The following is a 144,179-nucleotide window of genomic DNA, read 5'->3' on the forward strand; positions in this document are numbered from 1 at the left end:
TTTCATGGTTGTCTTTCACTTCAGTCCTGCATGTGAAACATGGCTTCTGCCAACTGCCTCCTGGATCTTGTCTCGGTTTACCACTCCAGCCACACTCTCTCTCTAGCCACACTGCCTCTCCATCTCCCCACTCTCAGTGGATGGGGCAGGTGCTCTATGCCTGCTCTTTGGTGACACCATGGGAGGTCAGGGAGGTGGCGGGGGGGCAGAGGGGAGACAGTGTCTGCAGCAGGAATCTCCTAGCGCTGTCTTCAAGCTCTTTATTCTACTTCCCTATCCTACACACCCGCAAAAGGAAAACTGATCATTCAGTATGAGAAGAATGAGAAGTAGACAGGAGGGGAATGGAAGCATGCCTGGCCCAGCAGGAGCAACACAGCATTTCAAAACTCACTTCTGTAAAAACTTTAAGTTGGAGATAAAAATATAATTTAAAAAAATCAGTATAATCTGAAACAAATTTGAAACCAAATACCTAAAAACCATCTGCTTACATATGTTACCTCAGCATCCAGCAACTCTCTTAAAACATCTCTGCAGAGGAAGTGTTCACAGGCTCATGCGTCCAACTCTGTCCCCACTGATGTCAGACTGCATTTGTACCACTTGACTCTTTCAAGTGATAGCATTTCAGATATTTCTTTCCTTGTGAAGTAGGCTATCTGTCTGGTTTACTTTGTTTTACTAAAATACTATTGTGGCTGCGGAATGCCATAAGTACAGCACTTTCAAATTGTAATACCATGGAATTCCCACTTAAATATGTTTTCTCATCTGGGGTATAACCAATAAAGAAAAAAATGTATCCATACAGCGTGTGTGTGTGTGTGTGCATGTGCGCACACACACACACACATCACATGCTTAAGTAGAATTACTTGTTTTATTAAATTATAAGGGCAGAAGAGAACTAAATATCTTTTCTCTTTATTTTAGATGACTTTTTCATCAAAATGTGCTATTTTCACTCTGTCAAATTTTAACTTAAACCCTCTAAACATTAACTTTAAAATGACCTATGAATCATAATTTCAAATGTGAAATAAGAAGGCATCAAAAGGACTACTGTTTTATTTTTACTTTTAATACCAAGAATAAATCTGGTTAGTCCAAAATAAACTATAGCAACAATTTCCCACCTACTGCTAATATTTAGTATTGTGTCCCGAACCAATGGTTTATTTTTGCTATGCTGAGGTAGAGGACCAGGCTGACAATGAAGTATTCTTCTGTTTCCTCGATCCATACCAGCTCCACGTGCACCGTTCCTGTCGAGTCTTCGTAGTCAACACAGTACGTCGGTCCCACGAAATAAGGACCATCAGAAGGGTTGGGAGAAGATCGCATGCACACCGGGGAGCTGAAACACCAAAAGGGTTTCCCATATTCATCCAAGAGAGTTACATCCATTACAGAACAACTCTACAAAATAAGCACAAATATTTATACGTGTGAGGACAAAACGGCTGATTCCACCTGGCTGTCAGGTCTAATTGATAAATGTATGACGTGGAAGTGAAGCATACAGGAGTCAAGTGAAGGAAGAGGGAGACGAAAAGAGCAAAACCACAGGAAGAGGGCACAGCACACACAAAGAGTGTGATGGAACGGGACACGTGTGCAGGACTGGAAGCTATGGGGCACGGCTGGGCTCACAGATGGAGTCATGAGGGTAGGGCGGGTCTGTCCACCACTGCACCTGCTCACATCACGGGTACAATCAAGGCAGGTCTGGTAAAGGAATGAGAATAGTAAGTAAGGAGCAGGAAAACCAGGAAGTGGACACTGGTGGTAGTGGGCCATTGGTGGAGAGTTGGTAACGGCCCTCAGTGAGCAGTCTAGTAACTCCCAGGAAAGAAGAGATGGGAGAAATACGAGACAAACTGAGCAGAAGTTGGTATCTGGACGTGAGGAGGATTTGAGGAGAAGAAAAGTGCCAGGTTCAGACATGCTGGATCTAAAGGGCATCGCTGGACGGGGACTCAACTCAGGGGCAAGAGACAGAACTGGAGATACTGATAATTATTAATGTTATTTTGTTGTCTCTTTATTGAATTTATTGGGGTGACATTGGTTAATAAAATTTTACAGGCTTCAGGGATACAATTCTATAATACATCATCTGTATATTATATTGTACTAGAGGCCTGTTGCACGAAAAGATTCGTGCAATAGGCCTTCCCTTCCCCTGGCTGCCGGCACCGGTTTTCCTCCGGCACCCAGGACCCAGGCCTTCGCTCCATCCAGAGCCGCCTTCAAGACTTTGCTGCTCTGGCCTGAGCCACCTTCAGTCTTTGCTCTGCTGCTTCACGCCTATGTATGCAAATTAACCGCCATCTTTGTTGGCAGTTAATTTGCATATCTTGCTGATTAGTCAATCAGAGGCATAGTAAAGGTATGGTCAATTACCATGTTTGTCTATTATTAGATAGGAGGCTCACTACCCCAAGTCAGGTCACCTTCCATCATTACTTATCCCCGTCCTTTACCTTCTTCTACCTCCCCCCACTTCCCCTCTGATAATCAACCACACTGCTGTCTGTGTCTATCAGTTTGGGAGAATTTTTTGCTTAATTCCTTCACCTTTTTCACCCAGTTCCCCAAGTCCCCTCCCCTCTGACAGCTGTCAGTCTATTCTCTATCTACTAATGTTATTAATTAGCTACATTTTAAATTTATTTTTAATTGTGTTAAAATACATATAACATAACCCTTTTTAAATGTACAGTTCATTGGCATTAAGTACATTAACATTTTTTTTGCAACCATCACCACCACCCATGTCCAGAACTCTTTTCATCTTGCAAAACTGAAATTCTTGACCAAATGCATTAAACAACTCCCAATCCCTTCCCCCAACCCCTGACACCCAACCTTCTACTTCCTGTCTTTGTGGATATGAGTACACTAGGTCACTCATATAAGTGGAATCCAAATGTATCTCCCCTCTGTGTCTGGCTTATTTCAGCTAACATCATGTCCTCAAGGCTCATCCATGCTATAGCAGGTGCCAGAATTTCCTTCCTTTTTAAGGAAGAGTACTATTCCCTTGCATGTTTATCCACTCACCTGCCAACGGACGCCTAGGTTTCTTCTACCTCCTAGCTACTGTGTATAATGCCGCTAAGAACATGTGTGTACACTGTGAGATGTATTTTTTAACATGTTCTATGTATCAGAGACTGATCCCAGCAGTTGGCATATATATTTAAATTCATTCACAATAATCAATAATTCAATTCTCAAGACACAATGAACTGATATCAAGGGTAAACTCTTCTAACACTAACCTTTTCAGACATGGCTCATTATTTGTTATAATTCATGCCCTGTATTAGTGTGTTAATAATTGCAACTTAGATGCTATTATTAGAGATCAGCATGGACTGAGCGTAGATAACGGCATAATTACAGAGTTATCACAGACATCGGCATACACTTGCTGTCAGAAGTCTGTACACAGCTAAATGGGTTGACAGTGCTGACCACTTGGATCTGAGGATGAGCAGGTCAAAGGGTCTTGACTCAAGAAATGTGTATCTTAGAGAAATGTAAATAATGCAAACATTCCAAAACTTAGGGAAAATGAGATGTGAACTGATTCCCACTGTGGAAGAGACCTGAGTGAAGAACGGGCCCCATGAAATAGCCCTGACCCCTGACTGCAAAGATGCAGACCAGAACTGAGAGCCCTACCCATGGCAGAGGGTGTCCATGGATTGGCTCCAGGAGCCCCTTTGGAGCCTGGACCTTGGTCCTGATGCCTGTCCAGGTCCCACAGCAGCCCCCAGCAGCCTGACAACCCACATAATCGCCCTCTCTGCTTCTGGCATGATAGGGACCACAGCTCACAGACAAGGATAAGGGCCGTCCACACTGCAGCCTCACTGAGCTGAGACCTGGAACCAGAGCTGATACTGAGAGCTGGAAGATGTCTCTGTCTGATCTCGTGGCTAGAGCTGGAATAAGCAGCCATCAGCACAGCTGATTGAGGAGGGGACCATGTGTGCCCACGGCAGTTCCCAAGTAATACAGGTGGTGGGTGGTTCTGGAAGCCACCGAACCTGTCTTTACCTTCACCCTTCACAACTGAACTGCTGGTCTGGTGGTCTCTTGGTTTTCTTACTTAAAGCCTCAGCTGAACCCACAGAACAGAAATGTAGTTAGAACCGTGAGCCGGGGGGAGATATCCCGGGCAAGGCAGAGAGAAGGAAACTGGGAAGGAAAGGTCAAGGGCCCAAAAGCCCATGCCCTTCAGCAGGTGACTTACTTTCTGCTTTTGCCCCCCAGCTGCCAGCTAAAGACCTGTGAGCTGGCTATCTGCGAAGCCCTGCCCTTCTCAAGCCGAGCATTCTCCAATCCCTCCACGGGCTACACACTGGCCTAGAACACAGGGGGCACATGAAACCTTCAGTAACTTCCCACAGTGACGTGAACCAAAACCCAAGCTCTTTACCACAGTGTTATCCCTGTAGGAGCTGCCAGCCGGCTCAATGGCCCCTGCTCTGTGCCAGCTCATTCTGCACACAGCAGGGAGCCTTGTCTCACCCAGGACAGGGACATGACACCCCGGCACTGGTGCCAGAAGTACAATGGACCCATCTAAATCCATTTTTTTACAAGTCATGTCTGTGGTCTTTAATATTCCTTTGTATATAATAAACAATCTTTAAAACACTCCATTATACCAAACTGCAAGTGGCTCAAGAGATAATGCAGTTGACCTTGAACAACATAGGTCTACACTGCACGGGTCCACTCACATGTGATTTTCTTCAATAAATACTGTAAATGTATTTCTTGCCCTTATGATTTTCTTTATAACACTCTCCAGCTTAAGTTATTGCAAAAATTCAGTACATAATATATATACCATACACAAAATGTGTTAATCCACTGTATATGTTTTCAGTAAGACTGCTAGACAACAGTAGGCTATGAGTAGTAAGTTTTAGAAGTCAAAAGTTATATGTAGATTTTCAACTGCACTGGGGACTTAGCACCCCAACTTCTGCACTGTTCAAGGGTCAACTTTATTTAATGATAATTAAGTCCTTTTAATGCTCATTGATGATAATACTGCTCTTGGTCTCAGTCATCATCACTGATAGTTCCAACAAGGTGTCCACACACGTACGGCAGAATAAAGCTTTGTTACTGGAGGACCTCTGCATTCACAGGAGATCCATCCCACTGAATATAAACATCCTATTCACTCCCACAAAATAAAGATGGAGAGTAGCACAAATCAGGGGCAGCCATGGTCACAGGGGCAGCCATGGTCACAAGGACCACAGAAGGAAATGAACATATTCTAGAGCATCCCTCTCCTGCTCCTCCTCTCCCTCCTCCCCCTCCTCCCCCCTTCCCTGCCAACTCCCAACCACTAAATCAACTCTCCCATCCATGTGGCTAAGTTTTGATAGAGATTTAAGTTGATTTAACTGCTCAAAGAAATAGCTGTGTCCTGGAAGTCATAACTGCAATAAATTTTGAGTTGGTGGGTGAGTAGTTAAGATGCTTTGAGTCAATGTTATTTGCCTGGTCCAACCTGCAGCTCCACTCTTTCTCCACAGAACAAACAGACCGAAGGGGTTGGAGGGGCACAGGCTGCAACCAGCACCTCGCAGCAGGGCCTCCTCCACCTCGCTCGGGGAACGCTGATAAAGGCAGTGGCTAAAGGACATGCACACACCTTCGGCTAGCAGAACAATAAATCTAGGACTTTAAAAGCAATATCGTACATACACATCAACAGACATTTTTACTATACAGAGACCAGGGCACTTTAAGGAAAGAAAGCAGCCCTTACCTTTATGCAGCCGTCAAAGACATCAGTTCTCCAGGAAAGGCCCACTTTGCCAATTAGAGGCAGATGCTCTGTGCTATTTTGAAAATGTATCACAATGAGCTTCACATATCCATTTTCAATATATCCTGAAAAAATTTAATGGGTTTTAAGTTACTATATATTGATACAGGACAAGACCTCGGGACTCTGCAGGGTTGCTGCTGCATGAAGGTCGCCTCGCAGCTAAGAACCAGAGCCCCTGGTGGAGGAAGCACTGGCATTGCTAACCCAGACGTCTGGCTGAAAGCCAGGGCAGTCCACCTGCATCCCAGAGACAGGAAAACGTGTGGGTGCTCTGAAAAAGCGGGAGAGGACTGGGGTGAACCTGGATACCCACCCCATCGCTGATGGAGAGACTGCTAAGGAGGCAGATGAAGCTAACAGCAAGGGAAATGGAAAATGAGGATGGGTGTGGTCTAAGAAAGGAGAGCCCAGAAGTGGCCCAGACAGGACGATGAGTGTGGGGAGCAGAGAGAGCTGATGAAGTGAGGGGTTGGGGAGCAGGTGAATATGGACGCACACATAGAGTGAACATTTCTAATCATGCTCTAAATAAGTCAAAATCCTTACATGTGCTATCAATAGCGTGAATGAGACCAGAGGCCCTGTCCCTCCGGTGACCAGCTCAAAGTCACCTGAGAGGAACCTGGCCACAAAGGGCCCATCACAAGCCAGGCACGCGCATGTTCTGATTTCTAAGACACTTGTGGTCAGAGAGCCTGCAGCACAACTGAGCTCCAGGTACCCACCCATTTCCTCACAGTCTGAAACACGACTGTCACGCACATCAGCACCTTCCCTGGATGAATGACTTCTGCAGAGACAGACACCTGGACAGAGGTTAATATGTGAATCATGGGGCAGAGCAGATGGAAGAGGAATGGGGAAGAGCACGTGTTCTTTGACCCTCAGCTGGTGATGTCACACGATAAAATAAAACCAAAGCTTGCTTGCCTTGGGAGCCAAAGCCCTATTCTAACAATTCTATACAGTGTTCTCATGCAGGTGTAGCCCAAAGATGCAGACCATGCTCTGCCCGCTGCCTCTTCTGTGACACAAGGTGCTCTGAGAGACAGACCCACTTGAGGCAGGTGTTGGGGGCCCTGTGGGAGGGCGCTGTTAGCCAGGGCAGCAGGCTGCTGTGGCCCAACCTTGCTTTTGTTCCAAGGACAGAGGCTGCGAGTAATTAGCAGGAACTGTGCAGCCTCGCTCCCCCTGCCCGAGGTGTGGAGTGAGAGCCAAATGACACTGTCTTCCCAGGCAAGTCTGCTGTCACCACAGGGTTCGATGCAGCAGGCAGGAACTCTGCGAAGAGTGGCCTCAGCGGAGGCGCAGTAATGACAATCCGAAAGGACCAGATGTGGCTCTGCCCTGCTCTGTGTTCCTGCACGGCCGTGCGCAGAAGCGACAGGCCTCCAGCTGGCGCAGCCGGACGTGCCGGACAGAAGCGGGACTTCATTTTCCATGTGGCTCGTCCTCAGGACACTGCCGAAAATGGACCCCAACGTACAACAGCCAATAACATCTCAATGGCAAAGTCGGAGCTAATGAACGTGAAATCTGTGCAGGAGCAAGGATTACTGTTACTTTATCATCACCAGACACCCTCCCCTTCCCAGCCACAACTGTAATATCCGCAGTATCTTAAAGGTCAGCACGCTTTCCTGCAACCCTCTGTGACCGCTGTGTCCATTAGAGAAAAGTGGTAAAGCTCATCCTACATTTAAACAATCTACTTTGAGCTGGTCAGCGGAGGGGCAGGGCTTCTGGTCTCACTCATGCTGTCGGCAGCATGTGTAAGGATTCTGACTTCTTTAGAACATGAGCAGCGGTGTTCACTTTATGTGTGCATCTATATTCCCCTGCTCCACCCCCACTCACTTCTCTGGCATCTCTCTCTTTGCAATGAAGGTGTGTATGAACATGTGTGCATATAAAGCAGGTAATAATTTTGAGTATTTGTACACCATGTGTTAAGCACTTCACCTGTAGTAGCATAAAAGATTACTTTAAAAGAACACTTTAAAATAACACTATTAAATAGGAATTATAGTTTTCTGAATCCACAGGTGAGAAAACGTTGCGGAGAGAGGTTAACAGTACCTTATCCAAGGTCATACTGCTGGTAAGTGGCAAAGACACAGTGCAAACTTGCTCTGTGCCTAGAGTCCATGTTATAATAGATTAAAATACATACAAAAAGGGGGAACAATCACTGATTAGTTTCATACTAGCTGAGTGTTTACAAAGTGGATTAAATTCTCATGAAGTTGTGCTCTTGTATTATTGCCAGGAGAGAGAAATCTACAAATTAACATAAAAATGTGCAGGGGAAACATTTATGACTCCCCAAAATGTCTGGTAATTTCTCCATCTGTGAGTCCCACACTCACTCTGGCCCCTTCCCAAGCTACCTTCTCTCTAGGTAATGAGTGACCTGGGTCCCTTCACTGTGAACTAACATGCCCTCATTGAATTCCTGTGTTCCTGAAACCATTCAGGATAAATCCTAACCTTAACCAATCAATAAGACCATGCCAAATGTATGGGAATGCCATTCCAGCTTCACCAAAGTGGCCTTCAGTGACATGCATGCCCCAACATGGTCTTGGGAGTCGCAATAATGTCATTCCAAAACCCTGCCCAGCCATTCACTGACTGTTCAGCCATGGTCAAACTCCAAGCTGAATTAAATAAAGATACAAATGGAAAGTTCTTTATAAAGCTTTGTTCAGATCAATGGAATTAATAATAAATGCTGACATTACAGTGTAGATTGTTATATAGGTTAAGTGTGCTAAGCACCTGACATGATTATCTCAACAATAATATTCCATTTAAAGGCCAGTCTACTGCCAAGCAGAAAGTAGAGATGTACCATGTTCAGGGATTGCAAGGTTCACTATTGCTAAAATATCTACCTAACAGTCCTGGCAGGGTAGCTCAGTTGGTTAGAATGTTGCCTCAATGTGCCAAGGTTGCAGGTTTGATCCTCAGTCAGGGTACATACAAACAACCAATGAATATATAAATAAGTGGATCAACAAATCAATGTTTCTCTCTTTTTCTCTCTTTCTCTCTAAAATCAATTTTAAAAAAGATATCCAGTTATCCAAATTGATCTACAGACTTAATGCAATCCCAATCATAATCCCATCAGGCATTTTAATAATTAATTTATAAATAATCAGTATATATAAATAAATAAAATTTGACAAGCTGATTCTAAAATTTATCTACACTAATAAAAGAGAAACATGGTGATTTGCGTAGGACCGCTACCCTTCCCACTGGCTAATCCCCCTGTCACTCACAGAGTAGGGCCGAGATATGCAAATTAACTGGCAGCCAAGATGGCGGCTGGCAGCCAGGCAGCTGATGCGAACAGGGAGGCTTGCTTGCTTCAGTGACAGAGAACTCCAACATTCACTGCCTGACTTGCCGGCCTCTCAGCTGCAACTCTACGCAACTATGTTGCAAATATAGAAGCTAAAAAAAACCCAGAAACCTGCTTTACTCAGCGGGGCTTCAGCCAGCCAGACTGCAACATTGTATCAAATACAGATGGTAAACAAAGGCCAGAAAACTGTTTTCAGCAGCCAAGGCCTCAGAGCTAAAGCTGGCCCAGAATAAAAAAAAGAAAAAGAAAAGAAAAAAAGGAGAGGTTGGGAGCTTCAGTCCCAGCCTGAAAACGGCCCTCAGCCCCTCAGCCAGACTGGCCAGGCACCCCAGTGGGGACCCCCCACCCTGAAGGGTGTGTGACCAGCTGCAAACAGCCATCATCCCCTCACCCAGGCTGGCCAGGCACCCCAGTGGGGACTCCCACCCTGATCCAGGACACCCTTCAGGGCAAACAAGCCAGCCCCACCCATGCACCAGGCCTCTATTCTATATAGTAAAAGGGTAATATGCCTCCCAGCACCAGGATCAGTGTGTCAGGGGGCAGCGCCTAAACCCCCTGATCGCCCTGCGGCTCTGTGTGTGACAGGGTGCAGCACCCTAACCCCCTGATCGGCACTGCTCTGTGTGTGACAGGGTGCGGCGCCCCAACCCCCCCGCCCCCCACGGGCCCTGCTCTGTGTGTGACGGGGTAGAGCCATAACCTCCCCATTGGCCCTGCCCTGAGTGTGAGAGTGGCGGTGCCCCAACCACCTGATTGGCCCTGCTCTGTGGGTGTTAGAGGGAGGCGCCCCAACCCCCCCACCCCACGGGCCCTGCTCTGTGTGTGACGGGGTAGAGCCATAACCTCCCCATTGGCCCTGCCATGAGTATGACAGGGGGCGGTGCCCCAACTCCCCTATCAGCCCTACTCTATGAGTGACAGGGGGGAGCTCCCCAACCCCCTGATGGGCCCTGCTCTGTGCATGACAAGGTATGGAGCCCCAACCCCTTGATTGGCCCTGCTCTGTGTGACAGGGGGCAGCGCCCCAACCCCCTGATCGGCCCTGCTCTGTGTGTGACAGGGGGCAGCGCCCCAACCCCCTGATTGGCCCTGCTCTGTGCGTGACAGGGGGTGGCGCCACAACCCCCTGATTGGCCCTGCTCTTTGCGTGACAGGGGGTGGTGCCACAACCTCCCCATCCACTCTGCCTTGAGTGTGACAGGGGGCAGCGCCCCAACTCCCCAATCGGCCCTGCTCTGAGCCCAACCAGGGGCTGCACCTAGGGATTGGGCCTGCCCTCTGCCACCCGGGAGCAGGCCTAAGCCAGCAGGTCATTATCTCCCGAGGGGTCCCAGACTGCAAGAGGGCACAGGCTGGTCTGAGGAACCCCCCCTCCCCCCGAATGCACAAATTTTTGTGCACCGGGCCTCTAGTATGGAAATAATAAGGACCTAAAATAGCCACACAATCTTGAAAAGAAGAAAAAAAATGACTTCAAATTGACCAAAGAGCTACAGCAATCAAGATAGTATGGTATTTCTATAAAGACACACAAATAGATCAACAGAAGAGATGGGTCCAGAAATAGACCTAACACTTTATAAGCAATTGATTTCTGACAAAAACATCAAAATAATCCAATGAGAAAAGAAAGTCTTTTCACAAAAAACAACTTGCTATCCCTATGGGAAAATAAAATGAACCTCAACCCATACCTCATCTGTTACTCAAAAATTAATTAGGATGGATTATAGACCTGAATGTAAAAGCTAAAACCAAAATACAGCCAGAAGGAAAGAAAGAATATCGCCATAACCTGAAGTATGAAAAGTTTTAAGAAATAAAAGAAAGAAAACAACAACTACAAAATAAAAAATGGATCAATTATATTTCATTAAAATAAGAAATTTCTGGTCACTAAAAGATATTAACAAAATGAAAAAGCAAGCCACTGACTGGGAGAAAGTATTTGCAAAACATGTACCAGAAAAAGTACTGGTATCCAGAATACATAAAGAACTCCTACAATTCAGGAATAATGAAAAAAACAACTCATTATTTTTAAAAAGACAAAAGATTTAAGTGATACTTCAAAAAGAAGATATGCAAATGACTAATAAGCACATTAAAAAGTACTTAACATTACTGGCCATCAGAAAATGCAAATCAAAACCACCATGAACTACCATTACCACCACACAGGAGAACAGCTACAATTCAAAAGACTAATGACATCAAATGTTGGTCAGGATATAGAGCAACCTGAACATTTGATGAGAGGAGTATAAGATAGTGCAACCATTCTTTAAAAAAAAAAAGTTTGGCCATTTTTTACACATAAAATTTTCTTACACATTAAAAAAGTGGCATTCCTATACATAAAATTTTCTTACACATTACAAAAAAGTCTGGTATTCTTATACATAAAAAAGTTTGGAAATTTGTAATACATAAATCTACTCTAAGACCCAACAATTCCAAGCCCTAAGTACTTAACCAAAAGAAATAAAAACATATGTCAAAAAAATGTCTTCACCAGAATTCTACAGCAGCTTTGTCCATAATAGCCCAAAGCAGAAAACAACCCAAATTTCATGTCCATCAACAGGAAAACAGGCCCTAGCTGGTTTGGCGTAGTGGATAGAGTGCTGACCTACGGACTGCAAAGTTCTGGGTTCAATTACAGTCAAGGGCACATGCCCGGGTTGTGGGCTCGATCCCTGGTAGGGGGCGTGCAGCAGATAGCCGATCAATGATTCTCTCACATCATTGATGTTTCTCTCTCTCTCTTTCCCTCTCCCTTCCTCTCTGAAAAATCAATAAAAATATATTAAAAAAAAAAACACAGGAAAACAGGTATGCAAATTGTGGCACAATCAGTGGACTACTATTTATCAGTAGCTAGGAATGGCTAACGACACTTGCAACAGTACAGATAAAACTCAAAGGCATTTTGCTGAAAGGAAGAATCTAGATACAAAGGAATGTGGTGAAAGAACCCAGAAATAAGAGCACACCCTGTATGATGCATTTAAATGAAGTTCTAGAACAAGCAGAATAATCCAGGTTGAAAAACCAGAAAGATGTCTGTGCAAGTTCTTGTACTCTTCTTTTAATTTTTCCTAAATTGGAAAGTAGATCAAAATAAAAAGTTACAAAACAAACAGCACTCAATACAGGTGAGCTGCTAGCTGTGCTGGCCTTCCTGGGAGGGCCCCTCTGCTCCCTGCACTGGCTGCCACTTCTGCATCCAACCTGTAATCCTGGCCAAGCCTCAGATCTGGGTCTTCACATCTCAGTCACCTCCGTGGCTGGTAGCACCCTTCCACCTACGCTGATCTGGTCCTGTTCTAAACCCCTCTTGCACACTTTGACACTGAACTGTCCTCAATTGTTGCTGTATCTTAGATCTGATTCCTCAACCTACTGTCTTTGGGAATAAAGGTCCTGTCTTCTATGGGCATTCATAGCACCTCTAACATCATTTCTCAACTATAATTAGAGTTCATATTGCCTCTTAAAAGGTGGAAAGTAAAGAATTTTGGGAAGAGAAACTGGCAGATGGAGTGATTTTCCTAAGGCAAATAGAAAAAAGAGAAAAGGGAGTTAAATCAGATCAGAACCCCCTGAAGAAGGAAAATCAGAACATGGGTTAACTAAGCAGAGAAACCTGATGAGGCAAAAACTGAATGAGATGGGAACCCAGCCCACCACCTCAGGTCAGTACACACAAAGAAATGAAACAGACATCCATAGCAACTCTCAGGTATGTGTGTAAATCTTGGGTAAAGATGTATCAGGAGACCCTATAAACTCAAAAATATTTGCCACAGAGCGTTAACAATTTAAAGCTGCAGAGACCTGATGCTACAGAGGAATAATGAATAACAAGACAGTATAATCATTAGAGTCTAATGATCACACAGAGTTGGCACTAACTCTCAAGGACAGGAAATCTTTAGTATCCCTGTTCCCTGTTAGGTCTCTAGCATAAATCTCCTCAAGGCATGTCCACGTCTTCTCTCTCTTTCTCAGCTAGTTGTTTTCAGATACCTGTTATTTTCCAAACCCCTGATCCACATGAAATTTAAGTAGCTATATATAAACATAGATAGTAGAATATCAAAAGAGAGAAGGTCTCTAAACATGAGAAGGATCAGAACTCTCCCTCCCATTTTTGGTTGCTATATTAGTTACAAGAGTCAAATGAATTAGAGAGATTGAAAAGTAAAAATTCCTAATTATTTAGGAAATTTCCCTCCCCAGCTCAGGCCTGGTGGATGTGATGGCATCAATAAATCTCCTATAAACTTTTGAGCCATAGGTCTCTACTTCTTTCATATTAACTACGGTCCTAACAGGCCACATTTGCCAGTCATATTGTTCCTGATATTGGTGACAATTAACTGGATTTTACACAGAACAAATTATGTACTGAGACTCTTTAAAAATCCACTGTTCATTAATTCAATAGTGTTTGAGAATAGCTTTTTCTATTGATGTATTTAAAGGTTCAGACTGGTATTTTCACAGTTTTATTTCCCTGGCATGCCTTTGGACCAGTTTTCTATCAGTCCAGTCCATTTGAGTATAAATTATTTTTTTTCTAGACTAGCCTTCCAAAGACATTTAAAGAGAAAGTATATGGTTAGTTGTTTCTGCTTCTCTTCCAATGTTCCTGAGAAACACATCCAGATCAGCCTCATGCTTCCGAGGGCAGCTAGAAACTGGGCTCAGAATAAAGCATGCTGTTCATCTGGCCACAGGGCTGAGTCAGGGCTGAGTTCGTGACTTGACTAAAGCCAAGGAGATGCAGTGAGGCTGGGGATGGTAGGAGAGCTACTCTTGGTAAAGGCAGCCTCAATGGACACGCATTTGTAATTTTCCCTAAGGAACTTCTGCTCATTCAAGAAGTTAGAAAAGCAATGTCAAGGTGAGCAGTGTCGTAGTTATCCATGGAGGGAAATCCAGGACATCAGGAGAGGGATTCTGTGAGGCTACAAATGATGAGATGCTGACAGGATAGCCCAGACTGTGTACTCAGGAAAGTGAAGCCAGGAAGAGATCAAAGACCGAAACAATGAGAAGAAACCTGAACAGTTCAGTAGAAGTGAGGCACAGGAATCATGGAGGATAAGACATTTGTGATCTGAGAAGCAGGTCTCAGCTCAACGTGCTGGGGATCTAGAGTCCTAACACCAAATGATTCACACTGGAGCGAAGATGAGAAGACCCATTACCTATGTTCTTTATTAGACTTAACATCCTCAAACTTCTTGGTTTAAGTAATAGATTCTATTTCCACAATCTCCTTAATAAATACCTTTGAAAAAGCAACAAAATCTTATTTCAATCTCTTTGAAAACAAAATTTAAAAAAAACACACACTCATATCCTTCCTTTTAAAGGATTAAAGGATTAAAAGAAGGCAAATCACCAAAGAGAAAGAGCAAATCAAACTCTGAGGCCAAATCTGAAGCAGAAGTCAGAGTCTAGAAATGCAGGGAGATGAAAAGGGCTCCCCTGATGGTTTCCAGAGGCACAAGGCTTCTCCACAAACGTCCTGGGTTGCAGCAGAGCCAGCTCAGGGCCCAGCCTGTGAGCTGAAAAGGCCTCCAAGCCTAATGCTTTGCTGTTGCCATGTTGGATTCTTAATGTTGGACATCCCATCAAGGAGTCCACAGCTGCATGTCACACAGGGCCTCCCAAATCACGCCCTCTCTGAGGAGCTGTGACAGAATGCATGGATAGCTGGGCTCTCCATTCTGTGAGTGGTGATTTGTAATGCTGATTTTTTATGAGTCCCAGGATTAACAAAGCAGGGGAAATGTACTAACAACCATTGATGAAGATACTCTAAGGCAGTGGTCGGCAAACTCATTAGTCAACAGAGCCAAATATCACCAGTACAACGATTGAAATTTCTTTTGAGAGCCAAATTTTTTAAACTTAAACTATATAGGTGGGTACATTGTTATTAACTTAATTAGGGTACTCCTAAGGCTTAGGAAGAGCCACACTCAAGGAGCCAAAGAGCCGCATGTGGCTCGCGAGCTGCAGTTTGCCAACCACGGCTCTAAGGAATTATCCATTCTAATTTTTCTAGGTAATCACCACCCAGACAGGACTGTACTACTTCTAATGCCTTCCTGTTATGATAAGTGCTTAGAGAACATAAGCTGACCTAGAAACATAGAAAGTAATTAGTATCAAGGAATAAAGGGGACAAAAATAGTCATCTATTTTGGGAACCAATAAAAATAAGATAGCACAATATATACAAAAAAATATCTGAAACAAACCTTAGAGAGAGATTTTATGGGCTTATCAGGTTCTGGTGCTGAAGAGTTGAATAACTCCATGTTTTGGGTAGGAAAAAAGAAGTTTCTAGGACCCATAACTTATTTTATCCTCTCAACATTTCCTGTTAAGCCTTAAAGAGTAAGCATTGAATATTTAATCAGCATTTTAATGAGAAACATATTGCAAAAACTCTACAGGATATAGAACAAATTTAACAAACAACTAATAGAATCATAATCTAAAAAAATTTACTCACAGGGGCAACACAAAAAGGAAGTATCAATGTGCAGAGAAAGGTGCAGGACCTACATAAGGAACGTTTCTCTCAACTTACATAAATGGATAGTCCAAAACCCTAAATAAAAATACATCAATTCTTTCCAAATTAATGTACACATTTAATACAAATCTGATCAAAATGCAAATGAGATATTTTTTAATCTGCCCAAGTAATTATTAAATACATCTAAAAGAATAAATGGATGGAAATAACTAAGAAGTCTTTGATAAAAGCTCATTAGTAAGAAATCTTATGTTAGGGGAGGATCATATCTATACATATAAAAAGCCAGGGGCCATCGCAACCAAACGAACGACCGAACAGGCTGAGTGGGGCAACAAGGCTGGCAGGGGTGTTAGTGAGGGACAACCAAACAACTGAGCAGCAATCTGCATGGGGCGACCAGGCCGGCAGGAGGGTTAGTGAGGGATGACCAAACGACTGAACAGCAGGCTGTGTGGGGCAACCGTGCCAGTGGGGCAGGGGGGATTGGGGGGGGGAGGGGAGCAGTGAGGGGGCAACCAGGCCAGCAGGGAGGGCAGTTGGGGGTGACCAGTCCAGCAGAGGGGGGCAGTAAGGGGCGACCAGGCTTGCAAGGGCTGGTGGGGGAGGGGGCGACCAGGCCAGCAGAGGGTGCAGTTGGCAGCAACCAGGCCAGCAGGGGGGGCAGTGAGGGGGTGACCAGGCCAGCAGGCAGAGGCAGTTAGGGGTGATCAGGCTGGCAGGCGGGCCAGTAGGGGCAATCAGGCAGACAGGTAGGAGAGCAGTTAGGAGCCAGTGGTCCCAAATTGTGAGAGGGATGTCCGACTGCCGGTTTAGGCCCAATCCTTAGGACATCCCCTGGAAGTCGGACATCCCCCAAGGGGTCCCGGATTGTAGAGGGTGCAGGCTGGGCTGAGGGGAAGCACCCCCATGCACGAATTTCATGCACCAGGCCTCTAGTATTTTCATAACGAAATACACAAGTAAAACTTGAAACATCTTGCCGGGGAGTAGGGGGCACACATGCAGAAGGGGCCCTGGTCCTCCACCACAGAGAGAGAGAGCCCTAAGAGGGGCAGGCATGTGAACCTCTAGGCTGGACACAATTTTTATGTAAATCAAAGGAAGCATAGGTTTACATACAATTCAAAATACCTTTGAGAGATCCAAAACAATATAGACCAAATCAAAAGGCAATAGAAAAAAATGAAGAAAATATCTGAAAAGAACATAACTCATATAAGTCCTGTAAACACTTAAAACAATGGGATTTATCAAACAAAAATTCAGGTAGAAAAGAAATGTAAGAAAGAAAATACCAAGGAATAAACCAAGGAGGTAAAGACCTATACTCAGAAAATTACAAGATACTGAAGAAAGAAATTGAAGAAACAAATAAGTGAAAACATAGACCATGTTCACAGATAGGAAAAATTAACATCATTAAAATGTCCACACTACCCAAAGAAATCTATAGATTCAATGGAATTCCTAGCAAGATACCAATGGTGTATTTCACAGAACTAGAACAAATATTCCAAAAATTTATATGGAACCATAAACAACTCCAAATAGCCAAAGCAATCTTGAGAAAGAAGAACAAGTTGGAGGTATCACTAACTTGAAAGAATATATGCACCTCCATATTCATCACAGCATTATTTACAACTAGAGTCCCGGTGCACAAAATCCATGCACTTGGGGGTTGGGGGGATGTCCCTCAGCCCAGCCTGCACCCTCTCCAATCTGGGACCCCTCAGGGGATGTCAGACATCCCTCTCACAATCTGGGACTGCTGGCTCCTAACCACTCACCTGCCTGCCTGACTGCCCCTAACTGCTTCTGCCTGCCAGCCTGATCACCCCCTAACCCAGCCATGGGCAAACTACGGCCCGCGGGCCGGATCTGGCCCGTTTGAAATGAATAAAACTATTGAAATAAAAGACCGTACCCTTTTATGTAATGATGTTTACTTTGAATTTATATTAGTTCACACAAACACTCCATCCATGCTTTTGTTCCGGCCCTCCAGTCCAGTTTAAGAACCCATTGTGCCCTCGAGTCAAAAGTTTGCCCACCCCTGCCCTAACCACTCCCCTGCCAACCTGATTGACACCTAATCACTCGCAACTGCCCTCCCCTGCTGGCCCAATCTCCCCCAACTGCCCTCCCCTGCTGGCCATCTTGTGGTGGCCATCTTATGCCGACGGGGGTGGCCATCTTGTGATGACATGCAGCAGCCATCTTATGATGACATGGGGCGGCAATCTTGTGATGACATGGGGACAGCCATCTTGTGATGATTTGGGGGCGGCCATCTTGTGATGACATGGGGGTGGCCATCTTGTGATGATGTGTGGGCACGAGGGCCACCTAGGATTTTATTAGTATAGATAGCCAAGATCTGGAAACAGGCCAAGTGCCCATCAGGAGATGAGTATATAAAAAAGCTTTAGTACATTTACACAATGGAATATTACTCAGCTATAAAAAAGAAAGAAATATCACCCTTTGCAACTGCATGGATAGACCTGGAGAGTATTAAGTGAAATAACCCAATCAGAGAAAGATATATACCATAAGATTTCACTTATATGTGGAATTTAATGAACAAAATAAACTAACAAATAACATAGAAACAGACTCATAGACAGAGAACAGAATGACAACTGTCAGAGGGGAGGAGATTTCAGGGCTGGGTTAAGAAGGTGAAGGTAGTATGAAAAAAAACAACTCATGACACAGCAGTATGGGGATTACTAGAGAGGAAGGGGGGTAGGAGAAGGTAGAAGAGGGTATAGGAGGGGATAAATGATGATGGAATGAGACTTGAATTGGGGTGGTAAACATATAATACAATATACAGATAACGTATTACAGAATTGTACACCTGAAACCTATATAATTTTATTAACCAATGTCACCCAATAAATTCAACAAAATAGAAGAAACATGGAGGGAAAAAAAAAAGAAATATAGCCCAACCGACATGGCTGAGTGGTTGAGCATCAACCTATGGACCAGGAGGTCAAGATTCTATTCCCAGTCAGGGCACATGCCCGGGTTTTAGGCTCAATCCCCAGTAGGGGGCATGCAGGAGGCAGCCAATCAATGATTCTCTCTTATCATTGACTAGAGGCCTGGTGCATGAAATTCGTGCATGGGTGGCGGACCCTCAGCCCAATCTGCACCCTCTCAAAATCCGGGAACACTGGCTCCTAACCTCTCTGCCTGCCTGCCTGATCACCCCTAACCCCTCTGCCTGCCAGCCTGATTGCCCCTAACTGCCTCTGCCTGATCGCCTCTAATCACTCTGCCTGCCTGCCTGATCGCCCCTAACCACTTGCCTGCCTGTCTGATTGCCCCTAACCACTTGCCTGCCTGTTTGATCATGCCTAACCACTCTGCCTACCTCCCTGATGGCCCCTACCTGCTCACCTGCCTGCCTGCCTGCCTGATCGTCCCTAACTACTCTGCCTGCCTGCCTGATCACCCCTAACCACTTGCCTGCCTGCTTAATCACCCCTAATCACTCTGCCTGCCTGTCTGATCATCCCTAAACACTTGCCTGCCTCTCTGATCGCCCCTAACCACTCTGTATGCCTGCCTGATCGCCCCTAACTGCTCGCCTGCCCACTTGCTTGCCTCTAACCACCTCTGCCTTGGGCCCTGCCACCACGTCTTCATCGGGAAGAACATCTGGAATGATGTCCTGAAGGTCGTTCAGCTGTCCAGTCTAATTAGCATATCACACTTTTATTATTATAAGTGTTTCTATGTCTCTCACCCTCTTCCTTCCTCTCTAAAATCAATAAAAATATCTATATCATAAAAGACCTGTGGTCATGATGCCCAAACAAGCAGCGGCTCTCGCGGCGGGCAGGGCAGGGCACGAGCTACTTGTGGCAGAGAGCTACTAGCGGTGGAGAGCTACGAATGGCGGAGGGCAGGGTGCAAGCTACGAGCAGGGATGGGCAGGACAGCCAGCTGAGGCAAGCAGAAGCGAACGTACTGGGTCTCTAGTTCTTTTAAAAGAAATGGAAAAATCAGGACAATAGCAGCAACACATGTGAAGCATCCTGGAGGCAGCCCTTACTACATCACCCTCATCCACCAAGAATCTTGTTAAGCAATGTCCTGATGTTACCACCGTCTGCAGGCAAGGACACTGAGGGCCAGGGCCACACACCCATGAGAGGCAGTACTGAAGCTGGATCCTACAAAGATGCCCCCTAAACAGCCGGCTGATGGCAGCTTATAAACCTCTGCTGAAGTCAATAATTTTTTAAATAGTCAACCTAATATTCAAGACATGCAAATTTAAATCAGATGTCCCTTTCACCTCTCAAATCATCAAAGATTTTTCAAAGTAATGCTCATGATAATAGCACTATAATCATGAAAAATGGAGACCTAAACGCCCAACATTAGGATAACGGGTCAATCAATCATGATAAAACAAAACAATGGAATGTCATACAACTTTTCAAAATCAAATTTTCAAGGACTATTAGGTGACATGGGAAACTGCTCACAAGGCAATTGCTAGGGGAAGAAGTGGGTTGTTCACACAATGTGGTCCACAAGTAAATATCTGAAAATGGATCAAAACATAAACACTTGCCCTTTGGTGATTTTTATTTGCTTCTTTATAACTCCTATATATTCAGAAATTCAAACCACATAGTAAGACATTAGCTGTTAAATGCATTTTTATAGGAATGAGATAAAAAGTCAAAAGACAGAACTAGCTCACTTTATTACTTCAAACTCTGTTTCCCTGGCTTCTTGGCATCACTTCCTCTTGGTCCTGATGACAAGAATAAGCACACTGTACTGTGCAACACATTTTTCCTTCAGCTTCTGAGAATTGGTAATCATTAGCTTGACAAAAAATACACATTCCTTCGCACTTGGCATTGCTGATCACACCCTTTTTCAAGCTCTATTTGCACTTCAAAGGCACTGGACTGCTTCCTGCCTGCTCTTTCACTGGCTGTGCCATTCCCTCATCCGTGTGTTCATGGGCCTTGTGCAGAAAAGAGTTCGCACAGCAGGCCCAAGCTGCCTGTCCTTAGAAAGGCCTGCTCGCCAGGGTGGCCCTTGCTGGTGTCTGGGAACTTGGATCCATTCCTAAGGGGCAAGTGTGGCCCACTGCACCTGACTAGTTTGTACCACAATGTGGTTTATGCTTAATGTCTCTCCTTCCAGGAGTCTGGAAGTTTGGTAGTGCCAGGCAAAGGGTGCCTACATGACCAAACCCCCATAAAAACACTGGACCAGGCTAGGCCTGTGTGGCTCAGTGGTTGAGCATTGACTTATGAACCAGGAGGTCACAGTTCAATTCCCAGTCAGGGCACATGCCCGGGTTATGGGCTTGATCCCCAGTGGGAGGCATGCAGGAGACACCCAATTGATGGTTCTTTCTCATCGTTGATATTTCTCTCTCTCTCCCTCTCCCTTCCTCTCTGAAATCAATTTTTTTAAAAATTTTAAAACCCTGGCCAGGCTGAGTCTCCAATGAGCATCTCAGGTAGCTAACATGTCACATGTGTTCTCACATCTCATTCTAGGGAAATAAGCAGATCCTGTGTGAGTCCTCAGGAAGAGAGCTCCTGAGGGCTCACCCAGTTTCCTCTGTCATCGCCCCTGCACCTTCTCCCTCGCTGATTTTTCCCAGTGCCCTGTTGCTGTAGTGAATTGTGGCCAATGACACAACTGTATCCTGAGTCGGGGGCAGTCTTGGGGACCCAATGCCAACAGTCCATCCACATTTCTGAAAGCACAGAAAACAAAATGTAAACAGACAACCCCACCAGGTGTGTTTGCAAGCTTCCCTTAGTTTTCATTTACAAATTCCTCCCTTAACATTTCCTGTCTGCTTCTCCTCCCCGCCCTCTTGCCTCTCATTAATTCAATTCAAATATTTCTTCACCTAAACTTCCTTTCAGCCTCATTTTAGTGGCAACACACCAAGTGCAGTTAGCCAAATGCGCAGGTTTGGGGATCATAAATTCTCCTTGAAAAGAGATTACTGGGCTCCTTCTACAAAGACTCTTCAGGCAGCCATGACTGGTCAAGTGGCAGAATACGTAGGAGTACAAAGAGAAAACGCCCCAGGTCTCGGGGGAGGACTAAGTAAAGATGCAAGGAGAAACAGTCAAATGAACTTTAGGGGAGAGAAGACAAGAACAGGGAACCTTTTATTCAGCATCGGAGGAGGAAAAGCCTGCTCCTGAACACAGTGGCCGGCTGAGGGGGACACTGCCAGGTGGTCAGGAGATCTGTTAGGAAATGAGGACCTGAGCTACACACACCCACACACACACACACACACACACACACACGCACACACGCCATGCAGGTGGTCCCCAGCCAGGGAACTGAACCCACCAGACCAATGCTGGAGTCTAAGGCAAGAGCCTCAGCTACAGGCTCAGGTGGACGAGGACAGCACTGGGCACAGGGAGGCTGGCCTCTGAGTGTCTCCCACGGAGTCAGATCGACACCGTTCCCCCCTTTCCTCAGAACCGTCCAGGAATCCTGAGAGTCACTTCCCCTCCCCAGGTGCCTGGCACCTGGCTCAGCAGGCTCCTTTACCCCGGCCTGTGGAGGGCAGGCAGGCTGTGTCTGCCACATATCTGTCCCCCTGCACTGTGCACAGTCCCTGCATTCAACAGCTGGTTGTTAATGAATGATTTCCCACCACTTCCTGCAGACAGCCGCCTTGGAGTCAGCCAGGTTTCTCACAGCTCACTGGCGACAAACAACAGACAGTGCCACCTCAATTCCAGAAACACGATGCTAACCTGTTTCTCCTTGATAGACAGAAAGTGTTCTTTAAAAACAGGGACGAAGTGCTGTCATGCCCAACTGCACTGGCAGAGCCAGAGTTTGCTAAATATGCCATATGAAACCACAAAAGACTGCAGAAGACACTCCAGTTGTACTTTTCTAACCTTGGAAGTGACTCTGATGACAACAGCGCCCTCTGCTGACTCCTGACCATAGAACCACATGCCTAGGAAACACACCTCAATCTCCTATAGTCTTCTTAGGGTGAAAATGTGTTTTTATTGTGAAGACAGCAGACAAAGGTGAATTATCCCCATCTCGGTTTCCATTGTCCTTCATTTCACTTAGCACCCTGTGTGTCATAACAACATCTAATGTTCCCAGAGGTTTATTAGCATTAACAGAAAGATTGCCCGTTCAGTTACCCAGTCGGGGCACATGCCCGAGATTGAGGGCTTGACCCCTGGTGGGGCGATTGATGTTCTGCTCTCATGTCTGTATTTCTCTCTTTCTCTCCCTCTCCCTTCCTCTCTCTCTATAAATCAACAGAAATATTTCTTTTAATTTTTTTCAACTAATCTAGAAATAGAAACACCTTAACTTGTAAGAATATATTTTAAAAACCTAGAACAAACTTACTTAGGAATAAAACATTTTATTAACATAATATCCCTATTAAGTTGAGAATACAAAATGGTGCAACCTTATCAAGGGGGATTTGCAAGGGTCTCTCAAGAATATATGTGCATTCACCCTTTGACCTAGCATCGTATTTCTAAGAAAGGCTCCCCAAGGCAAGCTGGCAAACTATGAAGTGAAGTGTGAACAAGGCCAGTCCCTATACCACTATGTGTAACAGCAACGACTGGGGACCATGGAGACAAACAATCAACACAACCCTACACAGCCGTTTCATTTTATTCTCAATGTATCTGTTTAAAAAGAGCACAAGAAAGATCTCTCCCTTGTGCTGAAGAATAATCTGCAGAATATATTATTAATTGGGGGGAAAGCAAGGAACTTAAAAGAGAGTAACGTGCTTCATTTTTTTAAAAAACTGGGAGAAATATGAATATATTTGTGTACAGCGTTATGTATTCAAAGAGAAACATTTAAAGAATGAGCCAAAAATGACTATAAAGGGTCACATCTGGAGGGAGGGAAAGAATAGGGGTCAAGGGGAAAGGTACGAATAAACCTCACTGAACCACCTTGTTTTAGACTTTCAACTTTGGAACCATGTAAATGTGGTAATTTTTTTCATGTAGAAAAATAGCAAAGCAATCTTGAAAAATAAAAAATCAACTGAAACAAATCACTAATTGCATATCAAAGTGGTAGCACACCAATGCAGAGAAAGATTATTTTAGGTGACTTAATTTTATATCTCTAGTGTAATACTAGAGGCCTGGTGCACAGATTTGTGCACTGGTGGGGTCCCTCAGCCTGGCCTGTGAACACCCCCTGAGGGGTCCCAGATTGTGAGAGGGCAGTTCTCAGGCGACACATCCTGAAATCGGACTCCCTCCTCTCTAGTTCCGGGTGCATCACTCAAGAACCATAGTTGCCAAATCACCGCAGCTTGGCAGCTCCTGCATTGAGCATCTGCCCCATGGAGGTCAGTGCATGTCATAGCTACTGGTCGGAGCATCTGCTCCCTGGTGGTCATTGCATGTCATAGCTACCAGTCAGACGGTTGAAGGGTTGGATGGTCACCTAGGCTGTTATATATATAGATATCTTAAGTACATGAAGGATCATAAGGAAATCCTTAACTTAGAGAGTATTCAATAGGTTCATTATTAGCAAAATAGGTTTTGTTCTTTTGACGTTATTATATATTGTGATGTTGTTTATAAAAGACGTTCAGCCTAAGAAAGATTATGCAAATATATAATCTAAGAAGTTCATTAAAAACTTCTAAGATATTTAATTTAAATAAATGTATGACTTACTTCTTCACATTATAAATCTACTAGAGGCCCGGTGCATGAAATTTGTGCATGGAGGGAATGTGTCCCTCAGCCCAGCCTGCACCCTCTCCAATCTGGGACCCCTCGAGGGATGTCCGACAAAAGGCAGTCGGACATCCCTCTCACAATCCAGGACTGCTGGCTCCCAACTGCTCGCCTGCCTGCCTGCTTGCCTGCCTGATGGCCCCTAACCACTTCTGCCTGCCAGCCTGATCACCCCCTAAACACTCCACTGCCAGCCTGATTGACGCCTAACTGCTCCCCTGCAGGCCTGGGTCCCTCCCAACTGTCCTCCCCTGCAGGCCGGTCACCCCCAACTGCCCTCCCCTGATGGCCTGATCACCCACAACTGCCCTCCCTTTCAAGCCTGGTCCCTCCCAACAGCTTTCCTCTGCCGGCCATCTTGTGTCCACATGGGGGTGGCCATCTTGTGTATTGGAGTGATGGTCAATTTGCATATTACCTCTTTATTATATAGGATAAACTTCTTAGCTCTGTCTATTGAAAACCCTAAAATAAATGAAAACCCCAGAGTACCATGCAGCTCTAGGATCCAGACTATGGTCTCTAAATACACAGTGTAGTATGAACTAAAGGGAACCAGGGTACCTACTCATTCCAGTCTGGGCAGGAAACAGACAAGATAAGCCTGAGCAATCTTATCATATTAGAATGCAATCAAGCTGCCAAGGATGACTGGAGCCATGTCAAAACACACACAAAAAAACAAAAAAAAGGAGCAGAGCACAGTAATAATTAAAAGAATAAAGAGTGGCCAAAGCCGGTTTGGCTCAGTGGACAGAGCGTCAGCCTGCAGACTGGGGGATCCCGGGTTCGAGTCCGGTCAGGGGCATGTGCCTGGGTTGCGGGCACATCCCCGGTGGGGGATGTGCAGGAGGCAGCTGATCGATGTTTCTCTCTCATCGATGTTTCTAACTCTCTCTATCTCTCTCCCTTCCTCTCTGTGAAAAATCAATAAAATATATTTTTAAAAAAAAAGAATAAAGAGTGCAAGTAGACTAAAATACATAAATGACATTTTTTAACAATACCTCCAAAAAAAAACTTACAAGTCATCTTTGAAGACTGCTGAAACATTAACTCACTATTCTGTAAATTAATAAGGAGAAAGTATCAAGCATGTCCCCTGTCTTTCCTGTACTAACATATTTCATGTTAACTAAATGGTTGATAAGAGAAAATTCTTCTTTACAGAAGAATCCTAGCTAGTAAATATAGAAAGAACACTACAACCAGGGAATCATCATTTTACAATCACTAATAAAAGTAAATGAACACAGGTTCCCATTACTTGGTAAACCATTTGGTAAATATCATGGAGAAAGTCATAATAAAGAGACTAGTCTGAGAATTCCCTGAACCCACTGATTGTTCTTAATATAATTAATATTTAGAAAAGCAGATACTACATCCTTCTGATAAATTCAATAGGAAGTACAGAGCATCATCTATGAAGGATTCTTGCCAAAGAAAAAGGAAAAACCTAAATCTTATCAGCTAGAGAAACATGTTAATACTAGGAGCAACCATCCAAAATGCAGAAATTGTAGAGACAAATAATAGATTCCATTTCTTCAACAAATAAATAGCATGAAAAGTGGGATGGATTGCCATATATCATAAGGGACTGAAGAAGCACAGTGACCAAATGCATAGATATAAATGGGTTTAAAGGAGGCAAAACAAATCACACTAGCACTAGTCAAAATAAAGCTGGAATGCTTGTATTTATCAGGTGGAATAGATTTCACAACAAAACTATCACCTGGAATAAAGAAGGTTGCCTCATAAATGATAAGGGGACATGGCTCAAGAGGACATAACAGTCTTCAATGCCTATGAATGAAATAACAGAGCTTCAGACTAGAAGTACTAGTAGCCAGAATGGAGAGAGCATCAATGAGAAATACACAAATCACAATTGTACTTGGAGGTTTCAATATTCCTTTCTCCATGACTGCAAGACCAGCAGGCAGAAAATCAGCAAGGACACAGTAGACTTCAGCACTCTCGACCACCTTTTCCTGGTCCTGACACTGATGACACCTCACCCAACCAGAACATACATTCTCCCTCAGGACAAGTGGAGCATGTGCCAACATAATCTGTATTCTGAGCCATAAAATAAGTCTCAATGAAGTGAAGAGAGGGAATGCGATGAGGCAAACGATAAGGAAAGTACCAGCAGACAAGATGAGTGGAGGATGTTCAGGAGGAAGAGGAGAAGGAAGGTGGAGACTGAGCCAGAGCTAAAGGGATCAGATCTGCCTGGGCCCTTCACAAGTCCTCGGGTGACACAGGGGTCTGGAAGGGCGAAGCGGCCAGGTAGGAGGGCACTTCTTAACTCAGATACAAAACTGGGTCCCATGTACTCCCCAACCTTTTCATTTCAAACTGCAACAGAAACTCAGTGTCACCTTGCTTGGTAAAGAGATTGCGAAATGTGCTGCATAGGTAGAAGGTCCCGCTGCTGTGTAAGTCCACGTGGAGCTGGTAGCCATGCAGCCCGTACTCAGGGCTATCATCCAAAAGGGGGATGTGAGGAGGCAGCTCATAAGGGCTAAAAAGAAAAACAAACACATGAATTTGTCAATACCAGAAAGAAAATACTCTTTAAAAAACTAGCATACATTCAAAGCACCAGCCCTATCAATCCCCTGCAGGAACCCCAATAACCTCCAACACCAGGAACACCATGCCCCCTGCTCCTCCTACCAACTTCAATGAAGGCAGGCAGAGCCCTAGCCAGTTTGGGTCAATGGATAGAGCATCGGCCCACGGACTGAAGGGTCCTGGGCAGGAGGCAGCCACTCTGATGTCTCTCTCTCATGTCAATGTTTTCCTCTCTCTGTCTCTCCCCTTCCTGTTCACTCTCTAAAAATCAATGGGAAAATATCCTTGGATGAGGATTAACACACATAAAAAAAAGACAGGCAGAGATGTGAGCTCCGCCGGGATTCACAGACCACCCAGGGCAGCAACTCCGCTCCTCAGTGGCTCAGCACTGTGCTAACTGCCCCGCGTTAAAGCACCTGCGCACCTATGACTACACCTACAACAGCCCCACAGGTTAGGGACCTGGGCAGAAGACCCAGAGTCACAATGAGCAAAGTATTCTTCAATACAAGAAGCCGTACTACACAGGTAACAAGAGCACTCAGAAGCTTTTCAGAGAATATTTATAAGTGAGACATCTGTAGCGAAATGGAAAGCATGTTCCCTACCTGAACACCCTCACATTCACTGAAAGGCCCGCATTGCAGAGACCAAGCAAACACCTGCAGGCTGGACTCAGCCAGCGACCGTGGGTCTGTGAGCCTCCCAAGGTATGAGAGCTCACGTTAGTGCAGTGTGAGGCACCAGGACGTACTGCATCTTTCAGCAGTGTAGGTACCTGCCCTATAAATAATGTTCTACAAGGCACAGAATCCTTAACCCAGAACAGATAAAGCAAATGTGCACTCATGAATAATCCAATTATCTCAGTAACAGCTCAGTAATTATGCCTGTGGGCTTGTGTCTGCTGATTAAGAACAGAATATCTTTGTAGCTATCCTCAGAATATTAAGATGTATCAACTTATAATTGTTTGTGTTAACTTTACAAAAACTAAATGCACAATGGACGGTTACGTACAGGGCGGCCGAGCCCAACGTGCTCTTCTCCACGAGGTGATGGAAGTGCAGATTGGCCATGACGAACGCCAGTTCTTCCGCTCTCTGAAACATTAATTAGTAAGAACACACTTTTCAGCTGAAATGTTTAATCTTTCCCAAGGTCGTGGTGAAGTTCGCAGCACATCGCCTTGCAGACAAAGGCAGACCCTCAACTGTAAGCTGAACTCAGGCTGAGGCACTGTTAGTGCTGCCATCTTAGTAAGAGGAATGTGTCACATGGACAGCAGGGCCACGACTCACCCAGACACACAGAGCGTGCAGTAAAAGGAGGCTCATCCTTATATTTGTGAAATAGCAAAATACTGTACTACACTTGGTAATTGTGGAAACAGGTCTTGTTAGTTCCAGGTTGTCTCAAGCTCTTTGCAAAAATAAAGACAATTCTGGGAAGAACTGCACAAACATGAGATCAATTCCACAAATACCTAAAGTTCATGGCATGACCTTCCTCTCTCGAGTACCTGCTTGGCTGGACAAACCCAGTGGGGACAATTAGATTGCAACTTTTCACTCATCCATCAGGTTAGGGACCCAGAAAATGGGACTGTAAACGGAACTAATACCCATTCCTCCCCAAACTCACAAGTGACACTGCCTGGTGCAGGTGACCCAATGGCCAGACAGAAGCCAATTGGATCAGCCAGAGTCCCCATAACTCCACAGGCCCACAGAGATAGGTGGATTCCAGTCAGGCAAACTGCAGCCCTGCCCCCAAGCGCCTCGCCCAGAGTCAGGGAGGGAGAGACTCTGAAGCCAGGCAGGTTGGGAAGAGAAAGAGGTAGCAGAGAGAGACACTGAAGTCCAGTCCCAGTGAGTCTGCCTACACGAACACACACCAAGTTCTCTGAATTAAAATTTAGGAACTGCTACCTTAAAACATCCATGGGCCAAAGCCACCGAGGAACCCATGGTGAACAGGGGAACATTGCACAGATGCTTCTCATGGAGGTGACTGCCCCAAAAACAAGCCCCGAGGAGGGAGCTGGCCTTTGGCCTGACTGATGAATGAAGAAACCTCGCCTGGTGGGAGGAAAGAGCCTACACCTTTCCCTGGAGGGCAGATGCACTCACTGCCACATCCACAGGGTTAGGAACATGTGGGAGTGACTCCCAGGCCAAAGGCACAGACAGAGACTGACAAGAAAGGACACAGAAAAAGAGAAAGGAACATGAATTGCCTGGAGAGGACAGGACAGCCCATGATAGTAAAGGTAGCCTATCGTCTGTGAGAACAGGAAGGACCCTCCACAGAATCGAGGGCCATTTGCTACAAAATGAAGCTGGTAAGATAATAAAATGGAATGCAGCTCATGAGAAGTCTGAAAGGACTGCACACGTGATGTCCTGTCCATGTGAGTGAACATGGGGTTGAGAGGGAGGGATGTCACAGTCCACGAGGCTGCCCAAGTCTTACCTTCCACAGCCCCACCAGGAGGCCTGGGTTCAGATGGAAGATCCTAACGAATCTGTCACAGCCAACCAAGGTGGAGTCAGTTAAGTTACTCAGACTGTACTTTGCAATTAGAGAAGGCCATCGAGGTCTTTGTAATGCATGTCAAAGAAAGGAAAGAGAGAAGTGAGCTCTCATGTCCACCATTTGTGACTGTTATTAGTGTACCTAAAACTGCTTTGGAAGAACATGCTAATAACGTGCACATTGCTAATAAGTGGCATGTTGAGGAGCAAGGGACACAAACATTATAAATCAAAGGCAAAATGGCCACACCCAAGTTTCTGCCCCACCCGTGGTTTCCTTTCCCTCCCCCTGGCTCCTGCTGGCAGCTCCTTGGCCCCAGCAGAAGCTGAAGAATCAAGGAGGGGAGGAGAGGAAGAATCCTTCACCCAGCACCCTCACACCCAGCACATGGCCACAATCAAGTGGATTCTCAGTATGTGTTCCATCATCCAGGAAATTTTGTTAACTACAATGTCATTCCCTAACCATTTTAGATAACCAAGAGAAGAGGAACCTAATCACACTGTGATAATCCTATTCTTTTCCTATTCTATAGTGACCCAAGATAAAAGAGAAGTCTTTAGGACACAATCAAATTGAAATACACTGGTGGTGTTTTTAAATTACAAAGTGATGCCAACTAGTATTTCCATATAAGAGGTTCTCACTCAAAAGTTGTGCTGAATTGGTACTTACCCATTTTTGGTGGGGGGTTTGTGCCAATCCATCAAGACTGGCGTCACACCGCACAAGTCTAAGGTTGATAGTGTGGCCAGACAGGGCCAATTTTTGCCATACCACACGACCATGACAGAGGAGTGGTTTATGTAAAGGTCAGTGTGCTCCATGACATGTTCTTTCCCACTTTTTTCTTTCAATATGATTACCCAACCGAGACCGGATATTCTGGGGAAATAAAAGCAAGCTAATAATGTTGGCCTCCTTGAAAAACAAAAAAATGCTAGTCTATTTCACTTATCATTTCCAAAGCATCCACTTCCCTAACACCAATGTCAAAGTTCTCAGAATGTGCCTGATGTGAGTTTTCCTTGCCCCAACAGTTCTCCCTTTAAACATTTTCTCCTCACCTAAGGAACAGCTGTGTTCTCAGTACTGGTGATACATAGGCAAGTAATAAAATAAGTAAATAAAGGTCCTGCCCAGGAGAAATACCTCAGATACCCTTGCTTTACCAGAGCATAGAACTAGGTTATTTCTGCTCTTCATAAAAACTCGAGACCACTTGCACGGAGTAGGAAAATACTATATATTTTACACATGCACAGAAACACACACAAATATCAAGAGGCAGGTCTTCACAATATAAAGTGCACATATGTCCCAGGCACAAGATCGTCTGAGCTTACACCATTGTTCTTCTTCAAGGTCAGCAGCACTCATGAAAGCACAGCGCCCGCTGCGAGTGAAGCGTGCGTACCTGAGGGCCTCCTTGGTTTTGGCCGGGAGGCCTGTGTAGGGGTTGACAAGTTTGAGGACCTGAGCTAGAGCTGCTTTCACAGAGGCTATCCGTTTTGCGATATATTCCTTCTTCCAATATCCAGCTTCTTTGTCTTCAACTGACAGTGCATTCATAGATGCGACTGTCTTCTCTACTGGATCAATTCTCCAGTTACATCTCTTAGGTGAAAAGGCAGTTGAATAGATTCTGATCCAAATAAAACTGGGGGGAAAGAGGGAAGAAGTAAACAGTCTAAAAGACACTGCCATTACCTGTCCTTGTAATATATTAATTTGAAGATGCACAATAATTTTTAACTTATCTAATTCCAGCAACGTGTCCAGCTGAACACTTAAGAGTTCTGAGTGTTGAGGTGAACTGAAGTCTGAGATAAGTATCCTAGGTTCACCAACCCTAGAAACACTTATAGAAGGCAAAGCTTGTTCCCGGGGTCAGGTTAAAATGAGTGAGTGCATGACATTGGGATCATCCACACCATGGCCTTCCTATACCAATAACTGAGTAGGAGATTGACTAGGGAAAAATAGCAAGCAGTGTATACAGAAAGGAGATGTGTATATACATACAGACACAGAAATATCAACACCAACTGTCCTGCATGTTCTTTTTGTTTTCTAAGTCTTAATTTTTCAGCAGTGAATATGTGCTGCTTGCACAGAGAAAGTGAAGAGTACTGATAACAGTGTGGAACCAGGACTGAATCCACAGAGCTTCCACCTGAGCTCACACCCTCAGCCCCCGCTTCATGGCCTCTTCAATAACACCAAAAAGGTGCTCAAGGAAATGGAATAACTGATCCAAATACAGAGGACTGATTAGCTGCAACTCTGGAATTTAAATTCATCTGTGACCCAGCGTCTGTGGTCCTCTAACTCCACTGGAAGCCACGAGAAGCCACAGGAGCAGTGCTGTTAGCAGGAGCCAAAGCCAGGCCTGGCATCTCTCTCCCAGCCAGTGCTCTGCTTCAGAGAAGAGAAATAAACTGCTCTTAGGGGAGACTGAGACAGAGGTTAAAATCCATTTCTTAATGTAAAAGGTGACATTCACATCAATAAATTTAATTATTTTCTGATTTATGTCTCCACATTCTACTTAGTGCAGAAAGAGATGAAAAGGCCAGTGGCCAAGAGGCAGCGGGCAGAAGGCGATTCCCCTATAGACCAGAAGACCCTGGATGGCAGGAGGGCTGCAGGAGACACATGGGCCCAGAGGGGAATGACTGCTTTGGGCACTCAGTGACAACCACAGCAGACAGAAGCACTTCTCAGACATCTGACTTGGGAACTTGCCTCCAGGATCCAGACATTGCATGGATATCTCAACACACTCACATAGTCAGACTCCTCCTGACACTTCCTTCTAGATGGGGCTTTTCAAGTAACTTCTCACCCCACAAAATCATTTCATGCCAAACTTTTCGCCTTGAAGTATTTTTGTTTTAAACTCAGAAGTTTGACTCTTTTGTACCTGCCCTGTCACTCACACCTACAAAAATAAACACCGGCACAAATAGGGGAAGCAGAGGGTGGACCTCTTACACCTCCAGTGACAATATCTATGCCTGACACGCATAGGATAGACCACCGTCCCACGCTATCTTACTCAATTTATCATCAGAGGAGCCTAAAAAGAATAAAAGCATCTTCTAGAATTAAGTATTGTGTAGACTGATTATTTATAAAATACAAAGGTCACATATAAGATGTTTTTATCAGTCTCCAAAACCGAGTACATTCACCTCTTGATTGCAAACGCTCCATCCTATTAAAATGCTATGGAGAATTTGAGGCCAACGCTTGTTTATCTAATCTCACTCCCAGTCAGACACAGAAACCTTCAAATGAGTTGTTCAGAAAAGGGGGCCAATTGAATGTCAGTGTTTCCCAGAGTACTGGAAAACAAAACCCCGAGTAATGAGGCAGAGGCAGCTGATCTGTGTTTCAGGGAACCATGGGGAGACTGGTGCTCATGCTGTGGGCTCGATACATGAGGCAGGGAGGCAGCCCCATGGATGTTACAGGCTCCAAGGAGACCTCCTTCAAATGTGTCCCCCAGGAGTCACCAGTGTAACTGGCTACAGAATGTGCTCCTGTTCTCTCTTCAGAAGCAACGCTTAGAAAATACCCTTAACTTTCCAAAAACATTTGTTGCTTACCCATTCAATTCTTAATATGTCCTTTTAATGAAGACTGACCATGACACTTATAAATGTAAGTCAACTTATGCAATTAAGATTATCCTTTGGAACAGAAAAATATATGAGAGTAATTTCATCAGAAGCTCATATTTTTAAAGGACAACTTCCAAGAAAGTGGGAAGGGCCTCTCCCTCTTCCTTATTCAGGATCTGCTTGCTGGCCAGCAGAGCACACTACCACCATCCTGCAAACCTAGACAGGACCAGTCTGACCCAGCCCATGCTGCCTGAAACTGTGGGAAGTCTGTGTTCTTCTCGGGACACAGCAGGTGCTCCTGGCCAGCACACCAAACGCCACCTGCTCCAATGGCCACACCAATACCAGGGTTGAGCTTTTTCAGTTCATGCAAAGAATCATCCTTTCTTAAGCACAGAAATGCAAATCTTTGAAAGTATCATACAAGTATGTAAAGCATCTGAAATAGTATGCCTAAAAATACTCTTGAAATTAATTTTTTTTAAGTTTTAAAAAACTAGTTAAAACGGCCTTACTAGTTCTCAGGACCTCCATCAAAACACAACAGAGACAGTTGCCTTTCTCCTTACTTGTCATTGGCCAGGTGATAAAAGCGCCTGTTCACACATCCTGTGCACAGCAGGGTCGTGGCATCCAGGTAGGACAGAATCTTCAGCAAGATTTCTGAAGGCAAGCTGAGAGGGTGGGAGATCAGAGAGGTGGATGTGGTACCTGGAACACTACTGGCCATTCACCTTCACAGAGAAGGTGATAACAGACCCGTCCTGCACACAAAGCCACCCGCTTCCTCACCTTCAGTTATGTTCTCCGTGGAAAGGCTCTGGTTGGTACAATTCTTATGACAGACACCAACACCAAGATCCCAGGTACAAAGAGCTAATTTCCCCAGCCCTTTTATCACATTCCCACACTGGGTCACACAGCAGCATTTCACTATCTCCCCAATGGAAGTATTACTACATGGAGAGATAAATGGAAATAAAAGAAGAAACAGAATGGATGCTCAGCTACCAATAAGAAAAATACAGAATTCCTACTCCTCAAAAAAAAATCTATAATAATAAAAGCATAATATGCAAATCGACCAAATGGCTGAACAGCCGAACGACCGTCTGGATGACCACACTATGACACCCACTGGCACAGGCCAGCCAAGGTGGGTGCGATGCGATTTGTCTCCACTGAGGGAGGTCCAGGCCACCAACCAGTGGGCTGTGGCAGGTGGGTGGGGCCTCCCTCTGCGGGGCGATCGATCGTGGGGCTCCCAGATTGTGAGATGGCACAGGCCAGACTGAGGGACACCTCCCCCCACCCTCCCACCCCCCAACCCGAGTGCATGAATTTTGTGCACTGGGCCTCTAGTAAATAAATAAAACAAAACAAAAACTGTAAGTGAAATAGGAAATATCAACGCATTTCCAACTGAGCTCTGCTGGAACAGAGCATCCCCCTTCTCCGCGGGTCCTCAGCTTGCAACTGCTTGCTCTGGGCTTCAGGGAAACACCAAGCCCCTTAAGGTTTTCTCAAGTGTCCTTTCCTTTCTCACTTATATGTCCTGTAAATATGATACTGAGATGCATCCTCAATATCCCCTGTGTTTCTATGACCTTAGGGTTCTATAAACCCCTGTACGTGCCTAGGAAGCACTGGCCGTGACCTTTGGCAAAGGGAGCTACAGGAGATTGTACTGGACTGGAAGATGGGCAGGGGGTGTCTTGGGATAAAGGATTGGAGGGAGCAAACCCTCTGGCCAGTTTAAAAGGGCTTGCCCATACTCTCTAATTATGATTTTAACTATTTTAAACACTTAAATTATGATGAAAGCCAGGTTTCCAAACGTTTTATGGGGAAACAATCCCTCCTAAAATTTTGATAACACTGGGAAAGAATGGTAGATCCTCAGAGAAAAGAGGAGCAACTGAATGAATCTTTGTTCTATTACTACGTCAGATGTAGTATGACAGATTCTATTCCCAGAGTGTAGGGTTTGAAGCTGGAATTGATATCCTTAATGCTTTTTACTTTTTGGCTTTTCATTTCTTTTTAAAAACACACTAAAAGTATGAACCCTGTTAGTGAGCTAGTTATGATAATAGTACTAACAACCAAAAACCTGAAATCAGACAACTTATGTTTTAATCTGAATTTTGTCATTTGTAGACTATGTGAGCTTCACTCCCTCCACTGTAAAATGTCTGTGATAATTCCAAGCCTTCAGGGCTCCACACTACACTTAGCATATAGCTAGTACTCCATAAATCTCAGAACAGCATGAATCCACAGGCATCTCAGCATCAATTTCAAATTGCAATTTTAAAAAAAAAGGTCCACAGATCTCGTTGCTGAGGCCACAGTATAGAATCCTGCTGTGGCAAAATGGGTTCCCAAAATCCTGAAAGCTAAAAAATTCAGAGACTTCCTGAACATTTAGAGCAGGGGTATGGAACCTTTTTTCTGCCAAGGCACATTTGGATATTTATTTATTTTTCTTTTTTTTTAATACATTTTTATTGATTTCAGAGAGGAAGGGAGAGGGAGGGAGATAGATAGAAACATCATCAATGAGAAAGAATCATGGATTGGCCGCCTCCTGCACGCCCCCTAATGGGGATCGAGCCTTCGACCCAGGCATGTGCCCTTGACTGCAATCGAACCCGGGACCCTTCCATCCACAGGTTGACACTCCATCCGCTGAGCCAAACCAGCCAGGGCTGGATATTTATAACATCATTTGCAGGACATACAAACTTATCAACTTAAAAATTACCCTCCTATATCTGGTCAAACATTCAATTAACTCACTCCTAATGCTTTGGCAGGGCCAGACCAAATGATTTCGTGGGCCTTATACAGTCCTCGGGCCAAACATTCCCCACCTGTGAGTTAGAGGAAGACACTTTAATTTTCTTCTTTTTCAAGGGTCTATATCAATTGGAAAGTGAATAATTTTAAAGAACAGGCTTCCTTTTCAGAAGTTCCGAAAATATTTTTTAAAAGGAAAATTAAATCAACTTATCACTTTTAGAAGTTTAGCTTCATAAAACTAGTCTAATAATGGTGGTGGAGACAGGCTGCTGACTCATATCAAACTCTCTGGGTTATAGATTCTTCCTACACAGTTCTATTGTTAGAGAGCTCAAAATAACAGCTTGGTGTATGCAGCGTGTAACTTGCTCTAATAACTCCATCCTGATAGCCTCCCAAAAAAGTGGCAGACGACTCCTCCTCACCTGTCCAGAAGCACAGGGCAGTGAGAGGAGGCCCTGCTGCAATGCCTCTCGCACGGGGCATGCTTCCTCAGAGGGGTACCAGCTGCAGCGGACTGGACACCTGGCCCCTTCCTGAAAGTAAACATGGAAAATTCAAATCACCACAATGCAAAGTGAACTGCCCATTCCCCACAACAGCATTTTAACAGATTCCTAAGCTCCAAATATTACTGACTGTGAAACTTAATCTCTGCGAAGAAAGCGGGGGGGGGGGGGGGGTGCTTTGAAGACAACCTGAGTCCTGAGTCAGGAGCCTGAAAACTGGACTTAGTCTGACGGGTCCTAAAACTAACATCTCACACTCACTCTCCTTACAGGCTGCCAGCGGCAAAGAGGTTCCATAAAATGTACTCAGTGGAAATAAAAAGGAAAAAGATAAAATGTACTAGCTGTCCAATTTCAATAATACAACAACAGAACCTGATAAAGGAAAGGAACATTAGATTTGTGTGCCAGACCTGCCAACACCAACAGGAGCCACAGCTCCGCTGGCCTGTGAGGGGCGATGACCGGCTCCCTCTCCAGCTTTGGCAGTCACGGCCGCAGAAGCACCACGCACTCACCCACAAATGTTTTCACAGTTTAACCCCTCCCATGCAAAGGAATATACCTTCATTGGCCATTTTTTTATTATTTTAGTGGTATGTGAAATAATAGTGAACTTTACCCTCAATGGCTTTTAAGATTTGATGAAATAGGGTACAATATTTTATGCAATTAGTCTTTTTCAAAAGTTCCAAAAATATTTTTTTATTAAAATCAGTCTTCAAATGCAGTGGTACTCAGTGGCAGCTGGGCAGGGATCTGAAAAGCCCAGCAAGTCCCTGAGCCCACGGCCTCCTGTTTCTAGGCAGCAGCTGGCAGAGGCCGCTCCCTGCGAATAGGCTGTTTCTCTTGGAAAGATCTGGAAGCGGCTGCTTTTACCACATGCACACCAGCTTCTGACCCACCCCCTGCCCAGCCTGCTCGTTAGGAAAGGACAGAGGCCTGGAGCGTACTTACCCGTATGCTCAGTTCATCCGCATCATCACTCTGAGTCTGTGCTTTGTTCACCAGCTCACCAACAGTTTAACCAACATCAGTTCCTTCCACCAAGCAGGTTGCCTGGATATATTTGGACTATCGTTCAAAGAGGACATGGGCAATAATTGGGGGCAAAATGAGGGATCACAAGAACTCAGAAAGAAGGTCGACAATGACTATGGAAGCTGAAGGATGGAATCCACATGGACAGGCGTGAACAGGGTAAGGCCTCAACCCCCAGCACAAGCAGCACTTAGGACGCACGGGGAGGGCATCACCCAGGGACTCAGCGTAGCCTGATGCTGAATACGGAGACACTTGAGATGTACACACCAGCAAGCACACAGATCACCTGGCCTTGCCCGTGTGCTTCTGAGCAGCACCTGGCAAGTCCTCAGTAAACATCAGCTATCATCTGCATGCTGGCACCCAATTCAAGAGAGGTGGGATACCCTCCAGATCCCAGAGGGTAACAAATTCACCAAGGGAAAAAATGCTGACTGCCCTGCCTCTCCATTCCAGCTCCAGCGAAAGGCACTCCATGTGCCTTAGTCCTATGACTCTAACCAGTGCGCGCAAGGGAAACAGGAAGAAGTTAGGCTGATGCAGTGGTTCTGCATCTGTGCTCTGCAGAACAGAAAGCAGAGGGACAGAAGGCAGGGAGATACTAATCTGGAAAGTTTAGCCATGCCGCTCCACCTTTAATCGGAGAATTCCACCTGTGCCATAAATTTTTGTACCTCTGCTGAAAATTTTGTTTCAGCAAAGATTTCCACAGCAGAAAAGTTTCAGCTCCACTGCCCTGGCTCTAAACCAGTAGTCAGAGGTAAAATACGATTTTCTAATTGTATTAGTTCCCTAAGGCCGCCTTAACAAAGGACCTCAAAGTAGGTGGCTTAAAACAACAGAAATATATTGTCTCACAGTCCTAGAGACCAAAAGTCCAAAGTCAAGGTATTGGGAGGGCATGCTCCCTCCAAAGTCCTAGAGAAGAACCCTTCCTGGCCTCTTCCAGCTTCTGGTGGTTCCTTTGGCCTGTGGCAACATTACTCCAATTCTGCTCCACCTGTACATGACCATCTTCCGTGTGTGTGTGTGTGTGTGTGTGTGTGTGTGTGTGTTTTCTCACGTACCTTCTTACAAGGACATCACACATATTTGATTTAGGATCTATTGTAATCCAGCATGTCCTCATCTTAACTAATTACGTCTGCAAAGCCCCTCATATCAAATAAACTCACCATTGAGGCTCTGGGTAGGCAAAATTTGGGGGTGGGGCACATTATTCAACACAATATACAATTTTTTAAACTATACACTTTTTTAATTTTTTTAATTTAAGTATAGTTGGTATACAATATTAGTTTCAGGTGTGATTTGACATGTTTATGCCTTACAATGTGATCATCCACCAACGCTAGTAATCACCTGTCACTATGCAAACTGATCACAATATTACCCTTCCCCGTCTTCACTCATCCCCTCACCCACTCCCTTCTGGTAACCACCACTTTGGTTTCTCTTTCCATGAGTCTTTTTTTGTTTTGTTCATTTGTTTTCTTAGATTCCACATATAAGTGAAACATTATGGTACATTTTTAAATGATTAAAAGCATTTCTTAAGTGATTTACTATTCTTCAAAGTTCTATGCTGACCTGTATCACATATTCAAAGATAAAATACTTTCAGTCGACAAAAGTTTCTGACACCTAAGTTTCAAGTGAGAAGAACCTCTATTGCTCCTCCATCAAATAACACCATCTCTCAGGAGTTCCCTGCCAAGTGCGAAGGTGTGCCATAAAGTCTGTACGCACGTGCTGTATGAAGACTGAGGAACGTCTCTCACTAGATTTTTTTAACAATATTTTTTACTTAATACTTCTGTGGTTAATAAAAATAAATATATTTAAAAGTATTAATAAATTAATAAATTGAAAAGCTTCTTGTCATTACGGATTTCTTCATTCAAAAGATGCCAAAAGAGTTTTCAATCCCAGCAACAACACAGAGCGGGTAACTATTAAGGAACCAGCTCTGGGCAGTGGACTTCCCCAAACCAGTTTTAAGTGCAATAGAGACGATAAACCCAAGCTACTGGACAGAGAGGCCCAATAGCCTCAGAGGCCAACCCAAAAACACTGCCACCCAGAGGTTGAGCCACAAACTGACTCTTAGCTAAATACAAATTAAGGCAGTCTGGGACACAAATACAGCCTGCTTTAAAATCAGGACTGTGGTTTACAACACGGAGGAACAGTGTATCGCAGGGAAATTCAACACTCTCTTGAATACCTGGCAGGACTAAGGCCAGCCAGACTGACGAGTAGAAGAACTGAAGGACCTTCACTACTGCAAATTTTTTTTTCTTCTTTTTTCTTTTTTCACCGTTTAACTAAGAAACCAATTTTTTTTCTTCTTTTTCCATCACCTGATTTTACCCTTTTAATTACTAAATTTTTATTTTTAACCAGTATTATTACTGCTACCATTTTACCATTTTTTAAAGTGCCATTTTATTTTCTCTTTATTTTATTTTGGGATTAGTGTTCTCCATTCTATTTTCATCGTTCCTTTAGCATCAATTTTCCCTACCTCAATTTTGCCTCTATGCTAAAACCCTCTCCCTCACTTTTCCCCTTTTGTTGTCCTGTTTCTCTTACCCTATTCCTGCTTTAGATTTTCCCTATTCCTTCTGTTTACCTCCTGTCAAAATTTCACCCTACTTATATATCCTATTTCCAATCCACTGCTCTAAATCCTTATACACATATCCCTTATCTTTCTTCACTAACCCAAAATTTTTTTTCTTCTTTTATCTTTCTATTGTTTTGTTGCTGTTTGCTTGATTGTTGAGTATATTGGTTTTTTGTTGTTGTTGTTGGTTTTTGTTGTGTCTGTGTGTGTGTGTGTTTTTTAGGACTGGTTGTGAGGCTATTTTTCTTTTTCTTTTTCTTTTTTTCTGCTGGTTTTTCCCCTCCCTCCACCTCCCCACCCCCTCCGCCCCCGGTTATTTTTGTGCTTCTGTTTTCCCTTGCCTCTCTTGATATTATTGGTTGTTTCTGGTTTGCATTCATCACCAGGGAGCTGATGCTGTAATTTGTTGGGATTAGTGGCGGTTCTATAAAAGTTTTCTCCTCATATACATAGTCTCTTCCCCTCTTCTACTTCATTCTCTCTTTTCACTCTTTTCTTTTTTTTTCTCTTTTTTTTCTCTTTTCTTTCCCCCTCCTTTTTCCCAATTTCATTTTTGCACTCCTTTTTTTTTCTTCCCTACTTTTCTTTTCTTTTCTTTTTTCTCTTTTATCTTTTTCTCTTCTTTCTTCCTTATCTCCTAATTCTCTTAATTCAGGTGGTCACCTTTATTTTGGGTTATTAATATCATGAATATATTTGTGTTTAGTACCTGGTACGTGGTGCCTTGTTGTGTTGTATTTTGTGCCTTTAAATCAACACAGCAGATCCAAGCAACAGCAGCCTCCTGAGCACCACACCCTCTGTCTGAGGAACAGCAGCTGTACGTGAAGCCTTGCCCCACCAGCCAGAAGAGCCACCACAGCTGTGAACAGCACCCACCAGAAGAGCTGCTGCCAACTAAGGAGCAGCTGCTACCGCAACCGCCCGAGGAGCAACCACAGCCCAAGGAGCCACTGCCACTCAGGGAGCAGCCACTGAACGACTCAACGTCTAGATATATCAGTGAGATCAAACATGGGTAGACAAAGAAACCCCCAAAGGAAAGAGAAGGAGGACTCTCCAGAAAAGCAGCTAAGTAATACAGAGGCATGCAACATGACAGAAAAAGAATTCAGAATAAGGGTCCTAGAGTGCATAAACTGGATGGAGGAAAAAATCAACAACTTCTGCAAGAAGCAAGAAGAAACATATGAAAAAATCAACAACTTAAGTAAGACCCAAGAAGAAATGAAGAGTGATATAGCTGCAATAAAAAACACAATTGAAATTATCATTAGTAGACTAGGAGAAGCGGAGGACCGAATTAGTGAATTAGAAGACAAGGAAGCAAAACACACCCAAAATGTACTGCAATTGGAGAAAAAAATTAAAAGACAGGAGGAGAGCCTAAGGGAGCTTTGGGACAACATGAAACAAAACAACATACGAATAATAGGGGTACCAGAACAACAGAAGGATGAACAAGGATTAGAAAACCTATTAGAAGAAATAATATCAGAAAACTTCCCTGAGGTGGGGAAGAAAAAAAGTCACACAAGCCCAGAGAGTCCCAAACAAGGTGAACCCGAAAAGACCCACACCAAGACACATCATAATTACCATGGCAAATGTTCAGGACAAAGAGAGAATCTTACAGGCTGCAAGAGAGAGATGGAAAGTTACATACAAGGGATCTCCCATTAGATTGTCAAATGATTTCTCAACAGAAACACATCAGGCCAGAAAAGAATGGACAGAAATTTACAAAGTGATGCAAAGCAAAGGACTGAATCCAAGAATACTCTATCCAGCAAGGCTATCATTCAAACTTGAAGGGGAAATAAGAAGCTTCACAGACAAAAAAAGGCTAAGGGAGTTTATCACCACCAAGCCACAATGCAAGGAATGCTAAAGGGACTGGTGTAAAAAGATAAATAAAAAGCTCAGAAAGAAAACAGCAACACAAAAAAAAGAAATGGCTACAAACAAGTACCTTTCAATAATAACTTTAAACGTAAATGGACTAAATGCTCCAAACAAAAGACATCAAGTGGCTGAATGGATAAAAAAACATGACCCATACATCTGCTGTCTACAAGAGACCCACCTCATTAGAAGGGACTCACACAGACTGAAAGTGAAAGGATGGAAAAATATCTTTCAGGCAAATGGAAAGGAAAAGAAAGCTGGGGTAGCAATACTTATATCGGACAAAATAGACCTCAAAGTGAAGGCCATAACAAGAGATAAGGAAGGCCACTTCATAATACTAAAGAGATCAATACAACAAGAAGATATAACCCTGGTAAACATATATGCACCCAATGCAGGAGCACCCAAATTCATAAAAAAACTCCTGGAAGATATCAAAGGAGAGATCGACAACAATACAATCATAGTAGGGGACTTTAATACACCACTGACAGCACTGGATAAGTCCTCTAGATAAACAATCAGCAAAGAAACAGCAATCCTAAATGACTCACTAGATCAGATGGACTTAATAGACATCTTCAGAACACTTCACCCCAAAGCCGCGGAATATACATTCTACTCAAATGCTCATAAGACATATTCAAAAATAGACCACATATTGGGTCACAAGCAAAGTATCCCCAAATTCAAGAAGATTGAAATCATAAAAAGCATCTTCTCAGACCACGATGGCATAATAGTAGAAATAAACAATAAAAACAACCCAAAATACTCAAACACCTGGAAGCTGAATAGCATGTTAAATATTGATTGGGTTACCAATGAGATCAAAGAAGAAATTCGAAACATCCTGGAAACTAATGACAATGAAAACACAACAATCCAAAACCTATGGGACACAATGAAAGCAGTCCTGAGAGGGAAGTTTATAGCTCTACAGGCCTATCTCAAAAAACAAGAAAAAATGGTAGTAAATCATCTAACTCTACAACTCAAAGAATTAGAAAGACAGCAACAAGAAAACCCCAGAGTGAGCAGAAGGAAGGAGATAATAAAGATTAGAGCAGAAATAAATGACATAGAGACCAAAAAAACAATACAGAAAATCAATGAAACCAAGAGCTGGTTCTTTGAAAGGATAAACAAGATTGACAAACCTCTAGCCAGACTCACCAAGAAGCAAACAGAGAGGACCCAAATAAACAAAATCAGAAACGATAGAGGCGAAATAACAACAGACCCCACAGAAATACAAATGATTGTTAAAAAATACTATGGACAGCTCTACTCCAACAAACTAGACAACATGGAGGAAATGGACAAATTCCTAGAAATATGCAACATTCCAAAACTCAATCAGGAAGAATCTAAAAATCTCAACAGGCCAATAACTATGGAAGAAATTGAAGCAGTCATCAAAAAGCTTCCAGCAAACAAAAGCCCAGGACCAGAGGGCTTCACAGGGGAGTTTTACCAAACATTCAAGGAAGAACTAAAACCTATCCTCCTCAGACTACTACAAAAAATTCAAGAGGAAGGAACACTTCCAAGCTCATTCTATGAAGCCAGCATCACCCTAATACCAAAACCAGGTAAAGACAACACAATGAAAGAGAATTACAGGCCAATATCCCTCATGAATATAGATGCCAAAATCCTCAACAAAATCTTAGCAAATCGGACCCAGCAGTACATCAGAAAGATCATACACCATGACCAAGTAGGATTTATCCCAGGGATGCAAGGATGGTACAATATCCGCAAATCAATAAACATGATACATCACATAAACAAATTGAAAGAAAAAAACCACATGGTCATATCAAATGATGCAGAAAAAGCATTTGACAAAATTCAACACCCATTTTTGATAAAAGCTCTCAGTAAGGCGGGAGTAGAAGGATCATACCTCAACATAATAAAAGCCATATATGACAGGCCCACAGCCAACATCATACTCAATGGACAAAAACTAACACCATTTCCCCTAAGAACAGGAACAAGACAGGGATGCCCACTCTCACCACTCCTGTTCAACATAGTACTGGAAGTGTTAGCCATTGCAATTTGGCAAGAAGAAGAAATAAAAGGCATCCAAATTGGAAAAGAGGAAGTAAAACTGTCCTTATCTGCAGATGACATGATATTATACATACAAAACCCTAGAGACTCCCTCAAAAAGCTACTAGACTTAATACATGAATTTGGCAATGTAGCAGGATACAAAATTAACCCCAAGAAATCTGAGGCATTTCTATACACCAATAGTGAACTTTCAGAAAGAGAAATTATAAAAACAATCCCATTTACCATCGCACCAAAAAAATTAAGCTACCTAGGAATAAACTTAACTAAAGAGGTAAAAGACCTCTACTCAGAAAACTACAGGACGTTGAAAAAAGATATAGAGGAAGACATAAACAGATGGAAGAACATACCGTGTTCATGGATTGGTAGAATCAACATCATTAAAATGTCCATACTACCCAAAGCAATCTATAAATTCAACGCACTTCCCATTAAAATACCAACAGCATACTTCACAGATCTAGAACGAACTCTCCAAAAATTCATCTGGAATAAAAAAAGACCCGGAATAGCTGCAGCAATCCTGAAAAAGAACAAAGTAGGTGGGATCTCAATACCAGATATCAAGATGTATTACAAAGCCACTGTTCTCAAAACTGCCTGGTACTGGCACAAGAACAGGCATGTAGATCAATGGAATAGAATAGAGAGCCCAGAAATCGGCCCGAACCAATATGCTTCAATTAATATTTGACAAAGGAGGCAAGAACATACAATGGAGCCAAGATAGTCTATTCAATAAATGGTGTTGGGAAAATTGGACAGATATATGCAAGAAAATAAAACTAGACCACCAACTTACACCATACACAAAAATAAACTCAAAATGGATAAAGGACTTAACTGTACAACAGGAAACCAAAGAAATACTAGAAAAATCCAAAGGCAACAAAATCTCAGACATATGCCGAAGCAATTTCTTCACTGATACGGCTCCTAGGGCACTTGAAACTAAAGAGAAAATGAACAAATGGGACTACATCAAAATAAAAAGCTTCTGCACAGCAAAAGAAACATCAACAAAACAAGAAAACCCACTGTGTGGGAAAACATATTTGCCAATGTCATATCTGATAAGGGCCTAATCTCCAAAATTTATAGGGAACTCATACAACTTAACAAAAGGAAGATAAACAATCCAATCAAAAAATGGGCAAAGGATCTAAATAGACACCTTTCAAAAGAGGACATTCAGAAAGCCAAGAGACATATGAAAACATGCTCAAAGTCACTAATCATCCGAGAGATGCAAATCAAAACAACAATGAGGTACCATCTCACACCTGTCAGACTGGCTAAAATCAACAAATCAACAAACAACAAGTGCTGGAGAGGATGTGGAGAAAAAGGAACACTTGTGCACTGCTGGTGGGAATGCAGACTGGTACAGCCACTATGGAAGACAGTATGGAGTTTCCTGAAAAAACTGAAAATGGAACTCCCATTTGACCCTGTGATCCCACTTCTGGGAATATATCCCAAGAAACCAGAAACACCAATCAGAAAGGATATATGTACCCCTATGTTCATAGCAGCACAATTCACCATAGCTAAGATCTGGAAACAGCCTAAGTGCCCATCAGTAGATGAATGGATTAGAAAACTGTGATACATCTACAGGATGGAATACTATGCTGCTGTAAAAAGGAAGGAACTCTTACCATTTGCAACGGCATGGATGGAACTGGAGAGCATTATGCTAAGTGAAATAAGCCAGTCAATGAAGGAAAAATACCACATGATCTCACTCGTTCATGGATAATAGAGACCAGTATAAACTTTTGAACAATAATAGATACAGAGGCAGAGCTGCCTCAAACAGATTGTCAAACTGCAGCGGGAAGGCCGGGGAGGGTTAGGGGGCAGGAGGGAGGGGGGTAAGAGATCAACCGAAGGACTTGTATGCATGCATATAAGCATAACCAATGGACATAAGACACTGGGGGGTAGGGGAGGCTAGGGCACTGTCAAGTGTGGGGGGGGGGGAGGACACATATGTAATACCCTTTGTAATACTTTAAGCAATAATATTAAAAAAAAAAGATGCCAAAAGAAATAAAAACTATTCCCCTAGGCCAGTGGTTCTCAACCTGTGGGTCGCAACCCCTTTGGTGGTTGAACGACCCTTTCACAGGGGTCGCTTAAGACCATCCTGCATATCAGATATTTACATTATGATTCATAACAGTAGCAACATTACAGTTATGAAGTAGCAACGAAAATAATTTTATGGTTGGGTCACAACATGAGGAACTATATTTAAAGGGCCAGAAGGTTGAGAACCACTGCCCTAGGTCTTTCCAAGGTAACTGGAGGAAAGTAAATTAATATGATGTATTGATCCATTTCAACCTAGAAAATTAGTGAAGACCAAATAAATGATGAGGACTGGCTATGGCAGTTAAGTAGGCTGGCTCACTCAGGGCCTGGAGAAAAAACTGGTGCACACAGTGAGGAAACCCAAATCTGGAAGTGTCTGTTAAGACCATTAAAGGCACACACATTTTTTAAGACAGAAATTTCATTTCTAGAAATATAGCCTAAGGTAAAAAAATGTGCCCTATGACTTCACTCAGAAACATCCATCTCAAAGTTGTCTGATGGGGAAAAATACAGGGGTTGGTTAAACTGCGTGGCCTCCGTACAGGGAACAATGTTCAGTCAGTGAAAGGGTACGTTTCCAACACAGGTGAAAGCCTGTGAGACAGAAACAAGTTCATGATGTCCTTCCAAGTGTCCTCTCGCTCCCTCACCTCCTTCAGGCGTCTCAATGAGAACTTCATCCAAGCTCTAACTCTAAAACTCCAATCCATGCCCTACACACCACACACACACACACACAAACACACTACACACACTCATACTCATACACACTCACACACACACTACACATACACACACACTTATATGTACCTACAAATACACATACACTCACACTGACACCACACACACACACACACACACACACACACACACACACACACACACACTTTATGCCCCTTCCCTACTCTTCTCCTTGGCGCATATCACCATCCAACACTATACTGTACATTTTATTTATCTCCTTGTTTACTATCCCTAGAAGGTGAGCTCCATGTTGGCAAGGTGTTCTGTGTGAGTTTTATTCACTGCTGATTCTTCAGCACCCACAACATGACCAGCATGCAGAAGGCAATCAATAACTGTGTGCTTAATTAAGAACATATAAACTGAAAATGCATGTTATAAGTATAAATTATATATAATCTTATTTTTGTATTTCTCTCTTAAGAGAAAAGGTGAACACACAAAGAAAAGAGGTCTGGAAGTAAAGACAACAGGTGTCAGCCAGTAATATATCTGGTTCACAGGATTACAAGGTTACAAAGCTTTTTAGTGATGGTTGCTTTTAAATGGGGGCTGGAGGATTGAAAGGACAGACCTCAATGTACTTTCTAACATTTCTTATATATTGAGTGTGTAATAAATTGTGGGGGAGGGGGTTGTTGTTTTGATTTAAAAATTGAGACACACAAAAGAAGTTATGGAATCAGTCTCATAGCACAATCCTTCAGGTTGGGACAGTGGTTCTCAAAACCTTTCACAGTATCCTGGGTACCCGGTCCCTGAGATCTAGGGGCATAGCTTGCAGACAGCTCAAAACTTCTTTGAAGTCTCTTATTTGATCTTAAAAATTAATGCAAATGTTGTATTCAAGTAGATAACAGATCTGTGTCTTGTTATAAAAAATGGATTATACTATTTACCAGTTAAATTATTGAACACTTCCCCCCCAAAGCTGCTGCATTTATTTTACATGTAGGGAAGACACGCCATGTGCTTCCCTACCCACTGGCATCTATCCACTTGAAAGTACAGCCTATTTCTTGATGTTTTTCCTCAATTAAAACAGATCTCATAAGTCCCTCATTTCACAAATTAGAAAACTAATGCGTTAACTAGGCAATCACAGTGACTTGAGATACAAGCTCGAGGCCCAGGGCACTATATATAAAGGCTATCTTCTCTTTTTTCCCTAAAGTGAATTTCAGATTATTTACAATCTCTAGAAATTATAATGTCATTAAATCAAACTAGGGAAATTCAAGGTCCTGTAAGTTAAATTGGTCAAGAAACTCATCAATTAAAACAACTATCCTCCTATATAATAAAGAGGTAATGTGCAAATTAACCCCCATGCCCTCACAAGATGGCTGCCTACAACCAGGTCAGCAGGGGGCTTAGTGAGGGATGACCAAAGGACTGAACAAGCAGACTGCGTGGGCAACCAGGGCGGGCGGGGGGTGGGGGTGGGGGGTGAGGGGCAATTAGGCCAGCAGGGGAGGGGGGCAGTTAGGGGTGACCAGGCCAGCAGGCAGGTAAGCAATTAGGAGCCAGCAGTCCAGGATTGTGAGAGGGATGTCCAACTGCCCATTTATGTCCCCGGGAACCCTATGGTAGACATGGGACATAGTCCTGGAGAATCGGGAAAACAAAACTGACAAGTAGTGAAACCGGCAAGTAACAACCCATTTTTAATGCTTAAGGGTAGACATCTGGTGTATTAGAAGGCATAACATGCACAACTTTTTATATCTATAAATCAAGAAGACTTAAAAGAAAAAAGGTAATTCTCAAGAATACAAACTGTCCTTAGCATGATCCCTACACCTGGTAAACTAACTGGGATGATGGGTACAGAGCTAGGACTGCTCGGGATGAAATAAAAGGGAGTTAATAAAGTACCATGATAGCACATTGATACTTCTGACATACTGGCTGGCTCATTCGCACTGGGAAAAGAGCCATTACCCCTGGGCGTTAAGATCTGTAAAGCAGCTGCAGCCTCTTGATCCCTGCCCCTCCCCCCTCTCATTCCTCAAAGTTGCCTTTTCTCAGTGTGGAATAGGACCCCCCTTCAGTTCCAGGGTTCCCCAAGAGAAATGGAGGGGACGAGTCTCTAGACGCCAGAAGGAGACCACCACAGGCCCTAGCAGGAAAACCGGCAGGATAGGGTTAGGAGCTGAACCCTGCGGGGTGACCTCTAGCAGGCATCCCTGCTTAGTGACTCGGACTTGGCCCAGAGTCGGACGAGCAGAAAGTGTTGGAAGTGCAAGAAAGTGTTGCACTGGAGGGCGCGCTCCGAGACCAACCTGCCTGCCGGAGGGATCTGCTTAGGGCGTACCCAGGAATCGTGGTCAGTACAGAAAATCATAACGTTCCTACTTCTCTAAGTTATAAAGTCATGAAAAGACGAAAGGTGACTCCCAGTCTCCGAATAAGAACTTTGGGGGCGCGTTGCGGAGCGATTTCAGGACCTGCAGGTGGGCACCTATGACGTGCATCTGTCGGGGCAGGTGTAGCTCATGCGCGAGGCGCCGCTCAGGGGTTGAGGGGCTTACTACGCTCGCAGTACCCACTAACGGACTTAACGGAAAGGGAAGGAAGGTTTCCCGGGGCTCCTCTACTTATACCACGACTGGAGGTGACCCCACGCTTCCAAGTTGAAGACACTTCCTCCCGCCGTTCTTCCAGACCTTTCCCTAACAGGAGCCGCCAGCAACGCGCCAGAGAGGGACCAATGAACAGACCTGGGAAGGGGCGGCAGGAAGGGAGGGGACCATCACCTGAACCCGCTGCTCCCTGGGATGGCGCGGAGGCCGCCAAGAGGCAGGCGCAGCGCCTGGACTCCCAGCCAGTGCTGCTGCAGGAGCCGGGCGCGTCCGGTCGCCATGGCGACCTGGTGGTAAAGCGTGGGCGGCGCGAAGTCGCGAAGGTACAGCGCCGCTCGCGCTCAGCCACTCCCACCCGACTCTGGCGCGCTCCCCGAGGCGCGCGCGCAGAAGCGTCTTTCCACCCGCTCCCAGAGGATTCTAGAAACTTCTGAGAGCTCGGAGTTTTTACCACCCGTGTTGCAATTGTGGCGGCCTCGTTCCTCCCCACTTGTTTGCTCTAGGGTAGTTCGCGCTACTTCTGTCTCACTTGGGGCGGCGTGGGGCGAGGGGGGTGGGGGAGGGAGGCGGGGGAGAAACTGAAATTCAGAGGCTACATAATTTGCCCATAAGGGAGGGCAAAGCCACCATCAGACCCGAGAACTTTTCAGTTTACGCAGTCCTCTATAGAGTCGAGGAACACACAGTTTGCAAACGCTAATTTGACTTTTGTGCGTTCTAGAACTACTTTGCTCTAACTGCCAAAACTAATTAAGTGCCGCGCAGGCGTAGGCCACCCGCGCAAGGTCGTCTGGGAGACGGCGAGAGGACCGCTGCTTCTGGCCACCTTGCACTGTGGGAGATGTAGTCCTTGTGTGTCTTCCCCGCTGCAGCAACTCAGTGAGGAGTGAAGTTCTCAAACTACTATTCCCAGGATTCCTAGTGGTTTCCCAGGATACTTTGCAAAGGCATGGCGGGTGGAGTGTGAATGTCAGCCAGGAAGGTAAGCCAAGCACATTTATTCAAGTAAAAAGAGGACCAAAGAGAAGGGAAGGTGGACAGCAACTTCTTCCGGGAGACCTTTCGTCTTAACGCTGCTGGAGCTAACGTTTTTGTCGAGCACGCAGTGCAGTCTTACCGGCGTGAATGTGTGCACTTGAGCACGCATCGGACTGGGCGTGGAGCGGCCAGTGAAGCTTTGCTAGTGGAAGTTGTCATCTTCCCTAAACGGAGCGGGTTTCTGTGAACATGATTTGTTTTTTCCTACGAGCTGTACAGTATACGGAGAAGCTGCACAGATCCTCGGGGAAGCGCTTGTATTTGCCACACTTGGTACTTAACAAAGCTTGCTTGAAGACTGAGCCCGGTTTGAGATGGGGGCTGCACGAGCAGAAAACGGTGCGACCTGGTTGTATCCTTGGCGTCACCCCGAGGGCCATCTGCACGCAGGGACAGGGCCCCCAGAGAGCAAAGGAGGACAGCAGCAAGCAAGTATCTGTGCACAGTCAGAGAGGGGAAACCGCCATCTCAACAGCACAGAAAGGTAAAGGGAACTCTCCAGTGAGGGCTAGACTTGCAACAAACATGACAACAGTTGCCCATACCCTTTTGTAGAAGTTCAGTGCAAAAGCTGGAAAGACAGCTCACAAATTAAAAGGTAGAACCGCTAGGCATAGTTTAGCCTCAGAGAGTATACACCTATAATGATCTCCATAGATTTGAACTCAAATTTGAAAGTTGATTTTGATATAACTTTGTTGAATTATGTCTAGAAAAATTTTCTCAACTTTTATTAGTTTGTGTGGTGAGAGCTATTTAAAACTTAACCATTGACAAGTACTTTAAAGTAGACAAGTAGATTGTCCAGATGTTATTTCATCCATTTGACTCTGACAGTCAGTCTTTCCAACATTCGTATTGTAATATAGGAGGCACACTTCCCCAGTTCCACACAACTGAATATTAACCGCAGACTTCCCTAATCTCGGTTTTCTAATAGCCAGGCCAATGGTCTTTAGGACAACCATTCACAAGGATTTCATGAGCTTCCATTTTGTCTATGCTCAGTCAGGAGCATGGTTATTCAATTAAAACTTGTTCAGTGATGGAAATGTTCTGTATGTGGGCTGTCCCAGTATGGTGGCCACTAGCCACCTGTGGCTGTTGAGCACTTGAGATGTTGCTAGTGTGAGGAACTCAATTTTTATTTAATTTTAAGTTAAAGTTAGGTTAATTTTTAAATTAAATAGCCCTGTGTGGCATGTTGCTGTATTACACATCCCAGGCCCAGAATGTCCAGGTTACATAAACTATATTATCACATGGTGGGAAACTGAACAAATCCCGGGCAAGACTATACATATCCACTGTTACTGTTTGTTGCTCCTTGTCAATAGAGGTGGAAAATAATGCATTCTCCACACCACTGGCCTACACCATGAGGTAGTGCTGATGTACTCCCGTAAGTTATCACCTGTGGATAACTGGACCACGGTCATACTCTAGTATCTGTGGATTCTGCAAGAGGAAGACTGGTGAATGACATGGGAATATGTTGGGGACCAGCACCCTTGTACATTTCAGTCTCTAGCACTATCTACCATCCCCCTCTCAGATGTGATTTGGTTTACATGTTTTTTGATTGGTTCTGATTCACAGGGACATTTGAGAACAGCTGCTTCAGAGCACAGACCCATTCGTTAGGTCCTGAGTCCACACCTCACCTAGAAATACTGAAGGTTCCTGCTTGTGTCTGGCACACATGTGACTCAGTGCTTTTTTCTCTCGACAGTTAAAGAAGCTGGAAGAGATTTTACCTATTTAATAGTGGTGATTATTGGAATCAGCATTACAGGTTGAAAACACAGCAAGTATAAAACCCCAAATATCTGTTTCACTTACTAATTGTATTGCCCTGGCTTTGCTTGATCTTCTTTTTCTGTGACTTTCAGGTGGCCTGTTTTATGTGATATTCAAAGAACTTTTTTCTTCATCTAGTCCTAATAAGATATATGGGAAAGCCTTAGAAAAGTGCAGATCACATCCCGAGGTGAGTCCTCAAGGTAGAGTTACACAAACTCTGATAATAGGGAGAGAGAGTGGGCAGAACTCACATACTGGTTCTAAGACTAGTGAAATTTACATAATAATGTTTGAGTTGTTTATGCTTTTAGCTCTTTACTAATATTCTATACGTGCACCCAAACATCCATGGACAGTGTTTTCATCCTAATTATATAAGACAAATTCATTTCAAATGCTTAGAATATACCAGAGTCTAAAAAAGTGTCTCACATCATTCCTTTTTATAAGACTGTTATTATGTGATGTCTCCAGTCTTTTTTTAAAAAAACTTGATTCATGACTCCATGAGCACAATAGTAATTCTTATTGAGAGCATATTATAAGCCAAGGACTGTGCTTAGCATTTCAGTGCATTGTCCTTATTAAACCTCACATAAACCATTGTGTCGAGTTCTGCTATTATCCCATTTGCAGAAGGGGAAACTGACAGAGAGATGAAAATAAATAGGAGTAGCATAATTAAATGTTAGGATGCATCTCTAAAGAGATGTCATTCACAAACTCAGCCTTTCCTAGATCTTCAGCCTTTTGAACAAAACAAAATACAGAGAATAAACAGAGTAGGATAGTATAAAAGTCATAATTTAATTTGCTGCCTACAAGAGCTCTACAAATAATTAAATTTCAACATTCGATGTTGTCAGCATTTATAAAGGTCCTGTTCTTTGCCAGGCACTGTGCCTGGATGAAAACTAGAAAACTTTCATGTTTGGTACTGATGTGTTTACTAGTATTAAGTTGTTTGAACAGTTGCCATTCATCTCAGTTCCACAGTTCTTAAATTTATTTCTCATCTTACACTTTATTTCTTTTTACTTTTGCGTGAAAAATGTGATGCTGAAGATGCCCAACACAAAATAAGACAAATTCTATAGACTTGAGGCAACATTTGTTTCAGTTTGATACCATTTTTTTAAGGTTCCAAAGTGCATTTTAAATTCAATAAAAATTATACTCCCATTTCATTGCCATTAGGAATAATTGATTCACACCTATAGATCTGGTTTGTTTTAAATAGGTTGTTATTAAATGTTTAATGTTTATTAAATATTTAAATACATGAGGTTTTTTTCCCACTGGGCTTAATGACTTAAAAAACATTTTTTGTCTCATAGCTTTTAGTATTAGACCCCATTAGATGAATTTCACTACAAATGTTCAGGCATTTAAATATATGAGCACTGGTTGTGCTGCTTTTTGTGAAGAGTGGGAATAGCTTCACTTCACCAATGCAGTTCTAAAACTGCAAGTAGCACCATAAAGTTACCTGGATCAGTCTCTGCACAGGAAATATTTAAGTTAGTTATGGGGTGATTTTTGCATAATAACTTTTCTTTTTACATTATTGGAGTTGTCATTTTGAAAAGGTCCTAGGCTTACTGATTTTTTTTTTCCTAAAATAAATCACTTGGTTTTTCAGAAAATATTTCCCTAAGAAACCACTAAATAAAACGTTGTCTTTATTCTGCAGGTAATCAGTGTCTTTGGTGAGCCTGTTAAAGGATACGGGGAGATGACAAGACGTGGTCGAAGGCAGCACGTCAGGTACTGCACCTGGCTTGCATTTGGAAGGCTCGGGGATTGTTTTTAAATGAAAGGGATTTAGGTCTTTGTTCTTTCCTTTTCTTGACAGTTTTATTGAATATGTAAAGGATGGGCTGAAACACGTGCGTGTGAAGTTCTACATCCAGGGTTCTGAGCCTGGGAAGCAGGGGACAGTGCATGCGGAGGTGAAGGAGGTGAGAGGGGGTGGGGAGACATGGTCTAAGTCGCAGTTGTAGAATGCACTGGAAGGAAAAATGCCACCTCAAAAATTTTTTTTTTTTTTCAGAATCCAGAAAGTGGTGAATATGAATTCCGATATATATTTGTAGACCTTGAAACTTATCCTAGAAGAGCTATTGTCATTGAAGATAACCGATCCTGAGATTGAAAGGCTCAGCACCCAGGCCATTTCCTCATGGGTGTTGCATGGTGCAGACTTTCAGCTCTGATCTGCATGGCTCTCCCAGAGTCAGTTTTGAATAGGTTGGGAAAGAGTACAGTTCATCAAAGTGAATGGAACTGGGTAGTTGTTGCATTTAGACTAACCAAATCAGATTTTCCTGTAGAGTAAAAAATCTTGAAATAGTGCATATTTTAGGTGATCCTGGGCATCGTGTAAATAAGAAAATAGAGTTCATTATTTTGTGCTTTTTTATGTTATATGGCTATATAAAATTTGTGGAATAAAATTAACATGTAATAACCAGCTACTTTCCATATACTTTGGTATCTGATGAGATAAACATCTGAAAATATTTGAAAACTGTAGGAACCAAATGATAAGTACATTCTCTTCAAAGTGGTCATAGAAAAGTTGTGCACATTGTATGAGTTGTGGTGATCTAGTATATCTCCTATGTCCCCTCCGTGAATCGAGGCCATTGCACACAGTGGGAAAGTGACTGCTCTAAAGTCGAGTGGACTTGCCCAGGTTCTCAGCAGGTGTGTGGGCCTGTGCAGGTACCTTAGCCTCCTTCAGCCTCACTGTCTGGCTTGTGAGGATGACTGAAAAGTGGTAGGTGCAAATGCCTGGACTGTAGAAAGTCCCCGTGAAGTGCCCCAGCCCTTTGGAACCTGCACTGAGACATCACTGCTGGAAGGAGCAGGGAAGTGAGAGTCACTTAAGTCTGTGTGGAAGCCTGTTTGGATATCGACACCTGTTTTATCTGAAGCAGTTACAGGGCATTTGGAAAACAGTGACCCTAACTTACAAGAGCATAATCACATATCTGTATAAAGTTCTCTATGTGCCGGGACACGTCTAAAAGTGCCCTTATCTATGTTAGCTTCAGTTTTGGGACATCCCCATAAAATGCTTTTTCCTTCAACCTCAGAACTATCTATAGAAATGTCTGATAGGTACTTGAACTTGTAGGATATTTGGGATAGATGGGCCCCCAGGCAAGCAATCGCCAGTATTTAGACCATCTCCCTGCTTAGGTTAGCTCATACTTCAGTTTAACTGCTTTTTTAAAATATTTTCTAATTTTAATTAATGAAAAATCTCAAACATTTACAAAGTAAGTATCACAGCAGACACCTTCTCTCCCTGATGTAACACATTTTAAGTGGCTGGGTGAACTCCTAACTTGGGCTTTGTCTCAACCATTTTTTCCTCTCCTTTCCAATAGAATGTCCCATTTCAGTACCCTTATACCTGACTGACATGGCAACATTTAACAGACAGAGGTCTGCTTGCTGTCCTCCACCTTTTCATAGGACCTGCTCAAACCATAGCTTCCCAGAAACCTGGCCTCAGCTGCCTGACATTTAGCCTACCTTCTAACCCAGGGGTGGGCAAACTTTTTGACTCAAGGGCCACAATGGGTTCTTAAACTGGACCTCTCAGAGGGCCAGAACAAAAGCATGGATGGAGTGTTTGTGTGAACTAATATAAATTCAAAGTAAACATCATTACATAAAAGGGTACAGTCTTTTTTTTTTTTAGTTTTATTCTTTTCAAATGGGCCAGATCCGGCCCGTGGGCCGTAGTTTGCCCACGGCTGTAACCCTATTTTTATAATTTAGGACAGATTTTTTTCTGTATTCATCTTTATGTACCTCCCATTTTGTGGTATACCATGCCCCTTTAAGATACGAGTTTATCATTAAGTTACTTTTATAATCAAAACTATTTTTTCAAAAGAAAAAATATCTGTACTCAGATTCTGTATAACCATGGGAAAATGTAATAATGCAATTTTTTTAGATAGCTCTGTTTTCTTTCCCCCTGATATAATTTAATGCATCATGTTAAAATTTCTGATCTTAAAGGAGCTGTTTTAATCAACTGCCATCTCCGATTCTGATTCTGGCATCTGTCCACAGGCTTACTCCCATCTTTGAAATCTTTTCTAAAATTGACTATATGCAGTATCTCCTTATGTCATTTATATGAAATAGAAAGTGATTCGGTCATTTTCCTCCAAGGCTTTTGTTACTTCATCCGCAAGCAGGGATCCCTTTTGTCAGAATTAGGTCTGGTTATGGGCTCTATCCCTCCTTAATAAAGAAATCGTTGGCAAGTCAATAGATCTAACCCCCCTGCTCAAGACAGAAAGAATGAAATCAACATGAGATTATTTAGCATCACTACATATGTTCTTCATGGGTGACTATTTGAAAGTTGATCCAGTCAGCAAAAATGTAGGACTGTCCATAAAACAACCCATTTTCCATCTGCTACTGAAACAGCCCTCATGACATATCCTGGGGTTTGGATAGTAAATTCATTCATTGTGATCCACTGGTGAATTTTGAAATCATACTTAATTGGTCTCCAAAATGAAGAACATATCTGCTGTGGTCAGGCCTCTCTCTTTTTACATGTGCTCACGTGTGCATTTGTTTCCATTTTGTGGCAGACAATATTGGTGCCCATGCATATGCCCTCTCTCTCACCAATTTATTGTCATTATCGTATTAACTACTAGCACCTGTAGATGTTGGCAAGCCACAGGTATGGTTCCAAGTACCTCCCCAGCTTCTGCCATCTGGAAACTATTCATTTTCTATGGCTTCCATAACAAATGGCCACACGCTTAATGGCTTAAAACAACCCAAATGTATTATTGCTCAATTCCGTGGGTCATTGGTCCAACATGGGTCTCATTTGGTTAAAATCCAGAGTCAGCAGGGCTCTGATCCTTTCTCCAGGCTCTCAGGGAGGATCTGTTTTCTTGGTCAATTGGGTTTTAGGCAAATTCAGTTCTTTGCAGTTGTAGGACCAAGGGCCCTGTTTTCTTGCTGTTTGTCATGTGGGGCCATTCTCAGCTTCTAGGGGCCACTGCCATTCCTGGGTTCTTGGTCCCTTCCTCCACCTTCAAAGCCAACAACAATGGGTGGGCAAGTCCCTCTCACACTTTGAATCTCCGCCTTCCTGGGTCAGACCCAGCCAGGGATGAGTCTACACTATAAGGAGTCACATGAGGTACGTGGTGAACTTTGCCAAGTGTTAGCACCTGGTAAAGTCATGGTATCTGGCTTGAAACCCAGGGATTTCAGCTACCTGGCTGGGTGGGCTCTAACACACTGCTTTCCTAACAAAACTCATTTGGGGAGAAGAGAAAACTGCTTTGCCAAGCCGCACTGGAGACTTAGGTGAAAAGAAAAATCAGTACTAGTGATCCTATCTTTACCTAAAATGTTAGTATTTTGTTTATCATAATACTAATTTTTTGTTTTTTAAAAAATATTTCTTAACTATTCTGTTTATCTCAATTACCATTTCGGATACCCTCACCAGGGTGCTGAGAGAGAAGAGCACGTTGTCTTTACTCGAATCTGGGGGTGCAAACCACACTCCCAGATCCAGACTCACAAGCTGCTTAAAGCAATAAAATGAGTCCATAGTTCAGAAATGGCCCCCAAAACTGTTTATAATTCTCTGAAATGTGCAGAGTAACAAGTCAAAAGAGCAAGTTCTAGATTCTGTTTTCACAGAACCGAAGGTTTGGGGGTCTTGGTTTTCACTGCCTGAAACAAATGTCTTTTGCCATTTTTCTGTCCGGTCTCCAAACCCTTCGTTCTGCTCAGCGGAGGGTGGTTCTCAGGCTCTCAGGCAGAGCAGCCATCTTCAGAGAGTTTCAGTGTTTCTAACCTAAAACTAATGCTTTAATCCCTCGGGGCCACTAGGGGGCCACTGACACCCACTGTAATGAATGTCAGATTCATGGAATTTCCTAAATGGGTAATTGCTCTATAGAGGAATTCTTTTAAGACAATTGTTTCTTTAGGATAGCTTTTATTAAATATATCTGTTTCTTAAGTATCCACATTACATGTTACCCTTTAAATTACTAGATCCCTGGTAAGTGCAATTAAAACTAAGTTATTTACATAGCCTCCCTGTATTCAACAAATATTTATATATTGCAGCCTACAGTTCTGTAACAGTCTGTGCTAGCCAGTGAGGACACAAAATGGAGAAAGACTCCCTCCTTATCCTCAAATATAGACTAATTAGTGGGATAAATAATTATTACAATATTAGAAGCCCAGTGCACGAAATTCGTGCATGAGTAGGGTCCCTAGCCACCTGGCCCATGCTCCGTGCCCCAGCCCGGCCCCTCCCACTGGCCCCTGGTCCTCTGCCGAAGCCCTGCTCCCACCACCACCACTCCCGTGCGCCAATGGCACCAGCCCCACTTGCACCTGCTGACAGTATGGAGCGATTGGGGCTGGCGCCAGCAGTGGGAACAAGTGGGGGCTGCTGCCCTGATCACCCCTCAGGAGCAGGGGGAAGTGGAAAAGCCCTGAGGGGCAATTAGGGCTGGTGCGGGCAGCAGGTGTGAGCACCAGCCGGGACCGTGGCACACGGGTGCAAAGAATTCTCAGTAACCACCGGAGGCTGGCCCCAATGACAGCCACCAGCGCCCCACCTTGGTCTGCCCCCCCCCCCCCCACCTGTTCCACCATCCTGCAGTGGCCCATGCCCACCATGTTCTGTGCTCTGCTGCCTGCTACCGAGGCCTGCCATGTTCTGCACCTGCCCCCTGGTAGTCAGTGCACATCATAGCAAGCGGTTGAGCAGCCTTAGCATATCATTAGCATATTACACTTTGATTAGTTCAGTTGTTCTGCCATTCAGTCTATTTGCATATTACCCTTTTATTATATAGGAATGGAGGGTGAGGGTCAGAGTAGACCTCTGCACAGGAAAAGGTAGGGATGGTGAGATGTCTTCAGTAAACCTACAGTGACTTATTAAGCACCATCATGTTTTAAACAAGAAACTTAACTTTTTATAAGCTTTTAAAAGGTATTTTCAATTTTAGAAAAGGTAAAAACAAAATCCATTTTCTCTAGAAGCCTGGTCAGGGACTATCCCTGCCCTCCCCCTCACGATGAGCAGCCAGTGCAGTGTGAGCAGGCCTGGCTGCCGCTGTCCCACTGGGTGAAGTGAGGTATGTCCTCTCTTCTGTTTTACACACAGGAGCTGAAGGAGTCAGTCCTCCAACCAACAAGGGCAGAGCATGAGCCCTGAAATGCCTGCCAGTGCAAAGCTCTGAACACCACCCTTTGTCCCACTTCCCTCTGGCTCAGGCTTGGGCAGCTTACATCAGAGAGCAGTCAAGGGACTCCTGGAGGCCTTGGTTCAGCCCCTTCCCACTAGCTTCCAGGGCTATAAACTGGGGGCACAAGTCAACTGGATATAGAGTCCAACTTGGAAAACAGGTGCCCGACAGCCATCTACTTCTTGTTCTCGGCAGCCAGAGCCAGCAGGCTGAGGCGTCGGGCTCAATGGGGCTACCCCACCATTCCAACTCCTGACCTGGGCCATCAGGGATTCACTGGCAGAGGGAGAGAAGGGCCAGCCAGGCCCAGGAGGGTGACAGCAGGCAGCATGCTTGGGAGTAGGCAGGGGGGTGTGGGGGGTGGCACAGATACACCCACCCAGAGTGTTCAGACTCTTAAAGCGTGGAGGCTGCTAAGCTTCCAGGCGGGAAGGGCCCCTGGTCAAAATAGGACTGTTGATGGAACTCAGAGCCAAAAAGGATGACCAGATGGAGAGAAGAAACAGTGAATGTGGGCACCCCAGAAGGGAGGCTGCCTGATGACAGCCAGGGTGACCTTCAGGCCCTAAGTGCTGACGCCTAAACCCTGGGGTCCTGGGTCCCTCAAACATTTGAGCAGAGCAGCTTTAGTGCTCAGATAACAGAAGTGGCACAGACACAGGGACACCTCTGCCCCACATTGAACCCAATTGAACCAACACAGCTGTGGTGCACGGAGACCACAGAGAACAGGAGGTGGCCCAGATGGCCCAGGTGGCTGATCTGAGAAGGCTGACCCAGCCACAGCGGAGTGACTCTGCCTGGCAGGAAGTGGCTTCTGTGCTGGAGACACAGATGACATTTGGCCAACAAACCCTGACAGGAGAGAAAGAACCAGAAAGGAAGTCAACAGTGGGCTCCCATGACATATCCCAGACTTGCTGAGACCACAGGTTCCCACCAGGACCTGCAGACACAATTACAGGTGTTGTGGTGGGAGCTGGAGGGCCTACATTAGCAGGTATGGGCACAGGAACATGCTGTAGGGAGGTTTCTCTGGCCACACTGTAATGGATGAGCTGAACTATGAGGTCCTCAAAGGGGAGATACACGTATTTTCATTTTGGTCCCCTTTGACACTTCCTGTAGTTGGCACTGGGCTGTGCAAAGCAGAGGAAGGGTGCTGTCCTTCAGGTGAGGTCGGGCAGGAGGCTGGGTGGGACTCAGTGGCAAAGGTTCAGGTGAGACGCTGGGTCAGCAGGGGCTGAGCTAGAGCCACAGAGCAGAGATCTGCCAGCAAGACTAGACATGCTAGGAAGTAAAATCAATAGGACTTCGTTTCTGAATGACCTGGATAGTGAAGGTAAAAGTCGATTTGAAAATGTTGGCAAGGTTTTGAACCTGAAGGACAAAGGACAAGTTGACAAAGAACAGCTTGGTTTGAAAGATAGTGAATGTGAGGGACTAAGAAACAAGCTAATATGAACTGGTCAAAAGTCTGAAAAATAATATAGGTCAAGTACAAGTCAAATGAGATTACAATCAGTTACATCTAATAACTAAAATTAGACCATACTTCCCAGTAAAGTCTTAGGGGATGTGAGTTGATGAATTCATATGAATGATCAGTAAATGGCATACCAATGCTAAATTTTGCTTCTGGCACACTCTGGGCATTAAATATGTTTCCTTTGTCACTTCAGTGTTTAGAGACACCTTTGAAACTGTATTTACATCATTAACCCGTCTGTCGAGCAGAGAAATTGTCCTCAAGAAAGCTCAGTTTTGCTGGCCCACAGTTGACAAGTTCATGATGGCTGAGATGTGGCAGTCTGACAATTGACAGGCACCTCAATAAAGGGCCACCTGACAATCACACTTTGGTCATGGAACTAGCAGCCCACAAGACTAAATGGCAATTTTTTTTTTTATGTTCCCAGGTTAAAATAGTATCCTTATTCCTCTAAAGATGGGATCTTTGTTCCTGGGATATTTTTTCCTTTAATTTTGAATTTCATATCTATTTCTTCTCCATTTTGGTACAGTTAAGTCCCTAGAAGAGGCAGAAGCATCTTGACCTTGGTCTCCACAGGGCAGCTGTCACCCCGGTACCCCAGCACCCTGGCAAGGCTGCTTCCACTGACCCGCATTGACACTTGGTATCAGCACCTTTTTTAGAGCAAATTGCTGTGATACTGCCTGGGTGGGTTATAGGAATATTTAGGCACATGCTACAAGTGCAGAGGGGATTGCAGGGGTGCTGCCTGGCCAGCAGGAGGGGCACTGTCTCTACCCTGGGCAGAAGCAGCTTTGAATCCTGGCTCTGCACCTCTTACAGACTAAAACCTGAGAAGTGACTTCACTGCTCTCAACTTCGGCTCATTCACCTGTAAAATGATGGTAATTGGTGGGGGTTAGATGTAGCCTTATTTAGAAATAAGAGCCTTCACTATGTGAATTAAGGTAGGTCTTACTGGGTACAGGTGGGCCTTAAATCCAATGACCTTCTCCTAATAAGAGGTGAAAAGACACAGAGACAACAGGAGAGATGAAGGCAAAGCTTGGATCCCCTCCCCTGGAGGTGGTTCTGCCGACACCTTGCTCTTGGACTTCTGGCCTCCAGAGCTGTGAGCAAATAAAGCTCTATCACTTTAAGCTGCCCAGTCTGGGGCACTTTGTCCTGCAGCCCAAGAAACCCATACAGTAATAGAACTTGTTCACTGGCTGCTTATGAGGATTAAATGAGATTATGTAAGCGAAGGCTGATTAGGTGTTAGATATGGTCCCTTTGCTTTCCTCTTCCCCAGGGACTGGGAATGCCAATAAATCCAGGAAGGGCTTGTTACCTGAGAACTCAAAGGTGAGAGCTTCTGGGCACGGATGAATCTGACTTAAAACAAGCAGCCAAATGACACACAGCATCGGTCTGCCCCTCCCCGACATCTTGTCCCATGGGACAGATTCTTGGTCTGAGCTAGTGACTGGAGGTTTCCACTGACCCAAATCCCAGTCAGCTTGGTGTGGGAAGTTTGCTGATGAGCAGAAAGGAGCTGCTGAGCTGATTGTCAGAGGTGATGGCAGAGGGACCTGTGTGGCCAGTCCTCTCCCAGGCCTCCGTGACAGGTCTATAAGACGAGACACAGGCCAGGGAATCTCCAAGTTCCCTTTCATCTCTGGCTTCCATGGCAGTGTGAGCACCACGGTTATTAGAAGACACACCCCTCAGAGCACCCAGGTCCCTTCTCCCCGACACCTGCTCACCTTCTCCTCTGGAGTTCAGTTTCTCGGGTCAACCACAGCAGATATGCGTGTCTGTATGCTATTTGGGAATAAACCAACATTGTGTCTAACAAATTAATCTGTGTAAGTCAGGTTTTTGTAGCTTCAAGTATCAGAAACCAGCTCAAGCAAGTTTAGGCATAAAAGAAATTTAACAGCCTCTGGAATCAAAGACAGACTTAAACAGCCAGATACTAGGAAAGTCACAGCTGCAGCTGGGCTGCAAGGACATCTGGGGCTGGGCCTTGACACCAGCAGGAATCTCCTCTCTGAACTCTTTGCTCTCAGCAGCTGGTTCCCTTCAATTCCTGGAGACAGCAGGCCGCTCTGGCCTCGGGGCCTGGCTCCTCCTCCAGAAGTCCTGGGAGATAACCATCCCCCACACACCACAACTGTGTTCTTAGAGAGAGCCCAGCAATTCCACCCACGCCACAAAGACCCACCCCCCCAAAGAAGTGGCAGGTGGGGCGGGGGTGGAGAGGAGGGGCTCAGGCTGTCACCAAGCGACCCATAGACTAGACATGATCCCCGGGTGCAGATGCGGGGAGACCCTCAGCAAGGCCTGCTCACCTCCCCAGAGGCCTTTAGTGAAGTCACTGGTCTTAAGTACTGAAAGTTCAGACCCCAGGTAAGGACAAAATTGTCAGGGACTCTTTATCACAAATTCTATCTGAACAGCTTTGAGCCTTGCCTGGTAAGTGGTGACCCAAATCGAATCCTGTTTGAAAATCATTTTTTATTCACTATCCAAATGACAAGCAAGCGGTGCTTATATTTTTTATGACAATTTACTGAGGTCAGAACATAAGTAACTCAGTTTTCTGTATGTTTTTAATCCAGAGTCTCAATGCTGAGACCGCTATTGAGAAACATGGTTCCCAACAGGTATTGAAGGTGTATTTCAGGTATTAAGTACTGAGGACCCAGTGATCAGAAAGACCTGTCCCTCTTAGGGGCCTTCTAAACTCATTGGCTAAGTCACTGGGTGAGTGAGCCTCTCAAGGCCATAGAGTCTTCATCAGAATAATTGAGCTAATTAACACCCACTTTTCCCCCTAAATTAAAGAGACATACAGCCTGGTTCCCATCACTCTCTAAACCATCCAGGCTTGGGTATGTACTATTAACTTTTTGATGTTAAATATGTATTATTCTGCTTTATTTTCATTTTGGAAATCCAATTATGGCAAATATTGTTTACCTTCTGTTTTCCACAATATCAAATTTGTTATAATAACTATTATAAATTAGAACAATATTTGAAGTCTAACTGATTGTTTGGGACAGTTTCAGTTATCTCATTAAATAAGTTGGTCGTTAACCAAAAATATCATGCCTCATTTATTCTGAATAGAAACTTACAGTAATAATAGCAGGAGGAAAACAATTAAATCTTTGGAAATTAAGTTAAAGAAAGGAGAGGTGTTTTTACATTTTTTAAAAAATATTTTCAAATTTCCTAAAATGAATAATGTCACTCAAGCATAAGAAACTCTACGTGAGGTGCAAAGGGGCAGACATTGAGCTCATTGACATGTTATTTTTTAGTCAAAACTTACTGAGAAGTAATTGGTCATGATCTTCGGGTTTAAAGAGCACTTTTGAACTTCCTGGAAATTAAAAGCTCCCATACTAGCCTGGGCATGAGTAGCTCACTTTATCTCAGATCTAAGAAATTAGAAGGAATTTTGTCTTTCATGAGCTATGACTGAGCACCCAGGAATCCCTTCTAGAAAAATCAGCAACATAAAGGCAGCTGTGACAGCGAGTGGGGTGGGAGGCAGCACAGTAGCACAGAAATGAAGCAGCACAGGTCAGGTTGCACCACATTTTGTTTTTCTCTTCTAAAGAGCAAATGTTTTAGGATCCTGAGTGTTGTCGACCAAAAACAAATCAGTATGGAAGAATGAGAAATGGCGTTCAACCAGGAAAACTATACCAGGAAAAGTATAAGAACATGGGAATATTATTTCTAAGCCCATGATACATATAACCATGTCATGCTAACAGTAGAAATTAAAAATTCCAGGAAGTGCAAGGTCCGAAAGTGTTTTGTGCAGTAAACAGTGGACAGATAAATTGTTCCTGTTTATCCCGCTCAATTCAACTCAGTGCTGGGAGCAAAGGCAGCTTAAGAAAATAAATACCTACATTTAAGTTTTTTAACTAGTTCCTCATAAACACTGATCAGTGAGATGAAAGACTTTTATTATGCTGCATGCACTCAGAATTAAAGATCTTCCTTGGAGAGATATAAGTCAAAGTCAAAGAAGTATTACAAAATGCTTCATTGGAGCTTGTGCCTGCTGTGTAACACAGATTACTTTGGAAAATGCAAGTATATATCGAAATAACCAGACACAGTACTAACTGTGGGAGATGATGTACAAAGGAAATTGTATTTTTAGATTTGCATGTCCATGGTCTTATTATTTCAATCTAGGCCAGAATCCTGGATTTAGAATATTTTCCACTCTCAAAATAGAGCATGTATTGGTGTGTGAAATATATCTCAATAAAAATGTTAAAAAACAAAACAGGGCATATACAATCGCAGATAAAATAGCTATACCTTCAAGGACTGTGCCTTAAATTATGGCTCATTATTTAGGTCTCATCAGTCTAAAAATGCTAAAATTCCAGCATAGAGTATGTGCCTAAACATCAACTTACCACCAAAACTCTGAGAATAGCTCACAACCAAGATAATTTTGACCCTCAAAGAAACAAGGGATGAAATTCTAGGGCAAGAGAAGGGTTTTTCCTGCCAGGATAGGGAAAGAAGGGATGGAAAAAGGAGTGTTTGTATTCCAACAACGGAAAGATGGTGTGCCGTCCAATGAGCTGGGCTTCCAGGGGAGGCGGCCGCCTGGGGCTGTTTCTCGCACTGGCCACCAGATAGTGGGACGGCCTGGATATGTGGCTATGGCATGTGGGTGGGGGCAAAAGTGGCCTTGCCCCAGGAATGGAGAATGTAATGAGATGAAATATTCAGAAGCTACATGTCCACATCAGGAAGTGAATGCATCTCACAGCCTAGAGTCACTTCATTGTTCCTTAAGACCTTTTCAAAAATATGCATTCAAAGTTGCCCTTAACTGATAAGAAGGGGTGGGAATCAAAAATCTATCTAAAACAATCTGCTTTCTACATTTTTCCCAATTTGATTTTTAAAAATCATGTTACTCCTCTAAACCAATCTACTTGGACTTCTGATATTATGGGAAAATGTGAGTGAGTGTTGAATGGTCCGTGTTCAGCTTTCAATTGTATTGGACTTGAGGTGAGTTGGTCTATGGGTATCTCTGGCATTGGGGTCTGAAGACCTGGGTTTGGCCCTCACACCTTGAATTTGCGACGTGGTCTCTGCCTCCATTTCCTCAATGATAGAATGAAGATGTAAGACCCACTGCATCAGCCAGGGCTGGCTCAGAGAACGGAAACCATGCTCGTATTTCAGAGAGAGCGAACTCAATGCAGGAAGTTTTGCCAAGCAGGTGATGGCACTCAGAAGTGACGCAAGGGCCAGGGAGCAGCAAGGGCCAACCACAGCACGCAAGCCAACAGAGGGAAGGACAGAGGGACAGAGGAGAGGATAAAAGGACAGAGGGGAGGAGAGTGGAATCAGCCTACCTGCACTCACTGCAGGCCTGGCCAACAGAGTTAGAGCCACAGTCATGCCCCTGGTGCTGAATCCGGGCAGCATGCCTGCCTGTCCCCTCTCTCCTACCCAGTGCCTCCTGCTAGCTGAGCTGGGCCAGAGCCAGCCACGTGGGAAGCCTGGGAAGCACACTCAGTATGGAGCCTATGAAGGTAGCCCTCAAGTGACACAGAGCCCAACAGGGACAAGTGAGGACTAGACTCGATAGCAAAACTGCCAAGGGTCCGCTCCCTGCACCGCAGGCTGGGGATGAGCAGAACCCATAGGGGTGCGGCAGGTTGTGTTCCCAAAGCTGAGTTCTGGGTGAGTGTCCTTAGGACTTGGAGCAACGCTTTTGAAAACTCTGTGACTTGTAAATAGAACTTCAGATGTGAATAAACAGCAGGAGGAAAGAAAATGTGATTTAGGCACAATCAAACAAGCAAATATTTATGTCAGATAAGATGTTCATCAACAAAAATAGATCCAGATACTAAGAAACACTGAACAGACAGTCCAACCTCAGAGAGAAGTGGGGGGTGGGGGGGTGGTAAGAGATCAACCAAAGGACTTGTATGCACGCATATTAGCATAACCAATGGACACGGACGCTGGGGCGGTGGGGGCTTGTCCTGGGGAGAGGGAAGGATGGGCGGTGGTCAATAGGGGGAAAAAGGAGACATATGTAATACTTTAAACAAACAAAAGATGTTCATCAGTCCTCATGTGATATTCTGGGCACAGTGGACCTCAATGTGGGGACGATGGACTGGCTCTGGGTAGAGTTGGATGGGTCAGCAGCCTTGCTCCTCCCCCTCATGTATACCCCAATCCACAAGACAACTCCCAGCTCACAAGTGGATTCAGAACTATACAAAGGTAAGCACATGTAAAACCTCTTTTGCAACCCTTACAGGTCATATTCAATACAAATTAAGTATTTCAAAAGATGTCACATTCAACCCTAGCTGCAACCTGAGGCAGAGCAGCAGCCTGGGGACTTCCAAGACTGCACGAGGTCCAAGGTGAACTCTGCTCATTAACTGCTGCCATCAACACACACTCTAATTTCCAGAGCATGAAATCACAAATATGGCATTCAAAGGCAGACAGAGTATCACAATTCCTGATTTTAGAGTTACCACCTCTCATTTTGTAAAGGAAACTGATCAACCGGGTCTTTCTTTTTTTCCATTTAAAAATGTTTATTATGGAATTTTCAAATATATTCAAAAACATAGAAAATAGTATAAGCTCCCGTGTTTATTTACCAATTCAAAAATTATCAAAATTTTGAGTGATTATCAGAAAGAAAATCTCAGATGTCATATAATTTCACCTATAAATATGCATCTTTAACCTCTACATAGCAATGTCACTACTACAACTAAGAAAATTAACAGTAATTGCTCAATATCATTCAGAATCTACCTATATTTAAAGTTTTATAACTAACTCATGTTCCAAATACTGCTTAAAAAGCCTTATCTCTGTGCCTCTGCTCCAGTCCAGCGGGATGGATTCCCAGTAGGATAAAGCACATCCTCCTCCTTCAGTCTCAGGCATTGCAGAAAGGAAGGCAAAGGCAGCTTCCTCTTAACCCTGAGTCTGTGCTACCAAGGAACTCCTCCAGCTCCAAAGCATTAGAACTAGGTGGCGGGGGGGGGGGGGGGGGGGGGGGGGAGAGACTCAGTACAGGAAGGAAGGAAGGAAGGAAGGAAGGAAGGAAGGAAGGAAGGAAGGAAGGAAGGAAGGAAGGAAGAAAAGGAGAGAGGGAAGGAGGGAGGGAGGGAGGGAGGGAGGAAGGGAGGGAGGGAGGGAGGGAGGGATGAAGGGAAAGAAAGAGAGAGGAAGGTCCTAAATTCCTCTGTAGATAAATGGCTAAAACTTGCTAATGTAGATAAACTAAACCTCAATTTACCAAAATGCTCTGGAACTTGAAAATCAGAATAAAGGTGATCATTTGTTTAACTATTTTCTTAAAAATCATGTTAAAAAAAAAAAAAAAAAAGACTATTCAAGCTACTCTAAAGTTCATTTGGAAAAATAAACATCCAAGAATAACCAGGAAAATTCTGAAAAAAGAACCCAAATGAAGCAGGAACTAGCCTTCCCAGATATTAAAACATGTTACGAAACTAGAGTATTTAAAATAGTTTGGTACAGGTACATGAAGAGACAGACCAAAGTAACAGAATTCAAACATCAAGAACCAGACCCCTGTACATACAAAAATTCAGGATATGATAGAGGTGGGATTCCTAACAGAAAGGTCACTAGTCAGTCAGTGGTGCTGGGACAACTGCACAGCCGCCACCGGGACCAAAGCAAAGTGGGCTTCCTAACTCACTTCCTAAGTGCAAAATAGTATTTCATCCTCAGGTGGGTGAAAAATCTGAGAGCCAAAGAAAATCCCAAAGCATAAAATACTAGGTGAATACTTGCCTATTAAAAAACAACCTTGCCCTAGTCAAGATTGGTGGATCGGCACTCAGACTGAAGGGTCCCGGGTTCAATTCTGGTCAAGGGCACAAATCTGGTTGCAGGCTCAATTCCTGGCGCTGGTCGGGGAGCGTGCGGGAGGCAACCAATAGATGTATCGCTCACATCAATCTTTCTCTCTCTGTATCTCATCCCCTCCTTTCCACTCTCTAAAAAACAATGAAAAAATAGCCTCAGGTGAGGATTCGCAAAATTTTTTTAAAATCTTGATGTAAGATGGCCTGTAGGTTTGTGCTCTCACATTGATGTTTCTCTTCTCCCTCTCTCCCTAAAAATCAATAAATTATTATTTTTAAAAACTTACTTTATTTTTTATTTTTTTAAAATCTTTATTGTTCAGATTATTACATTTGTTCCTCTTTTTTCCCCCCCATAACTCCCCTCCTCCCAGTTCCCGCCCCACCCTCTGCCCTCACTTCCCACCCACTGTCCTCATCCATAGGTGCACGATTTTTGTCCAGTCTCTTCCTGCATCTCCCACACCCCTATCCCCCCGAAGAATAGTCAGTCCATCCCCTTTCTATGTCCCTGATTCTATTATAATCAACAGTTCATTCTGTTCATCAGATTATTTATTCACTTGAATCTTAGATTCACTTGTTGATAGATGCATATTTGTTGTTCATAATTTGTATCTTTACCTTTTTCTTCCTCTTCCTCTTCTTAAAGGATACCTTTCAGCATTTCATATAATCCTGGTTTGGTGGTGATGAACTCCTTTAGCTTTTCCTTATCTGTGAAGCACTTTATCTGACCTTCAATTCTGAATGATAGCTTTGCTGGATAAAGTAATCTTGGTTGTAGGTTCTTGGTATTCATCACTTTGAATATTTCTTGCCACTCCCTTCTGGCCTGCAAAGTTTCTGTTGAGAAATCAGCTGACAGTCGTATGGGTATTCCCTTGTAGGTAACTGAGTTTCTTTCTCTTACTGCTTTTAAGATTCTCTCTTTGTCTTTTGCTCTTGGCATTTTAATTATGATGTGTCTTGGTGTGGTCCTCTTTGGATTCCTTTTGTTTGGGGTTCTCTGCGCTTCCTGGACCTGTAAGTCTATTTCTTTGACCAGGTAGGGGAAGTTTTCTGTCATTATTTCTTCAAATAGGTTTTCAATATCTTGCTCTCTCTCATCTTCTGGCATCCCTATAATTCGGATATTGGTACGCTTGAAGCTGTCCCAGAGGCTCCTTACACTATCTTTGTATTTTCGGATTCTTTTTTCATTTTGCTTTTCTGGTTGGGTGTTTTTTCCTTCTTCGCATTTCACATCTTTGACTTGATTCTTGCGTTCCTCTGGTCTGCTGTTGGGAGTCTGTATAATATTCTTTATTTCAGTCAGTGTATGCTTAATTTCTAGTTGGTTCTTTATCACAACATCGAGGGTCTCATTAGATTTCTTGAGGATCTCACTACATTTATCGGCAGTTTCTAGAAAATTATTGAAAGACCTTAAAAGTGCAGTTTTTAGCTCTATATCCTCCATTTCTGTCATGTTTCTTTGTCTCCGCATTTTTTATGCTTTCTTGGTGCACCCCCTTGTGGTCTTTGTGCGCAGTCTTGTTGTAGTTAAGCCTTGATTGTTGTCGGCAATACTGAGGGTGATTTGACCTCCAGGCTAACTGGCTATGAGAGTCCGCTGTGTCTGCAGTGGGAGAACTTCTGTGCTGGATCTCTAGGGCAGTGCTAATCTAGCGTTTGCCTAAGGCTATCCGGCAAATGCCTCTGTGCAAGGCTTGGGCGGTGTGGGTCCCCGGGCGGGTGGAGTGAGCAGTTATGGCTGCTTTCAGTTCTGTCCCCAGGGGCTCTGCCTCTCAGAGTCCCAGCAACCGCTGCAAACCTGGGAGAGAAAGCTGCCTTTGAGTTCCGACCAATGCCAGATAGTCCCGCTTGTCCCGTTTGAGTCTGGGTCCCTAGAGACTCGCCCGGATCTGGAGCGCAGAGTCTGAAACTCCCTCCCGATTGAAAACAACAACCGCGCCCTCAGCCGCCAGCCCACTCCGCATGTACCCCGCAACTTAGTATTTCACTTCAGCACTGCGCCTCCTCTGAGTTGGTATGCTATTCTCTTTCTCCTAGTTGTAGAACTTCCACTCAGTCAGTCTTCCTGTGGTTCTGGATGATGTCCGTTCCGTCTTTTAGTTTTATTTTTGAAGTGGTTGTTCGAGGCAGCAAACTCCGGAGTTAACCTATGCCGCCATCTTGGTTTCTCCTTTAAAAACTTATTTTAAAAAGTGGTGTCTGCAATGCAATATACAGAGGATGTATAACAGAATAGTATACTTGAAACTCACATAATCTTATTAACAATGTCACTCCAATAAAATTATTATTTTTTCAATGTGGTGTGTATGTGTGTGTATGTGTGTGTGTGTCTGTGGTTAGGGCAATATATGAAATATATTTATAAATGCACAGAATAACTGGAAAAATACCAGAATGTTTCAGAAGGACTGGAGGCTAAGGATGACAAAACTCAGTTTTTACATCCTTGGGAGCTATTTTAGTCTTTTGGCTATGTGCTTGCATGTTAAAAGCAAATTACATAATGGACATGCCACTCAGCTCAATACAGCCATACTTTACAGAAACAAAGTAGAATGGTGGCAGCCAGACACTGGGGAAAAGGGAAAAAGAGTTGTTTAATGGGTATAGAGTTTAGCAAGTGAAAAAAAAGTCTGAAGATTGCTTGCACAATAATGCAAATATATGCTAGTAGTTAACACTACTGAACGATACACTTACAAATGGTTAAGATGGCAAATTTTGTTGTGTATTTTACCACAATTAAAAATCTTTTTGGAAGGAGAAACCAAGATGGCGGCATAGGTAAACACCGGAAATTGCTGCCTTGCACAACCACTTCAAAAATACAACTAAAAGATGGAATGGACATCACCCAGAACCACAGGAAGGCTGCCTGAGGGGAAATTATACAACTAGAAGGAAAGAGATAAGCATACCAAGACTCAGAGGAGGCGTGGTGCAGAAGTAAAATACAAAGGTGCGGAGGTGCGTGCGCGGAGCGGGCTGGTGGTTGAAAGCATGGTTGTCTGTTTCAATCGGGAGGGAGTCTCAGGCTCTGGGCTCCAGTTCCGGGCGAGTCACTAGGAACCCAGACTCAAACGGGAGAAGCGGGACTGTCTGGCATTGGTCGGAACTCGAGGGCAGCTTTCTCTCCAAGGTACTTGCAGAGGTTGCTGGGACACTGAGAGGCAGAGCCTCTGGGGATGGGACTGAGAGCAGCAATAACTGCTCACTCCGCCCCTCCTGTTGATCCCCTGGGACCCGCCCTGCCCAAGCATTGCACAGAGGCATTTGCTGGATAGCCTCAGGCAAAGGCTAGATTAGCACCTCCCTAGAGGACAGAAGTTCTCCCACTGCAGACACAGCTGATTCTCACAGCCAGTTGGCCTGGAGGTCAAATCCCCCTCAGTGTTACCTACAACAATCAAGGCTGTGCACAAAGACCACTAGGGAATGCACCAAGAAAGTATAAAAAATGCAGAGACAAAGAAACAGGACACAAATGACAGAAATGGAGGAAAGCAAAATGCTGGATATAGAGTTCAAAACCACACTTTTAAGGTCTCTCAAGAACTGTCTAGAAGCCGTCGATAAATTTTTTTTAATTGATTAAGATATTACATAGATGTCCTTATCCCCACGTTACCCTCTACCCCCCCACCACACACCCCCACCCCCCGTTGTCCATGTCCATTGGTTAGGCCTATATGCTTGCATATAAGTCCTTTGGTTGATCTTTCCCCATACCCCTCCCCTCCCCTACCTTCCCTCCAAGGCCCGACAGTCCAATCAATGCCTCTCCATCTCTGGATCAGTCCTTGTTCATCAGTTTATGTTGTTCATTATATTCCACAAATGAGTGAGATCCTGTGGTATTTATCCGCTCTCCAGTTCCATCCATGCTGTGGCAAATGGTAAGAGTTCCTTTTACTTCTTCCTCTTCTTAAAGAATACCTTTCAGCATTTCATATAATGCTGGTTTGGTGGTGATGAACTCCTTTAGCTTTTTCTTATCCGTGAAGCTCTTTATCTGACCTTCAATTCTGAATGATAGTTTTGCTGGATAAAGTAATCTTGGTTGCAGGTTCTTGCTATTCATCACTTTGAATATTTCTTTCCACTCTCTTCTGGCCTGCATGGTTTCTGTTGAGAAATCAGCTGACAGTCGTATGGGTATTCCCTTGTAGGTAACTGACTGTCTTTCTCTAGCTGCTTTTAAGATTCTTTGTCTTTTGCTCTTGGCATTTTAATTATGATGTTTCTTGGTGTGGTCCTCTTTGGATTCCTTTTGTTTGGGGTTCTCTGCGCTTCCTGGACTTGTAAGTCCATTTCTTTCACCAGGTAGGGGAAGTTTTCTGTCATTATTTCTTCAAATAGGTTTTCAATATCTTGCCCTCTCTCTCCTTCTGGTATCCCTATAATTCTGATGTTGGTACGCTTGAAGTTGTCCCAGAGGCTCCTTACACTATCTTCATATTTTTGGAATCTCTTTTCTTTTTTCTTTTTTAGTTGGGTATTTTTTGTTTCTTTGTATTTCAAATCTTTGACTTGATTCTTGGGATCCTCTTGTCTGCTGTTGGATCTCTGTAAATTATTCTTTATTTCAGTCAGTGTATGCTTAATTTCTAGTTGGTCCTTTTTCATGTCCTCCATGGTCTCACTATACTTATTGAGGGATTCATTAAATTTATCGGCGATTTCCATAAAATTCTTGAAAAACCTTATAAACGTGGCCTTAAACTCTATATCCAGTCATTTGCTTTCCTCCATTTCTGCCATTTGTGACCTGTTTCTTTGTCTCCGCATTTTGGCTGCTTCCCTGTGTTGATAGAGTGGCCCAGCACGTCAGGTGTCCTGTAGGGCCCAGTGGCTCAGCCTCCCCAGTTACCTGAGGTGGACACTCTTGGTGCCTTGGTTGTTGTAGGATCACTGGGAGGAATTGACCTCCAGGCCAATTGGCTGTGAGAATCAGCTGTGTCTGAAGTGGGAGAACTTCTGTGCTGAAGACACCCTTCTGGGGCAAGACTTGCTTCAGTGGGCCTTTGGTGCTCACTGAGTCTGCTCCCTGAGTGTGTCCCTTATGGATCTGAGGAGTTGCAATCTGGATGGTCCCCCTCTGACCACTGGGTACAGTGGCTCCTGGATCTAAGGTGGTGCTAATTCAGCCTCTGCCTGAGGCCACACAGCAGGAGCCACAAAGAGGCTCAGCTGTGAAGCAATGCAAGCCGCTGCGGGGCCTTGGGCCTTCTCTTGGAAGTTCCGGGTCTGCCTGGGTCGGCTGCAGTTAGGTACATTCACATGCAAAAGCCTCTGCCGCAGCCTGGGTGGGGCGGGGTCTCAGGGAGTCAAAGGGCGGAGCAAGCAGCTATGGCTGATTCTCCGCCCAGCCCTAAGGAGTCGCGCGTCTCAGTGACCCGATAATTGCTGCAAGCACCTCTGAGGGAAAGCCGCCCTCAAGTTCGCCCGCTGCCCGACTGTCCAGCTTCTCCCCGTATGAGTCCTGGGTCCCCAGAGACTTCCCGGAACCGGAGTTCAGAGCAGTCGGGAGATTGTGATTCAAAAAGACAGCCGCGTCCTCAGGTGCCACCCCCTTTCCGCGCGCGCATGAGCCGCCGTACCTCTGCACTTCACCTCCGCAGCTCCTCTGGCTCTCAGTGTGCTTTTCTTTCCTTCTAGTTGTAGAATTTACACTCAGCCAGCCTTCCTGTTGTTCTGGATGATGTCTGCTCTGTCCTTTGCGGTATTTTTCAATTGTTGTGGGAGGCGGCAATTTCCCGGTGTTTATCTATGCTGCCATCTTAGTTTCTCCCTCGCCGTCGATAAATTTACTAAGGCCCTTGAAAAGACTGGTGAGACCGCTGATAAATATAGTGAGGTCCTCAAGAAATCTAATGAGACCCTCGATGTTGTGATAAAGAACCAACTAGAAATTAAGCATACACTGACTGAAATAAAGAATATTATACAGACTCCCAACAGCAGAACAGAGGAGCGCAAGAATCAAGTCAAAGATGTGAAATGCGAAGAAGCAAAAAACACCCAACCGGAAAAGCAAAATGAAAAAAGAATCCAAAAATACGAAGATAGTGTAAGGAGTCTCTGGGACAGCTTCAAGCGTACCAACATCCGAATTATAGGGATGCCAGAAGATGAGAGAGAGCAAGATATTGAAAACTTATTTGAAGAAATAATGACAACAAACCTCCCCTACCTGGTGAAAGAAATAGACTTACAAGTCCAGGAAGCGCAGAGAACCCCAAACAAAAGGAATCCAAAGAGGACCACACCAAGAAACATCATAATTAAAATGCCAAGAGCAAAAGACAAAGAGAGAATCTTAAAAGCAGCTAGAGAAAGACAGTCAGTTACCTACAAGGGAACACCCATACGACTGTCAGCTGATTTCTCAACAGAAACTTTGCAGGCCAGAAGGGAGTGGCAAGAAATATTCAAAGTGATGAATGCCAAGAACCTACAACCAAGATTACTTTATCCAGCAAAGCTATCATTCAGAATTGAAGGTCAGATAAAGAGCTTCACAGATAAGGAAAAGCTAAATAAAGGAGATCATCACCATCAAACCAGGATTATATGAAATGCTGAAAGGTATCCTTTAAGAAGAGGAAGAAGAAGAAAAAGGTAAAGATACAAATTATGAACAAATACACATCTATCAACAAGTGAATCTGAAAATCAAGTGAATAATCTGATGAACAGAATGAACTGGTGATTATAATAGAATCAGGGGCATAGAAAGGGAGTGGACTGGCTATTCTTGGGGGGGAATGGGGTGAGGGGGATGCGGGAAGAGACTGGACAAAAATCACGCACCTATGGATGAGGACAGTGGATGGGGAGTGAGGGAGGCAGGTGGGGTGAGAACTTGATGGAGGGGAGTTATGGGGGAGAAAAGAGGAACAACTGTAATAATCTGAACAATAAAGATTTAATTAATTAAAAAAAATAAAGTAACTTCTGCCAGTTTAAAATAAATAAATAAATAAATAAATAAATAAATAAATAAATAAATAAATAAAAGTCCACTTTCCCTAGCTCCTAATCCAATATCCTTTTTGTTTCATCCCACAATTCATATCAAGGGCAACAGGCATGCTCTCACTAATGGATGGTTCGGGAGATGACAATGAGGCAATAGCGTTGGCCTTCCAGAGTGTCCCCTGAGGGCAGTGAGTCTTGCACACCCATCCAGCCTGTGTTGCAAGATGACCTGAAATGTCCATTGAAATTGCAACATGCCGGACTATGAATGAAAATTTTGTTTGATGGGAGGCCAGGCTCTGGACAATCCTAGCTCTCATTTTGGGTGGGGAAAGCATGTTATATTTCAGATTCTACATGTCAAGTATATTTAGTTTATCTTCGGTCTGCCTCTCACTCTGGTCTCTCCTGGTATGTGCTAGGCCCACCTCTGTCCCAGCACTCAGCCCACCTGGTCCCCTTCCTTTATGCATGTGCCTCCGGCCTGCAATGGGTGCATGCAGGTCTGTGTTCTTAGTAAAAACTGTCTCCAATGCATGGTCATACTTGATGAATATTTTCTCAGTAAAAGCAAGCATCCTATCTAATAATAGACAAAGATGCAAATTGACCATACCTTTGCTACACCCACCATGGGCTAATCAGGGCAATATGCAAATTAACCGCCAACAAAGATGGCGGTTAATTTGCATACATAGCTGCGAAGTGGCGGAGCGAAGACTGAAGGCGGCTCCGAACAGAGCAGCGAAGGCTTGAAGGCGGCTCCAGCCGGAGCAAAGGCCTGGGTCCCGGGTGCTGGAGGAAAACCGGTGCCAGCAACCAGGGGAAGGGAAGACCTATTGCACGAATCTTTTTGTGCAACGGGCCTCCAGTAAATGATAAAATGTAATGAGTAATCATTGCACATTCTAGAGAGTGACAGTTCTCTAGTTTTAAAACATGACATGACTATGACATGTTTTGCTGATCTATTCCATCAAGCAGGCAGTATATGTGAATCAGTAACAAATTAGATTAATAGTCCTTAATATAGATTTCTAATAAACTAAGAGCTGACAAGTATGGTGCTTAAAATATCTGTTGGGAGAATATTTACGGATGGTTTTCTAGTATTATATAATACTAGTGGCCCGGTGCATGAAGTTCATGCAGGGGGGGGAGGTTCCCTCAGCCCAGCCTGCACCCTCTACAATCAGGGACCCCTTGGGGGAATCTCCGACTGCTGGTTTAGGGCTGTGGATCGGGCCTAAACCGGCAGTCGGACATCCCTCTTGCAATCTGGGACCACTGGCTCCTAACTACCTCTGCCTGCCTGCCTGATCGCCCCTAACCCCTCTGCCTGCCTGCCTGATCACCCCTAACCTGCTTGCCTGCCTGATCCCCCTAACTGCCCTCCCCTACCTGCCTGATCTCACCCCCAACTGCTCTGCCCTGCCAGCCTGATCGCCCCTAACTGCCTCTGCCTGCCTGATCACTCCTAACTGACCTCCCCTGCCTGCCTAATCTCGCCCACAACTTGCCTCCCCTGCCGGCCAATTTGGTTCTGATTGGTCGGTTTCTATGCCAGTCAGCATCAAAAGCTCCGCCTCCTAGGCAGCCATTGACTCCTCACAGTTCACCCAGATTGGTTCTGATTGGTTGGTTTCTATGCCAGTCAGCGTCAAAAGCTCCGCCTCCTAGGCAGCCATTGGCTCCTCGCAGTTCACCCAGATTTGGTTCTGATTGGTCAGTTTCTATGCCAGTCAGCGTCTCCAGGCCTATCTCCGGGCCTGATCAGGATAGGCCCCCACAGAGGCCCCGGAAAGAGAGGCATGGCTGCTGGCAAAGCCCAGAGAGAAAGAGAGAGGCAATGGCTGATCAACAGCTGCCACGGAGGCTGTGGATCAGATCCTGCCTCTCTGTTTGGGCCTCTCTCTGGGCCTGATCCGCACCCCCTAGGCAGGACTGACTTCCGGTGTTTGATGGAGCCTTTGGTCGGTCATTATGGACCCTGGGTTTTTATATATTAGGATTATATCTATGCTATTGGAGTGCTAATGTATTTCTTGTTTTTAACTCAGAAATTATCTTAAGTATGTCAATATGCCCTTCGATATCTTGTTTTTAACTTAATATTTTATTAAGAGTGATTTATTTAGGACAGTATTCCCAAATAGGGAAATGAAGAGAGAAGCTCAGCAAGCGTTAGCAATAATGCGGACTTGATGGAATCTAAGTTAGTGAGTATGGGTGGCTGCCTGAGAAGTCTGTGTGTCTCAAACTAATTGTCCCCTGTAAGTGGACCCTGGGACAAGCCTCCAAGTACAAATAGGTTATGTGGGAGGTGACTGGAAGTGGAGAATGGAGGAGAAGCAGTGAAGTTTGTGTTAATGAGGCAGGAACACCAGAGCTCAGTTCCAGCAGGGCACTGCAGAGAGTGCATAGAGCATGCCTTAGCACTGCCCCAGGAGGGAAGGAGCCAGGCTACTTGCCCACCAATTCCTGCCTTCTTGATTGAGCTGCTCCTAGTATATGACCTCCCTATCCATTGGAGGGTCAGCCACAATCCCAGGCATAGTCAAGAGAATGCTGTCAGGCAGAGATGCAGAAATCCAAGATCTCTCACAAGAACTGACCCAAAATTACTTCCCAGGTAGGCTGCAGACAGTATCTCCTGCCCCAGTGAGGCTTGGGAACTCAGGTACCCTTGAGCCCTCTGAAGGGGAATAGCAGCTGCAGAAGGCTCTAGCCAGTAGGTAGCCAAGCCCAAGAGGCTAGCTTCTGCCAGCATCTGCACCAGACAATGCAAAGAGGAGGGGAAGAAGCAAAACACCTACTGAGAAGTGAGGCTACTAGAAACAGATAGGAAGACCCTCGTCCCTGGAGCTGGCCCAGTCCTCCTGCACTCCTGAGCCACCACACTTGCTCCTACCTTTTCTCTACGACGTCCTGACTCAACTCTGTGCCTGAGAATCACATGGTAAACATTTTGCAGAGAAAGGATATGATTTTATTGATTTTTTTTTTTTAGAGAGAGGAAGGGAAAGAGAAACATTAATGTGAGAGAGAAATATTGATCGGCTGTCTCCCAAATGCACACCTACTGGGAATCAAACCCTCAACCTTTTGGTGTATGGGACAACACTTCAAACAATTGAGCCCCCCAGCCAGGGTAAGGTTTATTTATTTTTTTAAATATATTTTTTATTGATTAAGATATTACATATGTGTCCTTATCCTCACGTTGCCCCCTACCCCCCCCCCCCATTGTCCGTGTCCATTGGTTAGGCCTATATGCTTGCATATAAGTCCTTTGGTTGATCTTTCCCCCTTACCCCCACCCTCCCCTACCTTCCCTCCAGTAAGGTTCTTTTTTTTTAAGCTAACAGAAGGACCACTCTGTTGCTGGCTTGAGAAGGGATGTTCATGGGTAAGTGAGCACTAGCTGTCAGGAGCTTTATACAACACTGCATCCATTACAAATGCCCCTCTTCCCATTCAAGACTGAAAATCTGAGTTCAGTTGACTGCTAGTGACCTCAGTGGTGGAGCTGAACACCAACCACAGATAAGGTGCCTGGGGCAGACCTGGCTTGACAGCACCTTTGGGCAAAGCTCTGCTCCCAGCTAGGTGACCAGTCACCTGCATGGGAAGTGCCAAGCAGGTGAGAGGTTTTTAATTTGGGAAGAGCAACAGAGCCTGGTGAAACCACCTGGGGCCCAAACCACCTGTGATTCGAAGATTCAACGAGGTGGAGATGTGGGTTTTGGTTCTAGGTTCCACTTGCAAACATGCACAGGGCACGCTTGGCCTCATGGCTGTGTTCCCCAGCACAGCCCAGGTTCATTTCACTTACTTCACCTTCCTACCCTGTCCTGCTCTCGGCTCACCTGGTTGTTCTAGAAATATCCCTGGCACAAGCAATATGGCATTCCATGTATTCTGAACAGAAGTGATAGAGAAGCACCCCTTAGCAGCTGTACTGTAGAAAATACCTCCCCCCCCCCCCAACTCTGTCTTGTTATAACCAGTGGAACAGAAGTGTCAGCTAACTGCCTGGTGTCGGCATCAATACAGACCATGTCGATGCTTCCCTCTCATCCTGTGCTCGTGGGCTTTTCCAGGGACATTGACTGTAACACAGGTCAGCCTCACATCAGCCCCCAAAATCTCTAGCCAAGTGAACTCTTTGGGTTGGTAGCACAGGTCTCATTATCTATTAGTTATTTTAGCATCATATATTTTATTGTACTGGAGATTCATTGCTGTTAAAATATTAGGTTCCAGGTTGCCATCATTTTAGAGGTTTACCAAAAGGACTTTCTAGCATATTTCTTCAAAAAAGACCTCTTGATAGCAACAGGTGAGAAGTTTATGTCTTAGGAAATCATAATATTTGGGTGGTGTTATAAGCAAAATCAATCTTGCTTATTATTTAATGGTTTCACATCCTTAAACTAACCTTAAAAGCAGGCACACTTGGCATTCAATGTTATCTTTCTTTTCAAAGGCAGATTAAGCAGAGTGAAGCCAGGTGTTGGCTCATGCCTTTAGTCTCAGGGGAAGCCGTGACAATGAGCATAATTTTCTCATCTGAATATCAAACCCTGCACAGCCGTGAGGCAGCAAAGCCCTCATCAGAAAAGCAAATGCTAAGAGTTTCTCCACACCTGACTCTCACGATATTAAAACCATATGTAATTCTTCATTATGCAGCCCTTAGACAGCCGTGGGCAAACTACGGCCCACGGGCCATATCTGGCCCGTTTGAAATGAATAAAACTAAAAAAAAAAAAGACCGTACCCTTTTATGTAATGATGTTTACTTTGAATTTATATTAGTTCACACAAACACTCCATCCATGCTTTTGTTCCGGCCCTCTGGTCCAGTTTAAGAACCCATTGTGGCCCTCGAGTCAAAAAGTTTGCCCACCCCTGCCTTAGAATGAACGCACATGGACTTTAGAGCTGCCTGAACTCTGGCCCTGGCAATGAGAGTGGTTACCTCACTGGGTACATATGAAAATTAAGCCGTCCTGTGTAGGTCTGAGCTCAGTAAGGAGCTTGTAACTTCTCCTAGGGACAGAGTTTAAAAACAGGCAAATCGGTCGGTAGGAGCGACAGAAAGGTAACCATGTTTTACGAATAAACAGAGCACTGTTACATCTCCCTGCCCTAAGAGCGGGCACTTTGATTTGAAAGGTTTGGGTCTGAACTTTGGTCAGCATCGGGTTTCACCATAATGTCATGTCCAAGTTACTGGATTTTTATTTTTTGTTTTTAAAAAAATATATTTTTATTGATTTCAGAGGAAGGAAGAGGGAGAGACATAGAAACGTCAATAATGAGACAGAATCATTGATCAGCTGCCTCCTGCACGCCCCTACTGGGGATCGAGCCTGCAACCCGGACATGTACCCTGACCTGGAATTGAACAGTGACCTCCTGGTTCATAGGTCAATGCTCAACCACTGAGCCATGACAGCCGGGCCAAGTTACTGTTTGATGACGTGGAAACCAAGAAGCACGAGAGGCCTCTGCTGACCTTCATGGGACTGCGCAAAGCCCAGGTTTTGCTTTCTTTGGCTTATGAAGCAGTTGTTCCTGCTGGGGACGAGCTCTCAACCCAGCAAGGCTAGGGTAGCAGATGGGTGAACAGGCACTAGGCCCTGCTCGCTCCAAGCACACTCGTCCCACCTGCCCCTGCACTGCAGCAGCTCTGCCAGGAAAGGAGAGCAGTTGGAATAAACGAGGAAACAGGCATTTTTGGCACAGGAATGGCATATATGCAAACTGACTCTTCCTCTTCCCCCAAAGAAGCACATTAGGTGGTGAAAGGTGACAGGTTATTCTAAGTAGCTATGGCTTCACGTTTACTCTGCAGCTTATGGAGCAAGATGAGCAGGAAAAACCAACAGTGTAAACCATTCATAGCCTAACCTGGAAAGCCTTCTTTCAGCCCACAACACAGGTATTGCTGGCTTACCTGGCCACACCCAAACCCCTCCTGGCTATTCCCAAATAGTCACGTAAAGGGGAAAAATTCAAACACCTGTGTGCAGCTCGAGTCCTCTTCGTCCATTCTCAACACATGTGCGAAGGCACTCACTCCCCTCATGCTGATGTTAGGATGAGAGACCATCCACGTCAGGGGCAGTTACTCCCCCCAAAGACAGCTTTCCATCCTTACACCCCAGAGCCTATGGATGTCCCCACAGGAAGGGGGGTTCCTGATCGGTAACTCACCTCCACTGGCTGATCTGAGCCCCACTTCAGCTGGGCCAGAAGTGACCAGAAAGGTCTTTCCTTTGGATTTCTCACTGAGGGGCAGATGACTCTCTCATACAATGACATTTGTTTATGAGAAGACACCCACACAAACTGCAAACGGAAGTACACAAGTGGAGCTTGAGATGGGCAAGAATGAATCAATAGTTTAGCTTCAGCAGAACAATCTATACTAGGCATCCTGTCAACCCAACTCTGCCTAATCCTGTCACCGGTTACTCGCCTGTCTCTGTGTCCTCTGACACACACAAGACCCGAGGCCCACAGCCACCAAAAGTCTGTCTCCTTGAGTGCCTACAGCCCTACTCCAACTAGGTGAGGGTCTGCTTATTTTACCCACATCTATAATTGCAATTACACTATTTTATTAAGTATGACACAACTTGAAAAAAATGTTTGTGCAAAAGGAGAGATGTTCCAATACAGACTGCAAAGGCTAAGTTGAATGCTCTTGAAAGCTCTGCTAAAGGGGCTGTTAGGCGGGTGTGAACAGACCAGGTAGAAAATGCTGAAACTCTAGGGATGTCAGAAGCCTCTCTCGGTTCTCATTCTACTTTGAAGTAAAGGAAATTTAAAATGGTGCCTTAGTGATGCAATCAGTGGCCCACACTCAGAGAAAAGCTCTTGACGAATGAATGAATACCTGAATGACTTTAAATAAGTGAAAATAAAATGATGACATTTCACTTTCCTGGACTTTTGAGTTATCAGTCATCCAAACATCTGAAATAGAGAGAGGAGACAGCTGCCTGAAATCATAAAGGAAAGGAGGGAAGTTCTGTGAGCATTTGGAATGAGCTTTCATAAAAAGGTCACGCATCACACCCGCCATCTTCCGCCTGAGCGACTCAGCAGGGCACGCTGGTACAGAAGGAGAGCCCTGTAAACCGAGGCTGCACAGGTGAAGAGACACATGATTAGAATTTACCTCCTGGAGGAGACCTTCACAGGGAGAGAAACAAAAGAGTTTTGGATCCAGATAAACTTGAAAAATACTGGGAGCCAGCCAAGAAAGGGCATATGGCTCCATGGCAATGATTGTGCAGAAATAAATCTGCTCCATGATTACCCTACAAGCATTGCTTTCTGTAACATGGAAACTTCAACCAGAAACATTGAGTTGCTCTAAATCATATCTTCTGGAAATTCTGCACATTCCTCAGTGCCCAGGGGTAAATCAGTGACCAAGCTCACAATGAGAGAGACACTGTCTCTAGTGATTGCTAGGCCTCTGTAGCGAGTCTGGAATGCTGAAATAAACACTATTTTCCCAGGAGGAACGTGTCACTTGGAGCCCCCCAAATCAACAGGTTTTAGTTAAAAAGAAGGCTTTTAGGTACTGGGCTTACTGCCACGTAAACGAAGCAGCTTGTTAAAATCTACAGACTCAGGTCGGAGGCATGTTTGCTGAAGTCACAAGATACTGTGGCTTGGCAGAGATAAAGAGTAATTTAGCAGAAATTAATCAAACTCACAGAACTTCCCTGACCTTTGGGCACGAAGCTTGCCCTGCCCTCCATCTGTTTGCTACTGATAACCCTGTGCCCTTCCTGGCCCTCACTCTTCTGGACGGGCTCCCAGTTAGAAGCACTCACAGAGCCTTCACAGGGCTTCACCAGCAGACAGCATCTGCCACACAGAGAATATCAGAGCTCTGTCAGATAACATCTTTGTCGGCCTCCCGCCAGGCTGAGAAAGCACTGGAGTCTAAAGACACGTGGGCTCCAATGTAAGGAAGTCAGAGTCAGCCTCCTGCCTGCAGCTGTTCAAACTCACTGTCCTTAAAGGCTGAGCAGCAGTTTGCTGAGCGCCTGGGGCACTGCCATGGACTTGGTGGCAAGAGTGATGTCAAAGTGGTGTTTTAGTAAAAATAACCTGATGATGATGGGAGTAAGACATAGAGATGAGAGGTGGGAAAGCAGCTAAGGGACTTTGGTCACTGGTTCGTTTATTCAGTTATTCAGCCAACCAACATCTGCTATGTCCCAGGAATTGGACAAGGCTTTAAGCAATGTTATTTCCAGTGTTCCCTCATGGCTCCAAGAATATTAAAACATACCAGCAAACTTTATTACCTAAAAATGACTTGGACTGGAGGTGAAATGCCTGCCTTTGCATGTCCTGCCTTGGTTTTCTGGGGCACCTAAGGGATAGACACAGCAAATTGGTTTCAGATGCTTCTTTAAAGGGAACAGGGATACCAGAGAACCCCACCCTGGATGTATAATTGTTTCTAGGCCAACCCCTGAGACAGCTTCAGCCTGGTTCTCGGGATACCAAATACCAGCAGCTGCCAGGGACCACCTGGCATCAGGAAGATCTGCCCCCACCCACCCTCCTTAACATAACTGCCTTTTGTCTCAGAAGTCCTTTGGTTCAACTGACTTTCCTGGCTCAGGGGGTCTTTGTCATCAGCCTCAGTAAGAAGAGGTCACCAGGAAGACACCCAGGCCTGAGACAAGAGCAGAGAGCAGCAGCATGCATTTCTCCATTTTCTAGACACTTCCCCTGAGAGAGTTTCCCGCCCGTGACTTGGGACTTGCTTTCCCTCTTGACGATAATTTTCACATTGGACAACCCAAAACAAATAAGACTGTGATTTATGTTTCAGGAGTGACATCAGGATTTCGTGATCTCTCTCAGATGCTCAAAATATTTGTTGGTTGACCACCAAGTATGTGTCCTGATAGCACCCTCTCACCACTGCCCCCATCACCATGGGAACACCTGTGCCCTTTTCTATAGTTTCTGAGATTGACATAAAACATCCTCCTGCCCTGCTGCTCCTCCCACAGTCTGCCCCTGCCTCTGAGCCGCTGACTGGGCAGATACAGAAGTCCAGCCCTAGCACAATTCACCATAGCTAAGATCTGGAAACAGCCTAAGTGCCCATCAGTAGATGAATGGATTAGAAAACTGTGGTACAACTACATGATGGAATACTATGCTGCTCTAAAAAGGAAGGAACTCTTACCATTTGCAACGTCATGGATGGAACTGGAGAGCATTATGCTAAGTGAAATAAGCCAGTCAATGAAGGAAAAATACCACATGATCTCACTCATTCATGGATAATAGAGACCATTATAAACTTTTGAACAATAATAGATACAGAGGCAGAGCTGCCTCAAACAGATTGTCAAACTGCAGCAGGAAGGCCGGGGAGGGTTGGGGGGCAGGAGGTAGGGGGGTAAGAGATCAACTAAAGGACTTGTATGCATGCATATAAGCATAACCAGTGGACATAAGACATTGGGGGATAGGGGAGGCTAGGGGACTGTCTAGGGTGGGGGGATAAAATGGGCACATATGTAATACCCTTTGTAATACTTTAAGCATTAAATTAAAAAAAAAAAAAAAAAGAAGAAGTCCAGCCCTGTGGATGCCATTTGTCTTCACTCACATAGCCCCCCTTCCAGGGACACAGAGGGCAGAGACCATGCCAAGGGCAGGGACCATCCATCCCTCATCACCCACAGGAAAGCTGATGCTGACAGCAGGAGTTGGCCTCATTTCTCAAGGGCGACTCTACTATCCCAAGGACCAGAGCTCCCCACCCTGATAGGGAGCCAAACCCAGTGGCGCCTCCAGATAAGGTGACTGAGAGAAGACACACGTAGTCAGAGAAGAACAGACATGGGAGTTTGAAGACTGGGTGGCCCAGCCTCAGATTCCTATCCCCGGACATGACATGGCTATACATTGTAAATATCACAATTACAATTCATTTTGTTAAAATATGAGACACCACAGACCTCGTCCCGCTTTAGAGCAGCCTCCTGTCTAAGAAACCTAGCTGGGAGAGTGCAAATATTCATGCATGTAGCTAGGCAGAGGGGGCAGTCACTTTGGTCCCTGCCAGCCACTTTGGTCCCCACGGTAACCCTGAGAGCCTCTGGCCCCTCACATCTGCCGGGCAGGGACAGATAGAAGAGCGCACACAGCAGGTCTGAGTATTTAATGCTATAAATCTGTAACAAGTCTTCCCAGAAAAATGTGTCTCCTCCTATCTTGACAAATGCCTTAAAGGCTGGGCTTGAATTTAGTATTTTCAGATTCCTCTCAGTTCTGTGGTGAAGTGGTGCCTGGAGAACCAGTTCATGCAGCCTTCCCTTTGGATGTCAGGTACACCCCATATTGCAAAGGAGCCCCAGCGCATGCAGGACACCACCACCTGAGGGCTCCCAAACTATTCACCTAAGTTTTCCGAGCTCCCTGGAAACCATAACCCCTTGCCCACCCTTCAGGCCAAGATGTGGGCATACCTGGTCGGTCCTTGGGAGGATGGACTCGGAGAAGAGACCCACACAGGCCCAAGGGCAGGCTGGGCCCATGGTGCAGGTGCCCTGGGGTCAGGGCAACAAGTGTAGCTTGGAAGGTGCAGCACGGGCCCCAGACCCCTGGCCACGGGGAGGGGCACAGCCAGGGGCCAGAGTGGGACCCTCTGACATGGGTGAGGCCCCTCCTATTGAGGGCAAGAGCAGCACTGCTCACAAATGATGAACTTGGAAAGTAAGATTCGGCGGGGATAAGAAACATACTCCAAGTCAGGCAACTGGTTTCCACCTGAGGTCTTGGGTCAAGCCTTCCTCTCTCCTGGATCCTGACCTGGATTTAGTAGGGCAGATGCCTTCCTGAAAGAGTGTGTGGTTTCCACTATAGCATCCTCAGAGATGCCTGCCTTACCTTCACCTAAAAATAATATTGTTAGATGTAGTGTTTCCAATGAAACAGTCACCAGTTCAGGGACAGGAAGGGTTTTAAAAACCAACCAAAGACTTGTAAGCCATGGGAAATTCAATACAACTCACAATATAGGTTCAACTCAAATCCTCGAATGCTTCCTGTGAGCCAGGCTGTGCTGACACCTGTTACTGACACTATCCAATATTGAGTAGTTTGAAAGAAATAAGAAAAATCGGGCAGTCTGAAGTTAAAATTAAGCAAGCAGTCCTGGCCAGTGTGCTCAGTTGTTAGGGCATCAGCACTAGCAACAAAGAGTTGAGGGTTCGATTCCCAGTCTAGGGCACGTACCTGGGTTGCAGGTTCAATCCCCAGCCCTGGTTGGGGTACAAGCGGGAGGCAGCCAATCGATATATCTCTCTCACATAAATTTTTTTTTTCTCTCTCTCTCTCCCTCCCTCCCTCTCTCTAAAAATCAATGGAAAAAATATCCTCAGGTGAGAATAAATAAGTAATTAAATAAAATTAAGCATGCAGCATGCACATCGCTCAACATATACCATCCCTATTTTAAAATCATGTTTTGAGTTCCTATTGTGGCCGAACAGTGGACAAGCACATAGCAGACCACAGTCTTCACACACTCGTGTAGATCACACCGTAAGACCGTAAGAATTAAAACAAAATGTTCACTTGTCCTTTATAATTCTTCATCATGAATTTAAGTATCTGCAAAGGCATAACGTTGGTATATCTTAAATATTGCCATTTTAAAAGAAAGCTGAAACATCCCTTAAATGTGCTCAGTACAATTTAAATCTCAGAGCAATTTGCCATCATTATTCCCCTTCTGTAAGATAGGCTTTGCCACTCGTCCTTCACCGACAGAAACTTCACAAAGTCCCTCTTTCTCCTTGACCTCATGTTTCCATTTCTTTTCCCCAGAATGTTATCCAAAGAAAAGATACCGCTATGGCTGAAAGTCTTTGTCTCCCTATCATACTTCTCTGTAACAGAAATATATACACACCAGTAAGATTAAAATCTTTTATTTGGATTTCATGTGGACCCATATCATACACACTCAAAGAGAAAGAAATTCATACTATGACCTGTCTGAAGGTAGTCTTCCTAGACCATTTCTCTGAAGGGAGGCATTTTTCAAGATAGTGAAGGTAGAGAAGAGATAACATTAAATTTAATTTATTACCTATACTACCGATTACATGTTATATCTGAACTCACAACAGGCCCAATTGCCCTCACCAGAGATACACATCAGAAGAGGCAAGCATAGAGCCCTACCTGAATTTATAGCATCTTGATTAGACAAGTGTCTCAATGAAAGGCTTCATAGACCCAATTTTTCCAACCAAACTCTGCCTGATATTAATCATCAGAGATGCAAATTAAAACCACGATGAGGTATCACCTCACACCTGTCAGGATGGCTATCATCAATAAGTTAACAAATAGCAGGTGCTGGTGAGGGTGTGGAGAAAAGGGAACTCTTATGCACTTTTGGTGGGAATGCAGAATGCAGCCACTGTGGAAAGCAGTATGCAGTTTAATCCTCAAAAAATTAAAAATGGAACTGCCTTATGACCCAGCGATTCCACCTCTATATTCTAAGAAACCCGAAACACTAATTCGAAATAATATGTACACCCCTATGTTCATTGCAGCATTAGTTACAGTAGCCAAGATCTGGAAACAGCTCAAGGGCCCATCAGTATGAGTAGATAAAAAAGCTATGATACAGTTACACAATGGAATACCTCTGGGATTGCAGCATCCTAGGACTTGCTCTATAGTCTCCTGGTCTCCTGGTACACCTCCTCTCACAGTGGTTTGTGCAGGTGTTTACCTCCGTGATGAGATAGAAGCTCCCAGCATCCATTCCCGTGCATCCTTCGGAGCGCATAGCATGGAGCCCACCCTGGTAGAAGTCTTTCAATATGCATGTAAACATGCAGTGAGTCTTGTAGTCAGAGGAAATGTATTTGGAGCCACACAGACTTAGGTTGCTATCCTAGCTGTGCTATTGCAAAACAAGACTTGGCAGTAATTACAAAGACAGAAGGATGTGATTCATGTCAATTACTCAGGGCAGTGTCTGGCATCCAAGAAGTGCTCAAAAGTGTCAGTTAAGAAAAACGACAATGATATTACATATAAACACATAACCTTACAAATTGTAATTACAGTACATAAAATTGTATTCATCTAAATTTTCATTAACACAGTAATAATACAAGTTGAATAATAAAATTACCATTATGACCTCTAGTATTAATGAAGTTCTTGAGTGTATCCTTTAGAGAACTAAAGCAAAGAAATAACTAAACTTTTCTTAGATATATATAAATGAAAGAAGAAATGCCTCACCTGGCATAACTTTAAAACTTGAATATACTCAAGAAAAGGTTTTTAAGCCTCCCACCAGCTTTCCTCTCCCCAATGGCGACGCTGTGTGGTCTCTGTTAGCAACAGTTCCTAGGAGTGTGTTCTGAGATTACAGAGAGCCCTGGTGGTGAGCACTCATTTCTTGTTTTAATCCCTTTGGTCTTACTGCTCCTTTTGCAGACACACCCACAATAATGATGCTGAAAAACACATCTTGAGCAGTTAACCAACCTCTCTCCATTCCTAGAGGAAAAACTGAGAAACTGGACATGGAAATCCTCGCTATGTGTCAAAAAGCAGAATGCAGGTCCTAACAGTCATTCTAGTTCGCTCCTTAGCTACCCATGATTAAGCCAAGGCAGCACATGTGGACCAGAGCCCCCGGACTCTGATGTCCGTGATGTCCCGGAACTCAGAGGAAATGTCAGCACCACAAGGCCATCACAGGAGGCGTGATTTTGTTCCAGGCATGCGTTTATTGAAATCTGAGTAAAGGATTCCCCCATGATACAGCATCTTTCCCCACCCCCTAGATTTGCTCCAACTTTAACTTTCAGTGACAGAAGATGCAAAGGGTGATACATGTCAAGGGTTATAAAAATTTATTCTCTGTAGTAAAAAAAAAAAATTCCTTTCAGTGTGTCAGTGGTTTCTGAAGAACCCTCACCTCTGTAGTCAGCTAGCATGCCCATGAAAACTTGCACAGTCAAAGCTAACTAGAGCACTGAGTGTCTACAGATTCATCCCCCAGCTTCCACTTTGAAAGACAAAAAGCATGGGGCAGAGAAAATAATCGGAGATGAGCCACTCAGTCCTCGGAGCCCTGCTAGATCCCCCAAGGCTCATCTCCAACAGCTCAATGCCTTCAAACATCAGATTCCAAATGCCCCACAATCTCTTTCAAATGTGTATTTTTATGGATTAGAAAATCAGCATTTCCTTGCAAGAATACACAAACAGTTTTCACCTTGAGAACCTATATAACCCAAAACTTTGGACTGATATTTTGGAGCTGAGAGAGAGGACCGCTGTAATGTCCTCTCATGGGTTTCAAGTTTGTTTTTTGTTGCTGGTATTTTTTAAACAAAGAAGAGAAGAAATCTCCACTTTTTCTTTTGATCATCTCAGGTAGAACAATTTTTAGAAATCCTTAGGCTATCATACCCAGGGCCTTTCTTAATTTCCTTGAGAAAGAAATTAAATGGGAAACATGCAATACCAGGTTTTCAACTAGATATTCCCTTCCTCACATCATACAAACCTTCACGTCATACAACCTTCATTTAATTAATACATTAAATGACTCCGCTAGACAATCAGAGATTTGAAACATTAAAGACAATTACATCCCACATTGACAGGCACACAGGGTGGTATATTTGAAAAGCCAGGTGCATTTTCGAAAGATCGTGCCTACAGTGAGTAAATCACGTAGTCGTGGGACGTTGAAAAGAGTTGATGAGGAAGAAGGCACAATGCGAAAGTTCAAGGGTAGACAGAACAGAACAGTTCTTTTTGACTTGGTTGGTTTCTAACGTAGGAGGGGGAAATAGGTGTATTAAAATTACTTTTCAGGTGAAGGTTTCTGTTCGTCGAAGCAGCTAACACTGGCTTCTTTCTTCTTGATCCAAGGCAGCCTTTTTTTCCATTGGCTTCTGCGGAGGTGTTTAGTCTTCTGCCATGTAGAGGTGGTACATCAGGGCCACAACCAGTGCGGAGATGGCTGGAATCACCCAGTTGGTCCACCAGCTAGAAAGGAACAGCAATGATACTTCATGGTGTTTAATGCAGGTGACACAGTCTCTGCACCTTCCAGTTACCATGGAAATCATCTCTAACCTCTCCATGAAAGACCACTCTGAGTTGCTAAAAGTGATGTGAGCTGGCATTCTGGCCAATTCAGCTATTGTTCTAGCTATAGAAGAAAACTAATTACCTCTTCCCTCACCCCCCAGTTCCACTTATATCTCCTTCTATAAATGTATACAAACAGCTATGAATCACTCCCCCAAAAGATGTTATGATCTAGGACTGGTGACTTACCTAAAGGACATCAACTCTGGGTTAAGTATCACAAACTCACAAAGGGAATAGTCCTTACAGGTGTTATTCTAGTTTCAGACATTCAGCACTAGGTTGAGAACCAGAAGGACAAGCTTCCCCTTTTGGGAGAGCCTTTGCAAGCGCTATTGCCAAGGGCAAATCCGGCACCCTGAGCTGGAAGGAAAGGTAAGGGCTTTGAACGAAAGGCTGATTAAGATTGACCAGCACCACAGCTCTACCGCTTGTACTCTGTTTGGAAAATCTAATCTTTACACGCATGTAGCAGACTTAGCGTGTTGAGAAACCACATGTGGCCCACAGTTGTATATAAGTTCACAAAAATGCCTAACTGACCTAGTGATCAGTCCTGAGGCATAGAATTTTGGACCTACTATAAGTAACAGATTACAGATCAAATCAGGGGCAGAGCTAGGGAGGCCTTCAATTTAGATTTGAATCTATCATTTCTTAGGAAACAGAAATTAATATATAGGTTTTAGAATCTGAATAAAGCCAGACAACATCTATGTATACATCCATTTTTTGCCATACACTTTCCATCTTTCAATCCTCTGCACACATCAACCCATTCAAAGACCATGTCAGTATAAAGATTTCAATGCAGAAGGATCACGGTGTGATTTTCATCTCGGTGGGGTTTTAGTTTCCCTTTTGGAAGGAACAATGTGGCAGCGAAGAGTAAGGTGTGGTACTGCCTGGAGGCAAGGAAGGGACCAGAACACCAACAGCCCAGGCAATTAACTTTCACAGGGTGAAATAAAATTGGCATAAATCTGTGGTTTTAAGCTCAGGTCCAAAAAAATATATATATGGTGGAAATTATACAAGTCAATACGACAGACCTGCCAAAAATGTTCCCATAATCTTGGACTAAAATGAAGAAATCTAGTCCACAGAACAAGTGATTTGGGTCACACCTGGATGACAGGGTTCAATTTCAGGGCCACGGAAAACTGAGCCATGTTTAGAGAGATGGAATCACTGCAGTTTAAGGAACTGACCACAATCAAATAAGGAAGGAGATAAAATACTTGCCTGGAGATTAAAAGGTTGTGCAGCCCTCGGACTGCCCTGTGGGGAAAGGAGACTCTCGGTCTGAGCTGTGTGCAGGTTAGGAGGGAATGCCCTGAGCAGTCTGGGTGCTGAGTGGAGGTGACCCCTAGATGTCCACTTTGGGGAGCTCCATGAGAGCCTGAGCATCAGAGAGGCCCTGAAGTCAGGGACGGGCCTCTAGTCCAACTCTGATTCTAGGAGCCTTCTGATGACAATAATTTTAAAAGGAAACTACCACATACCTAGAATTTGAGTCAATCGTAGTAATGAGAGTTTCCTGAAACGCAAGAAAAAAAGTAAAGTAAGTTAAGGGGAACAACTGAATGAAAAACCTGTTTTATAAGAAGATCACAGTATTTCATCTACTGCATTCTTCAAAAAGATATTGAAAGGGGAAATTACATCATCTACCTCTTTTCACTAAAATGCCTAATTTCACCATTTTTTTCTGAAGAATTTTAAGAATGATCTACATTTAAGTTACTTATGAACGTAACCTAGAGAATTTGAAAGAAAATGTTAAAAACTAATAGGCTACAGATCCTGTATACAACAGATATCTGAATAGTTTAATGTAGAAAAGGACAACAGATATGATTTACACACACACACACAACCCCATCATTACCTTTAAGAAGAAAGTTTAATTCTTCAAAATCATGAATGAAACGTTCAATAAAAACATTTATTTCATTCAAATCTTATATGAAGTAAAAGTGTCCCCAAATTATATTAAAAGGATATGTCAACCAAAAAGAAAAAATTAAGAACCGCCATTTAAATTGTAACACACTGGGCAATCTTTCTTTAGCTCTGACAAGACAGTTCTAGAAAGATCCTGGAGGCCTTGGGGACTGACCTCACACTGTCATCCCAGAACCTCCTGACCAGGACACCCTGTGTGCTGGGGTCTGTCACAGTTCCGGCCTGTCTACCTCCCAGCAGCTTCTGAGAGTTCTTGTCAGACAGGGAGAGTGAACTGAGATGGCTCTGGAAAATGCACACTTCCCCAAACAGCCGAATGACGAAGGCCTCGTGACTCAGAAACTTTTCCATGCTTGCAAACGTGTTAAGAAGCACTCTTTTGAAACCCACACCAGCAAAAGCATTAGGACCACGGAGGAAGGGAGCCATAAATAAGGCGGCAGCAGCATTTCATCTCTGCAGGGTCTCAAAGCACAGAACAAAAAACCGTTAGCAACACAAGCAGCGGTGTGCAGGTCTGCATTGAAGCGAAGCTCCACACAGCAGGCATGCTGAAGCTCCCGCCGAAGGGCGGACACCTGTTAGGGATGAGCAAGCAAAGCAGTTCAGAGACCCACCAACCTGGGAACATGGCCGTTAAGAATCCTGACATGGGGGGAGGGAGGGGAAATAAATTATTAAAAAAGAAAACTTTACATTTCTTATCTTTTTGAGCAACGTTCAATCCTTGAGACTACAACAAGTATTCACAACTACTTCAAGGTGATTTTTCAAATTGTTTCATAAGTAACATTAACAAAGATTCTTAGAAATGGAATATGCAAAAATACTAGTTGGCTATTAGGAGAAAGACATAATCAACTCTGCAACACAACAGTTCATTGAAGGCAAAATATTATTGTCACACCAGAAAGTTAGGCCTGAAATAGTAAACAGCAGGCAAACACGCATCCGTTACTTTGTTACACGGAGCACATGCACATGCACTTGACCGAACATGCTGGCAACTGCATGGACACAGCTGGCCTGGCCTCCCTCCGCCCACTTGGCCTGAGCACTGATGCTCAAACACCACTGGTACGTCCTCACCACCAGCAGCAACAGTGAAATTGTACAGAGCTAACCTTTAAGAGATCATATGAGATTTTGATTGCTTGTTAACTGTTAGGCTTTTACCTAGGATGCTTGAGAATAAAGCAATTTGAATTACCAATTAGCCCATTGATGAAAAAGGAAACGGTCTTTCCTACCCAATGCTCTGAAGGGGTTAGGTTCGGCTTTCGTATGTAACTAACCAATATGTCAACCACAAACAGGGAGAAAAGACCATGGTTTTTGTTACAGGCTCTGCCACCGGTTCACTCTGTGACCTTGAGTAAACATGTGGCAGGTTAACAAGCTACCTCCCAGCAGCTTCTAAACGCAGTTCATATATGAAGACATGCAAAGGCCATCGAGCTTTTGCAAATCAAAGTCATCTAATTTAGCCCATTCCTTAATTGGAACTCTTTCCTAAAATACTATTGTCAGACTAATGCTTTTCATTAGTGAAGTCAAGAGCCTACATAAGCTTAAGATTAAGAGTCTGCAAACCTAAAATGGGTGCTGGCCCTGGTGCTGCAGTGTGACCTTGAACAAGATCAAACTTGGGACAAGGTCTGAGTGTCGTAGTCTTCACCTTCTCAGGGATGCCTGAGAACCAAATAAAGTCATACATATAGGAATGCTTTGAAAACTACAACCAAGAAAAGGCACTCCAACCTCTAATATCCTCCATGTAAGCAAATTAGATATAGATTTGTTAATTTAAAATGCATCATCGGAGAAAAAGCAAAAACTTCATGCACCGCAGAATTTCTGCAGTCCAAAAAGCAGCCTCAGAAAAGGTGCTAACGCCATATGAACCAACAGCAAGGATTCTACGCAATTGTTACAGAGGCAATTCAAAGTCTGAAGTCCATTTTTTATCTTCCCAAAGATAAAAACGTTGAACTTAAGCCTTCCTTGAATAGGGGAAGAGAGAATATAAATGAAACAGCATCACGCAGACTTTCACTGTACTATCTGGGTTGCCAAGGTAAAAGTGGCCCTTCATGCTCTGCTAGATTAACTGCTTGATTTTCTTATAGATTAAATTTAGACAATGTCTTGTCAGTAACAGCTGGTAAATGAGTTCACCAGATCCTAACACGAGCCCTGTGCAGTCTTGCTGCGGTGTTCTCTCTAATAAAACCAAGAACATAAACCAAAACAGAAAAAGTATCCTTTCTGTCATTTGTTTTAAGCAAACTTCCCCCACAGTCCTTTAGTTACAGGCCCAGGACTATTTTTCCCACTTGCCCTTTCAGGGACTCGAGCGGTTGTCACATTTCTTACTATGGATTTATCTTCAAGTATGAGTGAGATGACCACCTCAGAGAGAAGGGCTAGAGTACCTGGCACAAAATTAGTATCACTAGAATTATTTTCCTTTCCTAAGGAAAAATGCACCAAAAAGTTATCATTTAATTTAAATAACATTAAATTTATCCAGGATTTACTGAACATCTACTATGCCTGAGATGTGGAGATGAAGACATAGGAAGTGTCCTCAAAGGTTTAAGCATTAAGACCTCAGCTCAATCAGATTTTAAGTTCTCTGAAAATAGGGCTGAGTCAAATCTTTCACTCCAAAGGCACAGTGCGAGTTATAAAAAGGAGCTAGCTCTTCAAAAGTTATCCACTGATAATCATGATGGGAAAATTCTCTTAGGTACTGAGAGTTTATGATGAGAACACACGACTCTCCTAATGAAACTTAATGACTGGTCTATACAAATACAAAAGTGTGTTGAGCCAACCCAACAGGTTACATATTCATTTAACCTAGAAACACGCCTGTGCTGGCCTCAGTCAGGTCAGTAAGAGACCTCTGCCCTACAGTTTTCAGGGATGAGATACAGTGGCAATAACTATGGCCACCGAGACACCAATATGGTCACACTTACCGTGGGCTTGGTTATCTTTGGTCTGTCATCCTGCAACAAAAAACAAGACACATTACAGAATGGAAACGTCTACAAATGTGCCATTTCCAAAGTGCTCATTTTACTGCAATTTCTAAAAAATGTTATTGTTCAGTAATTATCATTTCAGGTTCATTTATCTAGGCTGCTAAACTCAAAGTTTGATCCCACTGACTTGACTGCAAAAATTGTTAGCTGATTAAGTGCTGAGAGGTATTTTGATCTAGAGTTCCAAGTTTAGAACAGTATCCATGATAGTCATACTTATATGTTGATGTGTGTACACTTATTAAACTCGGATTCTGATCTTTACTTCGGGGAGCAGCTGAGTAATCAGATTCCTCCCTTCTATCCTCTCAAATTGCCTTTGAGATGTGTGTATGTGTGTGTACATGTGTATGTGTATATGCATTATATATATATGTGTGTGTATGTGTATATGCATTGTGTATATGTATGTGTATATGCATTGTGTATATATGTGTGTATGTATAAATGCATTGTGCATATATCCACGTATGTTTATATGCATTGTGTGTATGTATGTGTGCATGTGTATATGCATTGTGTATATATGTATGTGTGTGTACAATTTGTGTGATATCCTCAGTGAATTCCTGCAATCTCCCAATTGTAGTGTCATAATCTACTTAAACCTCTGGCTGAGTCAGTCCAAAATAAAGTGCATCTAAAACAGACCACAGGTGAATCCCATAGGCAGATGAGACAAAAATGCTGCTATCACATCCTAAAAAGCCAGCACTCTACCCTCACAAGGTTTGGAAAGGAGAGTAAGGACAGGATGGAATGTTTTTAAGGGCAGGCCCCGCTGATTACCATAAAACTGCCCCCTTTTGGTGAAGTATGAAGATGAAAGTATGTGGGTGAATAAAATCTCCAGACAAATGAAGATTTGTATTTTCTCCAAGTACCATTCCTACCTCCACAAACCCCACTGCCAACTCAATGGAAATGTGGAAGTGCTCTAAACGGTCCCATCTACAGGTTCCCTGAAGAGCCTCCTCTCTCCTTTCCTTCACTCACGCACCACAAGGCGGGAGCGCCCGCTGCTCAGGACACCGGGTAGCTCTGCTGCTTCTGTCCAAGTTTGCAGCTATTTTCCTGATAACTTCAGTGGACAGACTAGTGAAGTTGTACATGGCCATTTACAAATGCCACGGAAGGTCCTGCTTGATATAAAAGCTGAATCAGGCCAGTGTTTCCTCAAGGCCAGTCCATGAACCAGCACCAGTGGGGATGGTCCCAAAGATATGGGGTGAAGTTTTATAGAAGGCAGAGTCTACTCATTTAATAGAGCTGATTTTTCTTAATTAAAATCATTCTTTAAGAATACAATAGTCTCAAACTAATGAAAATAGAAGGGGGAACCTTAAAAAATATTTTGGTCAAAAAAGAAAACTATAAAAAATAAAATTATAGCTGAAACCGGTTTGGCTCAGTGGATAGAGCGTCGGCCTGCGGACTGAGGGGTCCCAGGTTCGATTCCGGTCAAGGGCATGTGCCTGGGTTGCGGGCACATCCCCAGTGGGAGATATGCAGGAGGCGGCTGATCGATGTTTCTCTCCCATTGATGTTTCTAGCTCTCTATCTCTCTCCCTTCCTCTCTGTAAAAAATCAATAAAATATATTTTAAAAATAAATAAATAATAAATAAATAAATAAATAAATTATACTGGGTTTATACCCTCCACTTTCTAAAATTTGCTCCTCTGTGACCCTTCAGGGTCTGAGACACACTGTCCCCAGGGCATGACCTCGGGGTTAGAGGATTCTGACTCTAAATGCCAATGGAAAACGCAACCAGGGAAATGCAAAGAAACTTCTAGGCAATTTGTTTCTGACAAAAATGGTGTTATAAAATCAGGAGGAATTGTTCTACTTTACTCCTTTTTAAATCTGCAAGTCTACAGATTTGGGTAATGTCAACCTATAGCCTTAAAGAGAAAGAAGTAAAGGCCCCCAAAAAGCACGTACTGGATGCAGCTCCCCGATGATATATGTTTTGGACAATTCTCTAGCATCTGTTGAGTGCCCAACATCTTCAAAGTTCTCAGTAGCATCCCCTCCGGCTTGTTCCCGTAAGACTTCTTCCCCACCAGGATGCTGTTGAAAAGATTTATAGACATAAAAATAAGTAAATATTTTTCCAAGCAAATCAGATCAAGGAAGTGGCCAGTTTATTTAACCAAATAGGTTACTCCAGAAGTCACAGATGACAACACGTGAGTATAACTCATCCATAATGTGGATGAAAACAATATACTCCTTTGTATTCAAATGCCTTCTTGAAAGTACGGTAGAACCCTTCTCCAATGGTGTTCATTTCCCCAGGTTATTCACATGGCAATAACAGCATTAGGCAGATATTTTCAATCCTTTGGCAAATGTCCTCTTTACTTTTCCATAAAGCTCTCAAAATTGCTCTTCTCAGTCTTTTTGTCTTGAGTCCTGTCCCTTTGACCTCTTAGGTCTAAGTACCTACACCATAACCTTAGATGTAATTCATCTTTGAAAAGTACACTGTGCACCTGCCAAGTACAGAGAGGGGACAGCATGATGGACAGGTAAGCGAGTCCCCTGCTTTCTGCAGAACTTACCTTTTGTTCAAAACGAAAATGATGCAAGCAGATATCATAGTGACTTGCTCAAGATGCTGCCATAGGGACATGTCATTGATAGGGAGCAGAAGCAAAGAGGAAGGAGTTCAATTCTACACAGGGAAGGGGTAGAAAGAGCCGTTTGTGTAATCAGAGCATTTCAGTGCTCTTATCTGCTTTAATTGGTAAAACCCAAGGATGGTCATGATGCAGGAAGGGGAGACTGACACACGGGCCCAGTCATGGATATGGGTGAAGGCAAGGGAAGGAGTTCTCGATCAAATAAAAAGAAAGTACTTGATTATATCATCCTAAATCCTTTTTCAGGGGTAAAAACCTTCTTAAATTGAGCTTCATTATTACCTCAGATCAAATTCACCTGCCCTTGAGCTAAGCCCCTATAATCTCCAATAACCAAAGAAAACAATTCTCTCTTGCACAACTGACTGTAGTCTCGTCTTAATTCCTCCCAATAATGGAAGACGTAAAGGTACATAGCACTTTAGAAATGTGGACAATTATTCTGTTTTGAAACCTGTTTCTCCTCCTTTTGTGTAAATATATCTAATGCTAAACAAATTTACTTATTTTTTTCCTCTACTATTTATGAAAGTTATCCATCTACATTATAGAAAAATCGGAAAGCACAAAAAGAAAATAAAAATCACCTAAATCACCCATAATCTTGCCATCCAGAGAAATCTGGGTATACATATGCATATGTGTGAATAATTTAAAAAAGAAAATTGTGATCGCGACCTTATGCACGCAGCTTTGTTAGACAAAAAGCAGATGATGATACATCGTACAGAGACAGTATGCCTAGTGGTTACTCCTCCAAGTGAACTTGGGAAAATAATGTGCTATTTGCATTACTATGTGCCACTTGCATTATTATGTACTCAGCACATACCACATGTTGCTATGTGCCAGAGAGCAAATATGCCAGGCTCCACCATGAGCAGAGGGTCAGGGCTCCCAACAATTGCTTAGGGACGCAACAGAAACTCTCCATGATTACAACTCAAGTGAAAACCAGTGCTCTGAGAAGCATGTCAAACTCAAAGGCTAACACAGGCCAAATAAATGAGGCATGAGGCCTGTGGTCCACGAGTTTTGACATGCTTGGTGTACAGCCACCAAGAAGCTGAGTGAGGGGCAGGACCGTGTGTCTGAACTTCCCAGAGAGGAGGGAGCAGGTGGGTCCAGGACCAGGGAGAAAGAGCAGGTGGAGAGGGCAGGGCGGGCGCACAAAGATCAGGCCTCTTCGGAGATTGTCATCTTTAGCAACGAGAAGTCATTGAGAGGCTCTAAGAAGGGAAGGTGACAAAATCAGGTTCATTTAAAAATTAAAACCCTGTCTTCAGCATGGACAGCAGCTGTCAGAGCAGGAGAGGATTTGGGAGACTGCAGTGAGCTTATCTAGGTGAGGGTGGCAGAGGGTGATGGGAGCCCAGGGCAGGCTGAAGGCAGTGGGAGATGAGGAGGTGGATGGTGTGGGACAGACAGGGCGCACCCCAGCAGCCTTTGTCAAGTTGCTGTCAACTGACTTATCCAAGAAGGAATGGCCAACATCAAAGCTGAAGTTGGCCAAGGACCAGACGACTCTTCTGTGTGGCAGGTCTCAGGATCAAGTCTCACCAGTATTACATTTTTGCCAGCCCTGGGGTGTTAAAGGGTAAGGAATTTGTTAGTTCTTACCTGTATAATGACAATGCAATAAAGCCTTTTGTGATGCAGATGGTTTCAGTATATTAATTTAACATAAATGAATAATTTTATGGCTTCAGTCCTCCTTTTACAATCACTAAAGGTCTGAAGTGATCTCTTAAAATCTTTTTCAGTTGCACTTTATGTAATGTGAGAAATACAGTTGTAACTGTGCTTGTGAATTTGAGGATTTATTAAAGTTACGTGTCTGCCAGATACATACAAAAATGAGAGAAATGCAAATAAGGCAGAAAACAAAAAGTGGTAAATGAGTATCAATAAAGCCAAGAAAAGAAGAGGTCCTTCCAGTGGAAGGACAGGCAACAAAGGACAGCCTGTGGACTTCACTGTATGTCTCAATATGCCCAATGCCTGACAGATGGGAGGGCAGGTCTCCCCTTCCCCTTGATAGGTCGGTCATTCCAATTAATGGCACTCGTTGAGCCTGTGTGGGGCTCAATGATCTAAAAGGTGTATCCCCTGTTTTCTAAAAACAAAAACACACACAAAACTAAGAGTCCAAAAAGGAAGAACATATTATAAACTTGATAAATTTTTTTCACTGGGCACCAAATACCTATAATGATGAAGCAATACCGACAGTCCTTTGGACAATGCTAATAAACGGAACAAGCTCAGCTTCTCCTCTCATGTTTAATTAGCAGTGCCACAGTATTTCCAGGTAAACACTGTTGAGTTACCTGCTGTGAAAAGTCCACATATTTAAAACCAATGACCAACAGGTCCCGCTTCACCTGTGAAGCTGACAGAGCCGTGATCCCATCTACGCTTCCTCTTTTGAAATATACTGCAGTGGTAAGAATTTGCTTTAATAGGATAAATACTGAGTGCAGGTGGTGTTCTTCTGCTTCCTGCGGGAGAGCGAACAAGGTTATCAGGGTTGGCCCCACACTCACAGCCTCGCCTCAGAGACCATACGATAAGCTTTATTCGTCACCAACAAGTTCCAAGAATCTCACTGAGAAGATGGTGCCCTATGTTTAACACTACAAAGCTCAATGGTTTATATCATTACAAAAAACATGACCCAAACCCAATGGACAATCCTCCCATGTCCTACTGAGGTCACATCTGAACTGTTCAAGTGAGGAAGGTCAGACCCCAAAGGGCTGCTGCCGGCTCCCCATCTTCTAACCTACTTCGGTATAACTAGTAGCGAGAGAGATAAAACATGCAACCAATTTGTCATGCACAGAAAAAAAAAAAAAAGACTATAACACTAAAATAGCACCAGATGCTTCACCAGAGCAAACCAGCACAAACAGATGAGGGTCAGATACAGAGAAAGCACAATTGATGGCGCATGGCCTTGGGTTACATTACTTCTGTATGAAAAGACCAAGATTTATAGAGTCAACACAATGTGAGTGGTGCCTCAAATCCTGTTTTGAATGAGGCCAAAAAGAAATAATAAAGTAATAACTGCATTACTAGAGAATCCACCATATCCAAGATTTATTAAATTGCAGGAAAATTCTATTTCATATTTAATGGTGTACACTAAAAATGATCTCTAAAAACTGGCAAGATAAAAGAAACTTAGATACTACTCCTGATGCAGATGATTTCAACAAATTCTTGATATATAGGCAATAATCTTAAGGAGGCAGAAAATGTGAATAAAATCAGTCATTCTGCACTCAAATACACAGTCTGCAACTACATTAATTCAGAAACTGATTACTGAGTCAAAACACTCTCCTGGTCCATTCTTCATTGCTACTGTTTATTTCTACAGCCATTTTACAGTTCCTTAGATTCTCTACTCAAAATATAAAGATGAGTTTAAATTATAATTTTGGCATCACCTTTGCTAGTTATGTTCCCCTTTAATACAAAAGAGGTGAGCAAAGTTTTCCACCCCAAAATATGCCTCTTTGGGATATTGATCATTTTACACTGGTTAATTGTAAGCAACAGCAGATGTGGGAGAAGCTCTGAAAAGCAAGTAGAAGTTACAGCTGTGAAACGATTTTTACATTTTTATGGGAAGCCTCCATCTGTAAGGGTATCTCCCTCACAGTACCAGGCCTGCTGTTCACTGTCAGTGCAGAAGGCAGGTCTTACATCTACATAACAATCTTACCCTTGTCTACTGTGCTCTTCCTTGTCACCTCCCATAACTGACTCTCCACCTCCAACACCTTCTCTATCTTTAGGTGAATGTGTTATTTAAGGTGCTGGCTTCCATCATTTTGGTGAGTTACTGCTCCTGGGTTTCTTATCATATATACAGAAGGTATACATGTTATTAAACTTGAATTTGCCTTCTTTCTGCTAAAGTCTCATGTGAATTTGATTATCAGAGCAGTCAGAAGGACCTTGAGTTGGAAGGAGGTATTTTTCTGCCCCAACAGTTTCATAAGTGAGATAGTCTTAGGCTTGATACAAAATACTATTTTTACTTAGTCTTTGACCTTAACTCCTAGAATCCCTACATTTTAGTGGCTTTGAAAAAAACAAAAAAAAACAAGTAATAAAATTTCAAAGCCATGGGTTGGAAGATCTTGTTTACATGGCAAGAAAGCATTGCATGCTTGTAAATAGAGCTGGGGGGGGGGGGGGGCGGAGGAACTACCCATCAAGTTCACAGCTCCAGCCATGGATGGGACAGGTCTTCCTCTCTCTCCAACCCTCATGGTTCTTTTTTTTTTTTTTTTTTTTTTTTTTTACGAAGAAGAAGCGAGAGGAATAGAGAGTTAGAAACATCGATGAGAGAGAAACATCTATCAGCTGCCTCCTGCACACCACCTACTGGGAATGTGCCCGCAACCCAGGTACATGCCCTTGGCTGGAATCAAACCTGGGACCCTTCAGTCCGCAAGCCAGAGCTCTGTCCACTGAGCCGAACCAGTAAGGGCCGACCCTCATGGTTCTTAACCACCTCTACATCTGCTAGAATATTCATCCTCAAATACCATTCTGACCACTTCATGTGCCTACTCAAAAATCTACAGTGGTGAATTTCTGCAGGCAAATAAAAGTCCTCCTGAATTTCTCACAAAGAGCTTTAACATCTACATAGTCCAGGGGGTACCCATGTGCAAAACCACACCAGCAGGGGCAAAGCTGCTCTTCGCTCCGTCAGCTTCTCCCTCCCCAAACGGTTAAACTTCTAGCTGAGAAATAGCTACTTACTAGTAGAACAGAGATTTTTTTTCCCCAGACTCCCCTGCAACTGGGTATACCATGTGATTAAATCCCAGTTAATGGAACGTAGGTGTAAGTGTCAGGAGAACCTTCTAGAAGCCTTCCCTTCTAGAGTGGCGTGCCCCCTTTACACCATTTCTCTTCACCCCTTTCTTCATTCTGCTGTCTGGAGTGCAGAGGCTGCCTCTGAACTTGGGATGAGAGCCAGACCCTAGAAATGGTCAGGAAGTGGTTTAGAAGTGTGGCCCTGAGGACTTGACGGAGCACAGCCGGCACACCACACCTGGAAAGCTTGTTCTTCACGGCAGGTGAACAAACTTCTATCTTGTTTAAGCACAGTTGCTTGTGGTTCTTCTGAGCTTAATTCTAATTACTACATTCATCATTTGTCAAGAAATACCATGTGCCAGACACTAAAGTCCTGAAGCACATAAAAGATGCAAGTGTTAAGAAACTTAAAAAGACAAATTAGGACTATTGTCTTCACATACATTAAACAACTGGAGAAATATTAAGGGACCATCTTAACATATCCAATATTTAATAATTGGGTTATCTTCATAGATATCTTTAAAAATAGTCGGGGCCCTTTAGGTTAGAATCTGGATGAACAGAGTAAATATAGATGAGAAACCTCAAGAGGAATCGGAGCAGGGATGAGGCTGAAGGGCCGAAATGTGCTCGTGAGCTGGGTGAGTGAAGAGGTACGTCTGAATAAAGCAAAATACGTGAGGCTGTGCCGGGGCTCATTTTGTGATCCAACTTGACTGTCCAGGGCAGGGGTCCTCAACCTTTTTAAACAGGGGGCCAGTACACTGTCCCTCAGACCGTTGGAGGGACGGACTATAGTTTAAAAAAAAACTATGAACAAATTCCCATGCACACTGCACGTATCTTATTTTGAAGTAAAAAAACAAAACGGGAACAAATACAATATTTGTATTTGCATGTGGCCCGCAGGCTGTAGTTTGAAGACCCCTGGTCCAGGGGATGCTCAGACTGTTATTTCCAGGTGTGTCTGGGAGGTTATTTCCAGATAAGAATAGCATTTGCATTGGAGGACTTAGTAAACGAGGTGACTTCCGCTTTAGGTGGGCTTCCTCAAATCCAGGAGAGCTTGAATAGAACAAAAGGCAAGGTGGAGGAAGGGAGAATCTGTCCCTCTTTTCCTGCCTTATCGTTAGGGCTGGGACATGCCATCTCACCTTCTTCTGCCCTTGAACTGGGTTTTGCCCCATTGGCTCCCCTGGCTCTCAGCCTACAGACTTGAACTGAGTGGCCCACCAGCTCTCCCGGGTCTCCAGCTTGCAGATGGCACAACCTGGGACTTCTCGACCTTCTTCATAATAAATCCCTTACACTCTATGGATCGTCTGTGTGTCCTGTCTTCTGTTTCTCTGGAGGACCCTGGCTAACACAGCGGGATGGTTAGAATGAACCAAATGAGGGAGGGCCGTGAGTGCTTGTGGGAAAGGGTGGACAATAATGAGTTCTTGAACAGCAGCGTGACTCAAACAAACATCACAGGATCACTGTTGGAACAGCCAGTCTCCAAGTGCAGACAGGCATCTGGCCAGTGGGGGCAGCACAGGGCCTCTCCACCCCACCCCCTCCCCCAGGCACAGACTGCAGCCTTACAAAGTTCAACCACCTCCACCTCCTCTGTGGGCCAGCAACAAAAGCATGACACTCAGCTGGAGATCTTGCTCAAAAGGGCAGGCCTGAGGGAGGCCGAAGGTCAAAATCACAGAAGTTGAGAGTTTAAAAGAACCTCAGAGACTCAACATTTTAAAGTCACAGATGGAGAAAGCGGGACCCAGAGCAAATAAGCCCAATGTCACGCTGACAGTTCATGAAGGAAACAGGCCCAGGCCCAGTTTCTGGCCTCATTCGGCCTCTCCCTCTTTTTGGAACATGCATATTAAATGACTATTTTTATGCTTCTGAACAAAGTGACTTTAATAGGATGCCTTAGAAAAACAAAGTTTCTTCGTACATTTCCCTTTTGGAAATTTAGAGGGAAATCTGTCTCCCTTCTTCTAGACCCCAAGAAACTTTGTCCTGCCTTCCTGAGCCTTAACCACTAAGATTCAAAGGTCTCTCTCTCTCTCTCTCTCTCTCTCTCTCTCTCTCTCTCCCCCCTAGTTCAGGGAACTACCTGGCTACCAGGTTGTCTCCGAAAAACTCAGAAGGGTGTGCAGATGTCCACTCAGTGTCACCATGTGCTCTAAATCCACCCCCCCCCACCCCCAGAGCTCGCTTAAACTAAGCAAAAACAAATGACAATAAAAACCTTTCCACTTAGCTGTACTGTTATACAGACCCAAAGTCCACCAACTCTGGAGTACCTTTCAATCCAAACACTTAGCCCTGCCAAAATAGGTGTGGTAAACAATGACTAAGCAGAATAATGTGTGCACAGAGATTATCTGCAGTAATGAAGCCAAAGATGAGAACAACTCAAGGGAGTGTGGAAAGTGAACGATTTAAAAAGATTAGGAACAAAATAAGTTGCCTAACCAAATGTTTTCTATCATTTCTAGATGCTGTTTTTCCGAGGAGGCAAAGAATGAAGGGCCTCAAAGCTGGCTGGGTTCTCCAGACTTGCACACGGCCCCCCCACATGGACTCCATGGAGGGGCACCTCTGGATGGCACTGCCTGGGGCTGTGCATGCCTCTCATGCTGAATCCTCAAAGCTCAGGACCAGGCTGGGGAGCATCAGCTCCCTGTCTCACTTTGAAGATTATGGGATGAAACTTACAAGGCCCATCTGTGCATTCGCCCAGCTGGAAACATCTGCAAAGTCCCCTGGCCAGCTAGGTTGTTACCTTGATGGGGAAGCCACGGCCCTGGCCTTAGAGGTTACAGTCCAGGGGAGAGACAGGCAGGCAGACAAGTAGCAGCTACACACAGCAGCCCCAGGTACAGGAGCCAGCACAGCAGGTGAAGGGATCCACTCGCCCTGGAGCAGGAGGCTGAGAGGGCGTCAGGGAGAGGCTGAGGTGGGAAAGGTTCAGGAGATGTTCACCAGGTGAGTGCGTGGGGACGTTTTAACAAAGGAAAGGACATTGCAAAGACCCAGAGGCGGTAACACAGTGGCACCCTGGAGAACTGCAGGTGCTGTGCGTAACCCACTTCACAGGGATAACAATGCACGATGAAGTCCAACTGGAACTTGAAGCAAACACAATGAGTGTGGAGGGTTTGTGGGAGGAGCTGGGCTTAAGAAGGTCTCATACTCCACCAATCACAAGAACCCTACAGGCAGAACAATATTTATAGTAAAGCTCTGTGGTCCTAACTTCCTTTCCCTTAACCTCCTTCTCCCGCCTGGCACACAGGCCAGAGTGTGCACTCAGCTGCCTTGTCTGTGTGCTCTGGGCTGCACCCCTTCCTTTTCCCCAAATAAACCCTTCTTGATGACAAAACACCTAGTCGGTATTATTTTTCAGTCGACAACTATTTGTTAGTTGTTTTTTTTTCACTCTTTGTTACTGGATTAGGGGGAGGCAATTAGAAAGGAGAATTAAGCACATATCACCTCCCAACTACTTTATAAATCACACTTTCCCATATCACTTATCTAAAGTTACATGAAACCTCTCGTTAGTCACATATTGGCCCAACCTCACGGCAAGCACCTTCCCCTCTGTGACGCCTGCCTGACCCCTCATGGGCTCCCACCTTCCTACACTCCTCCGGTTTCCGTGTCATGCTCTAGACCAGCGGTTCTCAATCTGTGGGTCGCGACCCCTTTGGTTGAGACCCCTTTCACAGGGGTCGCCGAACACCATAAAAAACATGTAATTACATACTGTTTTTGTGATTAATCACTATGCTTTAATTATGTTCAATTTGTAACAATGAAATTGGGGGTCACCACAACATGAGGAACTGTATTAAAGGGATCGCGGCATTAGGAAGGTTGAGAACCACTGCTCTAGAAGAAGTAATGGATTGTTCTCCAGTAGGCACAGCTTCTGTGTCCAGGCAGCCCCGTGCTATGGAAAAAGCACAGGCTGGGAGGGACAGGACCAGGAGCTCAAGGTGCAGCTCTGCCATGTCTTCACACGGACCCAGGAAGGTACTGATCTTTCTGAGTGTCCATTTCCCCAGCATCAACTATCTCCCTCCTCCTAAACTGCACAGAAGGGTAAAGGATATAATTAGTAGAATGCCTGGCATATAATAGCCATTTCAGTAATATCGAGTTCCCTTTTGTCCCTACCCCCACCTGATATTGCCACAAAAAACCTGTACAGACCTGCTACAGTTCCTGATCCAAAATGCTGAAGGCTACATCCGGCACCACCTCCTTCTTCCCACCCCACCCACCTTCCTCTTCAAGTGCTTTCTATGGATTAAATCAACTGGCCTGATTCTCCTGAGGCACAGCACCAAATGACGAGAGTCAACAGAAACAGGTATCATAAGGACAATGACATTTTCTACCGGGGGTCATCTTTAGAGGCCATTAGGATGAGGACAGAGAGATAATGCAGCTGTGAGCTGGAGAGCTGGCAGTTCTGCAGAACGCTATTACAATTCTCTCTCCTTGAAAAAGAGAAGCAAAATTCTTGGTTATTTTTAGAAAAGGTCACATCATCATAACACAAGTATGTGCCAGTTGTGTGGGGAACAGGGAGGAAAAGGGAAATAAGATGGAAGCAGAGGACAGGGTGCTTTGTGTTCCTCCGCTGGCCTGTCCCCTCCCCGCTGAAGGGGTGTTACTGAGCAGCTACTATGTGTCAGGACACAGGGCAGTGAAGGAGGACGTGCGCGGCTGCTGTCCGGTAGAGCAAACAAGAAACATGCAGACATCGCCTCGAGTGCTAGCAGAGAAATGAAATCGGACGATGATGTAACAGAAAATCCCCCTTTCTGGGAAGCGACACCGAGCTGTGGCCTGAAGGGGGTGGTGACCAAGGGAATGTACACCAGGCAGAGGGAAGGAGCTAAGCAGGGAAATGATAAGTTGTTTCCACCAGATAAAGCTGTTTTGATTTCCTTCCAGAAGTTACATTCTTTAATGTCATAATAACATGTCACTCATCATGAAGACTTGAGCGATGGAAGCAGTGGGATCCTGAAGGCTCTGTCAGGACACGTGCTCTGACACGGGAGAGAATCCTTGACGTGTACGGCAGGGACTCGAAGACAGGGGGCAGCGTGAGGAAGCTCAGAGGACAGACTTCCTGCAGGGCCCGGAGGCGACACTGAGATGGAATGGGGGCACTGGCAGACAAGGGGGGAGAGGGAGAGACCCACAGAGGACAAGGACCCACAACCAGCCAGGGAGTGGGCAGGGGTGGGCCAGCACTAGCTGAGCCCACAGACGGGCGGACTTCACCAGAGCAGGAGCCTCATCAGACTTCCACTCAGAGCGGCCTGTGCGAGCCAGTGATGTAACAGGCCTCCTGAAAGCATGGGCCCTGCTCACACACGCCCAGCACACATGCAAACAAGCTCTTTCTTAAACAGCACAACACTGACTCTCAGCACCACCCAGGTACCCTGTGTTAGGAACCTCCGGAGGCCTTGAAGACCCCCAGGTCTTTCTTTCCTTCTAGACCCCCCTGTGAAGAGCTGCCACAGCTCTTTCCTTCACCTTCTAGAAGGCAACATGGGAAATGACAGCAGGTGGGAAGAAAGGCACTACTGGCCCCCTCTTTACCTTCCAAGGATTCTCTTTATGTTCAGATCTTTCCATTCACAACTTCCCTTTGCTTTCTTCCTGGTTCCTACAGAGAACTCTGGATACGGGGAGAAAAATCTCAAAGCAAATGATGGCAACGATGTACAGGTAGGGTGGCTTTTTTCTTTGACAGTTTTGCTAGTGGTCCTCAAAAATGCCTGCGGTCTCATGCCCGTGTCACAGTCAGCAGAGGAACTCGGGCTGGGGAGTCCCACGTCCTGGCTTTCAATCCTCACCCACTGTGTCATTTGAGCAATTAACGGAGGCTCCTAAGCCACATTTTTCTTACCTAAAAAGGGCACCAGCACCACCACTACCCACCTGAGAGGCCTGTTTTCAGAATTAACAGTGCAAATGCACAGGGAGTTTTGTGCGTTTTGGCACACCATCTAGCACACACGGAATGGCCATCAATGCTCAGTGAGTGTCCACTGCTATCACAAGTAGTATTAGCCCACCGGGGATTTCTACTAGGGAGGGAGTGTGAATGACAGTTATTAATACTTTCTGCAGAATGTGGGAGGCGGAGGAGTAGGCTGGATATATTTTGTGTCCTGGCCCGTTTTTGTTCAGCTCTGCCACTGAGAAAACAGCAGGCGTGGAAAGACACAGGTAGAAACAGGCACATCCAGGCCATTGCTGCAGAAGAGACAGAGGTTGCCCGCCCTGCGAGAAAACCGCCACACACAGAAAACCGCTGACGGGACCTAGGGGAGGTAAACGCCGCCCACTTCCCTCCCCACCATCAATGCTGGTTCAATGTCATTGTTCTGGACATGCCGTCCAGAGACCTAATTCTGGGGGTGGAAGAACGTGACTTTGTGCCATCATCCCTGAGACGTCAGCGCTCACTAACCAAAGGTCACTTACCACAAGGCTGCACAGGCCAAATTCTACTGAGCTGGCCTTGAACTGACGTCTCCCACGCACGTCTTCAGCTCACTTTCCCGTCCCATGTGGAACTTGATAAAAGACACAGGGAGCCAGTTAATAAATACACTTAATGGGATGTTTCCAAGAAAACAAGTTCAAAGGTAATAGCGGGGGAAAGCACACACTAAGATTGGAGAACACCTCTGAGCCACTGCTGTTTAAATCCCCCCTTGAGTCTGCTACCTCTGGCCACTGTCCTGAGCACTTGGACACGGACTGCTGCTGACAGCTGTGGCTCATGTTAGCTTAGTAAGGCATTATTCGCTGTAGTTGCACTTTTAAGAGAATTTACATGTTAAAGGGGCTGAAAAAAATGTTTCCATGCATCTCCCCTTCTGACAAAAAATACACACCCAAATAATTCAGGAGAGGAGGTGGGAAATCAACCAAGCCTCTCAGGTGTTACAGGTATTACAGAGAACTGAACCTGGGAGGACAGACCTGGCTACCTTGTGGGCCTTGTGGTCACTGGTGTGACCGACGTGGGATATAATTATAACACTTAATTTATAAGTAAACTTTAACTTATAGGTGTACCGGTTAATAATGCAGATTTCTTTCAATAGAAGGAGTTACACATATGTTGATATATATGTGATTTGATATGTATGTTATTTTGTTGTGTTGACAACAAGCTTCAAAACTTCCTATGTCAAATTTTCTGGAGTTGTTAACATCATAGATATTTTTACGCTTAAAAATGTCAAATTTCATGCCCCCAAAAAAGAGCATTTGTGGGAAATTTTAATTCATTACTTTATTTTGAAGAAAAGTGCTGCTGAAAGTTATCGTATACTTCGGGAAGCTTATGGTGAACATGCTCCATCTCAAGATACTTGTGAGCGCTGGTTTAAACGCTTTAAAAGTGATGATTTCAATGTGAAAGACAAAGAACGTCCAGGTCAACCGAAAAAGTTTGAAGACCAACAATTACACGCATTATTGGATTAAGATGCGTGTCAAACTCAAACACAACTTGCAGAAAGATTAAATGCTCGGCAAACAATTACCATTCGTTTACAAGCAATGGGAAAGATTTTAAAGAAAGGAAAATGGGTGCCACATCAACTGAACGAAAGACAAATGGAAAACCAAAAAGTCATCAGTAAAATGTTGCTTCAACGGCACGAAAGAGTCTTTTTTGCATCAAATTGTGACTGTCGATGAAAAGTGGATTTATTTTGAGAATCCCAAATGCACAAAATCATGGATTGATCCAGGCCAACCATCAACGTCGACTGCAAGGCCAAATCGCTTCGGAAAGAAGACAATGCTCTGCGTTTGGTGGGATCAGGAAGGTGTGGTGTATTATGAGCTCCTAAAACCAGGTGAACCATTAATACTGATCGCTACTGACAACAAATAATCAATTTGAACCACGCTTTGATTGTAAAATGACCAGAATGGACCAGAAGACATGGTAAAGTAATTTTGCTTCATGATAACGCACCATCACACACTTCAAAACCAGTAAAAGACATGTTAAAAGATCTTGCCTGGGAAGTATTAACCCACCCGCTATATTCACCAGACCTTGCTCCTTCAGATTACCACTTGTTCCGATCGATGGCACACGCATTTTCTAAGCAGCACTTCAAAACATACGAAGAAGTGGAAAATTTGGTATCTGAATGGTTTGACTCAAAACAAGAAAAGTTCTATTGGGACGGTATCCACAAATTCCCTGAAAGATGGGGGAAATGTGTAGCTAGCAATGGACATTACTTTGAATAAAGCACTTTTGATGTTCCCTTGAAATTATCGTGTTTTCTTTGATTACAAAATCTGCATTATTAACTGGTACACTTGGTAAAAGATTTCCAAACTTTCCCAAGTGTTTTCACATATATTATTCCTGCCAGGGTTCACAAGTCTGAGGTAGATTCAGGTGGCAGAATGCTCCCAACTTTAGAAGAAAATGATTTAGAGAATTTATCTGACTTGCTCCAATCACCTCAGCAATAGATCTAAGATTTAGATCCAGTTTTCTGCACCCCCCATCCAATACTTTCCCACAACTGCCTCGTGGGACAGAGGCTGTTCAGACTCCATTAGATACAGAGAACAGATGGATAGCTGTCAGAGGGGAGGGGGTTGAGGGATTAAGTGGAAAGGGGAAGGGATGAAGCAAAAACAAACAAGCACCAAAAAACAACTCACAGACACAGACAATAAATAGTACGTGATTTTATCACAGGGAAAGGGGAGGTAGAGGGAGGTAGCAGAAGATCTAGGGGGGATAAATGGTGATGGAAGGAGACTTGACTTGGGGTGGTGAACATACTACAATATACAGATGATGTATTATAGAATTGCATACCTGAAACCTGTAAATTTTATTAACTGATGTCACCCCAATAAATTAAATTTAAAAAATTTAAAAGGTACTTATTGGTTATGTTTTGTGGTTTGGAGAAGTTTTAGAATAACAGATAGCTGCATTAAGGAGAAATGAGCATTATTTACTCCTTGAGTTTCCCACAATGGCCTGCACAGTCTGTGCTCCCTTCAATTTAGAATTTCCATCTACCTTAAAGATACATAAAAACAAAAGTTATCAATCTCGAGTGTTTGCTTTGAAACAATAAAAAAGCAACTAAAAAAAAAATTAAAAACCTCTTCTCAAAAGTAGCAAAAAGTTACCAAAAGAAAAAGAAATTATGTAGAATCTACACAGGTTTACATTACCGGGTGGCCTGTGAGACTGAGTCTGCCATTGTTCACCCATGATGCCTGAGCCACTTACACACCAGAGTCTCTTTATATTCTCCTCCTATGGATTTCATAATTTCTACTTTTATTTACCAAACTACATAGGTTAAATAATTTGCAACCGCAGCTTTGTAGTAGTATAAGATTTAGAATATTATCAAACTTCCTTGAGAAAAGCAAAGGCATTTAGGATTTTAGCCCTATATACCACAGCCCTATCAAGGGTAAAGATAAATGGTTTTTCAAAATTAAGGACACTGAGTTTCGGACATCCACAGTCTCTTTCCGGATTCCAGGAGCACTGAGGTCCCCCAGGCTCAGAACCACTGGTCTCTGCAAAGTAGGCAGCCATGTTCAATGGACAGTAACAAAAAGTAAGTCCTTACCACAAAAGCTGCTATAAAGATACTGCCTAAGATGATGAAAGCAAAAGAGAGTCTGGAGCCAGCAGCCTTATGAGGCAGATGATGCTAAGGATCAGCCTAGACCAGTGATGGCGAACCTTTTGAGCTCGGGGTGTCAGCATTTTGAAAAACCCTACTTAACTCTGGTGCTGTGTCACATATAGAAATTTTTTGATATTTGCAACCATAGTAAAACAAAGACTTATATTTTTGATATTTATTTTATATACTTAAATGCCATTTAACAAAGAAAAATCAACCAAAATAATGAATTCGCGTGTCACCTCTGACACGCGTGTCATAGGTTCGTCATCACTGGCCTAGACACAGATCAAAAGCATCATAACCCCAGGGTCCCCAGAAATGGTCTAGAGCCGTGGTCGGCAAACCGCGGATCGCGAGCCACATGCGGCTCTGTGGCCCCTTTAGTGTGGCTCTTCCACAAAATACCACATGCGGGCGCGCACGTACAGTGCAATTGAAACTTCGTGGCCCATGTGCAGAAGTCGGCATTTTGTGGAAGAGCCGGTATTTTGTAGAAGAGCCACACTCAAGGGGCCAAAGAGCCGCATGTGGCTTGCAAGCCATGGTTTGCCGAGCCGCAGTTTGCCGACCACTGGTAGAGAAACCATTTCCATCTGCATCATGTAAAGGAGGGGCAACTGGATACAACAGCATTGTGCTCATAACATTTTTCAGGAAGATGCCTATTTCACAAATTAAACACCTACTGGCTGTCATCGATTATGCGACGCCTTCTCTCCCTTCACAGCTCTTTGAAAAGCTGAGTCAATGCTGCCGAACAAATCACAGAAAGAGAAAAGTAAACCACCCTTTTTTCCTGGCCGCACGTGCCTACATTTTCATTTCAATAACTTCCCTTCAATGTTCTATACTCATCAACCCTACTAATAATATAATCATATGACCAGACCCAACTTCATCAGTATAAATTCAAAAACTAGAATTCAGGATTGAAAGAAAAAAAAAACTACTTCAAAATACTTAGGCAGCTAAGTTCATAATCTTGCAGGTTGGTATCAGATAGTAACTCAACACCTGCTGCTACTTAGCTGACCACTAACATTAAGCCCTCTCAGGTGTCTACTGTCCTTGCGAACATGAAAACAGCTTCTAAGGCCATTGTTTCAGGGGACAGAGCCTGTTGTGCAATTAAGAAACTTCACCTACGTTCTTAACTGGGTGAATATAATTTTTTAATAACACTCTCCTGTTTCAATAGCACCTGCCAGATATACACCTTTACTTAAAATCTCATATTAGCACTCAGCTACATCTGATGCGACAGAAAGAAAGCCCATACCCCACCCTGACCCGGCTGATGTAGCAGTCTGCATTTACTGCACAGATCTTGTGCCTGTGACCGTGTTATGCGTTTACCAGCATTATTTTGTTTAATTCTTATAATCACCCCATGAAGTTGGCACTATTATCATCTTCCCAGTTTACTTTATATAAGGCATCTGAGGCACAGAGAGTATAGGCAGCAGACCAGGGTCCTCTTCCACCCATCAACTATGCATTTCTCAACATGAACATAGACATGCATATAATCTATGGTATTCTGAATGATGCCACGGAAACCATGTTGTCCATAAGGATGGGTGAATTCATAGGATAAGGAGATCTTGCCCATAGTTGAAAGTTCACTTTAGAGGTAGGAAGCCTCCCCTCCCCCAACAAACCTTCCCTATTTAGGTAAATTAGTGAAAACAGAATATTCTTTAGTTAGGATGCAAAATCTTCATGAATTTCTGGAGCTTTTAAATGATAGAAGAAAGGGGAAGGGGAATTGGGGAAGACATCTTCTGGGCTTCTTTGTTTCAAAAGTAGGGATGAGATACTCAGCCGTGGCCTCATAAAATAATGGAACAGGAGGACTGAGGAAGAAGGAAGAACCCCTGTCAGAGCATCCTGCAGTCCTGTGAAGGAGAAGGTGTGTGTTTAAGATGCAGGAAGCCAGGGGCAGGGATCCTAGGATGGTCCTGCTGGGGTGGGAAGCCAAAGGCTAGGACCCTGCCTTAAGCAGAGATGTCACAGAGAGTGACAACAAAGAGCAACGATGGCAAATGGAAGACATTTCCCAAAAAGTGGAATTGGATGTCCTGGGAAAGCTATTGCTGGGGATTCCAGCTAGAACAGGCTAGCGGGCATCCTCCCCTCTGCATGCTGCACTCCTTCTAGTAGGTCTACTTCCAAAGTATCAGTCGCCTCCCTCTTCTACCTAAACCCAGCCCGGCTCTGAGCCGATCAGGCCCTTTCCACTCCGGTCCACTGACTTAAGGCCCTATTTACTAGAGCCCACGTGTGAGGTTCCCAGGGATACTCCCGATGGCTAAAGACAGCTATGTCACCGTTCCTGTCCACAACATTGTTTTCTGTCTTCCTGCTTCCTCTGGGGCTCCGGTGTCCTGACAGACATGGAGGCGAAAAGAGCTCACTCAGCAAATACCACATCGACTGATCAGAAGGAAGGTCCCGAAGAGAACAGTGGGACCCAAACTCAAGTCTCAGGGACGCTACTACAGAGAGCACAGTACCAAGTACCAATCGAGAAAAGTACAGTGTATAGCGACTGCTGTAAACTGGGGTTTATTTAAATCACTAGAAACAGCAGTTTCTTGTTATCTCACTATAAGTACTCATTACCAAATATTAGTGATAACTCATTTCCTCAAATTTTACTTGGGAGCTATTCCAGTTTTACTCAAAAAAACATTGTATAATTCCCCCTTCCTGCCTCAAAACAATGAAATGTTAACAGTAAATGGTTTATAGTAAAGTTTAATAATCTCCTCTTATTATCTCCTTCTGAGAAATATACCCTTAAAGTTATGCAAAACACATTTTAGAGCAGGAACTCCTTCCAAACTAGGAATGATCTTTCTCCCCAAGGGGACACTTGTCAAAAACTGGGAACATTTTTGGTTGGCACAAGTGGGGGAGGGGTGCTACTGACATCTGGTGGGGGAAGGTGAGGGAGGCCTCCTGTACAACACAATGTGTAGGTCAGAACCCACAAAAAAAAAAAGAAAGAAATGATAGATGCTTCATAATATAAAACAGCCTACTAATCTTTTATAGATCTATCCTTTTTAATAGACACGAATAAAGAAAGCACACACTGGATCTTAAAACTACAGAATTACTTATACCATAGGGAGAGGAGAAACAGTTCCAAGTAGACATTTAGTGTCAATTACGCCGGATGCTATGCTCAGAGTGTTTAGTTCAAGAAACTGTAATGGCAAATAAACTCTGTAGGTCAGCATAAGGGGCAGGAAAAATCAGATGTGAATCCAACAAAAACCACTCCTAACTAAAATAGGACACTATTTTATCTTCTGGCACTCCACCAATTGACAAGTTCATGGTGAAATAGCTTACTGATAAGCATCAACTCCAATCTTTTTTAAAACAGTTTTTTAAAATTCTCTGCAAAACAAGTCCCTTGATGCAAATTGTAATCCAGCTAAGCCCAGGCCTCCATCTCAGTTATCCCCTCAAACTATGTAAAGAATCCCCATCACTAAACATTCTCTTTTATTGTCTGGGGGGATGAAGGAAGTTAAATGTTAAGATTTATGACTCAGACTCCCCCACAGTGATAAAACACCTCCAACGGTAGCAAAGAAAAGCCCCTAAGAATTTATTGCAAAAATGATAATTTAATACAAAGAATCTTAACAAAAGGATGTTTTCCTTTACATTAAGAAAAGTTGTTTTACAATGTCCCAAGTTGCTTTAGGATCAAGTCCAACTGGCAGCGTTTTTACTGCTCTGTCCCTCTTCCTTCCTTCTTCAAAGCCAGCCACACACCCAAACGCAGTCCCAGGAGTCCAGCTCTGTACCTTGTTGCAAAGTCCTCATCAGGCGCGTTCACAATCACCGGGTGAGTGTGGGTGCGGTCCACACACTCTGACCTCAGAGTCCCCTCTGGAGGAAACCCCACAGCTCACGGGCGGGGGCATCCAACCTGCTCCTTTTAGGAATCCCCTCGGGGAATACCAGAAGTGGACGACCCCGTTCCATATGAAGATCCCGTTTATGCAAACTCAGGGGAAAAGGGGGATCTTTCAACATCCTCCCGCGTAGCTGCGCCCTCTGCCAGGGAAGCCGATCCAGCCGCGACTTTGTTTCCCAGTAAGTGCTGGGTGGTGCCGCGGTCCTACACGCCCGCGCATGGGCTCCCAAGGCAACGCCTGCCCCGCCACGGCTCCCCCCCGCCACAGCGCGGGCCCAGGCGCCTCCGGTCGCACCCAAGTGGGCGCTCCCAGGAGTACACACACCGGCACGCAAACTCAGAGGGCGCAGAAGCGGCGGCTGACCCTGTGTGTGCAGAGACAGGTGTGCACACAGAGACGTGCAGGCGCGGAGACCTCTCCCAAGTGTGCAGAACTGGGTGGGCAGGCTCAGGAGCACACGCACAGCCTCGTACCGCAACCCGGCCGCGCTGAGAACCACAGGTCCCAGCAGGGAACCTCCAAACCCCGGTCCGCGGCGCGTTTCACCAACTCACCTCCTCCAAAAATTTGGTCACATCATACACCTTGTGGTGCAGGATCAGCCAGGTGCTCTTGCTGTGGTTGTGCTTCTGGATCTCCTCCAGGGTGTAGTACTTGACGGCCTGGTCCGACGGCTCGGCCATTTCGGAACACCGCGAGCTTCAGGGCCAGCAGACAGCAGCCACGCCGGGCGGAGCAAAGCGCTTCTCGGAGCCAGTGCCGGGACATTCCCCCCGGGTCCCGGAGGGCGCCGGGGGCGGGCAAGCGGCACCTCCCCGAGGGCGGCTTGCTGACGGCCTCCGATGATTGGCCAGAATCCGTGTCTCTCAACGGGCCACCCTCGACTGACACCCTCCACCCAGCGCAACCCGCCCAAAGCGGGTGTTGATTGGCTGAAGTTGCCCTATTGCGCGAAGGGTGGGGTGATGCGGAGCTTTCCTTGCGCCTGCGCAGAAGGAGGAGAGGGAAGCTGGGGGCCCGGGGGGGGGGGGGGGGGGGGGGAGGTGACTCGAGTGACAGGGAGGTACACGTGCGTGGGAAGGGCGGACCCGGCGGGGTGGTCCACAGGGGCCAGCGACCGCACGTCAAAATCGCCGCTATTTCCCAATCACGTTAGATCAGCCAGACCGGCGCGTTAATTTCTAACAGTCTCTCCCCGGCGAGCCTCGGGTAACCTGTTAGCGTTCCGTGAGATAAACGAGCCTCAGCCTCGTGGACGTTAAAACACACCGCGCGGTCACTTAGTCTGGGTGGGACAAGGCTACTGCCCAGAACAAACTCACTCTAATTTCGCTGGACCAACCCCTTCCCTCACCCCGCCCTCAAATTGCCCAGTTCTCACAGGAAAAACAAACCCAGGGGAACTGTTCATAAAAAGCTAGGACATTCTGGCCCTGCCAGGTGGCTCAATGGTTGAGCCTCGACCTGTGGGATCACGGTTCCATTCCTGGTCAGGGCACATGCCCGGGGTTGGGCTCTATCCCCAGTAGGGGGCGTGCAGGAGGCAGCCAATCAATGTTTCTCCTTTACTCTCTCTGAAATCGATTAAATATATATATATTAATATTAAAACGTTCTGATTATTTTTGTATCCTCTAAGACAAGTACTTGTCCGTTGTTGACCACTGGCTAGGTGAGTTCTGGTATTGGCTCTTTGTCTTGTCTCAATAGTATATGGCTCAGGTGAGTCCTAAATGATGGATAGCACCTTGAATAAAGTTGGAAGAATACCTTCCAGCAGCCTTATGGGAGGTACATATGAAGATTTACAAATGATTGAGAAAAAAAATAGCGGAAAAATGCCATCATATTAAAAAGTCATCTGATATTTACTAAGGCCCTTTTCAGAAATGGTAGTTAATTCCAAAAGAACTTACACAACAGGGTGCACGTGTAGGTCATCTTCCCTGGGGCTGAGCACAGTTCTTCCATTTTTAGGTCCTGGATGAATGTCAGTCCCCACTTTCCCCCGCCCCTATGTCCGCTATAGGAATGCAGGCCATCAAGAAGAAAACATTTTTAGAAAGAACAAAGTAGGTGAGATCTCAATACCAGATATCAAACTGTATTACAAAGCTACTGTTCTTAAAACAGCTTGGTACTGGCACAAGAACAGACCTATAGATCCATGGAATAGAATAGAGAGCCCAGAAATCGACCCAAACCACTATGCCCAATTAATATTCGACAAAGGAGGCAAGAGCATACAATGGAGTCAAGACAGTCTCTTCAATAAATGGTGTTGGGAAAATTGGACAGATACATGCAAAAAGATGAAACTAGACCACCAACTCACACCATACACAAAAATAAACTCAAAATGGATAAAAGACTTAAACGTAAGACAGGAAACCATAAAAATACTAGAGGAATCCACAGGCAGCGAAATCGAAAACATATGCCGAAGGAATTTCTTCTCTGATAATGCTCCTAGGGCAATGGAAACTAAAGAGAAAATAAACAAATGGGACTACATCAAAATAAAAAGCTTTTGCACAGCAAAGGAAACCATCAACAAAACAACAAGAAGACCCACTACATGGGAGAACATATTTGCCAATGATACCACCGATAAGGGTTTAATTTCCAACATTTACAGGGATCTCATGAAACTTAACAAAAGGAAGTAAACAATCCAATAAAAAAATGGGCAACGGACCTAGATAGACACTTTTCGAAAGAGGACATACAGAAGGCCGAAAGACATATGAAAACCTGCTCAAAGTAACTAATTATACGAGAGATGCAAATCAAAACGACAATGCGTTATCATCTCACACCTGTCAGAATGGCTATCATCAACAAATCAACAAACAACAAGTGTTGGAGAGGATGTGGAGAAAAAGGAACCCTTCTGCACTGCTGGTGGGAATGCAGACTGGTGCAGCCACTGTGGAGAACAGTATGGAGCTACCTCAAAAAACTAAAAATGGAACTCCCATTTGACCCTGTGATACCACTTCTAGGAATATATCCCAAGAAACCAGAAACGCCAATCAGAAAGGATATATGCACCCCTATGTTCATAGCAGCACAATTCACCATAGCTAAGATTTGGAAACAGCCTAAGTGCCCATCAGCAGATGAGTGGATTAGAAAACTGTGGTACATATACACAATGGAATACTATGCTGTGGTAAAAAAAAAAAAAAAGGAACTCTTGCCTTTTGCAACAGCATGGATGGAACTGGAGAGCATTATGCTAAGTGAAATAAGCCAGTCAGAGAAAGATAAATACCACATGATCTCATTTGTGGATTATAGAGAATAACATAGATTGATGAAAAGGGACAGACCCAAAGACTAAGAAACAGCGATCAGGCTATCAATCCCCAGAAGGAAAGTAGGGGAGGGCAGGGGTAAGGGGAAGAGATCAACCGAAGGACTTGTATACATGTATATAAGCCAAACCAATGGACATGGACAATCGGGGGATGGGAGCATGAGTGTGCGGGGCGGGGGGGCTAGGGGGGGGTTGGGGGTTAATGGGGGGGGGGGATGAGGACACATTTGTAATACCTTAACTAATAATAATAAAAAAAGAAGAAAACATTTTTCCAAGCATCTCAAGCGTTTTTTAAACTTTTTATATAATAGAATACGTTGCTTTTCAAATACTGAACCCACCCTGCATCTCAGAAATAAACCCCACTTGTCTATGTTATATAATAATTTTATTTATTAACTAGAGGCCTGGTGCACAAAATTTGTGCACTCAAGGGGGTGGGGGGGTGTCCCTCAACCCGGTCTGTGCCCTCTTGCAGTCCAGGAGTCCTCTGGGGATGTCCAACTGACAGCTTGGCCTAAGCCAGCAGTTGGACATCCTTAGCGCTGCCACAGAGATGGGAGAGGCTCTCACCACCACCGCTGCACTCTCCAGCCATGAGCCTGGCTTCTGGCTGAGCAGCGCTCCCCCTGTGGGAGTGCACAGACCACCAGGGGGCAGCTCCTGCATTGAGCTTCTGCTACCCTGGTAATCAGTGCACATCATATCGATCGGTCGTTCCACTGTTTGGTCGATTTGCATATTGGCCTTTTATTATACAGGATGAATTCTATGTTGAGTTTTTGCATCTATATTTATGAGATAGTGTGTAGATTTCTGTGTATGCATTACATTTGTCTGGTTTGGATATAAGAGTAATACTGCTTCATAGACTGAATTGAGAAGTATTCCCTTTTCTATTTTTCTGGAAGAGATTATGTACAATTGTTGTTATTCTTTAAAATTTTGGTAAAATTATCCAGTGAAACCATATGGGCCAGCAGATTTATTTTTTAGGAGGTCTTAAACTATGAGTTTAATGTCCATTAACAGTTATGGAGCTATTCAAATGTTCTGTTTCATTCTGGGTGAGTTGTGGTAGTTTGTGCTTTTTGAGGAACTAGTCCACTTCATCTAAATTGATAAATCTATGTGTATATAGTTGTTCATGGTAGTCCCTTACTATCCTTCAATGTCTGCAGGGTCTGTGGTGATATCCTGATATTAGTAATTTGTGACTTATCCCATTTTTTGTTGTCAACCTTGCTAGAGATTTGTCAGTTTTACTGATCTTTCCAAAGAGCCAGCTTTTCTGCTCTTTGATTTTTTTCTATTGTTTTTCTTTTTTTTCAATGTCATTGATTTCTGTCTTTATTATATCTTTCTGCTTGCCTTGGGTTTATTTATTTGCTTTTTTCTAGTTTCTTGAGGTGGAAGTTTATTGATTTGAGACTTTGTCTTTTTCATAATGTTTCCATTTAATGTTAAAATTTCCTATATGTTTAAAAAATAGTAAACAAAAATTATACTATTTCCCTAACAGTTGTCAGGACTACTAAATCTCCCCAAGACAAAGCAATGCATCTCTTGAGTGGATGGCTATCTCTAAATTCAATGTCAAGGCTGTTTCAGATTTCAATCCCATTTTCAAATAACTCTAGAAGTGATGAAAAAGAAAAGGTTGGTGCCAGCGACCTGGATCCTATCAGGCGTGACTTATCAGATGCATAACTATGAGCCAGATGGTTAACTGTTCTAAATCACTTCTTATAACATGCATAGCACAGGGGCTAGCACAGAAAGAAATCAACAGATTTAACTAGTGTTGTTGTTATTATTATTATTCAACAAAATTTCCTTATTCTAAAATGCAGGTATGAGGAAACATCCTATCTGGCAGGTGTTTCAAGGTGAAGTAAACTTAGGCAAATTTAGAAACAAACAAACCTGGTAAAGGAACACAAATACTTATAAACTCCTGACTTCCCCTCCAGCAAATGAATTTGTATAAACATTTAGAAAACCAGTTCTACTCCTAAAATTCCTCAGGTAAAAATATACTGTAGAAAGCACTCAGCCTTCTCTTTCATTATAAGACAAAAATAAGCAAATATTATTAGATTTTAAAATTTATTTTCCAATTCCTTCTGCAACTTGTGCACAAGACTTACATGAGCATCCCTTTCCTGCCCATTTTGGTAAATAGTTATATTTGCTATTGGATAGTTACAACCATAGAAAGCTGGTTCTCTCAATAAATGGGTACTTCTACAAAGATGGACTCTAATTCAAATGTCTACATGGATAATTTGCATTATATCCATGTATTTTAAAACTCATGATACCATCTATCCTCCCCAAAATATCTATAGGGTGTCCCAAAAATGTATGCACACACTTTGAATTATAAAGGCAATGTTTATTAATATACATTTCATTTTTTAAATTGAGCTATCAGCTGTTAAAGTGTGTATACATTTATGGGGACACCCTATATATCTCTAGTATATATAGCTTGATTGATTTCTAAACAATTCCCCTTCTATTAGCAATAATTTCCAAAATTTTCTCAATTATTAAAATTTTATTCATTTTAAAATTAATCATGTATGAGTTGAAGTTGCTTTTACTCACAAATATTTATTTATTTATTTATTTATTTTTATTTTTATTTTTTCCAGACATTGCTTGTTTTATTCCACTGGTCAAAGAAAATAGATCGTACAAGCATCATCAAAAAGATAGTGCTGGCTCGGAATTCCAAATTATCTTGATGGTAGATGACCGTGATGGGTGTATCTATTTTCCCCCTTATGGAGTTCATGCACAATTTTGAAAAATGCTACCAGCAACAGTCTTAAAGAGCATATAGAAGTCCTCACCTATGGTTATGCCTAAGGCTCTTCAAAGAGAGGGCTATTTAATGTTTTCAATAACGGCAATTTCCTCCCCTGCACAGTGTGGCGTCAATCCATTCAAATAGATACTTTCAGTTTTCAATAAGGGAGGCAAGACATCCCTCTCGGTGGCTAGGTGGTTCACGGACAGGGTCCTCCTACAAGGGGTCATCTCCTGGTTGTGGTTCCCAGCCAGTTCTGCAGAGAGCTTCTGCTTAATGGAAGTGGCGCGCTGGAACTTGTCATATATCTCCACACTCAGCCGCCTCCTGGTTTCCTTGAACTCAGCCGTGACATTGGCTGTCCACTCGGCAGCATGGGCTCGGAACTCTCCCACCTCTTCCTTTGTCTTTTTCGAAATCACTCGGAGCCAGTCTGCAATCATGCTCAGGACAGCAGCAAAGTAAGCAAGTCCTACGAGGATCCAAAACCACACGACAGGCTTATAGAAGTCTAGGTATTCAATATCAGATCCACCTCTCTCTGGGCTTCTATTTGGACCCTGAGGATGTGGCTCTCCAGGGCGTAGGCCGCTTCTTCCCCAAATTGGCAGAGAAGAAACTCCAGGGCTCTGAGCGCAAACCCAGCGCGGTGGCTGCACTCCCCCCCAGGACGCGCTGAGGCCTCCCCAGATGAGTGGGCAGAACTCGGGGCGCCAGGGAGGCCGCCCCGGCCTTGGGGAGGAACCTGACCAGGCCCTGGTGGACCTGCAGGCCCTCCTCACAAATATTTATAACACACCAGAATGTCAGTTGAGAATCTGATCAATCAGAGGCAGAAATGAGGAGCAAAGAGCAATGGATATTATCTGATCACAAAGCTGATACAAATGTCTTAAATTCATTGCTGAAGTAAGGCGATTTCCCACAGTTAATATCAGACAGTAAGTCAATTATGTGTAGGACATCTTATTGTAAATACTTTCTTAAGCACATGTTCCTGCTATATCCATCTTTAAGTAGGAGCAGGTAATTAGGGAGAGTAAATGTTTGATTGTAGGGCATTGTTGCAATACTAAATTTATTTTTTTAAAACTCTTTTCTCCAGCAAAAGTAAATAGAACAAGAGTGAAATGGTGTAGATAAGAAAAATTCCAGATATCCTCTTTAACTTTGTAAAGGGTTCAAGGTTCTAGACAGTCTATGAAATACAGTTGATGGTGTCACCCATCCATCAGCAAGTTCTATAGGTTTTTCCTCCTAAACACCTCTCTAATCAGTGCTCTCCTGTTTATCCCCACTACCACTGCTCCGGACCTGCTTTCACGATTACCTGCCTACCTGCTTACAATAACTTCCAACAGGTTCTTCGTGAGGCAGAGGTTAATGGCCACCTGAACAAGAAACTATCTTCAGACCAAAAACCGAAGCAGGCAATGCCATAAAATACAACAAGATTCAACCCTTATTGAAGATAACATTGGCAAATATGTTCTCCCATGCAGTGGGCTTTCTTGTTGTTTTGTTGATGGTTCCTTTTGTTGTGCAGAAGCTTTTTATTTTGAAGTAGTCCCATTAGTTTATTTTCTCCTTAGTCTCTCTTGCCCTAGGATCTGTGTCTGTAAAGATATTGCTACACTTCCCATTAAAATACCAATGGCATATTTCACAGACCTAGAACGTACTCTCCAAAAATTCATCTGGAATAAAAAACGACCCCGAATAGCTACAGCGATCCTGAGAAAGAACAAAGTAGGTGGGATCTCAATACCAGATATCAAGCTGTATTACAAAGCCACTATTCTCAAAACTGCCTGGTACTGGCACAAGAACAGACTTATAGATCAATGGAATAGAATAGAGAGCCCAGAAATCAGCCCCAACCAATACGCTCAATTAATATTTGACAAAGGAGGCAAGAACATACAATGGAGTCAAGATAGTCTCTTCAATAAATGGTGTTGGGAAAATTGGACAGATACATGCAAGAAAATGAAACTAGACCACCAACTTACACCATTCACAAAAATAAACTCAAAATGGATAAAGGACTTAAATATATGACGGGAAACCATACAAATACTAGAAAAATCCAAAGGCAACAAAATCTCAGACATATGCCGAAGCAATTTCTTCACCGATACAGCTCCTAGGGCATTGGAAACTAAAGAGAAAATAAACAAATGGGACTACATCAAAATAAAAAGCTTCTGCACAGCAAAAGAAACCATCAAAAAACAACAAGAAAACCCACTGTGTGGGAAAACATATTTGCCAATGTCATATCTGATAAGGGCCTAATCTCCAAAATTTATAGGGAACTCATACAACTTAACAAAAGGAAGATAAACAATCCAATCAAAAAATGGGCAAAGGATCTAAATAGACACCTTTCAAAAGAGGACATTCAGAAAGCCAAGAGACATATGAAAACATGCTCAAAGTCACTAATCATCCGAGAGATGCAAATCAAAACAACAATGAGGTACCATCTCACACCTGTCAGACTGGCTATCATCAACAAATCAACAAACGACAAGTGCTGGAGAGGATGTGGAGAAAAAGGAACACTTGTGCACTGCTGGTGGGAATGCAGACTGGTACAGCCACTATGGAAGACAGTATAAAAATGGAACTCCCATTTGACCCTGTGATACCACTTCTAGGAATATATCCCAGGAAACCAGAAACACCAGTCAGAAAGGATATATGCACCCCTATGTTCATAGCAGCACAATTCACCATAGCTAAGATCTGGAAACAGCCTAAGTGCCCATCTGTAAATGAATGGATTAGAAAACCGTGGTACATCTACACGATGGAATACTATGCTGCTGTAAAAAAGAAGGAGCTCTTACCATTTGCAACAGCATGGATGGAACTGGAGAGCATTATGCTAAGTGAAATAAGCCAGTCAATGAAGGAAAAATACCACATGATCTCACTCATTTCTGGATAATAAAGACCATTATAAACTTATGAACAAAAATAGATGCAGAGGCAGAGCTGCCTCGAACAGACTGTCAAACTACAGCAGGAAGGCCGGGGAGGGTGGGAGGGCAGGAGGGGGGTGGGTAAGAGATCAACCAAAGGACTTGTATGCATGCATATAAGCATAACCAATGGACATAAGACACTGGGGGGGGGGGGGGTAGGGGAGGCCAGGGGATTTTCATGGGCGGGGGGAAAAAAAAACGGAGACATATGTAATACTTTTTGTAATACTTTAAGCAATAAATAAATAAATAAATAAATACGGAGTATATAATAAACCTTCAAAAAAAAAAGATATTGCTACAACATATGTCTGCAATTTTGCTGCCTATGGAGTCTTGGGGGAGGAGGGGGAGGAAGGGGAGGAGGAGGGGGAGGAGGAGTTTTTTTTCAAAAAACTTTATGTTATATAAAAGTTCAAACATATACAAAAGTAGAGAGGATGTTATGTATAATGCATAAAAGCACAGATAATATAAACCTTCACTCATTTTCAACAATTATTAAAACAGCCAATTTTTTTTCTTCTTTATCACCACCCTTATCTCCCATGGAATCATTCTAAAGCAATTTCCAGTTATATAATTTCATCCATAAATATATATTTCAATTTATATGTCTGAGTCATAGATCTTACAAATATTACCAAAGCAATATTCCTGTCTATAAAATAATTAGTCCAACTAAATATACAGTTGGTATGCAAATTTCTGTTTCATAGTTTTTTATCATTTGTTTATTCAAATAAAGGTTGAAATAAGGCCCATATCTTTCACCTTTTATGTGAATGGAAATGGACTATTTAGTACTTGGGTGTTTGGTGATGTGAGCATAATTAAAAACTTCAACTATCTTTCATTCTGCATTGTTAAAGCGGTTACTGAAGCCAGAGGCTGTAAGTTCAATAGTAGAGATATTCAGAACATGAGGCAGTGACCCATGCTTTTCAGAATGAAAAACAGTTGGCTTTTCCCTTATTTAAATAGCTAAGAAAGGCTAGTGAATATCTAGCCTTTTTCCCTATGTGAATGTACCAAGTAGGATAAAGAGCTTTTCTATAATCTTCAAAGGTTTGTCTTAATAATTCCAATGACTATTCAGACTATAAATGTTAAGTTTAGGACATTAAATTTGTTGGCATGTTCGTTTGAGAAGACTGTATTTTGTTCACTTACTATTGTAAACTAAAGGAGGCTGATTTTGTCATAGGAGGCTGATCTTGCTCACTAACCTTGTGATAATCACTTACAATGATCTCACAACTGTGATTATATATAACCAAACAATATGTAAGGATTGAGCACTTTCTTACTGAGATAGGAGGATATCTGAAAACACTCCTCTTTGCTAAAATTTATTTTGCAATAAAATATTACTTTTCTACTGTAAATCAAACATTAAGCAAAATACAAAATCTCATTCTTTCACAACATAACTGCTGGAACCTGGTAAAATGTAAAGTTGAAAAGTACCAAATCTTCTCTTAGGAAAAACTTTGACATTCCACCCATGTGTTTTCTTCATCTCCCGGAATTTACATTGGAGTCTACCAGGTTTCAGTGTTTGGACTTCTTTTCCATCCACACTCACTCTCTTGGAGTTCTGATCTGGACTCATCATTTTAAATACCATCTATCACATACAGATCTTTCCTCCCGAACGAATCCCCTTCATGTCCGAATGAATCTCCACAAGTCCAAAACCGAAACTCCTCCTGATCTCCATCCCAAACTTGTCTCCCCCCACGCCACCCCAGTCTTCCTCTTAATGGCAACCCCATCCTTTCAAGTCCTTAGTACAAATACCTTGGAGTCCTCCTTGACTCCTCTCTCTCAGACCCCACGTCAATCCATACCCAAGGCCTATTAGATGTAACTTCAAAGTACCTTTTTATCCCATGCCATCTCACTGCCTCTATGCCAATCTCCTGATCCAACCCGCATCATCTCCCTCCTGGATAAATGGTACTACCTCCTAACTGCTCTCCTTCCTGTCCTTCTGTACCCTTTAGTCTATGCTCAGCACAGCAGCCCGGGTGCACCTCTTACAATGTAACACGTCTTAGCAGGCCTGATACTGTTTGTCTGTTTTAACTTCTCTGGCCTCAAGTCACTATTTATCTTTCCAGCTCCACCGCAGCCAACTCCCTTGGGTCCTTGTCCTTGCTATGCCTCTCTTGCAATGTTCTCCCCTGATACCAGCACGGTCTTCCCCTCCCACCTCTTTCACGTCCTACGTGCCACCTTGCTCAGGAGGCCTCTTGACGTCTGTTAACAGCCTCTCCCAACACTCCCTGGCTCCCTATCCCATCAGCATCTACCATATTAATATTTTGCTTATTTATTTGCCCCCCGACCCCCCAGTACAATGTAAGCCCCACGAGGGCAGGGAATGTTGTTTGCTTAATGCTCCATCACTACCTCCTAGAAGAGCTCCCGGAACACAGGAGGCACTTAGTAATATTTGTGCCGCACTTGCCCCAGGATTCCCCGTCACGCTGCGCCGCAGGATGTCCTAGTCATGGACAGTTCAGCCTCCGCAGGTCTTTCCGGGGGACGCTAAGTGTGGACTTGTGTATCTGAGGCCCGACTGCCCTCCAGCGTAGGCAGCGCGGGGCTTCGTGCCTGCGGTTCCCCGGCGGCCCTACTGCAAGGATGCAGCTTTCCTCTCCCTCCAGGACAAGGACGGCAAGGGCCTCCCGGCCCGACCCACTGGGCCAACCCCAGCTCTTCTCTCAGGGAACCACAGGGGCAGCCTGGCAGGTGTTGAAGGGGAAGCAAGGGCGTGTGGGTGACTGTGGAAGCGGACAGGGTGTGGTGAATTATCGAGCATGCCCGGAGCACGTGGTGTGCGGGGCTTGCCCAGAGCGATGGGCATGCTGGGATTGCAGGGCGGCCTGGAGTGGTGGCGCGCAGGGCATGCTGGGATTGCAGGGCGGCCTGGAGTGGTGGCGCGCAGGGCATGCTGGGAGTGGAGCCCAGAGCGCTGTGAGGCAGTGGGCGAACTGCACGCGCGGTGTCCCCACAGAGGTGAGGACAGACGAGGAACATATGCCGAGGGAGCCGAAGAAGGAGCAAGGGAGGCCGTTGCAGGTCCTGCCCCACACCCTGCGGCTTCTTCCCCGCAGAGGCCCACACATCAGCCGCGGGAGGCGGGAGGTGGGAGGCGGGAGGCGGGAGGCGGGAGGCGGAGGCGGGAGGCGGGAGGCGTCAGCTTGGAAGGCGTTGCTTTTCGTTTTCAGAAGCGTTTTGCGGGCTCGGCTGACTGCTGTTAGGAGCAGACGGAGTAGGGAAGGGGCTCGGCCATGGGACAGGACGCCCACCCGTGTGTGGTGGGGAAACGGTGTGGAAACGCCAGGTGTAGCTGAGGGGCGGGAGAAACATTCCTCCCCGAAGGCCCGCAGCCCTTTTCTGTCATTAAGAGCGTGAGGCGCAGAGAGGAAAGAAACGAGCCTGTGGGATTTCCTGCCCCCGTTTTCCCAGCAGGCCCCGCGGAGGCGGAAGTAAAGGAGGCTCCAGACTCCAGGTGGGCCGGAAGTCGCTTAGACTTACGTTCAGTGGCCGCAGAAAGTTAGGTTCTGTCTGGGTTCGAAGTCCTCAGGTGTAGAACTTGGTGGGCAGCTGTTCCGGAGCCAGGTGTTAGCGCTTCATCCACGTGTTTATCAGGCGACGGCCCAGGTTTTGAGCCTCATCGTGTGCTTGTACAATCTAAGAAAATGGTAAGGTGATTCTAAATGATGAAAGTAAATAAATTCTGGCCTACTTCTGAAGAGGTCAGAGTTGTTTACATGCAATTTTCTGATCAGTCTTTGAGGATTGACAAGGGGAGGGCCCCTCAAAGGAATTTCCTGCTAACTCTGCTACAAGGTATTTATTGGGAAAATGAATAGAAAGTAATTTGAGTGGAAATGTGTTTTAGGAATGAAAGTGACATCGCAGATTTCCCCCCACAATGATGTGACCCATTTTCTTTAAAATACACAGACTTGTGCCTCTGGACCCAAGCCATAATCAGTTCTGTGGTCTGTGCTGCACCTCATTCATTATCGACGCCTTTACCAAAACGCTTCACAGGAAGTGAACTTCAGGCAAAATTGTGAAGTAGGTTGTGTTTGCAGTCGTTTGTACTTCATGTTGTATTAACTTTTCACAACAGTAAGCATTTACATAGAAGAGAGTGGAAAAGCAGAGAGGACATAATATTTTTATTTTCAACGTCAGAAATCATTAGGTCATGAACACCTTGTGTGAATTTGTTAAAGGTTCTAAGAGTACTTGCACTTTTTAAAGAACCAAGTGATCTCTAACGATGAAAACGTTAAGCACAGTGGTTCTTGAGTGAAAAGCAACCCGAAGTCTTGCTCAAATGGCACCATACAGGCATTTGGTTACGGAGACTGGACGTAAGGCTAGTCACACTTGCAGATTCCCAGGCTGTATGTGTTACTTTTCTTATTAAAGAGAGAAAATATGTTGATGTCAAAAAAGTTTGAAGTGCTACAATCTCAGTTTTTTCCCCCTGGTGTACTTGTGCACATTAGAGAAGTTGAACTTAAAATCCAGTTTTTCTTTAACACATAAGATAGACTTTAAAGGTATACTCTGTGAATTATGAACTGTAAAATGTGTCCCAAATACACATTTTACAACCAGATAATTAATGGAAAAGGAAACTAGATAATTTAGGAATTCAGTAAACATATTCTTTCATATAAAATGATGAAAATATATTCCTTAACTTTGAGGTACTTTACAGAGATAATCTAAAACAGAAAACTTTGCTATATATTTTTATTTCTAAAACAATTATTATTTTCATAGGAAAGATCAAAATGAAAGTTAAGAATAGCCAGGAACTAGATTAGGGTTCTATTTCCAATCAGGGCACATGCCTGAGTTTCAGGCTCAATCCCTAGTAGGGGGAGTATAGGAGGCAGCCAATCAATGATTCTCTTTCATCATTCTCTCATAAACAATGGGGAGAAGAAAAATTTTGTGAATAAGAGAAAAATGAAGGAAACCCCAAGTGTCTTTCTTATTTCTGATCTCTAGCAATCTTAGAAGTGTTTGATGTTTCTGTCTCTCTCCCTTACTCTCTGAAATCAATACAAAATATGTTTTTTTTAAAAACAACAAACATATTCCAAACAATTCTAGATTATCATTAGAGAACCTTAAAGGTAACATGTCAGTGGCATTTAACTGCTAAAGTTTTTTATTTGTTTTTATTATCTTACTAGAGGCCCACTCACGAAATTCGTGCAATGGAATAGGCCCTCGCAGTCCTGGCTTCGTCCAGAAGGTCATCCGGATGGTCATTGTGCTGTTCGGCCATCCAGTCTAATTAGCATATTATGCTTTTATTATATAGATTTCAACACAGTATCAAAGAATTCTGTTGCATTGGTATAGTTTACTACCTTTTTATTGCTGTTTGTTTGTCTGTTTGATTTTAAAGGCCTGATTGCCGAAGCATTTAGCCAACAGGAAAATATGAATGATTCTAGGCAGCAGTCACTGTTCTTCATCACACTTCCAGATTTGCAGAAACTCTGTGCCGTCAAGATAATATTGCATAATGGGGTGGCAGATACCGAGATTAGAAGTACACAAATTAAGATGTGCAGGTAAGAATATATTTATAACTAAACTTTTTGAGACCTGTGAGAGCTGTTTTAGAAGTATCTTCTTTAAAGCAAAGTACTCAGTTTGTGTATGTAATTTTAAAATAAAATTTTGTTTGAGCCAGGTATATAGGATTACATTTAAAATACTTGAGATAGAATATCTCACTGTTTATAGACATTGGTGAAATAAATCAGGTTCCTCAAAACTTAGAGGTAGTAATAAATACTGAATACCTTCTGTTTATGAGGCACTTTAAGAGATACTGTAAACATTTTAAGTTAATATAATTTCTTAATATTCAGGTCAATATAAGAGTATTTCTGAAGAATATTTCTCCAACAACTATTTTGAAATGTCTAACCCAATATAGTCTTTGGAAAGCAGCTAAGTTGAAGCCTCAAGTCTAACTCCCTGATTACTGAGGACCCACCGCGTGCTAGTCCTTTCAATTGTTTGAGGCACTCAAAAAAAGACTCAGCATACATGACAGGATTCCCTCTGTAACTGAATTTCTTGGGGAGGAACAAACACTTCTAAAATTGCTAGGGGTCAGAAATAAGAAAGACACTTGGGGTGTCCTCCATTTTTCTCCTATTAACAAAACTTGTCTTCTCCCTATTGTATATATTCCCACCCAAGTGCATCTAGGAGCCTGTACCCTTCCTGCTAGTATGTAGTTTGATACCTGCTGAGCAGTTATCTGTGACCCATTTGGGGAACAAATAGGTAGAAAACTGTCTGCAAGATTTTCTCACATTTGCTCTCAAATGGAATGAGGCCATGCCCATAGAGTGGGATGTTTTTACTCCTCCTCCCAGTAACTGAGAAATTCAGACAAAGGCAGGCCTTGTAAAAGCAAGTACCTGCTGTACCCAGGTTCTGACATCAAAGATGAGACTGGGTTTGTCTCATCTTACTTTTTGAGATAACCCCTCCCCAACACACACTCACTCATGGTTTTTTAAATTGGTTTCCTAGATGATTAGTAATTTGGAAAATTATATTTTCAACTCTTCCTTTTTGTGTTTTCCCACCTTTTCCTTGACCTTTGAAAACAAAATTATTGATAATTTCTGTAGCAATTTTTTAAAAAAAATGTATTTTATTGATTTTTTACAGAGAGGAAGGGAGAGGGATAGAGAGTTAGAAACATTGATGAGAGAGAAACATCGATCAGCCGCCTCCTGCACACCTCCTACTGAAGATGTGCCCGCAACCAAGGTATATGCCCTTGACCAGAAACGAACCTGGGACCTTTCAGTCTGCAGGCCAACGCTCTATCCACTGAGCCAAACCAGTTAGGGCCAGTTGTGGCAATTTTTGTTTTAAGTTTATTTGGTTGTTAACTGCTAAACTAAAATCACTAATGTCATCTGACTTGGACAAAATTTTCATTTTTGCAGGAAAAGAATCTAGTTCTAACGTTGAAGTAGTTGATAAATTCACTGATAGTTGAGTCCTTAGACTGTTGCCCCTGTTCCCCCAACCACAACTTAAAAAACAAAGGAAAATGGAAGAAACGGAAGTTAAAAAAGAGCTGGATTCTTCAGTGTTAAGACTTCTTTAAGTCTACACTTAGGATAGAAATGGGGTTTTAAAAGAGGAATTCATATTCACAGGTGAAAGAGGTTAAGAAACTCAGATGCAGGGACAAGTTTACAAATTAATATCAATATCTGTAACTTAAAATTCCCTTAATTCAAGTCTTGGCTGAGTGCCTACAGTATTCAAGGTAATACTAAGTGTGGGGAGAGATACAGAAATCTATAACATAATCTTTGCCTGGAAGAGACTTAAACTCCTAATTGGAGCTAAGTGATTTTAAAATGTTCTGTTAAAGGAAAAAACAGACAGTGGGCAAGTCTACTTCAAAATGAATAATTTTATCTCCACAGGCAGTTGCTGTTTTTGCACCAGGATATTCTTGTATCACCTGTGCCTGGAATATTTAGCCAAATTTGGGTGGTGATGGCGGTTAGTATTTTAACATTTTATAAAGTATTCTTACTAATTATTTGGGGCAATATTGATAAACAGTAATTCAGGTACTAATTATAGCTCAAATTGAAGATGGTTTATGAAGACTAATTATAGTGTTTTGAAGTTTGAAGCATAGCAGACTTTAACATTGATATACCTGACATTCAAAATCTATTTTTGTGGTTCTAATTTCATATTTAGTTTTTTGTGTCATAAATGTTAAGATGAAGACTATGAATGATGATTAATATGTTACTGCAGCATTTTTAATGATATAATCCTTTTCTCATATTTTATTCTTTAGAATTACACTTAATATAAAGGAAGAAGTTTCTCATTCCATCAAATCTCCAATTGTTTTTAAATAATTTAGATCAACATTTTTTTTTCATTTGGAAAATTACCAAAAAAAATTTACACTTAGTAAAATTAGAACAAGAAACATTTCTCTGTGCTATATATAACTAGGAATTATAATGAAGGGTCAGAATTCTGTATAAAAATCATACCATCCTAAGATTTTTGTCAAATATCTTTCTGGAAATCCTCTTATTCTGAGATTTTAAGTTCCCAGAATTTATTGAAATCAACATTTATTAACAGTGCTGATAAACCATACAAAATTATCAGTTCTTCTCCTTCTAGGTTATATTGTTATATGTTCATTTTTTCCCCCTCTCATCCTTAATATCGTTTTTAAGAAAGACAAGCTGTTGGTAAACAACTAGACATTCATACCTCTTAATTGTGTGGTTTTTTTCTACCTGGAAATTTTATGGAATAAGGAAAAGATTGTTCTTTAGCATTCTAGTAAATTCAAATATTTAATCTTAGAAGAGCCACCTAAAAATGTTTTTGCTTTATTGCAAATATATTACATGATATAAAAAAATTTACAGCATTATTTAAAAAGGAATTATTATGCATACTATTTTAAAGCTTGCCTTTCATTTTCCCTTTAACAGCCTCTCCTTGATACTGTTCTGTCAACACATGTATCTTTCTCAATTTTAAGGCTGTGAAATATTTCATTGTATGGCTATAAAATAATTTATGTATATCTGAGTTTCTAATTTTGTGCTATTACTAACAGTGCTTCAGAAAGCATCACTGAAATTATATAATTTTCGTTTGGTAGTTTCTATTCTATAGATTAAATTCTTAGAAGTGGGATGGCAGCCCATTTTAACTATAATCTAGATACTGCAAAATTGCTATCTGAAGAGTTCTTCTAGATTACATTTTTAACAAATGATGTATGAAAAAACCCATAGTTCCACATCTTCACAAATACTGGAGATGCTCAACCTTTATACACCTGCCAATCTTTTAGCTTACAAGTAATATCTTCTTTTTATTTGTATTTCTTTCATTGGTGAGTTGAAGCACCTTGGCCTTTTGAACTTTCTCTGATCTTCCACTATGTCCATTTTCCTTCTTAAGATATAACTTACTGTATATTATGATAGATGTTAAATATTTATTGGCCTCTTTCTTCATGTGGTTTCTGGTTCATGTCACCCCCAGAAAGGCTTTCCTCATTTTGAGAATGTATCCACAGATTCTATTTCAGGGAGAGATTGGTCATCACTTGCTTTTCCAAGGCATAAAAGCTATCAGGATGATGGCCTGATTCTGTGCTCTCTGCTGTGTAACATTTAAAGTCTTTTATGTATTGCTTTATTTAATATATGTTAAGTCATCTTTATAAATGTGGATTTTTGTTATAGATACCATTTTATAAAGCTGGAAAACTTAATGCCTATATTGAAAAATATGGAGCTAAGGTACGTGTTTTTTTAAAGATAATAATTTCAGATGCTGTTTATATTGATTTTGTATTCAACTTATTTTAAAAGCCAACAAAAATTGGAGTGTCTTTCTCATAATTTGTTGATATGCATGTGAAAGAGCTGAACAATTTTTTTCTCAAGCAATTAATTTGTGCACAGTTAGTAGAGACAGAGGGGAAGAGGATTATTTTTTTGTTGAGTACTTTCTTGCAGGCATTTTACATGGCATAATCTTATTTAGCATATATAACTTCTAAGAACTGAATATTCCCATTTTAAAGATGAAGAAAATGAAACCCAGAGAAACAAAAATATTATAAGCAGAGGCACAAAACAATATAAGTTGTATTCTACATAGTAGTGAATTTCTGGATCTTAGCAAGGAAAATATAAATACATGGGTTGAGCACCTCTTGTGTCTCAGTTACTCAGACCATGGAGACTTGGCTAGAGCTCACTTCATGTCTCTGCATGTTTCTCAGAGGCATACTGTATTCTGGATTATTCCAGCAGGCTGATCAACTGGGGTTTGGGATAATGAGGTTTCTGGTCAACTCCAAGATTAGATACTTTCTTTAGGTTCTAGGAGGATTATAACGTCTTAACAATACCCGAAGGTGCTTTTCAACTCCATAAGAAATCTCTGAAGAACCCGAAAGCTGGTTTCAACTCAGTCACAATCTATGGGAAAGCTGTATTCTTTAATCTTTTGGCTAAGACAAATCTGAACTATGAGAACCATATTTACGGTATATCATTTACCTAGAACTAGAAACTAGGTCTTCAGGGGTCCCTACAAAACTCTGTCCTTTATTGTGGAAAATGTCTCACGGTTTTGTGGGGACTTCTTTGCTGTCTTACTGTCACACTCTTGGGGAATTTAATACTTTTATTAATATATTGACTTAAAGGTAAACTGTGTTGTTTTTTGACAAATGTGTTACAAAAATAATAGATACAATACGATTTTAGAAATGAATAATAAGGATCAAAACAGTTATTTTTAGCACAAGAATATATAGCATTTCAGTATTGATTTAGTAAAAGAATATTTATACCAACTATCATCATTTTATATAAATATATCTTAAGATTATAAGAAAAAAAGGGAAAATTAATAAACACATCTCCCATAGTCCTTATACACTAATAAAAAAACACTTTGTGATGAATTTTCTTCTAGTCTTGTAATTTATACCTTTGACTTTATCACTGCAAGTTGTCCAATATCAAAATATTTAAAATCTTTTTGTTTATACTCTTATCCTTTTTCCATGAATCCCAATTCCTCATTGTTACTAAGTAAACTTACTTAGGCCCCTTCACCAGATTTCCAGATCCCAGATGCCTCAATATTCATGAGCTTTCTTCCAGCCTGACTTTCCTCCCCTCTTGGGCCTTTGTGATTTTGCTCAACTTTTCTTTTTATGGATACTTTCTGCATAATAGTAATTAATTATAGTCAGCAGATATTTATTGAACATCTAGCATATTCTGAGCACTCTACCTGTTTCTGGAATTAAAGCTGTGAGCCACATAAACTCCCTGCTCAGAAATCTTATAGTAGGAAAAAACTTCCTCCTTTTTAAGTTTTTGGAGTTTGTGTAGAATTTTTGTTATTCCTACTATAAATGTTTGGTAAAATTCACCAATACAGTTATCTGGTCCTAGAGCAGTGATGGCGAACCTATGACACGCGAACTCATTTTTTTGGTTGATTTTTCTTTGTTAAATGGCATTTAAATATATAAAATAAATATCAAAAATATAAGTCTTTGTTTTACTATGGTTGCAAATATCAAAAAATTTCTATATGTAGCACGGCACCAGAGTTAAGTTAGGGTTTTTCAAAATACTGACACGCCGAGCTGAAAAGGTTTGCCATCGCTGGCCTAGAGTTTTCCTTAATAGAAGGTTTAAAACTATAATTTCAATTTCTTTAATAGATAATCGAGTATTTAAGTTGTCTGTTTCAAGGAATATGTCCATTTCATCTAAGTTGTCACTTTTATTGCCATAAACTTACATATAATATTTCCTCCTTATTTTCCTTTGCTATAGAGTCTGTAGTGATGTCACCTCTCTCATTCTATATATGATAATATGTGTTTTTAATTTTTTTTCTCCCTGACCAGTCTTGCTAAAGGCTTAACAATCTTATTGATCTCAAAGAACATCTTTTGGTTTTATTGATTTTTCTCCATTGTTTTACTCTTTTGCTTTTCATTGATTTTTCATTATGGTCTTTATATTTTCTTATGCTTATTTTGGGTTTAGTTTGCTCTTTTCCTAGTTTCTTATGGTGGAAGCTGAATACACTGATTTGCGAACTTTTTCTTTCCCAATATAGACACATTTATTTGCTATAAATGTCCTTGTAAGCATGTTTTGTTTTTATTTTCCTCAGTTCAAAATACTTTCTAATTCCCCTTTGATTTCTTCTTTGATCTATGGATAGATTAGAAGTTTGTTATGTAGTTTCCACATATTTGGGGATTTTCCAGGGATCTTTCTGTTACTGCTTTCTAATTTAGTTGTGACTAGAGACCACATTTTGTATAATTGAATTTTTTAGAATTTATTGAGACATGATCATTGGGTCATGTTAGTTGACAGTGTTAAGGTACTATATTCTCACTTATTTTCTCTCTACCTACTGTATCAGTTACTGAGAAAATGTGGTAAAGAATTTGCCCCCGACTATAGCTGAAGTGATCAATAATACCATCTCTGCCCTGGAAGGTATCCAGGTCACCAGTCAAGATGTTTATGAATGATAGAATTGGCCCAGACTTCCTCCTTGCATGTCACAGCTGAATGTGAGCTGGTATATCCTGCTGTATCTAGGTTAAGACCTTGGGCCAAGGGGAAGGCAACACAGAATCAAGGAGAAAGCCATTTGGCTTTGTAAGGTAGATCCTGATAGTTACGGGATTTGTTCAGCTGCTTGGGTCCTGGACCCTAGGGGCATGTGTGAAGTCAACGCTGCAGGTTGGAGTCCTGTTGATAGTAGCCTTAATTAAATGATCTGTGAGACAGTTGAACAGATTTGGTCCTGTTCTTCACCAACAGATTAATTATTTACATACTGAGAGAATTTACCCGAAGCCAAAAATAGTATGAAAACGTGGGTGGATAAAATTGGGAGACAGTTCTCCTTGGCGCTAACACTTTTTTGCATGTCTTGGTAGTAGAGGCAGTGGCAGCATTTTCTTCTGAACTGTATTTGCACAGATGTTTGTAGAGCAAACAGCCTTGATTCTGTCCCCAGCCCTGGTCTCAGAGTCTATTCTCTGTACAGAGTCTGTTCTCTGTACAGCTCTCTCATCACCAACTCTTTGCCCCCAAAGCTTGCCTTCCCTTTTCATCCTGGACTCTCAACTCTGGCTCTGCAACCCAGAGAGTCTACTGGCTCCTCCAGGCCTGCCCTCCATGCACAAAGCCTGGAAACCCTCTTCGGTCAATATGTTGGGGTGATCATAGGTTCCTGTCTCTGAGGAACTGCTTTTGTTTGTTGCTTGATATCCAATGTCCTGTAAACCATTGTTTCATAGAACCTGCCCCATTTTGTACTTTGTCTCAAGTGGAAGGATAAATCTTCATCCTATTATTCCCCTTGATCAGAAGTTCTAATTTTTAAAAATTCTCTACAAGGAAAGATTCTTACATGGTACCCATGTAAGTATTTTATTGCTTTCTGGTGTTGAACTAGAGTGAACAATTATGAAAAATGTTACAATGTAGTTCTGGTCTGGTTTCTTCTGTGTATAGCAGAATGCAAAGTAAAGTGTAAGGTTGTAACACAGAGGCCCTAAAAGTTTAGGTTCCTTGGGCCAGGATAAGCAGGTGGAATTGGGCTCTTATTATAGCATGGCAGTAGTTGTAATTTCGGAATGGAAATGGTTGAACACTTCTTTAACTTTAAAACTAGATGTGATTGTGGTGACTAGAACTATCATCCAGAATAGCCCAGTTTGTTAGGTGGTGATTTAAAGACAGACATGTTCTGCTAGCTTATAGGGACATACTGATTGGTGTAATTTGCTTATATTTTATCCTTTGATCTTTTTAGGTAGAGGCACCACGAAGAGTAATTCCTGTAATTCTTCAAAACTGCCTTTCATATTCACTCATGGCCAGACTTGCTCCAGCCTGGAATAAAACTGGCCATCTCTTGGTGCAAGGTAATGCCATGTTTTTCAGCACTGTAGCTTTCTGACTACATTACTTCTACTATGTGCATATGTTTTTAATTTCAGTATATATTTAGGGAATAGTTTTTAAAACATAGCCCCAACCAAGCATTCTCAAGCAAGTCCACAACAACATAAATGTCATCTCTTTACTTTAGGATTATATCCAAAGCCTGCTGATGTTTCTTTAAACAAAATGTGTTTTTTAACAAAGGAAAAGAAAATATGTTTATTATATAATACTTGATGTTTAGAAATAAATATAACTGAGGAGCCTTACTAAAATGAACAGAATTTATCAATATTTCTGGAACCAAAAGGCTATTCTGAGTTTTGTGTTGAGGTCTGATCTTTTCTAAGCATTTTATATTAGTTAATAAATATTTGAGGGTATAATTGGGTATTTCTGTCCTTTTAATTGAAGAGATACTTTTTGAGTTATTATATTTTTTCTCTGAGCTGACATCAGATATTCTTTTGTATAAAACTGCATTTTAAAGCATTTTCTGTAGCTTTGATAATTTCACATGAAAAGGTTGTATTTATCAAGCATGATTTATAGATTATAATAATATGGCATATTCTATCAATTTTTTAAGGAAGAGAATTTCTTTCTCAGATGGGAAAGCAAAATGCTGTTGGTAAGTAAAAATGTATCAGTCAATAGATAAAAACATTAATCTAGTCAACAGTTAAGCTGCTACAAATTGTTGAGTTGTACTCTTGGTGATTAGGTTATATTGGAGTTTAATCAGCTGTTATAATCACAATGTCACCTGGGAAAATAACTCTGGTTCAAAATATATAGCCAGCCTTATTGAGAAAAATTCACTTATCTTTATTGGAATAAAAGCTATGTTTTTTACTTCTCTACTTAAAGAAAATTATGACTATAAAGGATTTAATTCTTACAGGAATTTATAATGTGTAGCTTCCAGAATTATATCATAAGAAATTCTTCAGTATTGTTGCAAGTAAAAGCTTTATTTCTTAAGGAAACATGATTCTTTTTCTCCTTGAAGTCTGAAAAGACACAGATGATCTAAAATAACAGTTTATGATATAGTTTAATTCTTTCAATGATATGTGTGGCTATTTGCAGTTAGACAAATTCCTAAGCAGTAGTCCAGATATAGCATATAGGTGGAAATCCTAAGCCCAGGTAGACATTACTAATCAATCCACAGCTCTTGGATCTCATCTGCCCTCCTTGCACTAGTTTTATATTTAAGTTGAACAGTGGTAGTCATTATACTCTAGCTATGGACAAATAGGTTCGCTCCTAAATTTAGTTTAATCCCTAAACACTATCAGGAGACTACAGCTATCAGAGATTAAAGATAACAGTTTAGGAGAGCAAAATTCTTTACTTCTGTGTTAGAAGTTTTTCTTTTCGTTTACTGAATGTAATATTCTACAGCAAAACTGACAAATTGGAAGGTTATAGCTCATTGGATTTTCACAGACTAAATTTACCCTTATAACCAGTTATCAAATCAAGAAACAGAAAATTTACCAATACCTCACAAGCTTCCTCCTGCTTTCTTCCAGGTATTACCCCTTCCCAAGATAATCAGTATCTGACTTGTAAAGTACTTTTTTTTTTTAATTAAATCTTTATTGTTCAGATTATTACATTTGTTCCTCTTTTTTCCCCCCCCCCATAACTCCCCTACTCCCAGTTCCCGCCCCACCCTCCGCCCTCACTCCCCACCCACTGTCCTAATCCATAGGTGCACGATTTTTGTCCAGTCTCTTCCTGCATCTCCCACACCCCTTTCCCCCCGAAGAATAGTCAGTCCATCCCCTTTCTATGTCCCTGATTCTATTATAATCAACAGTTCATTCTGTTCATCAGATTATTTATTCACTTGAATCTTAGATTCACTTGTTGATAGATGCATATTTGTTGTTCATAATTTGTATCTTTACCTTTTTCTTCCTCTTCCTCTTCTTAAAGGATACCTTTCAGCATTTCATATAATCCTGGTTTGGTGGTGATGAACTCCTTTAGCTTTTCCTTATCTGTGAAGCACTTTATCTGACCTTCAATTCTGAATGATAGCTTTGCTGGATAAAGTAATCTTGGTTGTAGGTTCTTGGCATTCATCACTTTGAATATTTCTTGCCACTCCCTTCTGGCCTGCAAAGTTTCTGTTGAGAAATCAGCTGACAGTTGTATGGGTATTCCCTTGTAGGTAACTGAGTTTCTTTCTCTTGCTGTTTTTAAGATTCTCTCTTTATCTTTTGCTCTTGGCATTTTAATTATGATTTGTCTTGGTGTGGTCCTCTTTGGATTCCTTTTGTTTGGGGTTCTCCGCGCTTCTTGGACCTGTAAGTCCATTTCTTTCCCCAGGTGGGGGAAGTTTTCTGTCATTATTTCTTCAAATAGGTTTTCAATATCTTGCTCTCTCTCATCTTCTGGCACCCCTATAGTTCTGATGTTGGTACGCTTGAAGCTGTCCCAGAGGCTCCTTACGCTATCCTCGCATTTTTGGATTCTTTTTTCATTTTGCTTTTCCGGTTGGGTGTTTTTAGCTTCTTCGCATTTCAAATCATTGACTTGATTCTTGCGCTCCTCTGGTCTGCTGTCAGGAGTCTGTATAATATTCGTTATTTCAGTCCGTGTATGCTTAATTTCTAGGTGGTTCCCCAATATAACATCGAGGGTCTCATTAGTTTTCTTGTAGATCTCATTAAGTTTATCGGCGGCTTCTAAACAGTTCTTGAGAGACCTTAAAAGTGTGGTTCTGAACTCTAGATCTTCCATTGACAATTTTGTCCTGTTTCTTTGTCTCCGCATTTTGTTATGCTTCCTTGGTGCACCCCCTAGTGGTCTTTGTTCGCAGTCTTATAAACCTTGATTGTTGTAGCTAATACCAGGGAGGGTTTGACCTCCAGGCCAAGTGGCTGTGAGAATCAGCTGTTTCTGCAGTGAGAGAACTTCTGTCCTCTAGGGAGGTGCTAATCTAGCCTTTGCCTGAGGCTATCCGGCAAATGCCTCTGTGCAGGGCTTGGGCAGGGCGGGTTGCACAGGATCAACAGGGTGGGCCGGAGAGAGCAGTTATGGCGGCTCTCAGTCCTGTCCCCAGGGGCTCTGCCTCTCTGAGTCCCAGCAACCGCTGCAAACCTCGGAGAGAAAGCTGCATTCGCTCTGACCGAAGCCAGACAGTCCCGCTTCTCCCGTTTGAGTCTGGGTCCCTAAAGACTCGCCTGTATCTGGAGCTCAGAGTCTGCGACTCCCTCCCGATTGAAAACGCCAACCGCGCCCTCCGCCGCCAGCCCGCTCTGCGCGCGCACTCCGCACCTCAGAATTTGACTTCAGCACTGCGCCTCCTCTGAGTGTCCGTATGCGTTTCTCTTTCCTCCTAGTTGTAGGACCTCCACTCAGCCAGCGTTCCTGTGGTTCTGGGTGATGTCCCTTCCGTTTTCTGGTTTCACTTTTGAAGTAGTTGTTCAAAGCAGCAAACTCCGGTGTTAACCTATGCCGCCATCTTGGTTCTCCTCGCTTCGTAAAGTACTTTTAATTTTGAAAAACCAAGGTAGAAGCCTTGGGCTCTATAAGATCCAGAGTATATCTGCCAGAATACTTGAGGGCATTCGTTAGTGAACGACTACTGAAGTCAGAATCATGGCCTGGTACCACCTGATTTAAGAAGACAGTGTCCATTTTTACATATAATAGATACCAGACTTGTAAA

At 43.3% G+C, this 144,179-nt stretch overlaps 4 protein-coding genes across 5 annotated transcripts in view; 2 read left to right on the forward strand and 2 right to left on the reverse strand.

Annotated features, from left to right (window-relative positions):
* Positions 1-1,081: 1,081 nt before the first annotated feature.
* Positions 1,082-50,075, reverse strand: FBXO15 (F-box protein 15; the record flags this gene model as incomplete). Its single annotated transcript, XM_081096549.1, has 9 exons — positions 1,082-1,422; positions 5,813-5,937; positions 27,005-27,147; positions 28,224-28,306; positions 29,679-29,805; positions 30,417-30,626; positions 31,159-31,401; positions 33,943-34,047; positions 49,969-50,075. The coding sequence occupies 9 exons, from the start codon at positions 50,073-50,075 to the stop codon at positions 1,153-1,155; spliced, it is 1,413 nt and encodes a 470-aa protein (XP_080952675.1). The 3' UTR covers positions 1,082-1,152.
* A 642-nt stretch (positions 50,076-50,717) lies between these two features.
* TIMM21 (translocase of inner mitochondrial membrane 21) lies at positions 50,718-56,813 on the forward strand. Its single transcript, XM_081097935.1, has 6 exons — positions 50,718-51,316; positions 52,565-52,627; positions 52,725-52,822; positions 54,329-54,402; positions 54,491-54,596; positions 54,689-56,813. Exons 1-6 carry the CDS (start codon positions 51,022-51,024, stop codon positions 54,782-54,784), a joined length of 732 nt encoding a protein of 243 aa, XP_080954061.1. The 5' UTR covers positions 50,718-51,021; the 3' UTR covers positions 54,785-56,813.
* Positions 56,814-90,149: 33,336 nt separating this feature from the next.
* CYB5A (cytochrome b5 type A) lies at positions 90,150-118,643 on the reverse strand. Of its 2 annotated transcripts, XR_013996369.1 has the most exons (6): positions 118,306-118,643; positions 98,516-98,644; positions 96,503-96,532; positions 94,137-94,160; positions 93,053-93,087; positions 90,150-91,442 (listed from the first exon to the last, which is right to left on the reverse strand). XR_013996369.1 is itself a non-coding variant. In XM_081097860.1 (5 exons), the coding sequence occupies exons 1-5, from the start codon at positions 118,432-118,434 to the stop codon at positions 91,361-91,363; spliced, it is 405 nt and encodes a 134-aa protein (XP_080953986.1). In that variant the 5' UTR covers positions 118,435-118,574; the 3' UTR covers positions 90,150-91,360. The 2 variants fall into 2 exon arrangements, 1 of the variants encoding a protein (XP_080953986.1); XM_081097860.1 differs by lacking the exon at positions 94,137-94,160 and having other exon boundaries at positions 118,306-118,574.
* Positions 118,644-132,347: 13,704 nt separating this feature from the next.
* LOC308522936 (uncharacterized protein C18orf63) overlaps positions 132,348-144,179 on the forward strand; it is a gene marked incomplete at its 3' end in the record, with an annotated part of 15,973 nt that continues 4,141 nt past the window's right edge. Inside the window, exons 1-5 of the mRNA XM_081096551.1 lie at positions 132,348-132,511; positions 134,408-134,486; positions 136,223-136,279; positions 140,358-140,469; positions 141,078-141,119. Of these exons, the coding sequence (XP_080952677.1) occupies positions 132,378-132,511; positions 134,408-134,486; positions 136,223-136,279; positions 140,358-140,469; positions 141,078-141,119 (424 nt within the window). The 5' untranslated portion in view covers positions 132,348-132,377. The remainder of the gene's footprint in view (positions 132,512-134,407; positions 134,487-136,222; positions 136,280-140,357; positions 140,470-141,077; positions 141,120-144,179) is intronic.

Source organism: Myotis nattereri (genome assembly GCF_964212035.1).
Source record: "Myotis nattereri genome assembly, chromosome: 8".
Classification (NCBI taxonomy): domain Eukaryota; kingdom Metazoa; phylum Chordata; class Mammalia; order Chiroptera; family Vespertilionidae; genus Myotis; species Myotis nattereri.

Bases quoted from the DNA above. Each gene is read 5' to 3' on its own strand.
- CYB5A (XM_081097860.1), bottom strand. From the start codon at position 118,434: ATGGCCGAGCCGTCGGACCAGGCCGTCAAGTACTACACCCTGGAGGAG. The intron at 98,645-118,305 runs GTGAGTTGGTGA...TCTTTTCAACAG, and splicing joins TGACCAAATTTTTGGAGGAG to CATCCTGGTGGGGAAGAAGT. The intron at 93,088-96,502 runs GTAAGTGTGACC...CTTGCGTTTCAG, and splicing joins CAAAGATAACCAAGCCCACG to GAAACTCTCATTACTACGAT.
- TIMM21 (XM_081097935.1), top strand. From the start codon at position 51,022: ATGATTTGTTTTTTCCTACGAGCTGTACAGTATACGGAGAAGCTGCAC. The intron at 51,317-52,564 runs GTAAAGGGAACT...TTCTCTCGACAG, and splicing joins CATCTCAACAGCACAGAAAG to TTAAAGAAGCTGGAAGAGAT. The intron at 52,628-52,724 runs GTTGAAAACACA...TGTGACTTTCAG, and splicing joins TATTGGAATCAGCATTACAG to GTGGCCTGTTTTATGTGATA.